The following is a 114,453-nucleotide window of genomic DNA, read 5'->3' as shown; positions in this document are numbered from 1 at the left end:
TTTGCACCAAAGGCGTGGATGGGTAATCTTCTTCCACAATACTCCATTTCCCTTTTTAAAATGTGCCTTGGCAGAAAGAGAGCAGTTGGTAGAAAAATTAGGCAAAAGTAATGCGTAAGACATAACATGGAACCATTCTGGGTACCCAAGGGATAAACAATCCCATTTCAACTCCTGGCCAGGCCAGCAGCTGCAAGAAGTTGATAAGGATGCGGCAGATGGGGCCGCGAAGCCGAGGAAAGCACACATTAAAGCCTTTGAAAGGTTTGATTTTTTTTTTTTTTAAGAGAAAAGGAAGCACCTCCCTCTGCTTTTTACCCGCTATCTAGTTTCTTTTGCATAGTCAGTGCAATGTACAAAATTACAGATGGGTTTTGCCGAATCATGTGTCACTGCTGTGGTTTTAATCATTCTATGATTCTCACTTTGCAGAAGTGGTGAACTCCTCGGTACTATCCCAGTGTTCGAGTGGTGTGGGGAACGTGGACTGGTGTGCTGTGTGGGAGGGCACCCTGAACAGGAAAACACAGCTCCTGCTTGGCTCCTGCCTCCCGGAAAATGCTTCCTGTTAAGTCCACGGTCGATGGGGACAACACTCCATCGTTTGAGAAAGGTGGTGTGGTCTTATTGTCAGTTCCCGTGCTCCATCAGTCTCCTCCTACCCCTTCCTGTCCCAGCCCCTAAAAAGGAAAGCTGTTCGGGAGCTCTACTTGTGAACCTGCCTATTGGGCCTCCAGGTGTGTGGTGCCTGCGCAGATCTGGGGGCAACATGGCCTTGACAATCAGGGTAACTGTGTACATGTACTATATGATTCATCTTTAGCAGTTGACAGTAAAGCAACTTGGGAAAGGTCCCTCCCCCCACCCCCATCATCTGTACAAGGCACTCTTCAGGCTGGGGGCAGGGTGGGGTAATTAAGGTTACAATGCTTGACCCTTGAGCCTAGCAGGCCGATGCCAGGCGCAGAACACCACACCTCCAGGGCTCAGTTTCAGAGGAGAGACGCAGTTTAAGAGAAAGGAGGACAATGGGCTCCAGTAACTGTAAACAGCCGTATTTTCAACATAATTTACTACAGGTCTCTGAAGTGTATATAAAACATTTTAGTGCAACATTTTACAAATAGTTTTCCTTTAAAAAAAAACAAAAAACAAAAAAACCCCAAAACAAATCAACAGCTCTCTACATCATGCATGGGTAGTTTTCTTACCCTGTTTTGTCAACAATAAACGCAGAGAAACCATTGTTTGAAAAGAATATGAAAACCTGCTACAGAGACACCCTGATGAAGGAGGGTGTGGTCATATCAGTATCCTGGGATGGGCCTAGCACAGTGTAGTTTTTCATGAATGCAACATTGTAGCTGTAGATAAGTCAAGAGAAGAGCTGGTAGTTTTCCTCTCTGGGTCCTCGGCCTAGAACTCCTGTAGGCCGTGTGCAATGAGGTCTCCAGCCACTGGAGGGCACCATTACCACTCATCTGACACCACATTTCCGTAGAAATGGCCAAACAGGGTCCTGGGTATTTTTCGAAAAAGCTGAAATGCTCACCCTTTGATGGTAGCCCCCAGCCCAAGAGAAAATATACAGGGGAAGAAAGAAAAGAAAAACCCAATTATTAAAATACTGGCTTCGGTTTCTTTTCCTCCTTTTAAATTTCCTGCAACTGCTTCACATTATTTAATTTGTGCGTCACCTACTTTTCTATAGCTGAGAACCAATGCGAAGTCAACTCTGTCGTTTATACTCCCAGTCCCACCCAGCCCTCTGGAATCTTCCCCTTCTCACACAGGAGAAAGTAAGTCGTCTTCCCTCACTGCCTCAGGCTAGAAATGAGGGGCTAATTTTCCCACAGAAAGCCCACGTGGCTGAAAGGAAGAAATGGGGCCAAGGACTGCCTTCTTCCCTCCCTGCTGAGCCGGCTGACGACCTCCAAAGTGTTGACGCAGCCTGCATCATAAATGGGAATGAGCACATCAGGCTACGGGGGTGCTGAAGGGGTGGTGCCTACACACGGCCCCAAAGGAGAGGACTGGAGTGGGGGGAGGAAAGGGAGGCAGGCTTCCCCTCAGCTGAGCACCTGTGCCACCCGCACCCCCACAGACCCCGAGATGGATTGACAGCCATATGGCCTCCTGCCACGTCTGTTCAGCCTCAGAACAGATGATAATCTCTCTGGTTAGACTTAGCTCCAGAATTCCTGGTGGCTTTTTCTAAACTGTGAATTCCCTTGGGATTCAAGATGCGAGCTCAAGAGGAGAGGAAACGGCGCTCTTGGTCAGCAGAACAGAGAAGCCCAGGGCATAAGCACTCCTCCCATGGAGTAGGCAAAAGGCAACACTTGTAAACCAGGACGGGGCTCCAGAGGAGCCAAGCACACTGCCCCGGGATATAAAGGAACAGGGTGACACTGGCCTTGTTGGGCTTTGGTGGGCCTTCGAAGGAGATGCCACCATAACAACAAATAACCAAATCACCAAAACCACAAACAAGATCCAAGAAGGGGAAGGGCAAAAAGCCACACCCAGGCCTGTGATCACTTCCCGCTGAGACTAGGCGTCCTCTGAATGGGTCACAAAAGGGCTGTATCTGGACCTCTCCTGGGCAGATAGATATTCTTACGGCGGTAAGACACAGGGGGATAGAAATGGTGGAAAAGAAAGACAGGGCTCTCTCTGAGGAAACTAACTGCAGGCAAGAAGAAAAACCTAGTCTTCATACCTCCATCCCAGCAATTACAGCTCCCCTGGTCTCCAAGGTCAGGCTCCCTCCAAGGTCAGACTCCGGAAACCACCTGGTCCCACCCTGACCCTTGCAGGAACTTAGCCGTCAGCCTGGCCCGTGCCCCCTCCAGGTGTGCGGTGTTAGCTATGGTAGCTGCTCGGGCCCTGATGTGTTCAGCTCAGACTGTCCTCTTTTCAGGCACCCTGGCCACTTTCCCTTTAAGAGTTTGGCAAAGCACCTTAGAATGGAAGCCCACCCGCTCACAGTTATCAGTTAAGAGACTGATCATGCAGAACAGATGGAGCCAACAACTCGTCCTTTCTCCTTCCTTCGCTCATCACTGGCTTTGACCAATCCGAAAGTCAGGAGCTGCTAAACGTAGCCCTCTCCCCACTTCAGCTGGCAAAGTGCGTGCCATTTGGAGCTTCTGACTTCCTCTCCAACAAAGTGGGGGTTGTGTATTGTTTTTTGTTTGTTTTCATTTTTGTTTTTTTTTTTTGGCAAGCTTGGGATGAAGCCTATGTTTCGCCTCCCTGCCAGGCTGGTTGGGTACCATCTACTCCTACTGGGGTTATGCTGGATTTCTCCTGTATGTACACAGTTCTTTGAAGCAAAATTCAATGCTTTCATCTTGACTACAAAGGGGTTCCAACCACTCCAGCTGAGGGAAACGATAAGATACAAACTGGGCCCACACTACACATAATTTTCAAGTCTCATTAAGAAAGTAAAAAACGCTCGGGTGGGTTCTGATCCATGGGTAGCATTTTCAAGTATGCAAAAACAGTAAGTCTTGGAAGAGATTCCTTTGCGCCGTAAAGTTCATCCTTCCTTTTGCCATCAGTGGTACGTTTTTAAAGAGAATATCGTCCGTCACATTATGGAATCCAAAAAGGGTAAACCGAAGGGATTTAAAAAGAGTCCATTACAAAGAATAAGAACCCCTGTAACATCTATCTGGGAATACTCTATAAATCAGTGAGTAGACGTGGCACCTGGAGCTACTCACTACATTACCGGAAACAAAAACAAGGAGCCTAATTCTGCAGGATAAGGACTTCTGCTCCAGAACAGCTAACCAACCAGGACTGCCACCTCAAGGCAGTCTGTCTCTGTGACTGATCGGGGACTTCGAACGCTTCTCAAGTCTGACAGTTTTCGGTGCAAGCACTCCAGGGGTTGGGTGCCGTCCACTGCGCCATCACAGAGCAAGAGGCAGGAAGGGAGAATCTCAGCTCCTCCGCGGCTGAGGTCCGCTGGGCTCCCCTTAGTCTATGGCTCCTGGGTGGATGCTGAGCACGGGGGGCTCCAGGCAAGTGGGGGAGTAGTTGAGGTGTGGCTCTTTGATCCACAACAGGGGTACCCCGTTCTTCCCGTCCGAGTTCTTGCTGGAATTGCGGCTCTTGAAGCGCACCAGCAGGATGGTGATGATGAGGATGCCAAAGATGGGGAAAGGGTAGAAGAAGACAAAGTAGAAGAGGGCGTCATTGGAGCAGATGATGGACTGCAGGGTGGAACCTGGAACAGAGAGGCAAGACCGTGAGGGCTGGGAGCCTGGACCTCTGCCCCTCGCGTCCAGCCTGACCCAGCTCCCGCACCCACCCTGTCTTTTCCTGGCTGCTGTGAAGAAAGGAGAGACCACCCCCTAGCCTTGCTCTCCCAGCAGCGCCTCTTCCCATTCACAGCTGGAAGTTCATTCAAAGCAATGCCTCTGTCTCCCGCAGGGAGCCAGTACGGACTGCCTGGAGAGCTACAGAACCAAATGCGGTTTATTGATTGTGAGCCCAAAGGGATAGTGGAGCAGCTGAAAGTTCTCACCACCTGCCCGGTGAAAACTTTACGTGTCCCTCTGGACTCAGTTCTGCTCCAAACGTCCTTCTTTGGGAAGGACGCGTCCTCTCCCCACCTCCCAGCTTCTGAAAGCAGTTTTACTGGAAATGACGCTTACTCACTTAAAATTATCAAGTGAAATGCCATTACGGACCATTTACCAATGTCCACAGTGTGTGTGTGTGTGGCTGCAAGGAATTCAGTGCTAGTTATTCCTGGATGTGGAAGGGAATGAAACCTGCTCCCCCACGCCCCAGACCCAATCGAGGTCTGCTCTGGTGTACAAGACCTCAGCAGCAGACCGTTTTCTCTGGAAAACAGGGTTGCTGATGACCTCTATATACTATAAAACTTAATAAATAGGAACATCCACAGTGGGAAGATAAAATGTGGACTAAACACCTTTGCTTTTACTTTGGGGTTATTCAGTGGATTATGAGGGGGTCTGAGATTTAGGCTTTTCTCTGCTTCCCTTTCTACTGCATAGCCATTGCTCAGTATTATTAAGAAAATTCAACACACATTTATACTTGTTAGATTTCCAAAACATATGAAATTGCTGATAGTCGCCCACTTTCGACCTACAAAACCTCAATTTCATATGGTTCCATCTCCCAAACAGGAGGTAGTCAAAGAAAAGAAAAAGCTGACAAGATGAAAAAACCTCCAATCAAAATTACCCAGGACAATGTTTTGGCTGAAACGGAAAAGAGGTTATGGTTTCCCGCAGATTCTTTATTTGTGCATTGCAGGCTGGTTCTAGGATGACACACGCCATCTTCTGTCTGCTCTATGCCACACTTGGACAGTAGGGCAACTTAAAAGAGCGACTTGTGAGAACAAATCATTCAGGCCAGCAATGATTTCTTCCAGTCTCTGGCCGTGAAGTCCCTTGATCTGATGAGAAGACTGAGCTCTGGACCTTTCTGGAGCAGCTGATGGCGAGCAGGGCCCTACAGTATCTCTGATCATCCCAACCACTCATGCAACATCCAGCTCCGCCTCCACGTCACCCTCCAAAACACACGTGAGCCAGGAACTTGAGAAAAACAGAGCAGCAATGTACTCGCTTCATTTTGTGTTCTTCTGAGTCTGAAACACGCTAACTGGCTAGAGCAGGATGAGGTGAGATATTCTGAAGAGCGACACCATAAGGTCGCTTGGGTACTTGGATAATGAAATGTTACCAGATGGGAATCTGGTGGAACATCCAGTTGATTAGGAAGATTCCTGGATGGTATGTTCCCACTCCAACTCCTATCCTCAACTGAGGGTCAACTATACGAACTGGTATGGCAAAGCCAAAATGCCCTCGACAGGTGGGAAAACTGCTTTGTAACCCCATAATCAAGCTGATTTTATTCTTCCAGACTGCTGGATTTACCAGCTGGAACCCACGGTTGGAACCAGCAGAGACATCCTTCCCCTGTAACCTGGGCCGACTCACTTGTGTCCAGAACCCGGATGCCGATGGGGGCCGACTCCTCCTCCGTCAGCCGGTACCACTCCTTCTGAGGGCTCAGCAGCCACTCCTCCACGCGGCAGGAGTAGTTCCCAGTGTCCTGGGGGCTCGCCTGAAGCACGGTGAGCCGGTAGAGCAGCGGAGAGAGCCTCTGGAAGCGAAGCCTGCCCTCCCAGGGGCTGCCTTCTGGGCCAAAGACGGCATCAGGGCCCACGCTCAGCAGGGCCGTCCGCTCCATTTGGTCCTCCTCTTCCTCCTCGTCCCCTTCCTCCTCCCGCTCATCCAGGCCAAGGCCGTCCCTTTCCCGTCCGGCTTTAGTCCTCAGAGAGTACCAGGCCACGGCAAAGCGGGAGTCCTGACTTGACCGAGACACAATGCTGCAGTCCAGCTGGAAAGCTGCCTTCTCGGACACTGTGGCGTTGGGGACCACCGTGTCCACCTGCAGGGCAGCGTCTGGGGGGTGGGGGGCAAAAAAGGAAGAAGAGGCTGTTTTAATTTCTTTCCTCAAAATAACCTGAATGTCCATCACCAAATACACTCTAGTAACACAGTAATACTATATAACACACACCTATTGAAAGGAGCAAGGTGGTGCCATGTGCCTGGCGTGGGGGAAGGAGACTCCAGAAAGATTGCTAGGCTCTAGAACACTGTGTACTCTATAGGTCACTGTATGCAGAAGAAAATATATTTTATTTCGACACACGTATGTTTATATTTGCTTCAAATATCCACAGAATTCACAAGAAGCTGGTAGCATGGCTGCTTATGGGACTCCATGGAGGAAACATTTATTTTCACTGCAACCTCTTGCAGGGGCTGAAGGGTCCCCCTAAAACTCACATCTATCTGGACCCTCTGAATGTGACCTTCATTGGAAAGCACGTCTTTGCAGATGTGACGAACTCACCCTGGATTTAGGGTGGGCCCAAATCTAATGACTCGTGTCCTGATAAGAAGACAAGGGGACACACAGAGAGAAGGACACAGAGGCAGAGACCGAAGCAATGCGGCCACAAGCCACAGGACACTTGAGGCGAAGAGACACCGGAAGAGGCAAGGAAGGATTCTTTCCCAGAAGCTTCACGGGGAGCCTGGCCTTGCTGACAGCTTGCTCCTAGACTTCTAGCCCACAGAACTGTCAGAGAATAAACTTGTTTCAAGCTACCAAGTTTGTGCTAATTTGTTATGGCAGCTCTGGGAAACTCACTCAACCCTCAGCAGCTTCTGAGTTTGAGCCATGTGGGTGGGGACTGTTCCCCAGATCATAGTGAACCGAGGAGCAGACTGTTCTCCAAAGACTCAAGCCCGAGACCTGAAAGGGCCCCTCACCCTGAGTACAGACCGCCCCCCACCTCGCCAGAAGGATGACATGGACAGCATCCTCCTGACTGAGGAGACACAAAAGGGCCAGGAAGAGGGACCCAAGCAGGTGAGTCACACGTCACAGACACCACCAGGCAGCATAATCAGTTTCTTTATTTTGCTGCTGCCTTTTTTTTTTTTTTTTTTTTTTTTTTTGGCTCAATGGGACAAGTACTAAACAAACAATCCACTCCCTACCTCTTAAATGGCCTGTCTGGCTCCGTTTATGAAATACTCATGACAGATGCCAACACAATGGCAATGAAAGTAGAGATACCAAATCGGATTCTGCTTGGAGGAAAACCAAAGAGGAGCATTTCCCAAGTATTGTCCTGGGCTTTCGATGAATTGGCTTAACGTTGCTCACAGGTCAACGCAAAGCTGGGGGTCCCCTCACCTCCATGGGGCTCTGCCAAGCTCCTCGAAACCCCCCAGGGCCTGTCTAGAATCTCAGTGTGCATCGCTGGCACAGGAAGGCTCAGGAACCTTCTACAGGTGGTGGGAACAACACCTTGGTCCCAGCTCCCAAGGGGGAGAACACATTGGAGGGCAAGGCAGCAGGACGCAGAATATCCATTCAAAGGCAACTCACATTCCTTGGCTCATTGCTTACCCTTCCAGAGAGCAGGGCTGACTGTAACCCCAGAGCCATGAGAGAGAAATGCTGCAGCTCGCAGGGCAGTCCACAGTATCTTTGCTCTGCAGAGCCTACTGCATTAGTGTCCTAAAGCGCCTGGCGGCTGGCCAGTGAGAAGCAGTGGACCCCAAACAGCAAGACGATCAGCTCCTGGACATTTAATTTCCTGGAAGGATCTGTTCCTCACCTACTCTCCTTTGTTTTCTTCTCGCCTGAATGCTTATGATCTAAGGATTGATTTATTTATTCTAGAGAAAGAGCCTGAGCAGGAGGGGCAGAGGGAGAGGGAGAATCTCCAGCAGACTCTGTGCTGAGCACAAGAGCCCGATGCGGGGCTAGACCTCACAACCCTGAGATTGTGACCTGCGCAGAAACCGAGAATCAGTGCTTCACGGACTGCACCACTCAGGTGCCCCGAATGCTTAAATATAAGCAGGTGAGTTTTAGTTTAAATTTCCTGGCTCCCTTGCGTGCCTCGTCTGCAGGAATGACTCAAAGCAAGTTTTCTGAATGAAACAAATGCCCACCTGCCCACATACTCCCCCTCCCCTAAACATACCTCTCTAATTTGGTTGCCCATGTCTGTCCTCTTCTAGAATAGGCCCAACCGTCTACCTATGCACACCTGAGCTCTCTTTCCTGTTTCAGGTACAAGCCCCAGGAAAGAAGCCACCTCCAACTCTCCCCTGTATGTTAGGCTAGAATGCAGCAGGGACTTGGTAAATGTCTATCCCCTCCTAGTTGCCCTGCAGCCCTGGAGTGGGGACGTGCACATGGTTGGGTGCTGGGGGACAAGAGCACTCCGCAGCCACCTCTCTACAATTTCATCTTTGAGAGAAGACACGCAGCAGTTTCTAGGCATGGTAAAAGAAAAAAAAACAAAGGCTCTTGGGAACTATGAGTAACTCAAAGCAGAGGTGATTTCCCATCCTGCGTAGGCAAGACACAGAGCACTGAGATAATGCCTCTTTCCTAGAACAAATGGTGTGTTCACTCCGAGGTGTGTTCCATGACACGTGGGCCTGGGCACAGCTGCGAGGCTCCTGTGTCCTACCCACGAAAAGAGCGTTCTCGGGAGATGTGCCAGTGTGACAGACACTTCCAACAGACTACAGACAGGAACGCTGGGATGCATGGGAAACGAACAAGACAGAGCGTTCACGTGGACACAGGCCACCAGTCCATTTCTGTTCCATGTCCTCTGGGGGACCACTGACTTTTTGCTGGAACCAGGATGGATGAGGATGTGGTGTTCCAGAGGACCACCTCTGCTTTTATTATGGATGGAAATGTGTAACCATAATCGTACTGAGTAATTATGTTCATTTAGCTACTATAGAAATGACAAGGACAAGAAAGGCCACACAGAGTGGTCACTGGTACCAAAAAATTATTAGGTAGTGAGAGATTAACTTTCATCTTTTCCTATGTAAAGCAAGCTATTTCTATTTAAAGCACGTGAATCAATTCTTTTCCACTGAAAATCCACAAGCTTAACTTTTTTAAGCCACATGGCTACTGTTTCAAGATTTTTGCATATCTACCACCTTCTGAGCTGGAATTGTACTCTTTAACAAGGAAATACTCCACGTTCTGCAACAGTTAACTGAAAAATGCTATTCTGGTTAAGAAATAGAACCACTTTAGACCAAAGCCAGATGTGCCATTTTTCCATGCACTAGGGGGAAAAGAATGTGAGACAATTCTGAATGCAAATACAAAATGTAAATGGTCATATATTTAGCTGCAAACAATGTGTTAATACACTCACTCTGTGCAGTGCACCAAGTATAACCCTTAGAGGGGAAAGACCCAGAGCCCCGCGGGCCTGGGGACATTAACCCTCACCTGGCCTCGTGACGGTCACAGCCATCTGCCCAGCAGTGTCCTCCGCCCGCTTATACCACACGCCGCTGGGGCTGGGCAGCCACTCCTCCACGCGGCAGCTGTAGGTCCCGCTGTCCTGCACAGCCACGTTCTGGATGAAGAGTCGGTACACGCCGGGGGAAGGACTCTCCAAATGTAGCCGCCCCTTCAAGTTATTTCTGGCCGCCTGCTCCCCATAGTGAAAGGTAGCCTCGCGGCTCAGGCGGGCCACGGTCTCCCGCTCCGGGTGGTTGGGCTTCCACACAAACCACTCCACCAGGAGCTGGGAGGCCACGCTGGTGCGGTTCAGCACCACACACTCGAGCTGCACCTGCTGCGTCTCCAGGATCGACAGATTCCCCTGCGCTTGGCTGAGCCTCAGGCGGCTGTCTAGAAAGGCGAAGAAAGACACATTAGCCTCATGGAACAACAGGCAACTCGCATGCACCCTTTCCATGTGCCGGCCCATGGATGCCTTCTGCATACTGAAGGGCAGCAGCCCACTCAGTTAGAAGAAAGGTCTCCCGGCTGTGGCACCCCACACATTCTGAGTCCCTTGACCATGTGCCTGAGTTCACAGACTGCAAGCAGTTCATGGAAACAGCTGTCCCCCAATTTCTATCTCATCAGTTCAGATGCATAGGAGAGGACAAGCACGAGGTACAGATGACTCCACACCCAAATGAGAGCAGCCCATGAGCCTATGGGTGACCAGCAGCAGGGCTGGCTGGGAAGGGTCAAGCAGATGAGGGCATGGTGAGACCCTCTTTCAAACCAAGAGCAAATTTTGAAAACTGACCACATGACAGCTAGAATATGCTGGACCACCTACCACAAAAGAACTGCAGACAACACAAATATGTTCCTGAGTTGGCTCTACAAATCGCAATTCTTACTTTCTTGGGTTCCTTTGAAAGGTTCTCACTTTGAAAGGTGAGAACAGAACAGATCTGACCTTAGTAAAGAAACATCTGATATCGATGGAACCAGTGACTTGAAAACTCAGCTAATCAGATTCTCTTCCAGAGAAAAAGTGTCACTGTTGACGGTATGTCCTGATGACATGCGTGTTGTTTCATAAAAGGTCCTGATGAGCCTATCTGGTTTAGGGGAGCCAAAAACCTACAAAACTGTAAAAGCACAGAAGCACCTGGAGAAGGACACCTCCTGAGTGATACCCAAGGTGGGGGTGGCATGCACGAGCAATTTTTACTCTTTTTACACTTCAAAACTGTCGGAATATTTTACCATGCAATTCAGTAAGTTTTATAATTAAAAGGTCAATTAAAATAACAGAGAAAAGGGGCGCCTAGGTGACTCAGTTGGTAAAGTGACCAACTCCTGGTTTCGGCTCAGGTCCCGATCTCAGCGTCATGAGACCGAGCCCCAAGTTGGGCACCACACTCAGCACAGAGTCTGCTTGAGATGCTCTCTCTCCCTGTCCCCCAGCCCTCTCCCCTCACCCATTCTCTCTCAAATAAATAAAATCTTTAAAAAAAAAAATAGAAAAAATATTTTATTTTTTTTAAAGATTTATTTATTTAGAAAAAATATTTTAAATAACAAGTCTCCCAAAAATATACATATACATATATGTGTGTGTGCGTGTGTATAAGGCTATTAACTCTGATGGTCTCTGGGTTGAAAGATTATTTTCTTCTTTCATTTTGTGTTTTTCCAAAAGCTCTATAAGCATATTCTTTCCTATCAGGTAAAGAAGGAGAGGGGTGGTATGTAGAGAAAAGGAACTGGAAGCAGAGGCATAAGAAAACAACAAAGAAACAACAACAAAAAAAATCACTGAAAAGGAGGGATGTGTTGTTTGAATCAGCATCCTGTGAGTTTTCTGTTTATAGTGCTGTATTCCCACCAACAGAGATCTCACTAACTGTGTTTTGACAAAATCCGTGCAGCCCTGTGTGTTGGCCCAGTTAGCTTGCTGTAAGTCTGTAGTCTCAGATGGGGAAATTCCCTCGATAAATTTAGGATCCACTGAGAATCTCTTCGTTTCTGCACAAATGAGCAACGGCAACGTTGATGAATGGTGACTAAGAGGGAACTCGAGGTGGGCGGGGATCACGTCCTCCCAGCGGAGAAAGTGACCCAAACTGAAAACAGGCAGGAAGAACAGAAACCTAAAAGAACATCTGTGGGCCAAATGACAACTGTCAGTTTTCAAAAGCCCCAAGGACCAGCCTGAGGTCTCTGGAAAAACCAAGAGGGATAATGGAGAGCAGAGCTTCCTTCACGATGCACCCGCAGAAGGGTTCACAGAAGTGTCAGCATGAGGGACTGAGAACCCTGCATTGGGGCAGTCTCAGCAAGACAACATCCCAAGGGAAAAGAAGGGGAATAGCCCCAGTGCACTCAGTGTGGGCCGGGCCACGTCCTGGCCTCTGCCTCTGGTTCCATGCACCATCTGAACAAAGGTGTACCGAGGGTCCTGGGAGACAAGCCATGGGAACAGAAAGGTGAAGAATATATCCACACACATGCACATATTTAGTTCTACATATAATACATACTATCTAATAATAAATGCAAATAAATAAATACATATTATCTGATAATAAATGCAAAAAAATAAGCAGTTCATAATTACTCACATACAAATAGGTAAATAAACAGAATGCCAGGTGGTGATGTATGCTGTGCAGGGGACAGGGAAACAGGTACAGGGTGACTAGGGTGATAGTTTAGTTAAAATGCTCTAGGAACTCCTCTTTGAGGAAGAATGAGATCAATGAATATCTATGGTCAACGTGTTCCAGGCTAAGAGAACAGTAAGTACAAAGGCCCTGGGGTGTTCGAGGAAAGCTGCCATTTGTTTCTTATTCATTGAGTATTTATTAAGGGTGCCATACCAGGGGCTGAATATACAAAGACAGAGCCCTGCCCTCAAAGTACTTAAAGTATAGTGGAAAAGAAATGCAAACAAATAATTATTACATCAGGTATTTTATAAGGAAAAAGGAACCTCTGGTGATATGGGAAAAAGCAGGGAAGGCTTCCTAGACGTGGTGCTGAGTGAAGTCCTGGGGATGGAGTGAAGACAGGAGAAGCAGGAAAGGGTTGTTCCAGGCACAGAGGAAAACATAAATGAAGACACGGAGACGGGACTTGGGGTGCAACAGAGCACCCTGGCCCGTCAGGAAGGACAGGCTAGCGACAACAGATTGCAGGCCACGTAGGAATGAGGGACGGAGAGGGAGCTAAATGGCCACATCATGTGGGGAGTTCAAAGAACTAGAAGCGCTCTCTAACAAGGAGAAAGGGAGACTGACAAGAGCACCCTCCACATGTGAAAAGATATGACCCAAACTTATTCTGGGTTGTTCCAGGGGCAGATCTAGAACCTGGAGGGGAATTACAGGGAGGGGTTTTTCAATGAGCAGGGCTGCCCTGTGGTGGGTAGGAGGGAGTCCTGCAGAGCTCAGGTGCCTCCCCTGGTCTGTCAGGAAACAGAATGGGGGCCCCCACCCACATGCTCTGAGATGGGGGCCGAAGCGTAGTCCACTTTGAAGATGGGAAGGAATCCCCCCTGGGTGGAAATGGGTGGTAAGAAAAAAGGGGAGCAGAGCAGGGAGACCAGAAAGTGCCTCCCAGGCAAGAATGCTGGGTATGGAGCCGGCACCAGCCTGAGATCCAGGGTGCAACCTGAAAACCCAGAAGGAGATCCAGGAGCTACCGGGGTCCCGGCCTCACCACCTCGTGCCCAGCACAGTCACCCTGTTGGGCCGGCCTAGTGAGGAAGATGCTGTCCCTGACAGCAGAGCAGAGGGCACTTTCCTAAGTTAGCCTCAGCACCAGGAGGCACTAGGACGAGCCCCCCCACGCCCCCGGCAGTCCCTCCATGCTAAAGCCACTGGCCTGGGATGGCTGTGCCCCAGATCCTTACCTGGCTGCTTCACGGTGACCTCTGTGCGCCCCGAGACCTCCTCGGCCAGCTTGTACCAGGCATAGTTGGGGCTCAGCAGCCACTCCTCCACGTGGCAGTAGTAGCTGCCGCTATCACTGACCTCGGCTCTCTGCACCGTGAGGCTGAACAGGCCCCCGGACACGTGCCTCTCGAACTGCAGCCTGGACCGCAGGCCCTCCTCCTCGGCGTAGGTGCCGTACTCGAAGGCCGAGCTGTGGGTGGTCTTCAGGATGAGCTTGCCGTCGGCATCCGAGGGCTTGTGCACGTACCACAGCACAGCGAAGTGGGAGTTCTGGCTGGTCTGAGACTTGACGGAGCAGCTCAGCTGGATGGGCCTGTTCTCCACCAGGGTGAGGGTCCGCTTCGACTTGCTCACCTGCAACTTTGTCACTGCAAAGGCAAAGGGGGGCAGCTCAGCAGAAGCGCTGGAAACCTGGCCGCCCCCGGCCTCGCCTGCGGCCCCCAGCCAGGCTATGCCCAGCACAGCTCCTGGAGGACTGAACGCGGACAGGCTTCCCCCGAAGTGTGGCTCAGCGTGAGGCAAGTGGCACGGAGCTGGCTTCACCCCAACATCCCTCCACCTTCTTCATATCACCCAGCCTCCAGGGGACTCTGAGAACACAGATCTGCCCAATCACTTCCTGCTTAGGAAGTTTAATGGCTCCCAACTGCTTATCGCTTATAAAGAAAAAGTAATTCCTTTTCACAGTACAAAGTCCCTCCAGGATCTGGCTCTTGCCCAACTGTTCTGGCTCATCTCCATGACTCACCCCTCCAGTCCCAACCCCACCACACGGCTCCCCCAGTCCCTCTGCACCTCCCTTTTTTTTTTTTTTTAAGATTTTATTTATTTGATAGAGAGAGAGTGATCACAAGTAGGCAGAGAGGCAGGCAGAGAGAGGGGGGGAAGCAGGCTCCCTGCTGAGCAGAGAGCCCAACATGGGGCTCGATCCCAGGACCCTGAGATCATGACCTGAGCCGAAGGCAGAGGCTTAACCCATGAGCCACCCAGGTGCCCCAAGCACCTCCTCCTTGAGCTCTGGTCTCTGCCCCTCACCTTCCATCATCTCCCCTCTGGCCCTTCTGCACATTTGTCTCTCCACTCCCCCCCGTTCCTACTTCCCACCCGGGGCCAGCAGCCCCAATTGGCGCTGGCATCAGAACTCTCCACATATCTTCTGGCTGTTTTTCCTTAGTCTCTCTTCCACCCTAATCTGTGAGCGCCCTGAGGGCACAGATCAACCTTTTTCCTGACAGTCTGCAAATATTTCAAGTGTACTCCTCCTGATGCTGAGTGCCAGAGATGGCCTGAAGAACACCACCATTGTGCCTAGTGGACGGTCTTATCATTACACCCCCCAGAGGCTGGCACAGTGCCTGGGCTTCAGAAAGTACGTGCTCAGTGTCTGCTGGGATCTGTGGGGGAAAGCGTGCCCGAGAAATGTGGTAGCAGGCAGCTGGAGGATTGCTGGGGGTGATCTTCCTGTGGGCAGAGAGGGGGAGGAGGCTGAGAAGAAAGTGGCGAGCAATGGGACAGAACGGAGCTAACTCCAGGGTCCTTCCCCTCGCTGCCCTGCTCCTAAACCAGAGGAAGGGCAGACTCCACAGTGCCACCCTACCTGCTAATTAAGGACTGGGCTCACCTTTATGGTGGCAAGAAGCCAAGGTCTAAGGAAATACATCTCAAGTAGGTAATCTGGGATCATACCCACTCCACCCTTATTACACTGGGCTCTGCTTACTCTCCTACCCACCATTATCCCCCTACTGAAAAGGTTTTTAAAAAAAGGAAAAAGCCACAGCTCCAAGTTCCTCCTTGGGAGTTAACAGTGAAAGCAGCTTTTCACACCCCAACTGAAATTTCTGAAAGCCCCAGACCGTCATTTGGATACCTTGGTCACGCACAGATCCACATTCTGGATGGCAGAGATGATTCAGCAAGCTAAGGGACGGTGGGATCTAATACCCAATGCCATTACTGCAAAAGCAACTCCAATAACGAGTAACTCAGTGTGAATTAGGAGACACTATTCATGAAGGACTGCTAAATTCACATTCCCACAGACCTTCTCAAGCCATCAAGAGCAAACCAATATGAGTGGCACCTGGGCGGCTCAGTTGATCAAGAGTCTAACTCTTGATTTCGGCTCAGGGCATAATCTCAGGGTCATGAGATCAAATCAAGCCCAGTAAAGGGCTCCATGCTGGGCTTGGAGTCTGCTTAAGATTCTCTCTCTTCCTCTCCTTCTGCTCCTCCCCCACCACCTCTTCCCCTCTCTCTAAAAAAAAAAAAAAAAGAACACACCAATATGAGAGAGAAATCCTACGTCCCACGCCCCACCCTTCTTTTTGTCTTTTTTGTAAACAAGCCCCGTCCCCAGCCTTCTCTCTTCTTCAAACACACAAAGTCCTCCGGGGCACACAGGAATCCAGGGCAGGGTTTACCAGTAAGCTTCCCAGCTCTGCAAACTAGATGCATTTAGCTTGCCAGTCGACTTTTCAGATCCGATTCCTACAATACTTGAAACAACCAGCTCCCTTTTCATTCCCTTCCAACCCAATTCACCACATGCAAATGATATCTATATCAGCACAAATGATACCACCTGAATTATCTGGTTCTTGTCCAAAAAACTGGGTTGTTCAGTGTAGAGTAGAAAGAGCTTTAAAATGTATTATTAATTGGGGCCAGATTATTTTTGCAACTGTTACTAAGGAAACCTCAATTGCTATAGTAACTGCATATGTTAAACTGAAATCCTATGACTAAGCCTCAATTCGGTCACGTGGTCTGAGAACAAGAATCCAAGGAAGGAAGATGTTTTAAAGCATTTCCATTTTTTCTTTCCTTGCCATGTCAAAATATTGTGAAGTGTTGAAAAGCTTGAAAGAGAGGCACTTTTGAATGTGGTGCCTGCCTGACAGGTGGGCAAGGGGTCAGCTCCTTCTCTGTGCTTGGAATCTCCTTCCCCATCTCAAGGGCAGGGAGGGCCTCGCCTGAAGCCCAGGAGAGCCCGCAGCCCCCATGCCTAATTAGGAAGATCTCAGGAGTCCTGTCTGGTACTGCCCTGGGCAGTAGGAAGCCTGCCTGCACCATCATCCTTCGTGGGGAGGGGGGGCAGCCCACTTTAGGATAGTAGAATTTTCTTAAAAAAAAAAAAAAAATTTACTTATTTATTTATGAAAGAGAGAATGAGGGAGAGAGAGCATAAGAGAGGGACGGTCAGAAGGAGACGCACACTCCCTGCTGAGCAGGGAGCCGGATGCGGGGCTCCACTCCAGGACCCTGAGATCATGACCTGAGCCGAAGGCAGTCGCTTAACCAACTGAGCCACCCAGGCGCCCTAGGACTGGTGGAATTTTCATCGGTGTGATGACAATACCTCATAGGAATAGGTGTAGCCTAAACGCAATGGTCTGTAGAAAGTTTAGCAAGAGTTTATTTACATTTTTACTACTTCCATTTCATTTTGGTCTCTGGGTTCAGTGCCACGTTCAAAGCACACCACGAGATCCAGAACTGTCAAACAAAGTGGCCAACTTTCTACTAGATGCGCAGCCACTGGCCCTGGCCCGGCGTTGCCTGAGAACTTGACAGAGATGCAGATTCCCAGACCCCCCCACCCCACCCCGCAACCGCCCTGCCATTGACTCAGAATCTGCCTCTAACAAGATCCCTGGGTGATTCACGTGAACCCTAGAGCCTGAGAATCCGCAGACAGAGCCCCATGAGTGAATGGATTTTGGGAGGGAGACAGCACACAGGTGATGGGAAAGCCAGGGGCAAAGGCTGGGTTAATACCCAGCTGGAGTCAGCAGGAGGTAGGGGCAGGAAGAGAGGCTGGGAGTGAGGCCCCACCCGCCAGCACAGGCTCAGGTGAGTGCTGCCTCCAGGGGGCGCCTCAGGCTCCCAGGGCAGTGCTGTGCCCTGTTTGCGAGAAGGGCCCTTTCTTTGTGCACCTGCAGAGTCTTTCATAGGCTTTTCATGGGGCGGGATCCTGGGTTTGGCATTCTCGGAGAGGTGGCTGTGTTACAGCAAGGACAGGTGGAAGGCCGCGAGAGGTGTCTGGGGGAACTCGGCAGCCGGGGAGAGCAGCGGCTTCACCGGCCAACCCACCCATCCTGCAGACCCTGCTTTGTATGCCATCCCCCAAACCCCCGCCCCAACCCCCTTCTTCCACCAGTAAAGGATTTCCTTACACCCTGCAAGAGCTCTTACAGGCTGTCTCACGCTGAGGTTTTTTTTTTTTTTTTTTTTAATATTTTATTTATTTATTTATTTGACAGAGAGAGAAATCACAAGCAGGCAGAGAGAGAGGAGGAAGCAGGCTCCCCGCAGAGCAGAGAGCCTGATGCGGGACTCGATCCCAGGACCCTGGGATCATGACCTGAGCTGAAGGCAGCGGCTTAACCCACTGAGCCACCCAGGCGCCCTGAGGTTTGTTTTTTTAAAGGCCTTTTGTTTCCTACGAAATTATAAGCATCTGAAGGCCAGGGACTGTGACCCAACCATTTGCTAAACAAATTAAGAAATGGGTGATTGAATAAATAGGTGACTGATCTTTTCTTGGAGGTATGGGGATCTAAAGGAGAGGCGTTTAATCCCGACTGCGACAGCCCATTTCACAAAGTGTGCGACATCTGAGCTCAGCCAGCCCTTGAAAAACAAGTGTGTAGGAGTTGTCCAGGCATAGGAAGGGAGAGAGAGGGCACCCAAGAGAGAGGGGCCAGGGGAGCAAAGGTGGGAACTGCTCGGCACACCACAGTCAGGGAGAGCAAGCGGTCAGTCCTGCAGGTGAGGTCAGAGAAGTAAGCCTCCACCGGTCTGCAAGGGGCCTGGGATGCGTACAGACGCTGACCACTGCGGCTCTCAGGGGGCCATCTGGGGCCATCTGGGGCCCTCCGACATCAGCATCACCTGGGACTTGCTGAGACCACCGAACCAAAAAGCTGGGGGTGGGGGCCGGCGAGCTGCAGCCTCACCAGCCCTCCAGCCAAGTGGGAGGCACGGTGAGTCAGAGAAGACACAGGTGTGGCCGTGAGGTGGCTGCAGGTAACGCAGGAGACAGCAGTTTCTGTACGGGGGTGCACAGGGCCAGAGGGACCAATGAGGAGACTTGGGCAGTGAAGGAGCAGAGGAGAGAGGAGGAACACTGGGCTTTACTAAAGACAGGTGACAGCGATCAGAACAGTGAGGCGCAGACAGGGCCAGTGGCCAGACAGCAGACATCTGTCAAGTTGAGGGAAGCAAGTCAGGTGAGGAGGGAAAGCTATGGGAGAGAAATGAGTGTGCGTGTGTGTGTGTGTGTGTGTGTGTGTCTCGCACCCTCCCTCAGAGAAGGAGGCAAAGACACATGCCAGTCAGGCAGCTACTATACCTACAGTCCCTCTATCCTAAGCCCCTGCTCTTCTCTCCCCCCATGGTCAGGCCCCACTTGACCCCTAGAATCTCTGGCTGGCCATACTCGGCCTGCAAGGGAGCTCTCCAGCCCCCACCCCGAACCAGGGGGAACTTCCTAAGCCACAAGCAGGAGCTTGCTGCTCCCAGCTTGGGGCCTGCTTGGGACTCCTCAGGACCACAGTTTTCAGCAGATGTCAGCAAAATCTGCGGGCAGGTTTTTCTTTGTCACATTGATTGGAAGTGGGGGTGCTGAGCGGATGAGGGCCAGGGATAGATGCAAACCCAGGCCTGGGATGGCTCTGGGCCCCAAACCTCTGGCTCTGTCCTGCGTGACTTTCAAATGACATTCATGTGGGGGAAAACAATACTTTTTTTTTTTTTTTTTAATTTTGCATGGTTTTAATATATGCCCGGTCAACGAAGGGAGGATTTTCCTTTGTTTTGTTCCACATTGCAGCAAGAGTTGCTCAGGATTTCAGAAAGCATGTCGGGGAGAGCCGTGCTGCTGGGGCTGACGGGCCTGACAGTCGGTCGGTGTCTCTAGGGACAGAGCGTCGGCGTGTCCGCCCACCGTAACTGTCCCTGAGCCCCGAGTCACTGTGCTACGAACTCCTTTTCAAAAACATTCATCCTTTATCCCACAGTTAGGGCACTGTAACCATTTCTAAAGGTTATGTGAGTAGGCATGTTATACTATCTAGGAATTTCATTTTAAGAGTAGTAAAGGGACTATTCTGAACTGTTATAAAAAGGATATGATCTGAGCACCATCAGAACTCCTGATTGCTCAGATTAGAAAATGTTATTTAACCAATTCATAGATTCCTTTCCGTGTGCTAAGCACTGTTGTAAGCACTTCATAAATACTGGCTATTTGCTCCCCACCAGATCTATGAAATACGTAACATTATCCCCAAATTTAGAGATACTGGCCAAGGTCACCCTGCTGGTAAGTGGCAGAGCCCAGATTCAAACGCAGGCTGCCTGGTCTGTCCTCGCTTTTAACCACCACATGTGATGACCCTCCACACTTTGGTGTCTAAAAGGGACTCCCTTGGCCCTCGCCCACATACCTGGGGCCAGAGCCCTCCGTGACCCCATGCTTCAGTCACGTCAAAACACGCATGCTGCTTCCTCCCTCCATGATGTCCTCTGTATACGCTGCTCCAAGCTTGAACTGTCCCACTGCCCACCCCCAGGCCGGCCCTGCCACCATCCCTGTGACTCTTCCCCAAGCTTCGACATCTTCCCAGGCTGCAGGACAGCGCCAGGCAGGAATGAGGACATGCCCCTGTCTGCAGCTGCAGTACTGAGCATGGAAACTGGCACAGAGTAGGTGCTCAAACGTGCTTGCAGAAGGCAGCGGGAGGGAGGAGCGAGGAGAAAGCAGCACAAGTTTGGAAGTGGAAGCAGCTGATGAGGAGTCACCCAGACATGCCCTGTCTTACCTGTCTGCAGACAGAGCAATGACCCTTACGTGCCGCCTGCAAACAGGTGCACCTGGCGTCACCATGACAACGGGGCCTGAGGAGGTGGGGGAGGGCTGGGGGACTCCCCTAGGGCTCTGGCGCTCCTGCTCACCGTCTCTGAGCCCCCAGCAGGCGGAAGCCACACGCACCCGGCATGCCAGGAGAATGAACCTCAGCTTGTCCTAAAAGAAAGCAGGGGCCAATCCCACTTGGGATGAGGCAGGCTGTCACTTACCAGACTGTGACAAGGACAGCCACTGTTCACATGCCCTGGACCCATGCAAGTCAAAGAAAAAAGCGCTCAGCCCTCCCAATCTGCCAGGTCAGCAAGAAGAAACTGGAGAAAACGGATTTGGCAGCATCCACAGGGTATTAAATATTCATCCTGACTACCCATCAGTAAAATCCCAGCAGAATACACCCACTGACAAGTCGGCTTTCTACACCGGAGGCTCTTCTCTTGGAAGCTTGTTTATTGCTTTGTCAATTTGAATGTGCAATATTTAATAGCCAGACCGAGAGAGGGTCGTAAACACTTGGAAAATGAGTGCTGACATTTCCCTTATTGCTTCTGTATTTAGGAATATGTGAATGGAGGTGTTTTTTGGTGCTAAAGAAAATCAGAAGAAAGCAAAGCGATGCTTGGAAATTAAAAGAGAAAAGAATTGATTAAAACCGAGGAATCGAATTTGTTGAACTGGCTTAAAGTCTTGCCTAAACGCCCCGTGGGGGGTCACACTGTGATCGATGGGAATCAGGCTAATCTAAATCAACAAAATGGGAGCGATGGCGTTCCTCGAAGATCTCCTTGGGGACGCACGGATGGAGCAGGAAGTAGGTAAAAAGAATGGTCAATGATAGATCCACGATCGATTGTGCCATCCAGCCAGAAATTTTAATGCATCAAATACCTGTGATGTGGTCAGGCCAGCAGGTGGCCCTGGCAAGACCGATCTGGGGCACAGATCACACAGAGCCCCTTGGGAGCAGGTGACATGAACAGTGAAAGGCGGACACATGGACCAGCACGAGAGAGCCAACAGTCCCTGGTTTCTCTGTGATTCTGTTGGAATAAGAATATTTGATAAAATATTCTTAAAAGCGACTGACGGCAGGTGTTGGGTGGAGGGACACTCGAAGGAAACACCAGAGCAGGGGTAAGAGGACTGTCTCGAGGGGCAAGGACTGGAGGGAGAGCGACAAGAAGAGAAGCCCAGGCTGGTTCTGAGCTCTGGTGTCCCCAAGTCTTAGGGGCCGTCTTGTGGCAGAAGTTTGAAGAAACGGGCGTTAGAGGAGACGTCAGTTAAAATCCTTCACCATGGGGCGCCTCGGTGGCTCAGTGGGTTAAGCCGCTGCCTTCGGCCCAGGTCACGATCCCAAGGTCCTGGGATCGAGCCCCACGTTGGGCTCTCTGCTCCGCGGGGAACCTGCTTCTCTCTCTCTCTCTGCCTGCCTCTCTGCCTACTTGTGATCTGTCAAATAAATAAATAAAATCTTTAAAAAAAAAATCCTTCACCATTAGCAGACTAGAACCTCTACGGGCACCTTGTGGCCCCAACTTGAAAAAAACAAATTGAAGTATTTACTAACGGGTGTCAGAAAATCACGGATGGTAAACCAGAGAGAGGTGAAGTCAAATAAAAGTACTTGGTACTGAAGAGGCTCCCTGAGAAGGAAAAAAAAAAAAAAAATTGCCTAGAAAATATGCAATATAATCAAATTAAGAGCTTGGGCTGTGGAGCCAGACTGCCCGTCTGGATTTGCATCTTGCTTCTGCCTCTTATTATGGATCACTGGGTAATCTATTTAATGTCTCTGTCCATGTCCTCGTCTATAAAATGGGTAAAACCTGGTATTGTGAGAACCAAGGAAGCTACTGCATCTAAAGCATTCAGGCTGGTGAGGAACACACACAAGAAACACTCCCTAAAGATTAGCTGCTGTGTCATTGTCACTATTCTCACTGCTACAACCACCTGTGCTGTGAGACTCCCCGTCAGCCAGCTCCAAAGATAAACTTCTTTCTATTAATGAGGCTGTTAACTCAGTGCATTAAGTACGATCTCTGACGATATGGCCTTAAAGAAAGTCAAAGTCCCCCTTTCATCATCCAACCCCACTGCTTTTTAACAAGGCACACATGGGTTCAAATCCCCCGCCCCCACCATTTACTTGACTTGGGCAAGTCAGAACCTCTGCGAGCCTCAGTGACTTTGCTGATAAAGTGGGACAGCAAGAGCCTCCTCCCAGGGTATCGGGTGAAGACAACACGGATCACACACGCCAAGTGTCTGACACAGTCAGCCCTCTGGTATTTTCCACTCTACTTCCCCTGCCTGCCCCACCCCCCACCACGAAGGCTCAGTACCAACCCGAGTGTGTGGCGGGGAAAAGAAAAAACGACCATGGAGCTCTTTGGGAAAGGTGAAGAGCTAACTGCATCAATATTTAGTAGAGGAGGATGGCAACATGAAGAGGGATGGACTCTCCCTCGTGCATCAGCCACTCCCTGGGCAGTGGTGTGTGGCCCCAGCACCCACTGGGCTCTCTGCAGCCCCCAGAGCACCTGGCAGCGGAGGGGGCACAACACTGCTCACCTCAGAGCACAGGCCACGTGACCCACAGCCCCGCCCCACAGGCTTCTGCACCACTGCTGCCCCTTCTCGCTCCACAGACTAGTTCGGCACAAGCCCCAGAGACCCGAAACAGGTCTCAGAGCAGACCCTCACCCCTAGCTCTCCAGCTACATTTTCCACCCAGGAGGAATGAGATGATGTGATGGAAAATGGAGAGACTTCTGGAAGCTGAGAAGACCGAGGCCCACCAGCCCCAGCAAGCTCGGTTTTCCACTTGACAAGCTGGTTCACTGCCATCGTGCCTCCTAAGTTGCTGGGAGCCTGGGTTTCTCCGCAGAGAAACCACAACAGGGATACAAACATCTCCATCGTTTCAGTGTTGGGTGAGTTTTTCACATAGGTGCTAGTAAGGACAGAGCCTGGCTCCCAAGAGGAACTTAACACATTTCTACCCCTTATTCTTTTTAGAAACACCGTAAGTTCGTCGAAATCCAAATAACTTGAATCTTTGCTGAGCTAATTCCTGAGCCTTTCCTTACGTGTTCCAGCCTTAGATTCCAAACAGGGGCAGAAGCAAGCAAGTATTAGGAACTGATTCAAAAAGGCAATGTCAGGCAAGGTCCTGAGGTCAGCACCGAGGCTACCTTCTACAGCTGCAGAACCATGTGACGGGTGCTGTGGCTCACAACAGCGAGCTTGAGGGCCAGAGGAGACCACAAAATGCACAATTACAACTAGAATGTCCTGGTCAGTGAGACAGGCAAGTGTGTCCCTCAGCATTTCCACAACAAGAGGTCATACAAAATGGGGTCTCTGCTTAACCCTCCATTAACCCAAAAATCTACTTAAGCAGCACAGCATCTTCTTTGAGCTTCTTGCTGCCCAGGCTTAGGCTGTAACTGTACAAGGAACCCCTTCCCATCATTTATACAACTTGCTTGTTCCAAAATCTGGTGCAGAACAGGGCTTTCACGGGGTTAGAAGAGGCCAGGGCAGCTCAGACAATACCACTATCACCATATGACGTGGCGGAGCAGACAGGTTGGTGAGTCGGTAGAAAAGTCCTCTTTGCAAGGTGTTCAAACCATCTTTGCAGAATGGGCGGGTCACAAAGTCAGAAAGTCGTCTTTGCAAGTCGCGTCTCATCCACACCACCCTTCACAACAAGGGTGCCTGCCCTTTCCTATTCAGGGGCCCAGCGGCCATGGCAGGGAACCTGGGCCCACAGCCTGGGCTCCACCTTCCACCAGCTTCCAGCCAAGGAGGAGACGGGACACACACCGGGGACACCAGGAAAGCACAGATACTTACCTGCTCCCGTGCATTAGGAAAAGGGTCCAGGGAAGGAGCAACCACTCCCCTCTCCCACCCCGGGAAATGGCATGGGGGAAAAAACACAAGCATTCAAACCCTGGGTCCACCCTTTACCAGCTGCATGACCCTGGGCGAGTCACAGTCTTTCCTGGGCTTGTGAAAGGCTCATAAAACCAGCAACCCTAAGCACCTGCCACGAGGGAAATAACTCAGTAAGGGACTCTCCCGTCCCCTGTCGCGCTCAACATTCCTTAGCTGCCAACAAGGGACAATGGTCCCTCCTCCATGCTGCTGTTGCAAGAATTTAGGAGATGACATTAAGTAAAGAGAGTCTAAAAAGACAAGACAACTAAAAGCAGTTTGCAATTCCTGATTGGATCCTGGTTTGGAAGGAAGAAAAGAAGAAAAACTATAAAGGACATCATAGGGACAACAGGGGAAATGCTGGTAGCATTCCGCAGCGGTGGTGAATTCCTGGGCCCAACAGCAGTGTCCTGGTTGGACAGGAGAGAGTCCCTGTTCTTAGGAGGCACACACTGGAGGACCTAAAGGCAGGAGACCCGACCCCTGCCAGTGACCCTCAAATGGTTCAGAAACAACAGCCCAAACCAAGCACAGGTAAGAGGTCAGCCATGGACAAGCCAGACCAGCAAACGGTCCTCTTACAGCCGCCTCCAAATCTGAAATTTCTGCAGCTATAAAGCAGGACCACTGAGGGCTCGAAGTGCGTCCCCTCTCTGTCCCCACGTACTGGCACCATGGCAAACCCTCAGCCCCCATGCCACTGACCTGGCTGCAGCACCCTGATCTCCAGGAGGTTGGAGGTCCGCTCGGCCAGCCGTGTCCAGGTGTTGTTGTAATTCCTCCGCCACAGCTCGGCCACACACTGGTACTTGCCCGCCTCTGTGTCGCTGGCCCGGCTGATGCTGAGACGCACGTTGTTGCTCGACTCGGCCTTCTCGATGGCCGTTCGGGTTCGGAAGCTGGAGGACCTGTCCCCCCACTGGACTCCTCCATCCCGGGTGAAGGTCACCAGGTCATGGAACTCGAGGGTGCCTACCGGCTGGAACCGCCACGTCACTGACACGGGGACCCGGGCCGGGTAGTGGGGTTTGATGATGCACTGCAGGTCGAAGGAATCACTGTAGGTCACACCCGGCGTGCGGGAGATAGCTGTGACAGCGAAGCCCATTTCTGCAGAGAGAGCAGAGACTCCAGCTGTGGGAGGGAGGGGGGACACCTGGCTTTCTCCGGGCAGCATGCTGCAGTGATGGCACTGCTGGCAAAGCGAACGGAGCACCGCCAAGGCTCTGGGTCTCTCCTGATGCCCGGACCACGGCTACTTTGGCTCTCACCTGGAAGCACAAGCCCAGAAGGTCACAAGACCCTGCAGACAGAGGCCAGAGACAATTCTCCTTGAGCAGCACTGAGCAAGTCCCTCTGAGTGAAACCTTCATTTCCATCTGCCTCCCATCAGTCCCCTTGCAGGAACTGAGGTTTGTAGGCAGAGCTCATCCTAGAAATCTTGGGATCCCCGGCTGAAACAGGAGAAAAGGGGTGCCTGGGTGGCTCAGTCAGTTAAGCATCTGCCTGCATCAGGCTCCCCGCTCAGTAGGAAGTCTGCTGCTCCCTCTCCCTCTGCCTGCAGGTCCCCCTGCTTGTGCTCTCTTTCTCTCTCTAAAAACTAAAATCTTAAAAACAAAAACAAAAACAAAAAAAACACCAGGAGAAAAAAGCCCCCAAGCCAACTTCATTCATTGCCTGCAAGGTGGACACAGCCTCCAGTCCCAACGCCTCCCCTGTCTGGTCTGCAGCACACCGGGGCTGGAGAATGTGAAGGCAGGTGGCAGGACACGTCCCACGTTCCTGGGCCAGGCAGTGGAGGTTCACTCACCCGCCCTTCTTTCACTTTCCTTGTGAAATTCAAAGGAGACAGGCACTGAGGGAGCCACAGCACGTGGCCAGACCTCCAGCAGCGGGGACTTGGGGTGAGGTGGGCTTCTGCCATCACAGTAGGCTGTGAGGCTCCTAATACTCCTCATGGACGGCCAGCTGACTAGTCCCTGACCCCAGCTCCTCAATGGGGGTTATCTGACTTCCCTCACCTTGAAACACTACTTAGCATTAATACACTGGTTGTGATCATAAAACCAGGGCCAGCCAGCATTTATGGAGCGCCATGCCCCAGGCATGCTGCCAATGGCTATGCTTCCGCCACACTTCACTGAATCCTCCAAATGACCTCATAGGACAAGAAGACACACCATCCATTCCTTACGGGTGAGGAAGGGGCATGGAGAAGTGAAATGAATTCCCACAGTAAAGCTGCTAGCCAGGGGCAGGCAGGTGGTGTTATCCATGGGAAGGGGTTAAAGGCACAGACCCCTGAGCCAGATGCCTGATGGTGACACTTTCTAGCTATGTGACAGCAGCAAGTTACTTCACTTCTCTCCACCTCTATTTCCCAACCCGTAAAATGGGTCCTTGTGAGGATGAAATGAGTTAATATTTTGCAACATACCTGGCATGGAATAGTACCTGGCCCATGCCCTATTCTGTCATATATGTCATTTGCTGAAGAAACAAAATGCACATAAAGGAAAGTACTTCAGATTCTGTGGGTAGAATACCAGGCACAGAATGAGTTTTTCAGATTTGTGTGGGGCGGATAAGACAGCAAATAAGTCGGCATAATCTGCTGAAAACTCTGGATTTTCAGTTTGGATTTCATAAGCTATCTTTATGTATCCTTTAAAAAAAAAGTTAAGACCCAGAGACCCAGCCTTAAACCTTAAGTGGTTGTGGTGGTCACTTGGGTCTGTGTGTGCAGTATATGTTGCCCCAAGGGTGGGGGGAACATAGGACCTCAGGAAGAGGCCATGCACCAGGGGTTCCTGGCCTCAACACCCTAAGGGGAGAGAGCTTCTCCAGGCAAGGGACTCTGTCCAGGTTTGACAGAGCACACACCAGGATCACGGAGCACGGGGCAGCCGGCTTACTCTAACTGAATGGTCACAATGGGCCAGGGCAGCTGGAGGGTGTTCCCACCTGTCATCTTCCTGGGGCGCCTGCTGAGAGCCAGCCGTACCTAACTGCACCAATATGAAAACTCATGTAGGTCACCATCTAGACTGACAGGCAACTTGACCCCACAGTGCCCTCTACTCTCCCTGCCCTAACCACCTTGGGCCGCCCTAACTATGGCTCTGGCCAGAGGCACCTCAGAGGTAGAGAACAGGGAAGTAGAACCAAGCCCTGGGATCCCAGGTCAGAGCCCCTGGTAACCCTGACTGTGAGAACCACAGACATAAGGTGAGAAGGAAAATTCTCAAGGGATTAGCGGATTCTGTGAGGTGACCTCTGGAGAAGTGCTCCGGACAAATGTTAATCACTCCTTGGATGTCCCTAACCTCATGATGTGGGGAAAAATGACTGTGACTGGAAAGTTAGACGTTTCCTCACAGGTGGCATCCCCAAAGGTCCACACTGGTGTTGACTGAGCTGGGGTGGGAGGGTGGCAAACTCAACCGGAGGATGAAGTTTCCACAGACAGAAATCTGAGCAATATGATGACTGCAAGAAGCAGGCCAGTCTTGGGGATTAAGCTTTTAGGGAAAAAAGTGTATTTGTAATCTTGGGTGGATAGTATATTTGTAATCTTCCATTGAGGGAAAACCAGCCGGGGCTACCATCGTAATGGGCGTGTGTCTAAAGGCGCCACCAGCCCTACCTATGAGGAGAGTGGACAAAGTAGTCCCAGGGAGTGGGACACAAAGCCACTGAGGACAGCTGATGTCACAGTTGTCCTCATAAACAGGAAGACCTAACAAGACAACAAGTAGCCGACTGGCCTTTTACAATTTAATATGCTGATCATATTAGGCAGATAAACATTGATAGAAGTCTCTTTCACGGCCCCATGAGAAGCAAATCTAATTCTCTGGTTTTAGCAAATCTCAAGGTATCTTTTAATTTCATGCTAATGAGGAAGTGGCTTTCCTAAGAAGGTGCCTCACAGAGGGAAAGATGAAAGCACAGGCTTCGAAAGAAAAATGGAGAGACTCTTGGCTTCCCTGGTCTGGACGACCGGCCTGTCCTTTAAAAGCTGTGGCCCTGGGCATGTGAGGTAACCCTTCTCACTCAGTTTCCTTGTAAAATTGGGTTTAGCCCTTGGCTAGGTGAAAATTCAAAGGGACAATTGAGCTTAAGTGCTTAGACTCAGCCAGGAACATAGTAAATGCTTTAAAAAAAGGGCGAAAGAGGTACTTTCTACCCTTGTATGTGTTGCTCTGGCCTTTTGAGAAGGGCTGAGCCCCTGGGCTGCAGGGCAGGAGAGCCTGGGGGCAGGCGAGGGAGGCTCTGCTCTGGGGGTGGCCGGTTTGGGCAGTGGCCAGTGGCCACGTTCCTCCACCTGGGGCCACCACTCCTGCTGGGTGGCCTCAATCCCCTGGCCAGAGTTCTTCCAACTTCCTCCTTCCAGGCGGACCCAGGAAGGGTGCGTGCCGCCAGCTGCCACCGGTCCCCAAGGCCCTCAACCCTACCCACACGTTGGTAACAGGCCCTTCAATTAAACCCTTCAGAAGGTGCCACTGTTTCCTGCCAGAACTCTGCTGGAAGTCAGGGTGAGGTTTCTGACAGGGGAGCAGTCTCCCCACTGCCCCACAGAAAGACCACCAGATGCTGCCTTACCAAGAGCCGTGATGGAGACGGGGGTGCTGGCCCGGCGTTCCCCGACGATCTGCCACTCGCCGTCCACAGCCCGCACCCACTCGGTCACGTGGCACTCGTACTGGCCCTCGTCCTCCTTCCTGCTGTTGAAGATGCCCAGGCTGAACGAGCTGGGCTGCACCTGCTCCATCTGGACGCCCCCGAAGCTGCTGCGCTCCCAGTAGGATGCGCCCGGTTGCACAGTGCCGTCCCGGTCTAGCCACATGATGTTGCTGCGGCGGTTCTGCCGGTCCACGAGCTGCCAGATGACGGAGAAGCGGCCCTGCGGCCGGCCCGCCGTGCGGACGCTGCAGGAGAAGTGCAGGTTCTCCCCCTCCAGGATGACACTGGCGTTGCTGGCCACCTCCACAGAGATGCTGCTCTCTGGAAAGAGGGAGAGAGGGCCACGCTGTGGCTTTCAGGCCGCTCCCGCCCCCTCCCCATAGCAGGGAAAGGAGGACGGGGCAGAAGTCATGCTATGCAGGTGCCGGTCACCTGGAGGGTGAAAGCCCCCCGACACTTGCTGCCACTGTGAGCCCTGGCTGCTTCTGGGCACTGCCCCCCCGGATTTTAAGATCCATAAACTCAGAGGCCCTTAGCTGGGTGCCAGGGTAATGTGTGGGATAAAGAGGGTCTGAGACCAGAGACTGAATTAGATCCTAAGAAACACAGAGCAATGACCTTGCGCTTGGGGCATAAAGGCATTTATCAGGGAATCTGCTCAGCTGGGGTTCAAGGATTTTTCCACTTGGGAGTTTGAGTAAGCTGAGTGACTCCGGAATTCTACTTCACCTCCATCTTCCTGCCATTTGGTGATACGGCAGGCAAATGAATGCTGGACATCTGTAACATGTCACTAGAGCCCTTCAGGGCAATATTAGCAAGCAGCACAAAAACAATGGGACATACTTGGAAGATAAACTTGAGCTTGCTTGGGTGTGGGTTAAAATGGCACAGGTGTCTCGTTTCACGGAGGGGTGGAGAGTACGCTCTCATACTTCTCATTAATGAACAGACCGAGGCCACCAGCTCTCCAACCCGCCACCCACGTTCAGCCCTGGTTCCACGGCTGCAGCCTCAAAGCCTCCTGCCAATCGAAGTTCAGGCAAAGGATCCACTTCCCTTCGCTCCTTCTCTACTCACTTAGTTTGCTGACGTCACTCAGTCAAATTATTTCCACTCTACGTGCTTTGTCTCTAAGACAGGGACAGTGACATTTCTACTATGCATTTTTTTAAAGATTAAAAAGGAAGTAAGACTATGCATTTAAGTGACCCAACACACTGGAGGATTCCAAAAGGTGGTCACAGTGATCATGAAAAACTATTCCTAATAACTTTTGTTTTTATAAATATCCTGGATGTTCAAATCTGTCTTCATTATGCATACATTCTTTTATCTATACTGAGTTTTAAATACAAACACCATAATGAATTCGGCTTCAGTTTTCCAGGTACCACCCACATGAAACACAGTGATTTAAAATCAACCAATGAAATCAAATTCCAGATTAAGCGGCACACCCAATCATGGAGGAGGGACACACAGACACCCATCACCATGTAGTGAATCCATCTCGTCCCGTATTTCTCCCACAGGCAGAAACAGACAAAGATGAGCACCGAGCCCCAGCAGCTAGTTCGTGCTATGGGGAGGGTGCCTGCTTTCCATTCTGGACTGGCTTGTTCCCTGTGAAAAATCGATCTGGGCTGGGTGGAAAAGAGGAATTTTCCCAGGAGCCATATGAAGATGATTTACAGAGATGGGGAGGCTCCCGGTTAGCCATCATCTACGGCACTAAGAAGCCCTAAAAACATGGATTTGGAGGCAAGCAGATGGGGCCTCTAGGCCTGGGTTCACTGCTTCCTAACTCTGTAATCTTGGGACTCTTCTTCAACCTCCCCACGCTTCCATTTCTCTTGTGCAAAATGGAGGCACTAAGAGTTCCTGATTCTCGGGGTCACAACACTGTGCACTGTCATCCTCATTAATGATAATTCCTCTTGTAAAAGACCCATCCCTAGCAAGATCGTTCCACGCGGGGAATTGAAAGGACAACTCCGCATGAAGCGATAAAAGTCCCTTCGTTTGCCGCCAGCAGAACAATGTGCAGGGCATCCCTGCCATTCCCTTTGGCCACCCCAGCAGACTCTTCCAGAAGCCCTGGCTGGGTTCCGATGGGGACTGCCTGGAAGAACCGCACCGTGATATGTGGCCCTCGGAGAAGAAAAACCAGGCTGGCGGGCTGGGTCCTACGCAGATAAGAACCCAGGGGCTGCACTGCCTGTTAAGACTAGTTCTGAGCGTTCCTGAGCCTGAGAAAAAGGCAACCGACAGTGTAGAACTCTCTGGATTAAGCGAGAACTAGCACAGACTAATGAGAATCTGACGGCACAGGCGCTGGTGAAATGTCCCATCAGGAGGGGGGTGAGGCAGCACAGGCTAAGCACGGAGCAGTGGGTCTGGAGCTGGAAGCAAATATTCCTGACACCACGCACACTCAGCCGCTCATGGGACTGACCCTGCCACGTCCCTGCAGGGTGCTCTGGCTTCTTCCTTCCTAGGATGGATAGGATTGTGGCCTCTGCAGGGATTTCGGGGGCGGAAGAGCAGGAAGAAGTGATCTATGCAGAAGCACTTGGGCTCTCGGAAGGAAAAGCGCCATTAAAATCCAAGGTATCATCACCATTCCCGATGTGATCGCTGTACTTTGGTAGACTTACCCAAGTGGCCTTGGGGCAGGATCTGGTGGTGCTGAGGGACTTTAACTACCCAGTTATCTGCTGGAAAAGCAATATAGCAGGGCCACAGATCATCAAACAAGTTCTTGGAAGGGGTCGGGGGAAATCTCTTAGTACAAAAGACACAGGAAACAGCGTGGCTGCCCTTCCCTGGATCCTTACAGCACAACGAGGAATTAGTTGCAGATTTAAAGGTAGAGAGTCCGTGGTTAAGGCAAGCACAAACCGACAGAAAACAGTCAGGAGAGCGGGCATTCGATTCAACCGTTTCGACTCTACAAATACTCAGCAAGCACGTTCCCTACGCAAAGCACCATGCTAGGCATTGCAAGGAATAAAATAAGAGTCTAAGAAACAAAATAATTTTGAGATTATTAGATGTGTGAGAGAGATTTTAAAAAATAAAGAAATAAGGACGAAAGAAAGGAATCCCACGGGTGAGAAAAGAGAAAAGTGGCAAGACCCCTCTGTTTACTTTACCCTTCTTGCTTGTGGAGGACTATATTAAAAATGGAAAAGGGAAACTCAAAGCATAGAGGGAACCATAACAAGGATAAGGGAAAGAACAGTTGGAGCAGTTGAGAAAAAGGTTAAAGGTTAGTTTAAAAACTTCACTGTCCTGTTTAAAAATCAGGGCATGGTAAGCTTTAACTCTCTTTTTAGTAAAAACAGAACTCTGAGAGAACGGAGATGTTAATAACGTCCTGATCCTAGGGGATGGGTAAACATGGTAGGCGCAAACGTGGGTAGTGTCCCCGGTTCCCAGCTGCAACGGCTCCCCGCCCAGATGAGGCCAGCTTCCCTGGAGACAGGAGCCTGGCCAGAGCCTTGGAAACCGGCTAAGCTTTCACAGGAAGGCTGTGCTCCAGGAAGACGGGAGAGGTCCCATCCACTGACTTTTTAAAACACAACTTCAATAGGGAAGAGACCCTTAGGGAAATGCCAACCCTTATACGCAAAAACCCAGACAGCAAATCCTTTTAAATAAGGGGGCTTTCTGACTGAAAATCCTCCCATAAAAGACCAACCCTTGTAAGTGATATTTCAAGGTAGGCATCTGCCCACTTCTTCTGGGCACTTGATTCCCACGTGGGAGCAAACAGTCATTCCCAGATTCCTGATTTTCCTCCCAGCTGAGCTGGCCCAGCCAGCATTTACAGAGGGCTGCTAACGCTCAGCTCTGGGATGCCCCTTCCAGCCTGCAAACACACCCCAGTGCTCTGAGTCATTGGGGGGTGGGGGGTGTGCTAAGTGTGGGCAGGCAAGCTGGAGAAGGGAGAGAGAAAGATTAGCGGGTTTCTCTGCCAGCGCTGACTGAACCCTTGGGCTCCACGAACCCCCCACCGCCAAATAGCTCATCTGTCCCCCAACTTCTTTTCAATGATGCCAGCTACAGACCAGATGGGGGTGGGGAGGGGGGAGGAGAGGTGGCAGCACATCTCTCTACTTACTGATGGGGAGGACTATGATGGGGATGTTCTTGGGCCGCTTGCTCTCCTTGTCAATGAACTCCCCGGTGACCGTCTTTTCTCTCTCTGTCACACGACAGTTGTATTTCCCACTGTCTTCCTGGCGGAGGTGGTAGATCTTGAGCACAAAGACACCATCGCTCTCCTTGGCCACTTTGAGCTGGCCCCTGGCTTCCCGATGGGCGAATTCACTGTTGAGGACTGGCACAGCATTAGGCCCCATGCTGGCGATGAGCGAGCTGTTGAAGGCCCAGGACACAGCAAAGTAACGGTCAGGAACGTTCTGTGCCTCTAGGATGCATCTGAACTCCGCCGGCTCACCCACCGTGTACAGCCGCTTCTCGGTCTCCAGCCGAACGGTGAACTCTTTGTCTAAGGAAACCAACAACAAAACGATGCATTCTGGGTGAACACAGGGATCCCCCGCTACCCCAACAGTATCCGCAAATTCCTACCACCGGGCCCTTCTGGGGGCGTGCTAACCACAGGGAAGGCATGTCCTCGCTAGTCTTGGGAGAAAAATCCAACCGACGCCCAGGGATAATCTGAGGACCTGAGAAACTCCTGAATATCTCGGAGAGAACTCAAAGGTAGCTAGACCCAGACAGTCTAAGGGGCTCATCATCCCAGTTGAGACGGAGGGGACTCTGTAGCCTATGATGTCCAGGATTAGACCGCAGAGGTCAATAAGGAATATCATTCCTGACATCACTTACCCAGGTCTAGCTCTCACCTATACCCCCCGAAATTCCATTTAAGCAACAGGCCTACAAACATTTTCTGCCAATGTGGTGGGACCCACACCATGGAAATGTGAGAGAGGAAGTTACACAGGGGCCTAGGCACTAACCCCAGTGCTAAGAAATACTCGAAAATGTACCGATAACTGAGATATGTTCTTAGTCCCCTGTGCACGCTGGAAATAAAACACAGGTAATTACGACAATCCCTCGCACAAAATTCCACAAAGTGAAAATGAATGTCTCTCCACCAGTCACCACCTGTCAGATCAAATCTCGAGAAGGAGGGAGAGGGAAGACACCAAGTTCTGCTGAAAGTGAATGACCTCTGAGATGATCAGTGAGGCCAAGCACCCTCCAGAGAGCTGGCTGTCTGACCGGGAAGGAGCGGGGGCTCAGAGAGGGAAAGGCTCATGGCTGCACACAGCGTCCCATAGACGGTGAGACACTCACCGCCCCTCGTGGGCACCCATGGCGGAAGTGGGGGCTGAGACGAAGGATGAAGGTTTGCAGAAAACAGAACCACGAGGCCTTGGGTAGGAGGGCTGGAGCTAGGTCCCTCCTTCTTTCAGGTCTAGCTCTGACCCCCTGAAGAGGGGAAATCACAATCCAGGTATGTTTGAATTCCTCATAGACCTGTTGGCTCTGACCTCGACTACCTTCCGTATGCTGGCATTTCCAAGCTTCTACCACTAACTTTGTGACCTTTGCCCCATTTTTGTCCCCCTGTCCTATGCACCCTTCGAGCAGATAAAAAATTCTATTTTCGGGGCACCTGGGTGGCTCAGTTGGTTAAGCAGCTGCCTTCGGCTCAGGTCGTGATCCCAGTGTCCTGGGACTGAGTCCCGCATCGGGCTCCTTGCTCGGCGGGGAGCCTGCTTCTCCCTCTGTCTCTGCCTGCCATTCTGTCTGCCTGTGCTCGCTCTCTCTCCCTCTCTCTCTCTAACAAATAAAATCTTAAAAGAAAAAAATTCTATTTTCCCTGAAAAATCACAGGGATCACAAGTATGCATCTTTGACATCCTCTTTTCCAGTCCAAACTCGGCTTTTCCTCTCCCTGTTCCTGAGGCTCTCAACCACTCCCCCTCCCCTCCCCCATGGGCTGGTGTCTTGCTCCAAACATCCATATTCTTCAGCAAATTAACTCCTTCCTTTAGGATCCCAAATTCCTGACAAAGCAAACCCCAATCAACGACTCCCAGGGGCTCACCTCCCCGGGGACAGCTGCTGCCTCAGCTTCCTCTTCCTCAAAGACCAGTCCTACGAGGCAGGAACTGAAGTGAGTTTCTCTTTGTCACCCCCTGCCCAAAAGGGACACACCAAAAGGGAACTGTGCCTGTGTTATCGGCCAGACAGTGGCTCTGTGGTAAACCCAATTACAGTCACTTGACATCAATGATTTAAAAAAAAAAGAAAAAAAAGGCATGCCTTCCAGATAAATGGCACGGAAGACATGCAAACAGGTGCCTGAGACCTCGGAACTTTCCATTTCCATTTCCTCAGAGTTAGGCTGGCTACAACTGTGGCTTTCTACTTGTGGCAACCAGAGACTCTTCTACTCTTGCGGGACAACCCCATGGTTTGGTGAAGCTTGATGTTCCCAGGTTGAAGACACAAGACTTTGAGCGTACCACCGCCTTCCTGTGCAGTTGGTCCTTGGGGATGATGCCCAGTCTATTACACCTCCAGAAACTGATTTCTGCTTTTCCCAATGCCCCTCACTCTTCAGCTCCCTGAAGTTTGGCTTCTGGCCCCTCTCCCATACTTCACTGTCTTAGCAAATGCCCTCAATGATTCCCCTGCCCACCGTGGCCCCGACCCATCGCACCAAAGGCTTCTCTCAAGCAGGTTTCAGTCGGACCCACTCTCCTCCCTTGGGTTCCATGACGTCTTCCTTCCTGATTCTCCTCTTGCTTGACTGACCCCTTGGTTTCTTTCTCTTTCTTACCGAAACCTGCTCCTCTGACCTCTCACTGCTGCTGTTCTCCTGGGCCTTTGCAATTACCACCACACAGCTCCTCCCAGGCCCTCATCCCTCCCAGGATCAGCACGGACAGTGCTTTAATGTACTGAGCATCTCTGTAAGCTTCTGCGTGAAGGATGGAGTCCTGGACTGAAACTGACAAAAACAGAAGAAAAGACAACCAGGGCTGCCACCGACCGGGAAGCAGAGGCTTTGAAGCAGGACTTTGTTCTTAATACCTTTCTTTCCCCTTCCCTCCCCATCCCAATTCAAGGAATCACCCAGAGCCCTGGCCTCAGGGTGCCCAGTACGTGGATTCCTGCTCCGTGCGGTGCTCCCCATTCTTCCGTCTCTAGCACCCGCTGCCTGCTTTCCAGACTGCAGCCCACCCACCCTGGTCTCAGAGCTCTCTCCTACCTGGTCTCCCCACGGCAGGACCGACCAGTTTAATCAACCTCCAGCTGGCCTCTGGGGTTCTGTCCTTCTGGAACCCAGAACTCATTGTGTCACTCCTTGCTTGAAAATCTCTATTTCCCCCTACAGGTGTCTGAAGCAGTGGTTTTCAAACAGTCCTCGGGAGGGGGCAGAGGAAAGGGCAGTTTCTTTATGTAAAATCTTTTGTTGCCCAATATAGAAAACATTTGGTTAAGGGCAGTGAGGGAACACTGGCCCTCAGCGTGCCTTCCTCCACCACCTCCTGGCAGGCACCTCTAAGGGGGCTCCCAAGACCCCAAGAAGGACAGCTTGCAAACACTGGGGCTACGGAGCCAAGGCCGAGCTCCACACTCCAGCACGTGGGCCTCAGGCCTCCTCTCGTCACTCATTTCTGGGCCTCAACCTCTACCCTTGCCATGGGACACATTTTTGTGCCCTTAAGCTTGCCCCTCTGGTGTCTCCTCAAGCTTCAGACTCAGCTCCACTTGCCCTCCTTGCTGGTTTTCCTGGATTTGCCTTCACTCTCCCATTCAGGGAAAACTTCAGGTCGCCAGGGCACTGCCTAGTCACTGTGTCCCAGAGCACCATCCACATAGCATCACAGACCTCAGAACACCCCCCTGAGCCACCGGCCTTCACAGCTGCCCCTTCCCTGAGGGCAGGCCCCAAGAGCTGTTCATCTTTGAATCCCCAGCGGCTCTCGCCGGACCTTCACCGCCGCAGAGATTCACTGAATGTTTACTGAAAGGAACTAAGGGAAGGGCCAGATGCGGCTACAACCATGGAACCTGAAAAGCTTGGGGGCACCGAGTAAAGTCATCAACTTTTTTTTGCATCTAGTTTTCTCTTGGCTGGCTTAGTCTGAATACATTTGCTGGGCAAATTCAAAAAGTCCTAATCCCAAATTGGTAAGATTAAAATAAAGAAGATTAACTGATGCTACCTAATTTGAAAGCATTAAGATTCAAAATTTGGTCCAGACTTCTGAAGCTGATCTTAAAGCCAACCAGAAAGGGAAAGGATAAATACGAAATGAAGTGCCTTCCCCAGATGTCTTAGTACTGGAAGATCCAAAAGCTGCTAACGGCTCTGGGCCCGACAGAGCAGATAAAGCACTCTCTTTCCCGGAGTCGATCCTTCTCATGAAAGCCCATCCGCTGTCCAGAGAATCCCTTCTGCCCTCTTACCTGTAGAGCTGTGCCAGACAACATAGACAGCAGAAGAATCACCTGGGATGTGTACTGGAAATCCAGCTTCCCAGCCCCCCCAGCCCCGCTCCAGCAGCCTGATTCAGGAATCTGTACCACTGGGTAGATTGGAAGCACTGCTCTACATGGACACAAGAAAAAGTGGCAGAAGGCCAAGACCACTGACTGTGTGTAGCAAACAGGACAGCGAGGTCAAGGTCAGGTCCTGAAAATGAGACCCCAAATGTACCACAGATCATCTCCCATAAACCACACCTCCAACCACAGCTCCTCCTGGAGGTGAGGAACAACACAGGAACGTCCTCAGGCTACTTACTGCACCTCGATGATGGCTCGATGACCAAAGTCAGGGCACTGAAGGTCTCGTGGAGGGCCTGCTGCTGCCCAGCCAAGGCAGCCCGTGACAGACATTAGCTCTGATCTGGAGCATGGCTGGACTCGGGGGCACGGGGCAGTCGGAGAGTGTGGGGAGTCAGAGAGGATCTCTGCTCATGGAGTCATCATCTTCTCACCCCAGCTATAAACATGTCAACTCAGCCTCCTCAGGGAGCCCCCTTAGCAGGTCTTTCACCAGTGAAAGCCCTTATGGGAGAATCTGATACTCGCCAGGCGGACCTTGATGCCCTGCCCCGGGACTTCTCCTGGGGCCCCATCATAAAGCCACTGCTCTCAGTATCTGCCCCATCACTGACTCACTTTGCAGAACTTCTGAAGGACCCTGAAGTACTACGTGATAAAGCATTCTGGAAATTATAAAACACTACCAAGGACATAGTATTAATATAGAAAATCATAATTAAAGCCAAAATTTCCCTAGATCATAATTTCAGACCTCTGATGGAAGGCTCATAATCTCAAATGTCTTCTACAAATAAAATAGGACTGGTCACCGAAACAGGTAATGTCATCAAAGTGGGGGGGCAGCCCCTGGGAACCCAGTTCATTAGATACAAAACAGTTTATGTGAAATCTTCCCATTTTTAAAAATGAACCTGTAATTCAAGAAAAATATCAAATACCCCATGGGCCCAAGAAACCCTGTCTGTAAGCCGGATTTGGGCTGGCTGCCTCCTCTCCAAAAGTCACTAGAAGGTCGATTTTAGGCAGGCCCCTCTATGTTCCTAGTACTTTCAGAGGTCACCAGAGAAGGATTCTGCACCTTCTCCTAGCATCAGACAACCTCCCACCCCACCAGCAAGAACAAGAGAGAGACTGACCTGTGGGCTGGACGTTGACCACAGTACCCTCGGACCGCTTTCGGGTCATGGCGTACCATGAGCCATCCGGGTCCTGGATCCACTCGGCAGCCTCACAGTAGAACTCGCCCTGGTCGGAGGGCTGCAGGTGGAAGACGGTGAGGCGGAACGTGGAGCCCCCCAGCTTGTCCAGCCGCACCTCCCCCAGGCTCTGCCTCTGGGCGTACTCGCTGCTGGAGTGCAGCACGAAATCTCGGCTCAGGGCAATGACCTCTGCGGGCTTCTCGCCCCCTCGCTGCCGGAGCCAGGCCACTGACAGGTGGCTGTGCTGGAACGTCTCTGTGGTCACCTCACACGTCAGCTCCAAGGGGTCCTGCTCCACTTTGTGCAGAGTCTGGGGCACGGCCGTGGTCTGCAGGGTGTCAGGAATCACTGCAACACAGAAATGTCCCGGGCGCACGGTCCCAAAGCTGCAGAACCTCACCCTTGCCGGGGGGCCAGCCACTGACCCCACACGGCCTTCAGCAGTCACCAGGAGGCCTCGGTCAACCCCAGATGGCACAGAAACAGAAGGAGTTTCCTGCGTGGATTTGGACTGCAATTTTTTGGCACTTAACGCTTACCTGTTTGCTATTTTAATAACACTTGGCTAACTCGGGCAGGACGTACTTCATTTCTCATAGTAAATGAACTCCCTAAAAATACCGTGTCAACAAGAATTCTCTTTAAGGCCAAATGAGATTTTGTTGTTCCTTCTGGTACTGCTTCAAGATACTTCGCTTGGCTTCTGACCGATCCTCAAAAGTAAATAGTTCTTAGAAGTTGCGTTTTCACATGTCTGTGCACCTCGCTGACTTCCTCCCCTCTCACTGCCTCACCCCCATGCTGCCCCCACTTACTTCAGCAATGCAATGCTCTAGCAAGGCTATGTTGTAAAAAAAAAAAAAAAAACAGAAAGAAAAAAAAGTCTTTGGCAGAGGAAAGCAACAACAACCTTGATCATCAGGTAGGTGGAATTTTCCTGTAATTCATGTGTCAGAGGGGTCCGTGCTAGAAGGAAGCCTCAGTTCTGGCAAGTAAGAACATGGCCCCATGGCCCCTTAGTCAGAACTGTACTCTGGGGGCACCTGGGTGGCTCAGTGGGTTAAGCCTCTGCCTTCAGCTCAAGTCATGATCTCAGGGTCCTGGGATCAAGCCCCACATTGAGCTACCTACCTCTCTGCTTACTTGTGATCTCGCTCTCTGTCAAATAAAAAAATAAAATCTAAAAAACAAAAACAAAACCAAAACTGTACTCTGGAGACTCAACACCCCCCTGCTTGGCCTGGGGCCACCCCAGTCACAACCAGTGTGTGCTTTCTTACTGAGCTCATCTCAGGCCTGGGTCTCACAGGCCTCTCGACAGGATGCAGACCGACAGAAAGGAAAAGCAAGTTTGGTGTGGGGTGGGGAGGGAGAACTCAGTGTGGACAGCACTGGGGCCTAATGTTCACCCATGTAGAGGGTCAGCAATAATAAAGCTAGTCTGTTTTTCTGCTCAAGATATAATTTCCAAGCAGAACTGTATAATAAAAACTGGAGATTAAGACTTGGGCGGAAAAACAGACCAGCCTTGATTTCGTTGACTCTTCCAAATCAGCAAGCCTGGTGGCCCACAGCCGTCCACACTGAAATCTGTCCCCTCCCACCAGCAACCTCCAACATTCAGGGGGTACTAGGGCCAAGGGAGACAGCTGGTGCACAATCCCTTGCTTGTGCAGCCGGAGGACCTGGGGAGTGGCTCTGGGTGTGAACAAGGACCTGCAGGTGCACTCGCCTCCTGATTCAGCAATGCCCTGCAAGTCTCAGAGCCCCAGAGCCCCAGAAGCGCAGTTTTGCTTCTCTGCTAGCTGATGTCCTATACTCCACCTCCATCACTTCTTCAGGCAGATCATCAACCACAAATGTCCTTGCCTTCGATTTTCGTATCTCCTTTCACCAGCTACAGGATCAGTTAACCTTCTCCGAATTCTTAACACCTGCATTCGATCTTTTGTTTTAGCCCCAACCTTCTATTTACAAGGGATTTACAAGGGAACCCACAACCTTTGTTCACTCATGCTACTGGTTAACCAGTAAGACATCTGGGGAGCTTTGGGTTTTTGTTGTTGTTGTTGTTTAGTCAAGTAAAGTTGCACGAGGAAAGCAGGGACTCAGTAATCCGGACTCAGTATTTATTTCCTCCCCTGCCCCACAACCCATATGGTGAATCTAATCCTTCCTTCCCCCACCCCCAGTGGTGTTTGGAGGTGAGGCCTCTGGGAGGCGATGGGGTCATGGAGGGGGAGCCCTTGGAAAGGGACCTCAGTGAGCTCTCTCATTCCCTTTCTGCCATGGGAGAACACAACGAGAAATCAAAGGTTGGCAACCCAGAAGAGGACCCTCACCAGAACCAACCGTGCCTGCCACCTTGACCTTGCACTTCCAGCCTCCAGAGCTGTGAGAAATCAACACTTGTGTCAGCCATCTGGGCTGTGGCATTTGGGCATAGCACCCCGAGCAGACTCACTGGGGTGGGATGCCAGCCACAGAAAACATCATCTCCTTACCCACAAGGTTCATCTTGGCACTGTAACTCCCGAAGTACTGGTTGTCCGTGCTGGGCGTGTGGCACTCATACTCCCCGGCGTCCCGGGCCTGCAGGTCGGTGATATGCAGCAAGGCTGAGTTTCCCTGGACCCTCTCCACGTAGATCTTCCCCCCGCGGACTCGCTGGGTGTAGATGGCGTAAGGGAAGGAGGAGTCCACGGTGCTGACGATTTGGACCTCCCGTTCTGGGGCGGATGGCAGGTAAATGGACCACTGGAAATTCTGCTCCGAAGGCCCCTGGTAGCCGCTCACGTTGCACCAGATGGTGATGTGGGAGCCCTCCGTGCGGTACAGGGGTCCTTCCTGGACGGCGACATGTCGCTGTGCCAGCACTACACCTGTGGGGGACACACAGACAGGCTCGCTTACTTCCCAGACCAAAATGCAGAGTAGGCAGCAATCTTCAAAAACGTTTGTGATTTGTATGACATGATCATATAAATAGCTTCCTGGCCCTCTCTGAGGTGCTCTGTGATTTATAAATATTAATTAAAACACTGCGCTAAAGCTCTGTCCCGAATTTGCATATATGGAGATCTGACCAAGCAAAGCCGCAGTTGGTTACTGATTCAACGGCTGAACCCTTGGGAATTTCATTTAGTCCCTCTGCCATTTGTATAGTGGTTTTATATCTACTTATTAATGCCGTTTATAAAGTTTTTAATGAAATGAGCAGGAAACGTTGACTCCTTGACACCCATTCCCATGAAAACAAATAAAAGCAACCGTCCTGCAGTCTGGGCCTGTAGGATGAAGGGAGTCCTGCGGCCCTTGCTTTGGTGCTGCGCCCTTTGTTTTTAGATGTAGCTCTTCCCAGCACAGGAGGTGGAGGAGCAGTTACTCACCTCCTGGAGCTCCTGCAGGCGACTGCAGCTTGAAGCTGAATGTACATGAATGTGGAAGGACAGCCCCGATGCCCGCACACTGGCCATGGGGGGAGGGGAGCTGCCAGTCTGGCTGGTTATGCTGCTCTGGGCTCACCCCTGCCTGCCTTCTCCTCGTTCTTCTCAACTACGCTCTCCCCCATAGACTCGGGAGCATGGAAAATGGTGAGTTTCATTTCTCATTCCATGCTAGCCTGAGGCTGCTACTGCCTGAGCCCCAGGGCAGGGAGGAGAAGGCGCCCCCCCACATCTCCTCACCAACACCGACCCCCCACCCCCAGGCCGAATGGCCTTCCTTCCCTGCAGCAGCTGGGTACAGCAGTGAGGCACAGGGGGCAGGTGAGTTCTAGCCCCTGTTCTGCCAGTAACTAGGACTGGCTGTGTCATCTTGGACAGGCTGCTTTTCCTTTCTGGACCTTGATCTCTTCATCTATAAAACGATTTCTAAGAAGGCTTGGGAGTGGACCAGCACATACGTTAGGGCTGGCTTTGTCCCTTACTAGCTGTGACCCTGGCTTAATTACTTAAAACCTTGGGGCCTCAGTTTTCTCATCTGTAAGACTGGGACAATAACATGGGCCTCACGGAGTTCTCAGACTCAGTAAGATAACGCCCATAGGGGCACCTGGGTGGCTCAGTGGGTTAAAGCCTCTGCCTTCCGCTGGGGTCATGATCCCAGGGTCCTGGTGATCGAGCCCCGTATCAGGGCTCTCTGCTCAGCAGGGAGCCTGCTTCCTCCTCTCTCTGCCTGCCTCTCTGCCTACTTGTGATCTCTGTCTGTCAAATAAGTAAGTAAAATCTTTAAAACAAACAAACAAAAGCACCTGTAAAGCCCCCAACACAGGGTCTAGCCCACAGTTACTCTTCCGTGCAGGGTTGCTAGCTAAAAACCCCTCCTAAAAACCCCTCCTGGCTGGAACATTCTGCAGTGCTGGATCTATGGGTTTGGCCAGACATCCCCAAGGACAATCCAAGGGCCTCTTGACGACGACAGCGTCTCTCTCCCACCCACCTCCACGCACAGCAGCAGCCCACTTCCACGGTCCATGACAGCTTCCCCTCTCCCTCTCTGAAAAGGAATCCCAGCTGCCCAGATGTGAACCGATCTGACGGGGATCCAGCTGGTGAGCAGCCCAGATAGCTCGAGGACATGGGGACACAGCTCGAGGCCAGTCCGGGGCTGCACTTGGGAGGGGGCAGGATGGGCACCTCCGAGCAAGCTGGCCTCAGCTACAAGATGACAGACTTTACCACAGACCTAGAAGGAAAGACGGGGAGCTTCCGACCTGTAATTCACGGAAATCCTTTCCTCCCAATCCAAGTCTTACACGGAACCCCATCTTGGCTTCCTGCGCAGAAACTGGGAACTGAACAAATGAAGGGGAGGGGAACAAATCAACGGATCAAAGTGGTCTGTGAATGTCACTGATCCATCTTGGTTGACAGCCCTCATTACGACACGGAGAGCCACGGAGGAGACAGCTCATTAGTTATTTTCGGTCTGTGAAAATTGTGGTGTATAACATTTTGACTATGTGTACTCTGTCTATGACAACTTAAAATATCTGTATGGTGACATTCTGAATCAAATGTTTGCACTCCTCCAGAAACACAGAACTCTGAAAACAATCTAACTGCATTCAGAACATTCAAGTCTCTTTGTATCTCAGGGCTTGGGGACACAAAAGCCACAGCTGCTTGCCAGGAAGGCCACTAGAGGCAGATGAGAGGGAGCCAGCTTCTCCTTCATGCTGCAGCCACACTAGAATCACCCGGGGACCTTTCCGACACAACAGGGCCTGGACCCCAGCTGGGGTGCAGCCTGGCCAGTAGCAATTCTAAAAATCCAAAAGCATGGCAAGGTCGACAACTGCTGCTTCCATGGCTCTCTATGTGCTGGCAACCAGGTGTCCAGATTTTGGAGGCCATCTCCTCCCTTCTGCAAAGACTCTCCGTGAATTGGGTCAAGAGAGCATCACTCTTCTCTAGTGAATGGGCGCGGCGGAGGCTAGTCCGATGATGCTGGCTCTTCTCACGCGAGGCAACCCGGGGCTTAGCCAGCCCATGTTCTCCTCACAGACCTTACCACAGCGTTCGGCCATCAGATAACACATGTCACCCCCTGGAAAGTAAACAGTGTGAAGCGGCCTTGATGAGCTGAGGTATCCGGGTCAAACTAACTCGTCCAAGCCCGAAGCAGGCTGTAAGCAGCCTTGTTGTACAAATAAATAAACAAACACCAAGCTGGACTTGAACCACACACATTCGGCCACACTTGTTCATTCAAGATCTCCTTCATTTCCTTCCCACCCCACAAAGGGCCTCTGGTCCCTGAAAATAACACCGTTGTTAAAGAGTGGACCCTAACACAGAAGTAGAAATTACGTTTTCCTTCTCAGTTTAATTCCCTTTCCGCACCCCACTCTCCACATTTCCTATTCCTGGCACTGCCCCCTCATTTTCTGAGACAGCGCCGTGTCTTCAAAAAGACCCAGGTCCCCTACCTGGCCAAGGCCTGCGCTGGCCTCGAGGCCCCTTCCGTCTTCCCTCTCAGCCTACAACAGGAGACTCCTCCTGGGCAGGGATTACTTTTTTTTAGTGTTATTGCTTTTTTATCACTTTAGACATTCTTATATGTTTTGAATTACTTTGCAACAAGCAAATACCACTTCTGTAATTTAAAAAGAAAAGAACAAATATACACAGGGTCATATACAGCCATCTAAATAGGACTGGATGCAAAAGGCAGAGAAAAAGAGTGGAAGACAAAAATAAGAGCAAGGAGCAAGGGCTACAAATACAAAACAGTAATATGTGTGGTAGATACAAATGCAACTATATCAGAAATCACTCTGAACATCAATCAATGGTCTAAACGTGCCAATTAAAAGACAGAGATTGTGAGAGTGGATCAAAACACACGAGTCAAAAATTAACAAGTCAGGAAATGACAGATGCTGGCGAGGATGTGGAGAAAGGGGAACCCTCCTACACTGTTGGTGGGAATGCAAGCTGGTGGAACCACTCTGGAAAACAGCATGGAGGTTCCTCAAAAAGTTGAAAATAGAACTACCTTATGACCCAGCAATTGCACTACTGGGTATTTACCCTAAAGATACAAATGTAGTGATCTGAAGGGGCACGTGCACCCAAATGTTTATAGCAGCAATGTCCACAATAGCCTAACTATGGAAAGAACCTAGATGTCCATCAACAGATGAATGGATAAAGAAGATGTGGTATATATACACAATGGAATACTATGCAGCCATCAAAAGAAATGAAATCTTGCCATTTGCAACAACGTGGATGGAACTAGAGGGTAGTTAGTGCTTAGTGAAATAAGTCAATAGGAGAAAGACAACTATCATATGCTTTCCCTGATATGAGGAAGTGGAGAAGCAACGTTGGGGGATTGGGGGGTAGGAAAAGAATAAATGAAACAAGATGGGATCAGGAGGGAGACAAACCCTAAGAGACTCTTAATGTCACAAAACAAACTGAGGGTGGCCAGGGGTAGAGGGGTAGGGAGAGGGTGGTGGGGTTATGGACTTTGGGGAGTGTATGTGCTATGGTGAGTGCTGTGAATTGTGTAAACCTGGCGATTCACAGACCTGTACCCCTAGGGCTAATAATATGGTATATGTTTATTAAAAAATTTAAAAATTAAAAAAGAAATCATAGAGTAACACAGTGTTTGGCGCAGTCATGAGAAAGCACTCCATCAATTTTCACAATTTTAAACATAATGTTAACGCTTAATATCAAATGAGATAATAATGTGGAAGTACTCTGTAAAGTGGTACAGGGCTGTACCCATTGTTGAGAGTTTCCTCTACATAAATGCCTCACACTTCTTTGATGCCATTAGTGATAATAGTCCAGTGTCATGTTATTGTAACTGAAGGGTAATTCTCTGTATATTTTGTCTGTTGAAGGTGTGGATAGAAATTAATAAAGCTCCCTTCACTCTACAAAAAAACAAAAACAAAAAAACAAAAAAACAAAAAAAACCCCACATGAGCCAATATATAATATCTTATATATCTTGCAGATATTATATATCTATAAGAAGTCCACTCTAAATATAAAGGCGCATATAGATTATGGGTAAATGGATGGAGAAAAATACCCCATGTAACCACCAATCAAAAGAAGCACGGAGGCACCTAGATGGCTCAGTGGGGTTAAGCCTTTGCCTTCGGCTCAGGTCATCTCAGGGTCCTGGGATCGAGCCCCACGTGGGCTCTCTGCTCAGCAGAGAGCCTGCTTCTCCCTCTCTCTCTGCCTGCCTCTCTGCCTACTTGTGATCTCTGCCTGTCAAATAAATAAATAAAATCTTAAAAAAAAGAAAGCAGAAGTAGTTCTATTAATCTCAGAGCAGATTTCAAGGTAGAGAAAGTTAAAACTGATGACGAAGGACATTACATAATTCTCCACAAAGACATAACAATTCTTAACGTGTACGCACATGACAACAGAGCATCATACTGGATGAGGCAAAAACTGATAGAATTATAAGAAGAAATGGATGAATACACTAGCAGAGCTGGCGACTTTGGTACCCCTCTCTCAGAAATGGACTGCTCCATCAAGCAGAAAATCAGTAAGGATATAGCTGAACTCAACACCACCATCAATCAACTGAACGTAACAGACGTCTATTGACCACTTCATCCAACAGCAGCTGAGTACTCATTCTTCTCAAGCTTGCATGGAACAGTCTCCAAAACAGACCACATTCTGGGCCATAACACACACCTTAGCAAATTCTGCATTAGCAAATGCAGAAGACTAGAAATCGCAGTGTCTGCTCGCAGACCACAGTGGAATCATGTAACAGAAAAATAACTGAAAAATCCCCAAACATGTGGATATTAAACAACACACTTCTAAAGAACACCTGGATCACAGAAGAAATCTCAAGAGATATTTAAAAATATTTTGAATTCAATGAAAATGAAAGCACAACTTACCAAAATGTGTCATATGCAGGCAAAACAGAGTTTAGAGGGAAATTTATATCGTTGGACGCATGTATTAGAAAGGAAGAATGACCTCAAATCAGTAATCTAGGTTTCCATCTTAGGGAAATAGAAAAGGAAAAGCAAATTAAGTCCAAAGTAAGCAGGAGATAGAAATCAATGGAATTGAAAATAGGAAATCAAGAGAGAAAATCAACAAAGTCAAAAGCTCTTCTTTGAACAGACCAATAAAATCTATAAGCCCCTGGCCAGGATAACTAAGAAAAAAGAGAAAGGACACAAATTATCTAATAATAAAAAATGAAAGAGAAGACATCACCACAGGGCCCATGGAAATTAAAAGGATAATTAAGGAATCCTATGAAGAAGTCTGTGCCTACAAATTTGATAACCTACACGACAAGGATCAATTCCTTGAAAGACAGAATCTGTGAAAACCCACATGAGAAAGAGATGATTTCAATAGACCTATAGTCCTATCAAACAAATTGATTCAGTAATGAATAACCTTCCAAAGCAGAAAGCACCAGGTCCAGATGAGTAAATTCTATTGAACATTGAAGGAAAAAAGTATGCCTACTCTCTACCATCTCTTTCAGAAAAACAGAAGCAGCAGAACACTTCTTAACTCATTCTATAAGGCCAGCACTACCCTAACACTCAAACTAGACAAAGACATTATAAGAAAAATACAGACCAATATCTCTTATGAGCATAGATGCAAAAATCTTCAACAAAGTATTAGCAAATCAAACCCAACAATTTACAGAAAGAATTATACATCAAGACCACATAAGATTTATCCCAGGTATGCAAGACTTGTTCAATATTTAAAAATCAGTTAATGTAATCTACAATATCAATAGGCTAAAAAAGAAAAATCACATGATCATATCAAGAGAAGCAGGAAAAGCATCTGACAAAATCCAACAATATTCACCATAGAAAGTCTCAGTAAAGAAGGAACGCAGGGGAATTTTTCCATCTTAATAAAGAATATCTAAAAAAAAAAAAAAAATCCATAGCCAACAGCAAACTTAATGGTGAGAAACTCAAAGCTTTCCCACTAAGATTAGGTACAATGCAAGGATATTCCTTTTTACTACTACTCCTTTTCAAATTCATACTTGAAAGTCCTTGCTAATGAGATAAGGCAAGAAAAGGAAATAAAAAGTATACAGAGGGGGTGCCTGGGTGGCTCAGTGAGTTAAAGCCTCTGCCTTCGGCTCAGGTCATGACCAGGGTCCTGGGGTTGAGCCCCCCATCAGGTTCTCTGCTCAGCGGGAAGCCTCCCCCTGCCCCGCCTGCCTCTCTGCCTACTTGTAATTCTGTCTGTCAAATAAATAAATAAAATCTTAAAAAAAAAAAGTATACAGATTGGGAAGGAAGACATTAAACTGTCTTTATTCACAGATGACATGATTGTCTATATAAAAAACCTAAAGGGATTGACTAAAAAAACAAACAAACAAACCCTGGAACAAAAGGAATGTAAAGTTTTGAAAACACAATACCATTTACATTAGTACTCCCCAAAATGGAATAGTAGAAATGTAACAAAATATACAGAAGATATATATGAGGAAAGGTACAAAACCCCAATGAACAAAATCAAAGAACTAAGCAAATGGAGAAAAAGTCAATGTTCCTGGATAAAAGGACTCAATATCATCAAAATAACAGTTCTTACCTGCTTTATAGATTGAACGCAATTCCAATCAAAATCACAGTAAGTCATCTGTGTATATCAACAAACTGATTCTAAAGTTTATCAGAAAGGCAAAAGACCCAGAATAGCCAACACTATATCGAAAGAGGAGAACAAAGTTGAAGGGCTAAAGCTATGCAACTTTAAGACTTACTATAGAGTAATGAAAACAGCATGGTATTGGAGAAAGAAAGGGCAAATAGATCAATGGAACGAAATGGAGCCCCATAAATACTTAACTGATCTTTGACAAATGGGCAAAGGCAATCCAATGGGGCAGAGACAGTCTCTTCAACAAATAATGCTCACATAACTGTATAAACACATGCAAACAAATAAGAACAAATAAGCAAAAAACCCAAATCCAGACACAGCCCTTTTTCCCTTCACAAAAACTAACTCAGAATGGATCACAGACCTAAATGTAACATGTGAAAGCATAAAACTCCTAGAAAATGACCTAAGTGGAAGCCTAGGTGAGGTTGGGGACAGTGATAACCTTTCAGATACAAACATTAACGGCATGATCCATGAAAGAAATAATGGATAAGTTAAGTGCTCTTAAAATTAAACTCCTCCTGTACCCCTGAAGCTAATAATACATTATATGTTTATAAAAAAATTTAAAAATTAATAAAAAAAATTAAACTCCTGCTCTGTGAAAAACAAAATCAAGAGAATTAGAAGACAAGTCACTGACTGGGAGAAAATATTTGTAAAAGACACATCTGATAGAGGACTGATAACAAAATATACAATGAACTTTCAAAACTCAAAAATAAGAAAAAAAATGATTAAAAAATGGGCCAAAGACCTTAAGAAACACCTCACCAAAGAAGACATCAGATGGCACAGAAGCATATGAAAGGCTGCCCTACATCTTGTCACCGGGAAAACAGAAATGAAAACAAAAGATACCACTCCACACTCATAAGAGCCACCCAAATCTGGAACACTAACACCACCAAGCGCTGGGGAGGACTTAGAGCAAGAACACTCATTCATTGCTAATGGGGATGCAAAACAGAATAGCCACTCTGAAAGACAGTCTGGGGGTTTCTGAAAAAACTAAGCACAGTCTTACCATATGATCCAGCAACTGTACTCCCTGGTATTATCCAAAGGTGTTAAAAAGTTTTGTTGCTACAAAAACCAGTACATATGTGTTGATAACAGCTTTATTCATAATTGTCAAAAGTTGGAAGAACTCAAGATGGTCTTCAGCAGAGATCAACAAACGTGGTACATCCAGACCACATAGGAGAATTCAGCACTAAAAAGAAATGAGCTTTCAAAATAAATAAATAAAATTAATAAATAATAAAAAGAAATGAGCTTTCAAGCCATGAAAAGGCCATGAAAGAACTTTATATACAAATAAGTGAAAGAAGCCAATCAAAAAAGGCTACACATTATATGCTTCCAACTATGTGACATTGCACAAGAGGGCAACCTATGGAGACGCTAGAAAGATCAGTGGTTGCGGAGGGCGGGGAGATGAACAGGCAGAGCACAGAGGATTTTTAGGGCAGTGAAAATACTCTCTGTACAATATTGTAATGATGAACACGTTTAATTACACATTTATCCAAACCCACAGTGTATCATGGAGGAAGGGTGAACACTAGCGTAAACTACGGGCCTCAAGTGACTCTGCTGTGTCAATGCAGGTTCATCCTGGGTAACCAATGTGCAGCTCTAATGAGTGAGGTGGGTGATACGTGAGGCTACCTATTGAGTGGAGAAAGGGGTGTACAGAAAACTTCTGTATCTCCCTCTCAATTTTGTTGTAAACCTAAAAAAGTAGAGAGAGAAATACTGGATAATATGATGGCAAGTGATTTTTATTTTCTTTTTTGTATTTTACTCCTCCCTACCCTTGTTTCTCTGCAAAGAGTATATACTACTTGCATAAGCAGGAAAAAAATTAAACCAAAAACAAAAGTAAGGTATGACTGCTGTATAAAATTTCTTCTGTATTGACTAATATGGTAGAATAAAAAAAAAAAAAAAAAAAAAGTATTTGGTTTTTGTCCCTGGTTCCTGGCCCAGAGTTCCTAAAACCCTTGGAATTTCTGAGTGGTAGCAATGTCTTTTTGTCATTCATAAAGAGCCCCTTTTCCCCCAAAGGAGTAATGCTAATGATTTAAAGCAGGCCCTTGACAGTTTTAAGAGAGGAGCTGGCCCAGCTTAGAGGGCTGATACTTTCTTCCCCACCCCACATACTCCAGGGAGAAAACAGGGGTAAGAGATTGAGTTCAACCACCAACGGCCAATGATTCAACGAACTATGCCAGTGTAATAAAACCCCATATAAAAACCCTAAATGAAAGGGTTAGGAAACCTCTGGAGTCAATGTGTAGGGAGGGTGGCGTGTAGGGAGTTTACCCTCCACACCTTGCCCTCTGTCCTGACTGGAAATGCAGAATGCTGGAGTATGACTTCCAAGGCTAGGCCAAAAAAGACACCAGGGTTTCTGCCTTGCTCTCTGGGACCACAGACAACAGGTCAGGAGGACATCAAAGCAGCCCTCAGGGCAGGTCTACCTGAGCGCCCCACCTCCACCCCCCTCAAAGACCAGCATGTAACTGGCCCATGCCAGAAGCGGATCCTCCAGACCAGCCAAGATGAGAGCCCCCCACCAGGAGTCACAGTATCAGAGCCACCAGAGGTAAGGGCTCCTGGATTCCTGATTCACAGGAACTGTATGAAATAATGTTTACTGTTATCTGTGTGTTTTCTGACTTTTTGTATCATTTTAAGAATTTTATTGACAACTGCAGTAATTCCTGCTTTCACAGAGCACACACAGCTTCTCCAATCAAAATTCTTTTTTAAGATTGTACTTTTTTTGTTGGGGGGGGACAACAATTTTAGGTTTATAGTAAAACTGAGAAGAATTTACTATTGATTTCAGCCTGAAGTGTGGGGGTAATTTGTTTTGCACCAATATATGACAGGTATCGACACCTGCGAGTCTTAAGATTTAATGAAAAGCTGTGTTTGCTGCCCATGCATACATTTTCTAGAAGAGGGGTCCATCAATTTTAAAAGATTCGGAAAGCAACTCAAGGCCCAGGAAAAGAATTCAGAATATTGCTTTAGATAGTACATGATCATTAGGACAGGCCATGTCCTTTCAGATTTACTTGTGACCGTCTCCAGTCACATAAACAAACACGGGGTATCTATCACTTCACTAGTTTTTCAAGAGCGTGCATGTTCAAGGATGTTCTTTTTCCTTTGTTCCCAGATGAAACTGGCTAGGGATAGAATGATTCAGGAGTTACAGAGCAGGAGGGGTCACTGTGCCTGTGAAAACTAGCTTCTCATGCATTTTTTGGAATACGCCTAGGCTCGGGGAACCCACGTCTCTAGGCAAAGGGTCCAACTGCTATGTTCAAGATGCATGACTGAGCATGTCGAAGTGTCAAAGGATCTAGCTCACCACTCCACGTCTGCTCTTCCAGCTGTGGCCTCTCCAGTTATGAAAGCTCCCTCCACACCCAGCTAGTAGAAATTCTACACGCAACCCTGCCACGCTGGTGCATCTCCTTATCCATACGATGGGAACAACGTAAGGCACCGTATCTCGATCTTGCAGGTAACCCCAGAGATCAGATAGATTGTGAAAGCCACCCAGTGAGCTTTCAAGATTTTATTTTCTTCCGCCCCCTAGGAGATCATCTAAAACTGAGGAGGGGGGGAATCTTTGTTAAGTACAAGAGCATAAAAAAGGAACATTGACGTTTAACTTTTGGCTAAAAATGCAAAACTGCATAGGTAGTAAAATTATGTTTAAAAAAACCCAAAACTCTACCTAGAAACTATGACCCCAGAAAACAATGATCCTGGGCTAAATCTCTGAGTGGTGAGAATGCTGGTGACTCTCCCCTTCTCTTTTCTTTTTATTCTCCCATTACTTTAAATTGGCAAGTCTGTGTTGCTTTACAGTGAAGAAAGAGGATGGTAACAACTGGTACTCTAGGGGGCCAGACACTACCCTCACCGCTCGGTGTCCATCATCTCATTTAATCTTCACACAACGAAGGTTAGTTGATGTCATTAGAGCCACCCTGACCGATGAGGAGATGTCCTTCGGGATTAAGCCATTTTCTCCAGGACAAAGAATGTGACTAATACTCTCCTAGTCTGTGGTGCATGCCGAACATGGGAACATCAGCGTTAAGCGAGGATAAGCCACAGACTGACTTTCTTACCAACCTCGTCCTGACAACTGTCATGGGGAATCTCTAGGGCCTCAAGTTTAAAATGCCAAACAGACCCTTTGCAAGGTGGAGACTGGACCCAGTAGAAGCTTCCCAGAGAGAGAGCAGTAGGGAGGCGACTCTGGTGACAAGGTCTGGGGGTCCCCACTTGTTAGCCTTCAGCCAAGGGAGGACAACGGTGGTATCAGCAAAAAGGATCTCCGTGTGATCCCCTTCTGGACCAGAGGACAGACAGACAGACACAGAGGTTGGCCCTTGCGACGACAGCCAGCACCTGCTGGACCCTGATAGGGTACCAGACACTGTCCAAGTGCTTCACAGGTATTAACTAACGCATGTCAACGCTCACAGCAGCCCTGGGAAGAATATACTCTTAGCAACTTCACTTCACAGATGCAGAACCTGAGGCAAGGGGTGGAGGAAGCCAGACTGCCCTCACCCGCACCACACAAAGCACCTTCACAAAGGGGTCCTACTAGATCACTGTCAGCACCCATGAGAGGCAGTCTGACCAAGGTGTGCGTATACACACACACATGCAGGAAACCACAGAGACAGGACAGCTGTCTCCTCCACTTCCCCAGACCACGGGCATGAAGACCTCTAGCTCGGTCCTCGTTTCCATCAAAACTGTCCCCTGAAACAGCCTCTGACTCCCATGCGATGTGTGTGCAGTGCCACCACCCAGCAGCAGATCTGAAGAATACAGATGATTCCAGAAGTTTCTCCTTCCTTGATCTTGCACAGCACTGGAGGTGCTGCGAGACCTCGGCTAGGACTACTGAAGCTCTCTGTGCCTTAGCATCCCCCCATTTGTAAAGTGACTTAACTGTCACCTTGTCATTGAAGGATTAAACGAGTTCCTCCTCCAAGATTCTGAGCACGTGGCCCATCCTAAGTGAAGTGGCCGAGTGCCAGAGGGCCTGCGGTGGTGACACAAGCTCTAGCCGTGAACCCAGTTTCTCCCACACACCCTGGCAAGGCGTGTTTTCCAAACCCAGCTCCTGTCCCAGGTGCTCCTCCTCAGTGAGACCATGCAATCAGGGGTGGACCTCAATCTCCCTCCCTTTGAACCTGGGTAGGCTGGTGACCCTGTGACTGTCCGGGTCTGGTCGTAGCAAGTAACGTAGCATCTGCTCTGCCACCTGGTGCCCTGTGTGGCCATGGAACAATCTCCAGTGTCCTGAGGCTGCCGTGCTGTGAGGAAGCCCAAGGCGCAGGGAGGGGCCCCCTCCACTCCGTCCACAGCCCGACGGAGCTCACCACCCCACAGCGCACCATGTACGTGATCGAGCCTTCATAGGACCGCTGAGCTACAAGCAGCCTCCCAGCTGAGACTCCGGAATAGCGGGAACAGAAAGAAGCCATCCCCGCCACGCCCGCCCCAATTCCTGACCCACAGGTTCGGCAAGCACCATAAAATAGTCTGAAGCAACTGAGTTTTAGAGTAACTGGTTACAGGGCCAAGAGGGCTGGAACCTACGCTACGCTTTCAACCAACAGTTTCTGAGTACCTGTTATATGAAGGGGGGCCCAGCCCCAAACTGAGGGAGGGATTAATAAGACATAGTTGTATGCAAAGCTGACAATCCCAAAGGAAATGCACACAACCAATCATTACTGTATAACAGAAGGTGACCACGGTGAGGGGCAGAGTGCAAGGTGAAGATTCCCTCAGAAGGAGACTGTAGGCTTCCAAACAGGCTTCGCGGAAGCAGGGGCATTTGAACTGGGTCTTGAAGGGTGGGCAGGGAAGTATGTGCGGCATAAAAACACTACCGGGTCGCTGCAGGACCAACGAGAAGCCTGTTGGGGGCTCTGGTCACACGACAGGAGGGTACAGGAGTCCCGGGCGGGAAAGGGCACCGAAAGGCACCCGGATACAGTCAAAGCTCTCCTCTGGGATAGGGGAAGCTGAGAAAGAGGCTAGCACAGGAGAAGCAAGGACACAGATCGGGTTTGTGTTTCTGAGTCCTCATTCTGGAGGCAGGTGGAGGACAGAGCAGAGGGCAAGACCCGAAGCAGGGAGACCAAATTCCCAGTCAAGTGAGACAAGATGAAGACCTGGCCTGGCTTTAAGTTCAAGGACAAAAATATCACTATTCCTTCTCTCCTTTTTTTTTTTTTTCGTTTAAATCCCCAGCGGTACCTAAAATAGAGCTCGTCTAAAGATGATTAGTTAATGTTACATTATTGATGCCACTTCTAAGGAGGTATGACTACCTGCTACAGAACCAGCAAAGAAGATGGCAAACACAATGATTCACTTCACCCCAAACCGACTTTGATCTCCGTGACATGTGTCCTGCTGAGTCACGACGAGGCTGCCTGGCTGCCTGGTAGGATTCCCAGCCAGCGAGCCCCTGGGCGGGGTCCCTGTTTCCCAGCTGCGGTCTCATTTACTTGGTCCTAAATGCTGAAGCAGCCACCTTAGAACGCTGCTGAATGATGACTTCAAAAATACTTTAAAGGTTCTAATATTTACTTTAATTAGAATATTTCAAACAAATGATAATGGAAATATTATAAGCCTTCAATCTCTTCTGACTACCAGCCATCATCCTGCTTCCCACCTCAACTCCCCAGAGACTAGCACTGCTATGAACCACTCCAGACTTTTCTTAAAAATCCACGTAGGTACAGAAATACAGACACAAACAGATATGTGTACATACGTATATAAACATATATATACACAATCATTGAAAATACACAGTATCATTACAAAAACACTTTGGTTCCATACAGACACATTCCTTGGTTTTGCTCCCCAATGTTTTTGAGATTCGATATAATTCTAGTTCCTTCCTTTTATATAGCTAAATGGTATCCCCTCCTGGGATTACATTGCATTTTATTTGTTCCCCTATAGATGGATATTTACGGGATTTCTCATTGTTTTGCTATAGCCAACATGTCCTCCTCTTTGTGCATGCCTCCCACTGAAACAGCACTCCAACGGGTCTTAAGGGATAACTTGCTTTGAGCTTATGCACGCCTTGCTTGCTGACCTAAGTCCCTTGGTCTGGAGCAGAACTAACCTACTTTCCTTGAGATTTGCAGACCACTGGCCTTGAGGAGTGAAGGAACAGGCCTTCACAGAAGATAAGGTCTGACTCTATGAAAACAGCTGCCCCAGAAGCCAGCAAGTCTGCTCAGGGTCACGTCCACTTTGGACTAACCACCAGGGCACCTTCTTCTCCTGCTCATGTGCTCTTCCCCCTTCCCCTTTATACCTTTCCAGCCTCAACTATACGGGGGAGACGGTCTTCGAGACGTTAGTCCACCACCTTACCAGGCTGCCGGCTTCCCGAAGAAAGCAAGCTTTCCTCTCCCACCATCCCTTGTCTGTCAAGTATTGGTTTTTGAGCAGTAAGCATCTGAATCTGAATTCGGCTCCTGCTCTCTGTCCAGAAGCACTAGGTTTTTGTCCTCTCCTCGACCAAATTTGTACAATCCCCTAGCTTCTCTCTCCTTAACCACTGAACCCACAGGGAAGAACTGAGCACTTCTAGGATGTCCGTGACCCTTTCACCCATGACGTGCTTGGCACTAGGACCAGCCCCCAAGACCACAGCCCCCTGCTCTTCTTCCTCAGCCATGCCCCCTCCTGTCATTCAGCCCTCCCACAGCCTTCCACTCCCCGAAAAGCCAGAGTTAAGGCCCCAGAGTCCTCCCACCTTCTCATACCCACCTGGGGCCCTTCACTCCCATCCCAAGGTCAGCACAGCCCAGAAGCTTCTGGAAAGGCAGATGGGGGAGCCCTGCAGCCTGCCCTGATCCAACCATGCCCACAGCTAATGTAACAGACCCTCTTCCCAACTGCACCAGGGCAGCATATCCAGGGGAAAATGCTTATAATTGAACAGAAGTACCAGTATTCACCTTCTGTTTTCTGGAGGAGAAAAAAAAAAAATTAAAAGACGGAATCAGATTACTTGCCTGTAAATGCTCTCCCTGTAATTACCCTACATCTACTGACCACTGTTTCCTTCCATCCGGTTTCAAAGATAACAGAAATGGACTGAGTGTCAGGCAGATTGTTTTTAATGAGAGGACAACCTCATGGCACAGTTCTCTGGCCGAGTCTGGTGGCCTAGGAAGCACCAGTTTCACGTGAGTTCCTGTAAAAGAACCCTCACTCAGAACCATTCTGGACCTGGAATGCCTCAGTTTCACCAAGTTCTTAGACAGTTTGAGAGGCACCTGCTGGATATCCAAGGAGTCACTTTACTGGCCGTCACCACCGTCCCCCATGAGAAGCAAGGTAACGCCTCCTTGGTTCCCCCCCATCACCTCTGTCCTCCGGTTCTTCCTCCTAGAAGCTGGCAGGCTTCCTGTCTATGTCTCCCCTGATGTTCTCGTGGCCCCAGGAAGAAGATGCTAAGCCCAGGTCCTTCCTGAAAAATGCCCAAAGGGCTCCTGCGGATTGTATGAGGAGGTCAGTTCACTGGGGCAGCAAGAAATGCAGAAGACCTCGAGGGCCATGACCTGGGAGGGAACCGGAGGCAACGGCTTCAGGAAGCTCCTGAGAGTCTACCGTGGCCCTCAACACAATGTCCCACACCCTCCCCGTTGTCTTCCAATGCCAAGGCCACAGACATACACAGACACTCATAAGAAATGAGGGCTGCCCTGCTGCCAAGGGACGTACAGGTTTTGAATGGGTGGTCTTCAGATGGGCCTCAGAGCAGTTTCCTACTCCTGGTGCAGCCCCTCCAACTTCCCTCCAGGGAGCACTCCTTGTACCAACCACTGATGCTCTTCTCCCAATTCCGCCCAAGACCACAGCCTTCTCCCCTGGGCTCTCTTGGCCTCGTGAGGCTGTGCTGTGACTCCCAGCGGGAACCTCTGCACACTGAGGAGCTCTATTACCATCCAAACATGCCCTGAGCTCAGCACTTGGGGCTTGTCAGACACTTCAGTATATGTCACCAATGGGAGAGCCAACAAGCACAGCAGGGTCCAAGGGCCCCCTTCTCTCAAGTTAGGAAAAGCCCAGAACACTCGCCTTCAGTCCCAGAAGTACTCGGGCAGCTTCCTCTGGGAGCCAGGCTGGCTTTGCCAGATGGTCAGGGAAACAGATGGGCTGGCAGCTGGGATGACCATTGTCCTGACTGTGACCATGCTCAAAGGCGTGTGGGCCATCCTCTTGGTCGTTAGGCAGATAAACACAAGGATCTGAGCTCAGGGGCCCATTCAACTAGCTCAAGTGGGTATATGTGTATGGTGGGGCAGGTATGACAGGGGACACGATGGAAGTTCAAAACAACGCAAGAGTATGAGTCACAGTCCTTAGAAGTCCCAGAACTGGAAACCCACATGACCTAGACTACTTCCTCAGGACAGATGCACTCCTTCTGCAAAGACAGGCTTCCTCTACTTGCCCGAAGTTTCTGGGCTCCAACAGTCCAGCTTGCATATGCCTACCGTTACCTATGCACTCACCTGCAGCTCCCTACTACGGCTCTCGTACACGTTCCCCAGACAGCCGCACCTCAAATGCTCAGGTATGGATGTGGGGGGTCGTTTATGACACACACTTCGCCCCACCTAGGCCCAGGCAGACTTGACTGGGTGGGCTTCTATATTCCATTATCTGGCGTACAACCATTGCCCCCTCCGTCCCTGCTTCAAGAGTAAGCAGCCAGGCATCCTGAAATATGTCCAGCACGCTAACAAAGAATCAACATCCACACTCAACTAAAAGTTAATGGTCAAGTGCATGGACACCGCCCCTGGGGATTTCCCAAGCCCCTGTTACCTCTATCATAATAATTCACAGCCATTCCTCCTCTCAGCTTTGACTTTCATTGTTGGTGGTTCAGTCTCCTCCTCTGAGGGCTGCCTTGGGGATGCCTCATTTTCCAATTTAATTCAAGGAACACGCTTTGAGCAGGACTGTCACCATGGAGTGAGTAGCGGGTCCCTTGGTTTTTCTTACTGGGGCCAGGAACACATAAAACACAACTCTGCAGCAGCCCAGAGACAGGAACTGGGGAGTTCGGAACACAGCCCTGGGAGGTGTGCAGGGCTGTGCTGGGGGAGGGTAGAGGGGCCCTCCAAAGGGTGGCAGAATGAGGAGCAGCACACGGCAGGTGGGGATGGGGGTCTGCAGAAGCAGGGAGAGGTCCAGCCAGCAAGGCTCTGTGACAGAAATGACAGCCCTTCTCCAGCAGGTGAAATATTATACAGTCATCAAAAATCACAGAGCAAAATATTATGAACACCTAAACATGTCGGAAGCATCTTACTTAAGTTAGAGAAGGAAAAGGCTCTAGAGGGTTTACAAGTGTTTTTGTCAAGAACCACTTACCCCACTACCTATGTACGGGGAAGGTGTTGGGCCAACACACAGGAAATTGCTAAAGGACAGGAAGGTAGTAAGTGACTGGTTTTCTTTGTGTGTTGTGTTTCCTAAGCATTCTGCACTCTGCATGGATTACTCTTGGACGGAGGACAAGCAGTCACAAAGCATTTCTCAGACTGTCTTCCCCTGCATCCTCCCTCCCCCAGAAAAGGAATCAGAGAAGGGTGACTGTTTTTGTACAGATGAGTCCAAGGATGGGTGAGTGGGGGAGGCGGGAAGGGAAAGGGGGCTAAGCAGCCTTTGTGGGTGGGGGAGGGGGAAGGGAAGGGCTAAAAAAGACTGGATGGCAGAATCAGCCAGGGCCAGGCTGGCCAGGTGACCTGGCAGGTGTGACAGGTCGCGTGGTTAATCAGTTGCCCTCTATTTGAGCTCGGAACTTGCTCAAGGGCCTGGTTGAACAGGTTCGACCTCACCTCCTCTTTTTTTCCAAGCTATTTAGTCACTTTGCTAAAACTCCTTATTTTCCGAGTTATTAAACTTTCAATTCCGTGTTGATCCATTCCTAGCCCTTGTACACATCTCTTCTGTTTCTTCCAACTCGATGCCCTCATGCAGCACGGATGGAGACCATGAGCCCTGGTGACAATTGTCCTTCCAGGGTACAGAGAAGGCCCCTGAGTGACAGGCGGCTGGGGGAGTTCTGAGAAGGCAGAAGTCCAGGCATCACCATGCAGGCTGCCTCTGACTTACCCGAGGCCAAGGATGCACACCAAGTCCCATGGCTGTCCGCAGTTCCCTACTGAAAGCGAGGGCAGCTGCACCAGTAAGGCCCTAGAGAAGCCTCGAGGAAGAGAGACTTCAGAATTGGGATTCTGAGCATTGGCTCAGTGGTCCCACGAGGGTTCAAAAGCCTCTGCCCCCAGCGGCAAACTCGGCCCAGAAGCTGAAGATGCTCCCCAGACATCTTCTTCTAATTAGAGGTGAGAGGAAAAGCCCTCTGGGTAAGACCAAAGACATGAGGGGGTCATGAGATGCCTCATCCTAAACCAATGCTGCCCCTCAGCTGTCACCTGAAAAGGGCCATAAGGACTGAGAACCTGCGAAATCCCTGGCGTCGGCCAAAGCTACCCTATGCAAGCGGTTTCCACAACAGGCCTCTCGTCTGAACGTCACACACGCCTTGCAAGAGAAGGATGCTGTCCCCATTGCTCAGAGGGCGTGAGCAAATGGAGGCTCAGAGAAATTAAGCCCCAAGGGGATATGCGGCCAGTACTGCATCCAGTCCACAACTGTGGGTGCTGCCTCTCCCTCACCAGGCCCCGTGTCAGGCGGATGAGCTACAAGACCCACATCCTCACCATCTAGGAGGGGGAGACAGACGTGCAAACGAAGTCAGAAGGGCCAGCAGTGCAGCGAAGGACACGTAGGGAGTCAGAAGAGCTTCAGAGATCAGAGCTTTCTGGTGCCTGTTTTAATTAGGGTGAGCAGATGTGCCTGCTTGGTAAGGCTGGAGGGACACGACTAGGCCCTCAGCCCAGAGGAGCCCACATGCACACAGCTCCTGGGGGGAGCCAAAGGGCTCACGGTGTGGACACACTGGGGGGTCAGACCGATGAGTGGCAAGAGCATCAGGGCAGACCCGGTGGGGCTCAGTCGCCACACTACAGAGGCTGTGATCCGAGGGCAGTGAAGAGCCACTGAGGTGTCCATATTCCGAATGTTTATTCTGAGTCCTGTCTCGGGAAGGTGGTTCTGGCGGGAACGATGGGAAAGAGGTCCTAGCAAAAGATCCTTGCAATGGTCTAGAAGAGTGCCGCTGAGAACCCAACAAGGGCAAACCCCAGGAGGGGGACAGAGGCAGTCTGGAAGAAGAGATGCTAAGGAAATGTGGTCACGAGCCCAAGAGTCCAGGAGCTGTCCAGAGCAACTCGCAGATCTGGGTGACAGGGTGTGTATACGGAACAAGACAGAGGAGGAAGGTTGGCGGTGGGCGGGGGGGGGGGGGGGGGGGGGGGGGATGAGTCACGATCGGACTAAGAGTCCATTCCCCTGCGCCCGTCTGACCCTCCAGACCACCGTGCCACTTGAGGCTAGACATCACCTCCTCTCACCACCCTCTGCAGGACAGAGGGAGCAGAGAACAGTCACACAGCTGACGGAGGCAAACACTCAGACAGGAGGTGCCTCCGAGGCCAAAATAAGCCATCGATCAATTGGAGGAAGTTGCCAGAAGACAGTTAATTCAAGACTGCTCCCAAATAGCTGGCACTCAGTCCCCCTCAAAACCTCCGTCAGTGGAGGACCCCCCAGCTCCCAAATGGGCATCATTACCACAAAGATCCAGACATAGTAGAAGTCGCCAAGGGCAGAGCCGTTCCTGGAAGGCAGTCAAGGATCCCAGACTCGCACGACGCAATCAATGAAGGCTTGATTGAGAAAAGAGAGGAGAGGCAACTGACGTTCAAAATAGAAAATGATCCCATTAGTGAGAGCCCTGATGATACGGCTGTGAAGGTTATCGCTTTGCTAGGGCTGTACGTTTGGAAACAGTTACGGGTAATCAAAACCAGAAAATGCTGACCATCCCCAAAGGTCTCCAACGCACCTAAGTGCTGATAAGTGAAGTTATCAGCTGTCTTTTGTGTATATGGCCAGATGAGCTATGGATCTCTGTGTGGTGGGGGGCTGCCAGCGTCCCTCGGCACAGCAGACCGCCACGGAGAGGCGACATCCTCACCAGGATTTAAAGAAGCATCTCAGAAACCCCTTTCAAGATAACTGTGGAGTAACTAAGCATGCCACACAGTGAATGAGGGGTGCTCTGAGGCAAGGGGAAAAAAAAAGCAAACCTGGAAGGAACAAATGGGGACCTGGAATCCCACCCAGTGACCCTTTTTCAGCAGAAGGCTGGGCCTGTGAACTCAGCCTGTCTCCCCAAACTCACAAGGATTGTAAAGGAAATCCATGCTGTAAGAAGGAGAAGAAAGACTGTACTCATTAACTTAGAGCTCCCCTTGGCTGGTAGGATTCACTCACCATACCTGTAGAGCCAAGAGCAGGACCCAGTGCATGGAGTGCTTTTCAGGGGCAAAGAAGCTGCTGTTTAAAAGCTTGTTATGGGGGCGCTTGGATGGCGCAGTCAGTTAAGTATCTGACTCTTGGTTTCCACTGAGGTCATGATCTCAGGGTCAGGGGATGGAGCCCCAGCCCTGTGTGCAATGGGCTCTGCTGTCAGCACGGAGTCGGCTTGAGATTCTCTCTCCCTCTGCCCCTCCCCCTGCTTGTACACACATGTTCTCTAAAATAAATAAGTAAGTAAATAAAATCTTCTTTAAATACCCAAAAAAGCATTTCTCAGAAACTGCAGCCAAATCCAGAAAAGTAAAGGGCTGCGGCCAAGAACAGGGGAGGCAGCATCTATAAAGGGGCTCAGAGAAAGTTTTAAATCCCCATGCGTGTGGATGGTGACATTAGTGTGTTTACAGAGCATTTGATTTACTCGCTAAGGCAAAATTCCAGAAGGATGAGACACCAGGACCTGAGCAGAGAGTTTCTTCACTGCAGCTGTCCCTGACAGGCTCATTGTAAAGTAATGAATTCTATGGACACTCAGAGAGAAAAAAGAGCTTCAGATGCTACAGATCGATGCTGCGCACTGCAGAGACACAGCCCTTGGTGTCGGCGAGCTGTGTTCGGGTACCGCGCGGAGTTCAGCTGCAATCTGTCCCTTTGAAGGCCCGCTAAGAAGTCCCCCCAGGCCTGGGCACAGCGCCAAGGTCTTGCGCTCAAGCCGTTTGGAATCTCCTAGGCTCGAGCGTTCCTACCCAGGGCTGGATCAGGCACTTCCCACCACCTGCTCCAGGGACTTGGGGGTCTCTGCAGGGCGGCGTCCATCCCAGGAAGAAAAGCAGTGCTGGTTTTGTGGGAGGTTTGTGGGGTTTTCTGGCACAGAGAGGACTTTAATCTCTGTTTTCTCTCCAGAGCTGAAATCCCTATGTGCAAAAAAATAAAAAATAAAAAATCCAAAACAAAACAAAACAAAAAAGGGAAAACACCGGGTGCCTGGGTGGCTCAGTGGGTTAAGCTGCTGCCTTCAGCTCAGGTCATGATCTCAGGGTCCTGGGATCGAGTCCCGCATCGGGCTCTCTGCTCAGCAGGGAGCCTGCTTCCTCCTCTCTCTCTCTGCCTGCCTCTCTGCCTACTTGTGATCTCCCTCTGTCAAATAAATAAATAAAATCTTTAAAAAAAAAAAAAAAAAGGGAAAACACCTAGACAATCCTTAAAGTCCCTTTTCAGCTCTAAGTTTGTGTGATTCTGTGACACCAAAATTCAAAGCCCCTGGGCTCCCCCAACTATATGTATTTCCCTCTGCCAGGGAAATGTATGTGTAACTGACAGAACAAAAAAATACCAGAAATCATGGTCTTGGGAGTAAAAGAACACTTAGAAACCACACAAAGCAGAAATGAAGAACCAGCGTGGAATGAATCCAACCTGAATTAGAAGCAACATCTAAAATGACAGGTTCAGAAAAGCCTGATCGGAGCCCCAGGCTGAGGCTGACCCTGAGTTCACAGGCCCAGCCTTCTGGTGAAGGTGGGTGGGTGGCTCCCGAGGGGAGGTCTGGGCTGGGGAAGAGCCTGGGCGCCAGACCAGAGAGTCAGCATCACTGCGGGGCCTGGGGCGGGGAGAACACTGCGTGCACAGCAGCAGCGGTGGTCTCTGGGGGGGACGGGGTGAGGAGCAGACTTAATTCCCACTGTCTACATCCTTCTGTATCTTTTTATATTAGACATGTGCATCTCTTTGCTTATCCCAAAGTAAATGAATAAAAATGCATGCTATGCCAAAGTAAAATCTGGAGACAATAAAAAAGACGAAGATTACTTAAAATTTCTCCTAATTAAGTGTCGTTTAGCAATCTAAGGGGGGAGGGCTCCAGATAGTGAAGAAAACAACTCATCAACAAGAGCTCTGCACTTCTGGCCAAAAGCACCTCCCTCCTTGCGCTCCCTCCCCCGCGGAGGACAGCTCTGGCGTCCCTCTTCCGTGGCCTCCATCCCTGGCTGCCTCCTCTTCGGAGTGCCCAGTATCGTGCGCTGCCTGCCAGGCCACAGTCGGTGCCCTCCACCCTCGGCATCTAACGGTGCTATGGGGGAGTTCAACTGCTCCTGCCCTTTCCACACCTGAGCCAGTGTACCCGGAAGGGGGCCGCAAAGCTCCCTTTCCTTCTTCCTTCCCACGTGCTCTGCTCACCTGACTCCACAGCTCCCATGGAGAGATGGATCTGGGTCCTCCCCCTTGGACCTGGGCAGGCTTATGACTTCAGCAGCAGGGACACAAGTGACCTCAAGGCTAGGTCATGAAAGGCTTCCTCCTGGCTCTCCCCGGCGCCTCGTTCCCTCGGAGCCCTGGGCACCCTGGGAGCAGCCTGAGGGCACTGAACCCGCCATACTCTGAGGAAGCCAGGCCAGCCCGCAGGAGTGACCACAGGAAGAGAAAGAGATCCTGTGTCCCCACCCCTCCCCACACTGCTCCACCAGCTGGGGTCCCAGCCAACAGCTCCATGCAGCGGCAGGAAAGACACCAAGGGAGATCACCGCCAAACCCTTCCTGAAGTCCTAGCCTACAGGATTCCTTGAGAGAGAATAAAAGGATTATTCTCGTAAGCCACTAAGATTAGGGTGGTTGGTTGAAAAGCCCTAGGTAATGGATAACCGCCTCTCCACAACAGAGTCCCCAGGGTCTAGACCCCATCTCAAACTCACTTCAGGATCCCACCCACTGGTTTTAAGGCACAGAGCTTGGTTAGCCCTTGAGTCAAGCTGTCAATTCCAGAAATTTGTATAAATAAATTCATTGTATCTGTGCATATTTGACTATTCCTCCAAAACAATCTCCACTCATGTCTGCCTTCCCTGGCTCTCTTCCTGGCCGAGAGTGGTCCTCACTCTTCTCTCCTCCCTCGACTGTGGATAGCCCGTGGAGGGCCCAGGGACCGCCCCAAAATCCTGTTTACTCCCAGTCACGGCCAGCCCCTCCCAGGCCCCCTCCTGCAGCCACACCTCCATCCACCGGCCACCCTCTGCACCTGGCCCACGGCTGCCGCCCAACCCTCATCCCGCCCAATCCCCACACGCAGAGCAGGAAGGACTATTTTTTGTTTTCCACCCACGGTGTGCCAGGAAAGGCTGGTGGCAGCTTAAGCACAAAGAATTCTCAGTCTCGAACACTGGGATGGCCACCCTCTTTTTTGGGCACTGAAGCACAGATCCCCCATCGTTCCAAGAATCCAATGACCAATGCCTGGTGATGGGGTCTCTGCTTCCACCCATAACAAGAAGAAGTCCGAGGACTTCAAAGCCCTTCCCTGGAATGGCTCTTTCTCTGCCCCACACCCAGCCCACTCTGAGTCCCTCCTGAAAGCCCACCCCCTCTTGTGCGGTGTGCCCCTGGCTGCACCATGGAGGGACATTTCCACACCCATCTGCTTTGCAGGCCTCCGGGCAGCCGAAGTCAGGGCCCCATCATAACCCAGCTCTGTGGGCCCCTCTGGGCTTCCGCGGCAGGTGCCCAGGACATGCGCGGGACGAATCACGCACTCATTCTCCCGGAACCCTCATTCCCAGTGCACCTCCACTCCAAAGAACAACCTTCCCCCCGGGTGCCTCACTCCCCCCGCCAGCTGAAGTGAGTCCCTGCTGTGCAGACAACCCCGCTCCAAAACCACCTTCCGCACACCCGTTTTCCGGCTCCTTGCATGCTCAGAGGCGCTCTGAAGGGCATCTGTTCAGCTCTCCAAATCTCCACAGCCTGATTTCATGCACTTCAGAGTTGGCCCTTGTTGCGCCCTCTCCGGCCTCAAGCACACCAGGAGGAAGCCTGCTGATGACTTTTCCAGAGCTCACAGCAGTCTGCATGCCCATGGCTCTTACGCCTGGAAGAAACGCTGTTCTCTAGTACGGAGGATGCCGTTCTGCGCATCCTAGGTCTTAAAACCAGTTAAGCGTTGGTGCTGCTCTTAGAACGGTCCCTGGTACCAGAGGAGCTCGAAGTATTAGCTCAATGAATGAAAGGAGGAAAGCTCACTGACCTGGAGAAGGTGTGGTCGGCCCAGGCTCCTCTCCACCAGGCACCGGGGACTGAGAGAGGTTGCATGACTCAGCCAAGGTCACCCGCAAGCCAGTGAGGGCAGGTGGAACCCCGTCTCTTGCCTCCCCGCCCCTGGCCCTCCTTCTGCCCCACCCCAGCTTTCTGGAGCCACCCACCGCTTCCATGTTCCAAAGGCAGCATCTCCACGAGGAGTTCTGGACAGCGGCCAGGAGTATTTTTCTTCCTGGCTTTAAAACAAACTGTGACAAATGGCTCTGCGGATCTGGGCCATGAAGCTGAGCAAATGGGACTGCGATTCACACTATTAACTTAAATTCTACTCAGTGTTATTTCAAATTAGGGCATTTTAACCAGAAATTATAAAAAGCATTGTTTGGGGAGGAGGGGGGTGCGTTTCTAAGTTGCCAACAGATTCATTTACAAATCTACTTGTTCCTGGCCACCCTCAGCCATCACAGATTTGTACTCACTCCTTTTCCTTCCCTCCACACTAGGTCCTGACTCAGGGATGTAAAGAATGATTCTTGGGGCCCGTGCAGCTACCGACTCCCCACCCCTGCGGCTCAACTCCACGGGTGGCAGCTCGGGTCAGGAAGCTGTTAACGCTCTTCTTTACTTGGAACTGAACTTGGATGCAGGGGTCCTGGACATAGGCTGAGCTCAGTCTCTTATTTACCCATTCACTGGGTAGTAACTGAGCACATTCTAGGCACTGAACACTGAAACAATAATGAAAACTACAGAGAGATGCCCAGCAACCACCCTGACGCTCAAGGAGCCTGCCGTCTAGATGCTCTGCGGCTTCTCCTCCCCAGGCTGAAAAGCCCGAGACCTTCCATGGCTGCACGCGTGACAAGGGTTCAGTTCTCTTCCCCGTTTCTCACAAACAGGCTCCAGGTTGCCTCTGTGCCTCCAGATGTGTTGCCCAGAACCTCACGCCATCCCCCACCTGTGGCATGACCGGCACAGAGGAAGGACACCAGCACCCTGGTTCTGGACACCAAATTTCCTCCAGTGCAGACAAGACGGCTTCGTCCGGGGGCCCCGTCACATGGCTGACGCCTGCCAGCTACACAACCTGCCACCCCGCCCACAGCCTCCCCCTCTCACACTTGGGTAGCTGGATTCCAAACCCTGCCTTCATCCCCGTTCCACGCTAGCAGAAGGCAGCCCATCCGTCTGCCTGGCTTTTTATCTTCCCCACCAACCACCCTGCCTGCTGTCTCTTCTCGTTTTAAAGTCCTTTAAATGGCTTTAAATGAGTGTGACCTCCACCTTCATCAAAACTCACTGGAAGATTGCAGAAAGGTCAAGGACAGAATCCCACAACACCCTAACGCGCCCAGCGAACTCTGAACGCAGTGCTTGGGCACAAGACTCCCGCGCGCCTGTCCTGCCCATAGGCGCATCACGTCACCCCACCTCCTGCTGGCTCGTGCAATAGGCATGCTCAACAAATGGAATACGATGCCAAAGCCTAAGCCATTCCACACTTACAAAAATACAAATAAATTTAAAGGAATTCTATTGGCTCCACTCGGCCAGTCCCTTCTTGTCTCAACACCTCCTCTTGGTCATCAAGGTGTCCAAATTCCCGGCCCACTCCCCCATCCCTCCGATCTCCCCCAAGTCCTTCCAGAATTAGCCTCCCCACCCCCGCCCCCCCCCCCGCCCCCGGCAAGCCTGCCATTCGTCATTCCCACGGACAGGCTCTGCTTACAATGTCTTCCATCTCCCCACATTGGTGGGCAAACAATGGTGAGCACATAGGAAGAGGAAGGAGGGAAGGTAGAAGGAAGACAGGAGGAGGGAGGAACCAGCGATTCTCAGCACTGGGTCTTGCCAGGCCCTGCTCTGGATGCCTCATGTGTGGCACAGGTAATCCCCACAGCAACAACATGAGGCAGGTGCCTTTCTCCTCCCTGTCCACAGATGAATGCTGAGCCAGGAGCTTAAGTCATCTGCCCCAGGCCACATGGGAGTTTGTGCTCTGAACCATTCCACCGGCATCACTGTCCAGTAAAGGCCTGGAATGAAGCACCAACCTGCTGAGGAGCTATCTGTGCCAGGGCTGCGGTGGGTGTCAGCCTGGGGACTCAGGGAGGGCGTCTCATGGAGGTCCTCTTGATCTGAGTCTCGGGAGATCAGCAGGAGTTGAGCACACAGCCCAGGGACAGTGTGGGGAGGCACTCATCCACGAGGACAGGGCCCAGGCGAGGCCAGAGAACAAAGGGTGAGTTCACCGAGAGGACTGCTGCGGGCCCTGGCAAGGACATTATGAACCCTGATGACAACGGACAAGTAGGGACCAGGTCTGCATGGTCTGTGTTTTGGGAAAGATGGGCCCTTCATCCTGCGTACATCCAGTCACCCAGGCCTTGTTACAAAAATCTTACTTTCTCCGAGCCCATCTGTCCTACCCCAGTGCAAGCCTCAGGTGTTAACCAACCGCAAGTAAGAGGGAGGAAACCACATCTAGGACCAGACTACATATAGGGAGGGAAGGGGTCCCCCTTCGCCCCTCCCTCCTTCCTACCTTCTCCAAAAGGGGAAAATACAAAGTCATTGAATCTTCTATACCCTGTTAAGTAAACCATTAGGGTTTCGTTACTTGGCTTTCCCTGTCAATATAACTTTCTGAAAAATACGTAGGACTCTATTAAATTTAGGGGGATCCGTGACCTATTGTCATCAGGTGACAAAATACGCTTTTTCTCAGGACTGGATGAGTGTCTTAGCTTCAGTCTGGACGCTTACGACATCACGTGAGCACAGTGGCCATCTCCAGCTCACAAGATGAAAAGTAATTACACATTCCTTGAATTTAATTTTTGAATGAGGAAGCCTTGGAAACCTACAGAAGAGTATACAGAATAATAAACAGCCATGCCTATCCAGACTGTCAAATCCTGATATTTTGTCGCACTTGCTTAAAATTCTTTTTTCCAAGAAAATAAGCCTCACAGACGCTGCCCAAGTCCGAATTTCCCAGCTCCCTATCCCATGGCCCCACCCCCACAAAACAACATCCTGCCCTCAGCGTTTACCACTCCTGTATGTTTTTATGCTTCAGTACAGTCTTTGCACATTTCCAAACTGTTTATGACGGCACCACGGCATGCAGTTTGTGTCATGTTCACTGGACCGTTGTTGAGGGTAATCTCTGTTGGCCTGTGTCACTCCAGCACGTTCATTCCGAGTGCTGTATATCACAGTCCCTTGTGTGAACGTTCACTGGATATATAGATAGATAGATCATAATTTATCTATTCATTTTCCTGTTGATGAACTTTTAGTGGTTCCCAACTCTTCACTACAATAAATATCCCTGTAACCCTTCATATGAGGGGATCTCCGGTCATGCTGCGCATGGCCCAAATGGCTCTGCTACCCTGGGATGCCAATTTGTATTCCCAAGGTCAGGGTTAAGTGTTCTTTCTGTCTTAGGTGCTTGTTAACTCCCTGGCATGGTCTGACCATTACATTTTCACCAATCAGATGGGGACAAGATGCTACCTCCTTGTTATTCTGAAGATGAATTTTGAATGCAAATGCAAATTACTAATAAACATGGCCTAACAGGGACGCCTGGGTGGCTCAGTTGGTTAAGCAGCTGCCTTTGGCTCAGGTCATGATCCCAGTGCCCTGGGATCGAGTCCCACATGGGGCTCCTTGCTCGGCAGGGAGCCTGCTTCTCCCTCTGTCTCTGCCTGCCATTCTGTCTGCCTGTGCTCGCTCGCTCTCCCTCTCTCTCTCTGATAAATAAATAAAATCTTTAAAAAAAAAAAAAAAAAAACATGGCCTAACAGCCAAGAGTTCTCCACAACACATGGGCAAATCATAACTGTTCCTGGGGTTTTCTGGAAAATAATACAGGCAGGGTAAGAAAGGGAGCAAGTGCAGATAAAACGAGGCTGGGGATGGGCTGATAATGGCTGGAACTGGGTAAGAGGTGCATGGGGGCTCGTGATCCTATTCTCTCCACTTGGGGATATACTCACAATTTTCCGCAATACAGAATTAGACTAAGGAAAAGCAGTAAAAGTATCCGGGCCAAAGAATGCTCAAAGAACAAGAGCAGGGGTCACAGCAGAGGGCAGCCCTCAGAGCAGGCAGAGCGTAGAGCGGAAAGGGCAGCAGAGGACAAAGGGAAGCCAGGAGAAGGTCTTTTTGAATCGTGTTAGTATGATTTAAGTCAGGAAAGTGAGGAACCATATTCACGCGATGTTCGTGATGACCCTGCACCACACTGCCTTGGCTGACAGAGTGCTACACGGATTAAGGATGAAGGTGTTGTTCCATCAAGTTTTCCTTTGAAATACAGCACATTTCATTTGTTTTCATGCTCCCAAATGTGCTTTTTAATATGAGGAAGAATTATCTACGACAAGGAAAACTTTAGAATGACAAGAAACTGGCCCTCAGGCTTCCGTTTTTGACGTCTGGGGTGGCCTCCCTAAGGGTAAGAGCTCATATTGCGTGCTTCTGCAGTCCTGAGGACTAATCTTGGAATTCTGGATGCTTCCAAGCAGCTACAGCTGGGAGGACCTGAGTCGCCCTGCTTAAGGGGCAGGGCTCCAGGCCTGGGATGAGAAAGGTCAACCTCAAAGAAACAGAGAGTGGGATTTGGGACAGAGCAAAACTTGACCAGGGAGAAGGCTCAAAACTCCTGTCACATGGGGAGGAAGAAGCACATTCACTCAAGTGGGTAAGAAAGTGAAAAAAGGCACCTGGGGGCGCTCAGGCGTTGAAGCGTCTGCCTTCAGCTCAGGTCATGAGCTCAGGGTCCTGGGTTTGAGTCCCACATCCGGCTCCCAGCTCAGCGGGGAGTCTGCTTCTCTGCCCTTCCCATGACTCATACTCTCTTTCCTTCTCTCTCATTCTCTCTCTCTCAAATTATTATTATTTTTTTAACATGGGAAAGAAAAGCCTCAACCAGAATCAGAGCCAGTGATTTCGAGCCGGAGATGCGGGCTGTCTGGGAAGAGGTCTCCTGAGCCCAAGGGCGAGGGGGCAGCAAGAAGAGCCCCTCAGGGACATAGGCTCCTCCATGCCACCACCAATCACCACCTGCTGGCCACGGGAACTCAGGGTGGCAGATGGCAGCGGGGGGCCACCAGGGCCACCTGCTGGCAAACCCACGGCAAAAACTGCTTAGCGAAGTCACTTTTGGGTTTCTCTGCATTTTGCTGCCTAAAACCATCCCACCTCAGAACCCACAACCCCCACCTTCCCCAGCAGCCTCCCCTCCCCCTCCCCCTCTGCCCCAAAGCAGTCTTCATTAACCACAGGGACTGACCACCCAGCAGTAACAGAGGCGGCTGGCACGTCTTGGTCCGAAAAGCACAGGGTGAACAGCGAGAGGTGCTGGGGTTGGAGGGCCTCATTCGCCAAATGCTGTGTGAAAACTCTGGAGCGGGGTCATGCCGTCTTGCCCCCGTTTACACAGAAAAGGAAACAGAGGTCACCCGGTGCAAGGTCACATGGCTAGTTCCTGACAAAGGGGCTTAGAGAATGCAGGTCTCCGGATTCCCAGATCAGTGCTCTTGGCTCTCCCACAAGGCTGCCCCCTCCTAAAGACCCACTCGTCTCTGTGTTAGACTCCAGCTACTTTTGTATTCACACCCCTGGGTCACCGAGAAATTCCATGTGGGATGGACATTCGTCATGTGACCTTCAGGGGCCTTGACTCACTCCCCTGACAGTCCTTTGTGTCCTTGACGCCTGGACACTCATCAATGGCTCTGTTCTCTTTTGTGCATTTATTACTGTCAGTCTGTGGGAGCAAGCAGGAACTTTCCTTGCCCCGTGCTCAGAGGACAGCCCTTCTCAGCAGACCCGACCCAGGGCCAACCTGCCCCAGTCACACCTACTCATGCCTTATCCTCCAGGGGCTCCAGGGACAGTGGATCCCACAGGACAGGAGGTGGAGGTAGCTTCCTGGTATGAACTTGGCCTCTCTCGGGATGATGGCCAAGGCCAAGGCCAAGTCTTATGATGTCATGTGCACGCACGAGAAGCTTTCCTGTGGACAGTGTGGCTGACCGGCCAACCCTCTGGGCAATGCAGACCATTGTTCCCACTCCTCAGTGAGGGAGCTGAAGTCCAGAAAGGTCTGATGCTTCACCCAATGTCATCACGTTAGCAGAAGTCAGGGAAAGGGTGCCAAATCATGGTTTCCCATTCTAAGTGCAGGACTTTCTTCAGCCTACCAGGCAGGCTCCCAAGCTCACCTCTGTCCTCCCCAAACCCGGGGCCAGATTTGGTGAGATCACTCAGCCACCAGTGTTTCAGGGCCATTTCTGGGCTCAACGCCCCCCCACCCCCGTGACACCAATGCCTTAGAGCAGAGGACCCATCCAGACCCCTGCCCAAGAACACCTGTCGGCGGTCCCCACACAGGAAATGCCACCACAAATAAAGAGAAAAGTGAACCCACGCGAACCACATGCTCCTCAAACTCCTTCTCTCATCACCAGGGCCAGCTGTAATGGGACAGCGGGCCTGTCCATTTGGGGCCATCAAAACATCAGGGATCTCCCTGGAAAGTACTAGAAACTGCAGTTACTGGACACCTGCTGAGGACAGACTTCAAATTACCAACAGAGGTGACGGGAGCAAAAAAAGCCAGCAAAGGAGGACGTCTGTGGGGGGCAGTGGTCAGAAAAGGAGGCTGCCCTGAGTTGCTGAGGGCCACATGGAGAAAACCTCTCTACTTTTCTAGGACCTCATCTGGCTCCAAACATGACAACTTTTCCAGAAATCCTGCATTAAAAAGGCGGGCTCAGTAACTTGTTACTATAACCTGCCACCACAGCAGCCAGTGATGGAACCAAACACATCCATGAACCGTGGAATTTAGAGGATCTAACCCTTGAGAACATGGGTGGCTCTCAGCTACTCGGCTGAAATCTTCAAGAGGGAAAATGAAAGTCATCCTAGTAAAGAAAAAAATCAAGCCTCAGACCACAGGGTAAAATCCTGCTGCATTTCCAGTATGTGGGCCTGCCCTAGAGACTTCAAACTTGCCAACCCCACAACCACAAGAATCATTCCAAAATTTAAATCTCTTTATGTGTGTGTCTGTGTGAACATCACACACATTCATATCTATGTGTACATGTACATATCCACATATGCATGCATACACACATACATGTTCATGTTGTAAGTACTTACAGGTTTTTTTCTTAGGAGACCCTATCTGATAGTGATTTTTGTACCTAGCATGGTTCTAGAAGAACCGAGTCTTAAATACGTGTCTTCTAAAATGGTTCTGGGGTTTTTGGAATTGGCTCACTGATCTGAATAAATTTAAAAGCAAACAACTCTTTAAAAGGCAAAAGAAAAATAAAGAGAAAAAATGAACTCAGGGCAGATTACTATGATTATGAAGTAATTTACATCACAGCAGCTAGTGACCCTGCAGGCTGGGTGACCAGAAAGACCCCAGACTAGAAGTCAGTGGTGTCAGGTCCCCCTCACTCGCTGCCAGTGGGCATGTGGGGTGGCACAGTCACCTGGGGAGACAATCTGGCAGTTTCCTATAAGGTTACACGTACTCTCGCCGCCGTAGGACCCAGCAATCCCGCTCCTGGAATTTACCCAAGACGAATGAAAGCCTGTATCCTCACAGAGACTCACACGTGAAACAGCAGCTTTATTTATGATTGCCCCAAACTGGAAACAACCCAAATGTCCGCCCACGGGACATTCTGTTCATCATGCACTGTGATCTGTCCGTAGCACGGAATACTGCTCAGCAAAAAACTAAAGTACATCTATACAACCACGTGAATGAACTGGAAAAGCGTTATGCGGAAGGAGAGAAGCCAAATTCAAAAGGCTCCAGACTGTGGGATTCTGCAGGCCCACGCTCCAGCCGGGGCAACACTGTGGTAACAGAAACCAGGCCCGGGGCCACTGCGCCTGGTGGTGTGAGGAGGGGACTTTCTAGGGTGACAGGAAAGCTCTCTATTCGGTTGTGACGGTGGTTTACACGAACGTTTGCATCTGTCAGCACACAGAGAACAGCATATTCGACACTTAATTCTGCTATACATTAATAACACCACAATAAAGTGATTAGAACATTACTCAGTTCCTCTTCCTTAGCAGGAAGGGGCCCCTGCTGGCTGTGACTTGGAGAAGTCACAGGACCCTGCTGTGCCCTGACTATCTGATCTGGAGAGGGGGCTGTGTGACAGTCCTCAGACCTGAAACTGTAGGGATGCCCAATCTGGACAGGGAGCTGTGTGACAGTCCTCAGACCTGAAACCATAGGGATGAGGTCAGAGAACGCACAGAGCCTGGACTGACATGGGAGTTCAACTGATGTCTGCTTCTGCTTCCCTCCTGGGTGCAAAAGACCCACGCTACCGGTGCGGTAAACCCCGCAGCCAGCCAGGGTCAAGGATGAGCCAGAGGACTCGGTCAAGTACTGAACTCCTGGGGAGAGCAAGGGACAAAAGCTGGGCCCAGCCAGACAAGGATGGGGGCCTACAGCCCAAATGGGGCACCGCGGGTGGAAGGAAGCTTGCAGCTGCAGCCACTTATGGGGTTGGAGGGAAGACGGAGGCCAGCACGGAGAGGGTGGCGAGGGCCCGACCTCTGTGGACCATTTTGCACAAGGCCAGCCTGGCTGGGGCCTCCAGGCCTCTCATTTCCTCCACCTTAATAAGAGGTTGTGCAGCAAGAGCCTGCCCACAACTGCATCATCTCCCGTCCCCGGCTTAAACACAGAGCCGAGCCGGAGCAGGACAAAGTCTCCTTCATAACCCACTGCAGCCTGTTCCCACTGCTGCTTGAACCCTGGGGCTCTATGACCCGGAACACCAGCTTCGGCCACTCCCCGGCACTTTCTGCAGGCGCCAGGACAGTGCATTCCTCTGCCTGGCTTCTGGGTACATGCCATTATTTATCGTTATCTTCAGAAGGAGCTAGAAGCCTCTGTGGGCTGGGGTCAAAGAAAGGACGGGTCTGCAGGACTTTGAGGAACCGTAAAAGGCTTGGAAGTGAACGGTACCAGCTCTTCGGTGTCTCACTGTACTTGAGAAGTCCCTCCCAGCACAATACACTTACCAGCCAAGGCAGGGTTCGTTTTGGGTTCATACAGAGTGAAGGTGAGAATTTCCTCAAGTCACTGGAGGAGAGTAGGAATGAGGCAGAGAGGGGCCACTTCAGAGCACGTACAGGACGCCAACGCTGCCAGAGGCAGGAGTGAGCTGTCAGTGCAGAAACAGAGGAGGAGGACGAGGAAGCTGGGACGACAAAGGAAGGCAGGGGAGCCAACGGGGGTGCCTCCGGTCATGAGCCACTGCCACCGGCAGGAAAGCCTGGTAGCTGACAGCATATGCCTTCTCCCAGGTCTCCCCAGAGCCTTCCTGGCATGCCATCCGGCGACAAACAGCTCACTTCCCAGGACCTTCTAATCAGATACTCTGCAGCTCCCTGACACTCAGACACCCACCCAGGTTCTTTCCCTAAAACCCAGCGTGCTACGTGAGATGACATCGACACGGCTCCCTCAAAGTGCCGGAAAACGAGGCAATATGAAGGAAACCCTGAAGAACAGGCAAGAGAACAGGAGCCCCGAAGGGAGCAGGAGCTTGAGCAGATGGAGAGGGCTGGAGAGGAAAATGGCTCACATATCGTATAAAGGCAACATTCAGAGGCAGAGGCGTGACAGGTGGCGAGAAAAGGTGAGGCAGGCGGGCAGGTGAGACCCAGGCAGTGCGGCCCCGTCAGCAGGCTGAGGAACCCCCCCCTCAGAGTGGCCCACGCTCTCAACCTCAAATGACGTCAAGGCCTGGAGACTTCTGGAGCCCGGCCGCAGCGGCCCCGCCAAGATTGGGACAAGAACAGCAAGATATCCCAAGGAATGCGACAGTGGGGTCCAAAGGTCCTGCATTTATGGCCTGGCAACTATGTACTGTGGCCTAAATCCAATCTCCAAATGGCCACCGGCGTCCAAGGCAACCTGCAGCCGGTCAGCTGACCAGGGAGGCGCCCAGGCCCTGAGCGCCAAGAACAGGTCCGTGAGCACGGACCAGGCCCCGGGCACATGGCGGGCACTCAGGCGCTCTCCTCCCTGGGCCCCATTCCATTCTGACACTAACCCCCATGAGTGGCTCCTATTGTTTTACAGATGAGGAAATAAATGGGAGCTTAGACGAGTTAAGTAGCTTGCCCCAAATCCTACTGCTGGCTCGGTAACAAATGCTTACTGAATGTTGGCTGGGTGGACAGATGGAAGGATGACTGGAAGGACAGATGGACAAGGGAAAGGCCAGGCTGACAGATGGCTTCAGTGTCATCTTCCTCCCGGGATGACACCTGGACCTTCGAGGCCTGTCAGAGGAAGCAGGGAGAGCAAAGGGGAAAGCAAGAGTGGCTGCCCAGGAACAGAATGGCACCGACAAATATTTATGACACCTCCGTGTTGTTGGAAGACGAGGAAAAAGTTTTTAAAAAACAGAGAGATGGCCCCTTCATGCCTTTAAGTTTTCAAATTCAGGAGAAGCTGGAAACTTCTAGGGGGTAGGGTCCAAGGAGTCCATGGTGGCTCTCCGGCCCCACCCCCACCCCTGCCTCAAGGGCTTTCCTCTGGGTATTTGTGGGCTCAAAGTTTTCAGTGAGACGAGAAACAGGACACCCCAGAGATCACACCCAGAGCAGGAGAGGCGCCTCACAAAAGCCCTTCCCTTGCAACTAACTCTGCTTTGTTTAAAGCGAGATCAGATTGGGCATCTGCACTTTTACTCGATGCCTGATGAAAACCAGATCCCAGATGCCTCCCGGCACTGCCTCCCAGCCCCTGCCCTGAGGAAAATAATGGGAGTCAGCCAGGCCCAGTGTGTTCCGGGCTGCAACAAAGACTGGCCTCGTCCAGGGGCCTCGCTCCACGCTCCTGAGCCTTGAAGAAAAGACACACTTCCCCTCTTTGGAGAACAGGAAAGATTAAAAAGCACCTTGTGCTGAGTCTAAGCTGGAGGTCTGGAACTTCTCCCTGAAGCTCCAAGTCCAGTTCCACTGGTGACTGAGACACTCAAGCTGGTCGCCAGTGGATACCAGCCACTTGACATTTCTGGAATCTGTGGAGAGAGCAGCCGTCTCTCCAACACCGCTCCTGAGCAGGGAGCCCCTACCCTGGGAAGCTAAACAGCCTTGGGGGACAGGAGCAAGGAGTGGACTCGCCCCGCAAGAACACCAAGAGCCCCAGAGGGAGAAGGAGGGGCAGCCCACTCAACACAGACCTCTGAGCAAACCATGGCAGGAGGAGGTGTTAAAGTGTAACCTGAAGGGGCGCCTGGACGGCTGGGACAGACATCTGCCTTAGGCTCAGGTCATGATCTCAGGGTCCCGGCTCAGCGGGGAGCCTGCCACTCCCTCTCCCTCTGCCCCTCCTCCTGCTTGTGCTTTTACACTCTCTCTCTCCGTCAAATAAATAAAATCTTAAAAAAAAAAAAAAATGTAACGTGAAGACCCATAGCAGCTGGATCCTACACAAACAGCAGTTAGCAATGCCACTCCATTACAACAGCAGATCTAGCTTCCATGACGCTCTCCCAGCCAAAGGCAGAGCGAGCGAAGTCTGATGCTGGGAGGAGGCCCTCCTCCCCTCGTGGCCACACGCACGGTCCCTGCCTCTCAGTACCAAGCATGTTCTGGCTGGGTGGGAGGGTCGGGGGGGCGAGCTGGGGAAGGGAAGAAATGCAGGAGTACCAGCTCTTAGCTGCCTTCCTTCCCCAGGAGATGACGCCTGTTACTTCCTCACCCATCTCACTGACCCCACAACACTGCGAACCTGGAGGAGTGTGTACAGATCTGTGTTATCCCTGCCACATCATCCTAAGTCCCGGTCTTTCATTCCCAAGGCCTAACCCGTATTTTGAGAAGAATTCAAGGTCCCATTGCTTAGATCTTCCATCATCACCTCAAAAGCCCGGTGACAGAGACCAGACAGCATCGTCCTAAACTCGATCCCCTCTTTCAAATTTCCATTTCACGTCATTTCCCAAGCCACACACCCAGAGACTTCGAGGCAGCTTCTAGACTTCCCCTTCGCGCCACACTCAATCACGCCTTCTCTCAGCAGTTATGTGACTCCTTTCCCATTCTCCTCTGCTACCTTCCTCCCCTACCTACCACTTTCACCTCGCATCTCACCGCCCAGAACTGAATTATTCCACTTGGCTTTTCCCGTCTCCCCTTCTGACCAGCCTGGTACATGGCTGCCTCCCCTTAACCCTCACGGTCCCCTTTCCCAGCTTCTTCCCTGCTCCCAACCCTCTCTCCACTGCATGGGTCAAGGGTCACCTTCTGAGCCTGCAGCTGGCCATGCTCTAGAATCTGACTGTGGCATTAGTCAGGACATAATCTCAACTGTTCTCCAGCAGTGCCACGTCCACTCCTGTCCCTGCAGGCCTGCTCATGCCATCCGCTGCCCGGAATGCCCTTCTGCTCTTCCCACACAAATCCTAATCCCACCTCAGGATCCCGTCCAAACACAGTTGCCTCGCTCCAGCTTTGCCTACCCATGGACTTAGCTCCCTCCTTTCTGGCTTACCCGAGGGCTCAGCACTGGCTCTGAAGAGAGTGCCTTCTGATGATCAGCTGAACTGTACTGTTACGAATAAATCCTACGTCCTGCTCCTCTGAGGGAGTGTCTAATACAGGTGGCCTTCGACTATAAGTAGCAGAAAACACCAACTCAACTGGCTGAAACAGAGAAGACAGGAAGTACGGAGCTCGACCTGCTCAACGTTCAGTGGCTCTGGATCCTCTCCCTCTAACGGCTCAACAGCTTTACTTTCCTCATGGTGACATGATGGCTGCCTCATCTCCAAGACTCTAGTGGAAGGAGCTGTCCTACTTCTATGTTTCTAAGAGAAGACATTTTTCCTAGAATCACCACAGCGATCTTCTCCTCGTATCTCACTGGCCACGAACGACTCTGTCACTCACTCACGTCTACACTTCGGGTCTCCATAACTGGCTTAGATTGGTCAGCTTTTACTCTGGAGCCAGAGGTGGGGTCACTTTTCCTTGAGGGGTACCGGAAGAGAGACATGACTTTCAAACCAAATGAGGGCTCTGCCGTCAAGAACAGAACAGCTGTTGTGGAGGTAACCAAGGATCTGCCATAGGCTGGGACCAACAAAACACATTTGTGTTTTCCGAACTCACCACCCCCATCCTGTGCTGGCACATAAGACGCTCAACAGCGAGCTGTGCCGTTGAGCCAAACTAGAAATTATCCTGTGGGTGTGAGAAAATAGTGAGCATTACAATGGAGTGGCACAATTGGACATTTGTGCAGAGAAACCGGAAAGAGGGCCAATAAATCCAATCAGATGCAAAAAAAGTACTCAGCAGAGGAGGTTTGGGAAGCTCTGGTCCCATCCCTAGGCTGGGCCCAACTCCCAGTTCCCTGGATAGGGAGTAGGCCACGGGCCAGAGCCCTGGGCTTCTCCCAGCAGGGCCCAGCTGGGCCTTCTCCTCAGTTCAACTCTTGCCTCCAATGGGCCCGTGATCTACAAGACCAGCCCACAACCTGGCAGGCACAAATGAAGCTCACAATGAGGGCTATCAGTGCCTAGCGAGTCACCAAGCACTTTGTGGGCACACATGGATCTGTTAACTATGAGACCGCGTGAGGTCTGGGCTGGAAATGCAAGCATTCCCTTTCCTCTGGACTAAAGAGATGGCCCCTTCGGTTGCCCCGATGGGGCTCTCATCCCTCATTCCTCTTGGGCAACCCTGCTCAGATCTTTGTCTTCATCTCATTTTTCCAGCACTTTCTTCTGGAGTCTCTGGGCCACAGATAGCACTCCGGGCCCCAGATACACATGCCTCCACCTGAGGCTGGGAAATATGCCAAGAACTGCACAGAAAACACACGTACCACAAGGCTGTGAAGTCCCACTGGTGCACCATCTCTACCTGACGTCACAGGGCCGCGAGTTTTGGCTCCTGGAAATTTCAGAGTTCCTTCTCCAGTACCATAGCGGTCATCTCCTTGGCTAACGAGAACTGTGTTAAATGCAGCGTACTCTAAGAGCTCAGTGGATTATAATACATATTCAAAATTCAATACATATTGACTGAAGAGCTATTACGTTGAACCTTATGACACTGCTGATATTCAACTGTTACTGACCTACAAATGGGGCAATGTTGCAGAACTCAATCTAGTATCTCCTCCATGCCAGGCAACAGGCTAGGAAGGGCTTGGGACACCGTGGCTGACAACACCCACAGAGTCCCTGTGCTCATGGGGCTTACAGTCTAATGCATTAGACCGTGCATTACAAAGTAACATACTGTCTAGCTTCGTTCCTATAATTAACAATATGTGTTTTAAACAATATGTTTAAACAATATGTTTTAAACAATATGTTTTAAACATATTATAAACAATATGTTTATTTGTGGACTGCTTGACTTCTTTGCTAGCCTATAAAGCTACACAAGGATGGTGATCGTTGTCTTTTCTATATAACACACTGCCAAGCACGTGGCAGAAAAGATCAGGTATTTGCTCAACTTACTGACTCATGTTAAGATAGGTAAACTCAGGTGCTGCAGCAGCATGGGGGTGGGGGGAGGGTAAGATCAAGGCCTTGACTAACTTGGGAGTTCTGATATTGCTAATAGGGTTGAATTAGGTCTTCGCGAAACAGGTCTGTATACCATACAGAGTCTACCGGCAGCGAACATACACAGGGTTTCACAGGGACTACTTAAAATACTTAAGAGAACAAACTGTTTTCATGCACAATCCAGTTTTTCAGAAGCTCCATTTACATAAACAATTGGTACACTAATTGCAAATCATTCTTATTTCTCTCCTGAAGCAGGATCCCCAAGGATCTTTTATTAGGCGCTCTATTAGCCTCGTTTGAGTTACAGTATTTACTTAAAAGTAATAACAGTGAAGTTCTTGGAAAATATTTGGTAATTCAAACATTTTTCTAATTTTAAACTAATCCTCATTAGTCTCCATTTTTAGGGATTTTACCATCATATGGAAAGAGAGTACCAAAGCCTGCACTGCGGTAATATTCGCCAAACTCCTTTGCAGGAAGACACTTCTGACAGCGAGAACCCGAGCTAACCACCGAAAGGGTTGAAAACAGCACAGCAAGAAATGACAATCTTAAGAGTGACTGTAAGGGGCGCCTGCTGGCTCAATGGGTTAAAGCCTCTGCCTTTGACTCAGGTCATGATCTCAGGGTCCTGGGATCAAGCCCCGCATCGGGCTCTCTGCTCAGCAGAGAGTCGGCTTCTTCCTCTCTCTCTGCCTGCCTCTCTGCCTACTTGTGATCTGTCAATTAAATTAAAAAAAAAAATAAAAGTGCTAAACCGGGCACTCATGTTGAAGAGTGACCGTAATCCAATTTAGTCTAATCAATGACACACACACAAAGTCACGTCCCATTTCTAAGCAAAGCACATGAAAACTGTAGAACCTGCACCCCCTGACCTTTCTGATTGACCTGCTATAACATAATGACAAATGTCGGTGAACAGCACTGACCAACAGGCCTCTTGTCTGTCTTGCAGCCTGTCTGAGAGAGCCAGCCCCAGACACACTGCACAGACATCGGTGAACTTGGCTGGTATCTTCCTGCGTGTTTGGCCTCTCGTCCTCTGCACCGGCTCTGAGATTTACTGACACGCTGGTCACATTCACGGAGCATCTCGAACGCTCTTGCCATGGCAAACGATCAGCAGGCCCTCTCCCCAGGCCGAAAGCCAACAAAGATCTGTCGCCAGCAAGGAGGAGGCCAGACCCTCTGAAGGATGCCAGAGTCCCCATCCCGCCTTCTCTGCAGAACCTCGCAAATCTCGCGGATGCAGGCAGGATGATCGGGGTTGGAGGAGATTATGCTCTGAATGTCTTAAGAGATTAGATACTTAAAATCCTCCACATGACTTCAGTCATCCCCGTTACAGATGACAGAGTAAAAGCCTACTTGATTAAAGCTGAAGACCTATACATTTGCAAAAGGGAAAATAGGCAGAAGGAAACAAGAGTCAGATTACTGATGGGCACAGCACCAGCTCTGGGACATCGGGGGCTGCTGAATAAATTATGACAAGGAGGCACATGCAGTAATCACAGACTCACCATAAATACCGCAGCCCTCAAGGCTCTCTCGTATTCACTTACTTTCCCCCAAAGCATAGATTGAATCTGGCCTTGTCCTCAAAGGAGGCCTGGCTCTCCCCAAATTCCAAATATGGAAAATTACAGCTCTTCTGTGGTGATGGGGGGAGGGGAGGTAAAAGTGGAAAAGCAAATGTTTGTATTACATCATGTTTTCATTTTAAAACAAAGGCTGCGTACACCAGACTCCCTCTCTGCTCTGTGAGGGGTGGTCTCCAGTCCCTCCACTCCCCCAGCCCAGGCCTATGGCAGTCCCTTCCTCACCTCCAGAACACTTGCCCTTTAAGAGAAGAGGATTACACAGGAGATCCCTAAGGATTCTCTCCAAATACATTCAAGCCCAGAGGCACATGAGTTCTTAATCTACTTTCTCTCTTCCAGAAGTTCACCAGCGGGTGGAGAGCTGCTCAGAAAGGCTGTAATACGTGTGAGAAAGGAGTTTCAGATGCTGTTCCTCCAGCCAGCAAGGTACCAGGACCCCCAGCAGGGGGCCACAGCCCATTCTGACACAGGGACAAAGAAAGAGCTAGGCAGGGCACTCAGATGCAAGCTTGCTTGTTGGTAATGGAAGACTAGAAGGCAGATGGCAACACTGTCCAGCATGCTTCCTTGGATACTAAAACATCAGAAGACCTTAAGACACTATTTAGCAAATCATCTCTAAATAGCATCCTAAAGGGTGGTCTAGATTCAGGAGAAGCCTAGAATGACTCCACATGCCATCTCTGATAATCTAACCGACATGTCCATGTGGGAAGCAGAACCCCCAAAAGACCAGCCAACTCCCAGCCAACACAAAACCAGCATGGAACAAATCCGATGAGGCACACCAGGAAGACCTTGGAAAAGCGCTGCCTACGGGGAGGAGGAGGGCTCCATCCAGACGCTCTGGGGAGCAGCAGCCACCAGCTTTGGAGCTGGGGTGACTCCCACCCAGCATAGTTTCCAACCTGCCTGGAACCTGCTACTTGGGGGACTGGTAGAGAAAGGGGAAGCAATGATCGATGAATGTTTAGGGGTAGCAGCCCTGGGTCAGAGGACAGCATCTGGCAAGGTGCAGGCCTGGAAGAGCCTGGACCACCCTGAGTAGACACAACAGTTTCTGGAACCCAGGCCCAACACTGGAGGGGGCCCTGAGCTGTCCCCACAGCCTCCCCCGACAAGGCTCCCCGAGGGGAGCCACTCTGTAGGAAAGTAGGGAGGAGGAGTATAAGACAGGAGACACATCGAGCTTACCACCACCACAGCCCCCACATGAAGGGTCCTCAGGAGAAACCCTGGTGTGGAAGCCGCCTCCGGCATGATCGGATGTATGTGATTGCTCTATTTTTCTTTTGTTCTGGCTTCCTAGAAATTCAGAGCTGAGGACGAAATTCCCAATTCCCAGAGACAGACAATATCCGCAGCAGTAAGTAAGGACATTCCACGTATCCAGGACTTGGGATATTTGTGTATTTTCAAAAGAAAGAATTTGCGCTCGCGGGGCCACCCACCCCAGTCGCCCCCAATCAGTGGCACTCATGTCTTACTCCTTCAGAGGCCACTGTCGGGGCCGAGGGGGCATATGTAATTCACAGCTGCTAAAGCAGAGTTGAAAAAAACCAGGAGGAAAAGATGTTCAGTAACAGTAAGAGAAAAGACATACCTCAGGGACAGAAAAGAGTTCCCCCACGTCAGAGTGTTATTAATTAATTTTTCTATTTATTAAGATTAAAAATACAGATCCTGTGACTTTTTAAAATGTTTCTCACGATTTTACCTTTCCATTCTTAGTTATGGGAGGCAACCGAATGAGGAGCTGCTTGGAATCCACACTTGAATATTTGCTGGATGAATAGACCAAAAGTCTTCCTAGGAAAGTCGTGTAAGTGGTTTCTAGCAGAACAGCAGTCTCGGGTTGGGGAAGAGCAGGTCAAACCCCGATGCTGAAGAAAGGTTGACTACGATACATGAATCCAACCAGCATCCCTCCAAAATGGGCACTATTTTAAAAATCAGGTCTAAAGGTGACCGATCCAAGAAACCTGCTTTTGCTTCCAGGGATTTAAAGAAAGTCACACCAGTGAACCTGAGAAGTAACCCAACACTTTGAAATGATAATCTTTTTTTACAGAAATAGCTGCTTCCGGAGGGATAGAGAAAAAAAAAAAAGTGTTCTTTTGGGTCTTAAACGTCTGGTAGCCGGTAACCTCAGCAGTTACTCTAGTCCAGTTCATTCTAAATGGAAGAATCATTGGGGAATTGAAAATGCAGGAAAACTTCCCTCATTTTCCCCCCAGTCTATGAAAAAATATGAAACTTGACTGAATTAGATCCCAAACCCAATATTTATGGTTATTCTCTTAACAAGTTTTAAATATGCTTCATTTGAATTCAACATAATTTCAAAATTATAACTAAAACAGTCAACAAAATATGTGTGTACCTAATTTGTTAAATGTATGTGTTTGGGGAGAAAATACTCAGAACAAACAAGTCAATTCTTTTCATTAAGTACATTAAAATTTAAGGGTAGTGTTTATATTATGACTCTTGATACGGCAAGACAAAATTATTCCGTGATATAGCTATTGAATGAGGCTCACTACTCCCCAATGATTTCACAAATTACAGTTCCAACTAGCTATAAAATAACCAAATCAGTTCTGATATGGCCATAAAATTAAGCCTGAAAAAATAGTGAGGTAAATCACCCCTTTAAAATCAAGTTGTTGAACAATATGTTCTGTATGATTCTATTTCTGTCAGAAAAAAATCTATATTGGTGTGAATATATGCATAGAAATTATTAAAAAAAAGATTTGGAAGAATATTTATCACACTGTAAAGAATATATATCAGACTCAGTAAGGGACATAGGGTGGAGAGGGGAACTTTCACATTTTACCCTCCATCTCCACTGTCTAGATTTTTTATTCACAACTATATTCCCCTGTTATCTCTGTCAACAACTTAAAATCCAAAAAACAAAGCAAACAATAGAAGCTACCTTCTGAAATTGAAACCAATCTCTCATCATCTTATTTTTATACAATATTATACCCTAAACACTTTATTTGTTGTTTTAAATTATGAGTTAATTCCAATCAAGTCTTCAGTAAATTTAAGATTGATGGGATCGTTACATCTAAGAAGTTGTGAAACTTCTCTAGAAGTCTTTAAAAAAAAGTGGAGGAGGTTGTCCCTGAACAGGACAAGTGTGGACTGACCTACAGCAATGGCTGGTTTTTCAGCTCCATACTGAAAGTCCTTCCTAGCAAAGTCAGTCAAGGTCACTGATACAATCAACAAATGGGCAAACACCGTCTAGGTTATCCAAGGACCCGGGGCTCTCAAAGTAACATGTGGGGTAGGAAAGCTGGCCGCCTCAGACATTTCAAAACACCCGACAATGACTCCACAGATACAGGGCTAAGGTACCCAACAGATAAAGACATGTGCGTCCTTTGGTCACCGGCAATGCAGCGTGTCAGATTAATGTTGCTTTAGAGCTGAACAATATCACTAGAGCAAGAGCAAGCAATCATAGTGGTTACCACGTAGGAGAAACAGATTAATTACTACTTAATGCTGAGAGACAGAAGACTTCAAATGGATGGGGCGCCTGAGGGAAGGGAAGTTAATAAAAAGGGGTCCGTGAGAAGGAGGCCAACAGCCTGCCTCATGACACATTTCTGTTGCCAGCACGCCACAGGCCGGGATCCAATGCCCTCAGGGCAGAGACTGTGTTCTCAGAAGTCACCAAGAGAAAGGAGGCATGGAGTGCCCTCCAAAGAACGGGAAAATGGGTGCTACAGACAAAAACAGTATTAAACACACAAAAATAAGGCCAAGTTTAAGCAATCCTGAACATGCTCCCAGACGTCAAAGAATCAGATTTGGGGAAAGAACACACAACTGGTATCGGATTCTCCCCCAATCCCCTACCCCGTTTTAATAAAGGGAAGGCCTAGGGACCTGAAAGTCAAGGGGAAGAGGCCACGCATTTCTTTGAGTTCACAATTTTGTTAGAATGTCTTTGCCCTGGGGCACCTGGGTGGCTCAGTGGGTTAAAGCCTCTGCCTTTGGTTCAGGTCATGATCTCAGGGTCCTGGGATCGAGCCCTGCATAGGGCTCTCTGCTCTGTGGGGAGCCTGCTTCCCTCTCTCTCTGCCTGCCTCTCTGCCTACTTGTGATCTCTCTCTCTGTCAAATAAATAAATAAAATCTTTAAAAAAAAAAAAAAAAAGAATGTCTTTGCCCTGACGATGTTCTGATGGATTCATGAAAGCTCTTTCCTTGGTACAGGAACAGGGGAACAGGTCCCCTTCACTTCCACTCTAGACCCTCACCTGCAGGAATGCCTCCTACCCTCCCTGGCTACTTCTCCAGAGGTCCTCCAGAACACCCACTTACAGCTCTCTGGTATCTTCCTTCCACCTCAGATCCAAATACCCAGACGTCATGCCAACTGACTGACTGCTCCTTCCGGCAACAGCCACTGACACTCACGTCAGACTTCTCCAGTCCTTGGGAAACCTTCTCAAAGCAGCTGCAATGCGCCCATGGTGGCCTCCAGCCCCGCAATTCTGCCAGATCCTCCTTGTCCTATTACTCAAGAAATGCCTAACATTCCAGCTCTTCCAGAAAGCCTTTCCAGACTGACCACTCACTCACAAGCTACTCCAGCCTCATCCCTCTCCTAGACAGAAGTTCCCTCCCTACTACTGCTGAGCTGAAAACAAGAACAAACTTGCCCACCCCCTCCTTCCCCAAAAGACACTTGTCCTCGGAGAGCACATAGTGTCATTGTCTTCCTGTCCATTTGCACAGGGATATACTGCTTGCTTTACTGCTGGCCTTAGAGGATCATCGCCTAGAAGACAGGGACATTGGGCAAAGCCTGGGTCACCTGGATGACGAGGAAGAGGAAATGTGGGGGGAGTTTAATTAAAGGGTTAATAGAGGATTAGACAGAAACTTTGTTTCAACTCTCATTATCACAAAGCCTGTTATAAAGGTTTTTCAAACACATCTGATCACTTTCCAGCCTGAGTAGAGTTAATATAATTTAATCTTTGATTTAGGATCTTGCAGTGCCCTGAGGCTCATCACTCTCTCCTGCTACTATAATTATAGATGCGGAAGATGTAGAGACTGGACGGATGGTGGCCTGGAAGTCAATTTCTGGAATAAATCCTTGCTACCACATCTTGCGATTTTTGCCTTTCGGAAAGAGGAGTTCAAAAATAAAAAACAAAATCTCCCTTAATTGAAGGTTCCAGTTCAGGGAGGTTCATTGCCATGGTCTTTGTTAAGTGCCCACCACTGTGGCCCACAATTAGTCACTTAATAAAGCGTTCTTGATGAGGGAATTTGGCAACATGTGATTTTCTACAAATGGAAGCTTGATTTTGACGCAACCACTCATTTCTTTGAAAATCAGGGGGCATTCACACACAGGTGTCCTAAATTTCCTTAAATTAAAAACCAACCCTTCGCGAGGAGTTAGCTGTGCTCACTTTCAAGCAGCAAAGAAACAGGTGTCCAATCACGGCAAATGAAGAGCTCCCGAAGGAACCTAAAAATATTAATCAAGGAGCCATAATGGAGGGCGCACGAGGCCAGGGACCAGGGGAGGCCAGCAATGGCGCCACTTCATTCAGTTTCCAGGCCAGGGCTCAGCGGAAGTGGTCCGCCTGGGCTCCGGGAGACCCAGCCTAAGCCCAACTCCCAAACTCCTTACAGTCGAAGGCAGTTCTGTGTGCCCTCATCATCCCAGGTGAACTGGACCCTAAAACCACCGCCAGTCATTTCTCGAGACCCTACAGGGCCACCCTACCACCGTTACGACTGCTGTCTCCTCTGCGCCGTGAGGATTCTACTGGGAACAGAATGCTCCCCGCATGGAAACCCTGCCCGTTTCAGAAAGCTAATGAAGTCCTCTCACACGGCGTGCTCCCGGCAACCACCGCCTACACTGAACTTCACTTTGCACTTCACAGGGGTCCTTGAACAGAAGTCAGGAGCTATGGGAACTTGAATGGGAAAGAAAAATACGCCTTTATTTTCAACTAACCTCTTTGTGAATGTGGACCTCTTTGTGAATGTTTGATTATGGACGCAGGCAGCCGTCATGACGATGTCTCTAGGACCTGTGACTCTGTCACAGCAAAAATCACACATGCTTTCATATCACATCATGGTTGACACTGATACCTCAACATACCGTTTTCGTGCCTCGCTATGCCATAATTACAATAATTGTTGGACCTGCTGCTAGAGGCTCGTTATTTAATGTGTTACTAAAGAACCGTATTGCTATAATCATAAATTGGTTTAATGTTTTGATGACTATATTTCAATATAATTGATTTCCTTTGTTAGCCTATGTGTTTTTATTTGAGCATTTCAAAATGTTCTCCAGGGAAAGGGTCCAGAGGTTTCACCATACTGCCCCAAGGATCCAGGGCCCAAGAAAGATGAAATGTCACCCTGTTTGTCGACATTTTAAAAGCACAAGTTCTAGAGCCCAACTTGGATTCAGATCTAGGCTCTGCCCATCTCTAGCACTTGTCCTTTGAGCAAAACGACCTGAGCTCCCTGAGCCTTGAGTTTCCTTGTCCTGGGCAAGGAAGAATATCGAAACCATTTAGTCATCAAAAAATTAACTGAACAGGGGCACCTGGGTGGCTCAGTGGGTTAAAACCTCTGCCTTCGGCTCAGGTCATGATCCCAGGGTCCTGGGATCCAGCCCCACATCGGGCTCTCTGCTCAGTGGGGAGCCTGCTTCCTCCTCTCTCTCTCAGCCTGCCTCTCTGCCTACTTCTGTCAAATAAATAAATAAAAATCTTTTTTAAAAAAATTAACTGAACACCTACTTACTTTGTGCCAGGCATAAGGCTGAGTTCTGGGGCTACAGCAGTGAACATGACAGGGAGGGTCCTCCGTATGGAAGGGCTTTGCTCCGCCAAGTGTCTAGCAGTGACTGGCACACAAGTGGACTAAAAGCACTACGGTCACTACTGTTAAAATCACAACACTGCCTGCGTGATTGTATGTAGATTTATGTTGCTTCCCATTGTAACAACTATTGGCTCATCTGGCTCGTGCCCTCCTGGTAAGGCTTCTTAGGGGCCAGGCGCTGGGCCACAGAGTCACAGAGGGGCAGCTGGTGAGATGGAAGAACACGGGCTTTGGACCAGAAGATCTTGGCTTCAAAACCCTCTGCTGTCACTCACTAGCTCTGTCGCTCAGCCAGCAAGCCACTGCTAACCCTCCCACATCTGTTCTCTTCTCGGAATCCTCAGTTTTTAGCTGGTCAGAATTAAGGATGCCATTTCTCAGGCCCCCTTGCCGCCGAGTACAGTCATGCACTCAAGTTCTAGCCAACAGGGGTATAAGCAGAAGAGGGGAGGGCAACCTTCCAGAAATGTCCTTAAATTATGAAGTTTTGCCCTTCACCAAGCCTTTACCCCCTTCATGATGGCTGGGGCTAGCACAGCCGCCTCAGATCATGCCATGACCTTGGGAATGGAGGCATGCAAAAGGGACGAGACAGAAGGGGCCTGGATCCCTGCCATATTGAGCTAGTACAGTAGTCTTCCTGAGGCAGGTTCCTTAACCTCCCTGGACCTCAGTAGCTCCATCTACACACAGGTGATGCTGGGAGTCCTCTATCTAGTGAGTGTATGTGGAGGACTTCATGAGACGGGGCTCGCTTCACAGCCAAGGCCAGAGCTAGGAGAGGTGGTATCATTACTGCTCTTCCCTTACTGCAATGCAAAGTGCAGGGCATGACGGCATCTTAACACGGCCTGGGGGGGCATAGTGGTGACTCAGTAACTCGCAGAGTTGAAAGACCTCCTAGCCAGTCTAGTCCTCCTGATAATTCCCTTCTTAGGCACCCCGGTCAAATGGTCCCCAGGAAAGGGACAGTGTACCACCCCTGCAACAACGGCTAGGGACGGTGTTTGTTCACCCATAAATCACGATCTTCAGAACTCATCCCCTGACCACCCCCAAGCTGCTTCACTTGTGTCTTCTGCCTTTGATCATGAGTCCTGCTTCCGAGCTCACTCTCACCAGAACATCAAAGTTCCCTTCAATCTCTTTTGGAAGAACCCTCTGGCCTCCTCCCTAGCTAACAGCGTGGTAAGGGATCACTGCCTCGGTCCCATCCTATTCAAGCAAGCAGCCTCTCAAACTCGACACATGAAATTTGCCGCCGCTGGAGGAGACGACGAATGGTCATGAGCCAGCTACAGGTTCTCCTGGGCTGATCCACAGATGTCCCAATCTCCTCTTTCCAGGCTCACACTTTTAAAGCTATTCCGTCTTGTTTGCGACATCAATCAGCACTGGCCTAGGAGGCGTAACTCTTCATGGCTATGCAAAACCGAAATCTGCTTTATGGGCCTGAAACTTACAATCATCTTTCTGGATCGTCCCCTTCCTGTTCTTGCAGACACAAATCCTAGTCTGTCTCTCCCACATGGCTGTCATTTTGCCACGTCCCTGTCACTCATGCAGGCTGCTGCCTGGCACAGCCCCGGCCCCCTCTCCCTCTCTCCTCATTCCCTCCTTTTTCACACGCACGCCACAGTCATGCCACGGTCACACCAGCCCCTGCTGGTGCTCGCTCTCTCTCTCTCTCTCTCTCATCTTCTGCCCCTCTGGCTCTGCCCATTCTCAGCAGCGGAGACTTCACTAACCCTCGTGGCTCAACCAGGCCTGGGCATCAGGTGGCTCTGGAATTGGCACAAGGGTGGCCATGGCAGCCAGTGGCTCCCAAGCTGGGTGGGGCAGCCAGCGCTGCAACAGGAAGAGACAAGACACAGCGGTCACTGTGGCTTCGGGGAGGACAGACACAAGGGCAGGAGTCAGCCCCCAGACAGGCCGAAAAGGAGGAACCTGATCCAAAATCCGCGACGCTGGCAAAGGAAAGGAGCACAAAGCGTGGGTCCACAGGTGCGGAGGTAGTTGGTGGCATGTGGGAGATGGACCCTGGGTCCGCCCTCAGGGCCTGTCACCGGGCTTTCTGACTCAAACTGCTGTTTCTGGAGGCTGACAGCACCTGTACCCGTGCCACTGTGCAGACTACTTAGCCTCATCCTACTTTGTACAAACAAAATTTGATTCTGGGTGTGTGACCCACATGAGCACAAAACCTTGGGATTCTTTGCTCTTTGAAATTCACATTACACATTAATTTACATTACACAGCAAGAATGCTGACGCATGAATCAGCCCACACCAGACTGCAAGCAGGAAATAAGACCCCCAACCTGGGTTTTGTTCCCTCCCCAGACACCCAGACACCTCCAGTTCTCCAAGGTTGGGGGGGGGGTAGCAAGAGCCCCTCCCCACCCCTGCTGACAGTCACTCAGTGATGGGAGAAGTTGTGCCTTCAGCAGCAGGATGTAAAGCACCAGACACACCCACACTTCTAAACCTTCCCACCCTCACCCACGGCTGGTCCTCTGGTCGGCAGCCAGTGCTCCCTTTCGCGGCCACCTTGAGGCTCCTTTCCTTCCCTCCCCGGCACCTGTTTCTAAGGGGGCGAGAGGGGAGGCAAGAGAAGAGTGTCAGGGCCCAAGGACCAGTCCACAGAGTGGCCCAGAGCGCGAGCCGCAGAGGGACCTGCAGGAGGCCTCCCATTTCTAGAGCAGCCAGAACAAACAAAAGGCACAAATGTCCCATTTCCTTGTTTTGCCATTGGTGGCTCCTTCTCCTGCCCTGGGCCCCACCCTTCCACCCAGCCCTCTATCCCACTTAGCCATACCACCTCCTCCAACTCCCCAGGGCCTTCCTTGTTTGTCCTCTTGAATCCACATGAATCACTAATTACTGATTTAAACCCAGACACAAGTCAATGACAAATCCAGTATGAACAAATATCAATGGGATATTCAGGACTGGTGCACAGAGAGCTATCTGCTTTCTTAACTCTGCCTGAGCAGAAGGGAGACACGGGGACACCTTATCCTCACCCACCCTTGAGCACGGCACCGACGAACCTGCCAGGGGACCCTGTGTCTGAGTGTGTGCCAGGGCGGACAGGGCTGGCACTAATGAACTCACACACTGGTTCTTTCACTTGGAACTACCTGGGAGAGCAAAAAGACTGATGCCTGGCTCACCCTCCCGGAGAATCTGGTTTCATTGGTCTGGGGTTGCTGCCGGAGATTGGGACTTTTAAAAGCTTTCCCCAGGGATTACGACATGCACCCAAGTTTAAGAATCACTGACTGCACACGTTTATTATGTGTTCCAGACATTTTTCAAAGCAGTCAAGGTATTCAGGACACCTTATAGGCTTTCACTGTCAAGGTAGTCCTTGGAGGTATCATCCCATTTTACTGAGGTTTATAGGACCATCACAATGAGGCTCAGATTCAAATCAGGCTCTCAAACTCCAAAACCTGTTCTTTCCACCCAACTGTGAACTCCAAAAAGCATACAAACAACGCATCAGAGCAATCTCCACTGCCAGCAGGTCATGAATAAACTCTGTAAATGCCAAATATCTAGATTCGGAAATGCAGACACCATAGGCAGCCATGGTGACCTCTTCACTCAGGGGACAGAACCACACAGAGAGGTCAGAGGGTGGGCTCCTGTGCGAGCTCTGGGGAGATGGACAGAAAGGATGCATCAGATCCTGGCTAGGAAGTTTATCCTAGACCCAAGATGTGTCCTCAGATACTACACACAAGCCGATGTTTGATGGTATAGAAAGTATGGGCAAGGGGGGACGGGGGCTCCGCAATGGGAAGGGGATCCCTAGGGCAGGTATCAAGGGTTTACCTCTTGGGACCACAGTTCCTCACCCTGCTCTAAGCATTCTGGCCTTCTGTAGGGGCACTAAAACCATTCCTAACACATTCCCACGCAAGCAGCTTCCCCTCCTCCAGTCTCTCTTCTTCCAGAACTACACTCTGAGATTCCTTGGTGAGGGGACATAAGACTGGTATCCTCAAACACTTTTAGGCTCCAGGCCACTCAGGCAGGGCAATGCATCCCTTCGCCACCCTACCCCACCCATGACTACTCCCCCCCCCACCAAAAAGGCAGAACAAAACAAAAAACGCAGCATCATTACCACCAAACCAACTTTCCCCACAGTAAGAATAATGCTGCCACTTTGAATTTGGAATTAATGTGGACAGCGGGTAAGACACTGAAGTTTATAAGGCAAATGGAGTCCCTAAACCACTGACACGCAGATGGAGGGATCTCACCGCAAGGCAAGGCTTGGGACAGACACTTCGAGGACAGTAGATGTTCCTTCTTAAAGACAGCAAACAATATCTCACCGTTCCTCCCGGGTCAGAATAGGGCCTCTTGGTACCCTATTCCAACCTGTGATACATATCTGCTGTGTGCCGGTGGCCCCCAAGCCAAGTGTTGATGGGAAAGAACCAAAAGGAATTACAGGAACCAACAGCAGGTTAAACTTTCACATCGATCGCACTGATAAGCAGAGCCACTTACCCAGCACAGCCAGACAACTCAGCACTGGGAAAAAGCACTTCATGTCGGCAGCAGAGAAGAGACACAACACAGGACGCTCCCTCTTCTCTTGCACTTAATCTCTCATTTCTGGCAATCCACTTATAGCTCCAGAGGACAGTTGTGGAAATAGAACGTAACTCAAAAAATGAAAACAGGTTAAAGAGAAGAGATCAGCAGGATGGGGGGCAGGGAGGCGGCCAGTGGCTTGTGTTGAACTCCCCTATGCTAAAAGAAGGGTCCAGAACAATTCTGAAGGCCCTCTAGGCTTCTGCCACATCCTGTGCCTTGCGGTTTCCACTGGAATTGTAGATTGCAGTGAATTAATCCTCAAGGAAAAGGGAAAAAAGAGTCTGAGAAAATCCTTTCATCCACTGATTATACAGAAATGTCCTTGGCTTCCCAGTGAAGGTGTCTGTAAGCTCCCTCATTCGGATTCCCCCAAGGAAACAGGGCAGGTTTTGTCAAAACCTCTGACAGCTAAATCGCCCCGGAATGGCACCGACTGTCTGGGTTTCTTCATCAAAAAGTCCGTCTCCATCCATGTCGGTAGGTCAGGGAGCTGCCACCTGCCCCACACCTACCCAGGACACACGAAGCAAGTTGGCGTTCTGCGGCCCCCGAGGCGAAGCCGGTCCCACAATGCCAGCAGATTTCTAAAACAAACACAACAGAGATGTATCAAAGGCGAACACGAGCGCCGCAAAAACGAGAGGCGCTGAGCGCTGGGCTGCTCGGGACGCCTGGGTCCCGTTCCCGGTTCAGGACAGTCAATCCGGGCGTTCTGACCTTGGGCAAGTCGCTACACCGGCCCCCGCCTCAGTTTCCCTGCCCGCAGCAGGGCAAATGCTGGAAGCCCGATTGTTCCAGCAATACTTTGCCCACATGCCTCACTCCAGGGAATTCCCTTCGCCTCCTGCCGAGCCCGGCGCCGCGGGGAGCCCCACCCTTCGCGGGGGCACAGCGGGAGGGGGCTCCGACGTGGGGCCGCCACTCCCGGTGCCAGCTCCGGCCCCCGCCCCAAACGTGGGAGCTCCGCGCGCGCCGCGTCCCAGGTGGCCCCGCTATTGTTTTACCTTCCCGGGTGTTTATTTTCGCTGATTGGAAAGAAAAGAGACGGAGGGAGAAGGGAGCGGAGGCTGCGCTTTCCGGGGCCGGGGCGCGCTCGCCCCGCGCCCGACCGGCCAGGGGAGGGTCTCGGGCCCGACCCCGGAGCGGAGCCGGCCCCGCGCCCGCCGCCGCCCTCCCCGCCCCCTGCCCCGGGTTCCCGGCTGCCCGCGCCGCCGCCCCTCCGCGCGCCGCCCGCGCTCCCACCGGATACTGACCTCGCCCCCGGCCCTCTCCCTCCGTGCGTCGGTCCGGCGGCCGGCAGTCTGGGCGCACGCCTCCGGGGACGCGCCGCCTTCTCCCTCTCCCCCCGCAGCCGCACCGGCAGCCGCGCTCCGGCCCCTCCCGAGTCCCCGCCCCTCCAGTCCGACCCGCTGCACCCGGTGGAGCCGCGCGCGGGGCGAGGGCGGTGGCCTGGGCGAGAGGCCCCGCCCTTGGCCCGCCCCTTCCCCCGCCCCCGGAGAAGAGCGGCCAGTCCCAGGGGCCCGGTGAGGGGCGGGGGGGGGGACGCGGGGGCCGCTGCTCTGTGGGGCGCACCTGCCCAGGGCAAGAGCCGCGCCAGGGCCTGGGCACTGGGAGCGTGTGGGCCGGACAGCCCTGAAAGTTAAGTAGGGCGTCACACGCAGGCTGCCGCGCCGTGGGCAAGCAGCACAAGGCCTTTCCCAAAGCCCAGCAAAGGACCCATCAGCCTTGAAGAGGGCAGCAAGGGAGCAGTGTCCTCTCTCCTGGAAATAAAAACAAAGCCCTTAACAGGAGACTTGAATCCGTTCATGTAGTGGAACCCCATACTGTGCTTCATTCTAGGGCAGAACTTCCTAGAAGTTGTGGCCGAATTGGACTCTGGACCCAACCTGGGTTCTAACCCTGGTTCTTCCACGTCCTTGCGGCCGACCTTGGAGTTACTTCACCTCTCTGGACCTTAGTTTCCCCATCTATTGTATGGGGAAATAGCCTGCCCCTACTAAATAGGGTTATGGGAGATGTCCATGGCACACTAGTAAAGCACTTCAGAATGGAGCCTGCCTCATCTTAAGCACTTGGTAAATGTAAGATATAATTATTTTATGAGGAACAGCCCTATCGAAACAAGTGCATTTTCATCCATTCAATACTTCATGAATACACACGCCAAAAGGTAACCAAGATACAGAAAGACAGTCCTGCCCTCCTGGAGTTTGCAGTCTACTGGGGAGACTATAAAAGGAGTAAGGCAAGAAAAGAACAAAGGGTTGAGGAAGCACATTCTAGGACCTGGACCCTGTGTTGCCGGGTTGGGTCATAAGGAGGAGGGCTTTGGTCAAATTGGGTCAGGTGCCTGGAAGGCTTCCTGGAGGAAATGAAAACCAGGTAGAATCCAAAAGAGCAGAAGGAGGCTGCGGAGGAAGGAGAGGAGGGAGGGAAAGAGTAACTGAGTCCGGACCCTGAATCAGTACCCTCCAAGACCTAGAGGGAGGAGAGAGCAGTCCAGTTAAAGAAGCCGAAATCTCCGTTGGGCACAAATTAGGCTGTAAGAAAGTGACAAGAAATGGCAGAGAAGAAATCTGGTCCTAGAGGGCTTTGTATGGTGTTTTAAGGGGTTTAGGCTTTAGGGACCCCTGGGTGGCTCAGTCCGGTGGCATGATCCTGGGGTACTGGGGCTGAGTCCCGCTTCAGGCTCCTTGCTCAGCAGGAAGCCTGCTTCTCCCTCTGCTTGCTGCTCCCCCTGCTTGTGCTCACTCTCTCTCTAATAAAGTCTTTCAAAAAAAGGGGGGGGTGGACTTTAACCCAGGGCAATGGTGAAACCCCTGAAGGTTCTGAGCAAGGCAGTACTGTTCCCATTTTAGAAAGACAACTCTGGCCTAGATGTGGAAGATGGGAGGGGAGGGAGTTCTAGTAGGTGTTGCTGAAAATCCAGACAAGAGATCCTGGTGACCAGGACCACAGAAGTAGCAAGAGGGAGGGAGAGATATGAGCAGGTCCCCTGGATATCAGGAAGTAAACTCCACGGAATGCCAGGTTGAAGGTGAGGAATGGGGCAGAAAAACCAGCTCCACCTCAAAAACTGAGATCAAGATACATAGGATAAGATTGGATGTATTGAGTTTGAGAGGCCCAAGAGTCATAGGAGTGAAGATGTCCAAAAAGCAGTTGGGGGACGGGGTGTGGAGTACAGAACTCAGAAAGGGACTGTGGGTTTATAAGATGTTTTTCACTCTATTGTACAGTATGGTAATGAAAGGATTTCGTGAAGGAGTATACTGATAATTAATGTATTAAAAGAGATATTAGTTACCCACTCCCCCAGTGTGCAAGGCAATGAAGAACATGCAGTGGGGAATAAAAAAAAACACACACACAAAAAACTAAGGGGTCTCACTTGCCCTCACCCCTCTTCTTTGCTGGCAGGATCTATAATTATCTTTTATCCCAAACATCTCTCTCTCTCTATCTCTTTTTTCTTTAAAGATTTTATTTATTTATTTGACAGAGAGAGAGAGAGCACAAGTAGACAGAGCAGCCAGGCAGAGGGAAAGGGAGAAGCAGGCTCTCCACTGAGCAGGGAGCCTGACACAGGGCTCGAGCCCAGGACCCTGATCATGACCTGAGCCAAAGGCAGACGCTTAATAACTGAGCCACCCAGGCGCCCCTATCCCAAACATTACTTGGCATTGTGAGCTGCGTACAGTAAGCACATTATAAGTACTTCAACTGAATTGAACTGAATTGAATACTTACCACATATACCGAGTGTTATATGGAAAATCTCTCCTTGTGCGTTAAATATTACCTCTTTCCCCCAAGACAACCCTGAATCTGACATCTCTCACTCCTCCTTATCTGCTAGACTCTTTCATTTATTTATTGAGCATATATTGTGTGCCAAGAAAATTCTCCACTCTCGTTCGTGGCACTTATCTTAGTGGAAAACACAAACAATGAAATGAATAAATATGTAACATAACATGACATGTGTTCTTAGGAAAAGTGGGAGAAGGGGACCATGTGTATGTGTGTGGGGTGGGTAGGAGTATTCTGTTCTATGTGGGTGACCAGGAAGACGACATCTTATTAGAAGGACTGGATGAGCCTTGGAGATTTCTGGAAGAAGAGCATTCCAAGCTTAGGAAACAGCAGGTTCAAAGTCCCTTAACATGCTCAGAACTATGAGGTTTGTGAAGGGACATGAGTGCCAAAGAGGAGGTGAAATGTGATCAGAGAGGTCACAGAGGAAATCCTATAGGACCTCATGGGCTAGCGGGCCATTTGTGTCCCTCTGGCCGCAGGGAAAGGAGGTACGAGTGGGGGAGGGACACTGAAAAGGGGGCTCTTATAGCTGTGCAAGTGAGAGATGACCTTGGCTAGGACTGGGATGAAAATGATACAGGTTGTGAGATATGGGTGGAGTCTAGAAGCATTTTGAGACTATGTTCAGTGGTATGTTCTGGAGAACTGGATATGGAGGGGAAGAGAAAGAGGAGTCAAGGGATCTTCAAGAAGAGCTACCTCAGCCTGTATCAGAACTCTCTGACCCCCCTAAGATTGCCCGACCCCTTATCCAAGACCACTCTTCCTAAGCATTCAGTCCCTAGACTTCTGCCCAGGGCCACTTCTTCCATCCTTGAACCCTATACTCAGTATCCCTTCTCATTTTTAACTTCTCCACCTACCCCACCTACCATCTAGACCACTGGCATTTTTTGGATGGTTTGTCAACCCTCGACTTCCATCACCACCCCAGATATGCTACGGCTGGTTCCCAGCATAGCTTTCTAGTTTGCACACAGATGGACCATCTAAGATATTCCAAGGGCTGTGTTCACTGTAAGGCAGGAGAGGAGAGTAGAGGCGTGCCTCATTTTATTGAGATTCGCTCTGTTGTGTTTCTCAGCTACTTCTGTTTTTTATAAAATGAAGGTCTGCGGTAACCCTGGTCGGAGCAAGCCTGTTGGTGCCATTCTACCAGGAGCGCTCACTTCATGTCTCTGCGTCACTCGCATTTTATTAATTTTCACGATATTTCCAACTTTTTCATTATTATTATATTTGTGGTTATCTGTGATCAGCAATGGCGACTGGCTAAAAACTCAGAAGATGGTTAGAATTTTCAGCAATAAAGTATTTTTTAATTAAGGTGAGTACATTATTTTTTAGGCATCAGGAATTGCACACTTAATAAACTAGAATAGTACAATAGACTACAATAGACGTCAGGAAACCCAAAAATTTATTTGACTCATTTTTTTGGCAATATGCACTTTATTGCAGGGGTCCGGAGCTTAACCCTCAATATCTCTGGGGCACACCTGTACAGTGAAAAGATTGTCTCTGCCCTCCAGACATAGAAACCATTAAATGAAGTGCTGAACAGTGGTGTGAGGGTGGCCCTTTCAGGAGACCAGTTACAGACAGCGGAAGAATCCTAAGGGAAGGAGAAGTGGTCAAAGGAGAGGAGGGGACAGAAGTCCCCAGTCAGCAAATATATCGGGTGGCTGGGCCCAACCCTAGCAGCTTGCTTCAAAACAACTTATGCTGGAATGTCGAACCCTCTCCTGGACTGGCCTGGGCTCAGGTGGATATTCTGGACATTTTGGAAGACTCCTTAATCTTCTCCCCCGGGGCTTAAATTCAGAAGCCCACAAAGCCAGGCTGAAGCACAGCTTTAGCAAAGAAGCTGTGGTCAGGAACAAAGATCCAGTGTTGCCTGATTTTCTTAGTTTTTCAAGAAAAGCCAGAGATCCAGATTTTCATTTGATTTCCCCTAATTTTATTCATTGGAAGCTGGTGTTTAAAAATGATGTAAACACTGCAGGGGGAACAACAACAACAACACGAAATTGGTAGATAAGATATGGGCAAGCAGTTCTATCAGTTGGAGGTCTCCAGACCGACTGGAGCTGTAATCAGAGGCTAATATAAGGAGCACCTGGGTAGCTTTGTGGGTTGAGTGGCTGCCTTCGGCTCAGGTCATGATTCCAGGGTCCTGGGATCGAGTTCCGCATCAGGCTCCTTGCTCTGTGGGAAGCCTGCTTCTCTCTCTCTCTCCTCTCTCTCTCTCTCTCTCTGCCTGCTGCTCTGCTTACTTATGCTCTCTCTCTTTCAAATAAGTAAGTAAAATCTTAAAAAAAAAAAAAGGCTAATATAAAGCCACAAGTGACATAATGTTATGGTTTTTTAAAACTGGTGGGACGTGGGGGGGCGGGGAGGCATTAGCCAAGTTCTCTTTTGTCAACTGAAAAAAAGCTGAGGGCAAAGCGTTTAGTCTAAAGATAGCCTGACACCTTGTGCTCACCAGTGCCCGTGTTCATTGCCCTTAAGCCATGCAAAATGCCAAGTGGAAGGAGCAAAGCCTTCCCACCCCACAGAACAGCCAAGTCAGAGCTAAAAGTACCGCTAAACAATCCTGATAGCAAGCTTTCTTCTTGGTGATTATCCTCCTACGTGGGTGAGGCTCCCCAGAGCTGGAGACTGGCAATCGCTTACACAGGATACCATCTGTCCTATTAAAAAAAAAAAAAAAAAAAATGGAGTTCACTCTTACATCTCAGGATCAAGATGGCAAGGGAGCAGAGTAGGCCCCTGAGGCCCTCCCCATGGGTGGATGCTCGGAACCTGAGGTGTGCCATCTGGTGTCAGCGAAGGGTCTGGATATGCCGCCCTGGAACTCTGAAGACTGGTTTATCCCAGGGGGATGTAAGAGTCTGTGGAGCTAACACCCTTCCTCCTCCACAAAGCCCCAGAGCTGTGCTCACTGATTCTCCAACGGACGGAGAATGGTGGTGTTTGGAGAAGGACACCAGGTCTGAGCCCCTGACACTTAACTCTGGTCAAGGTACTACACTCTCGCCTAGGTTCCTCCTTTAGGCAGGGGGTAACAACAGCATCTGCCTTCCTAGGGCACTTGCAAGAATGAAATGAGCTGATACATAAAAGAACTTAGTAAGATGCCTCTAACTAGTTCTCCGTACTCACTGGATATTGTTTGGGCTGATTCTGAACTTCGCAAAGTATACACAGCAAGGGACTGGGAGCCCGACATTCTAGCTTTCTGTCTGGGCTCTGCTGCTCATGGAGTCTTTTGACCTCTCTGGACCCAAGTTCCTTGTTCTGTAAAGCGAGGTTGGTGAGACTAGGCAGAAGGTCCCAAAGTAGCTGGAAAGGAATGACTCCAACAGCATGACAAATACAGATTCCCGGGCCCCATCTGGAAGATTTAGTTTCTAAGTGTTGGTGTGAGACTGAACTAGATGATTGTTTGAAAAAATTTCCCCCCACCCTCCTGGTTCTCCTTCCTTCCCTCTCGGCATCATGCAGGTACTGGCAGCGGTGGGGGACAGGGGGCAACGCACAGAGACTCACAACAACCTGGGTGCCACTGTCCCCTCCCCTCCCCTTGCTAGGGCTCTTCCAGCTCAAAATCTTGGGATAGAGTTTTCACAAATTCATGATCCCATGTCCTGCCTCTAAGCCCAGTTCCGATTTTGATTGCTGGGTCCCTCAACGGTATACTTTGTTGCCCACTTCAAAAGAATTAGCAGAGCTCATTTCTCTACCAATATTCCCTTCTGAAATTAGTCCTGACCACACTGAAGAGGCTCCCCATCTTTCCCAGTCCCAACCTTGAGGATTTTGTTGCTGTCCATTTTCTTTGCCAAAATCTCAGCTAATCCTGATTGGGTTGGGTTTGGGTTTTTTGGTGGGTTGTTTTTTGTTTGTTCGTTTGTTTTTTGTTTTTGTTTTTTTGGTTTGGGGGGGATTGTTTGTGCTTTAACCCAATGGCAGCCTTAGATTCGATTCTTCCTACACTCTGCTCTGGCTCACCACCATCGTGCGCTCTTCTTCCATGGGCTACCTCCCCTTGCTAATGAATGGAACAACCTAGAGCACATGCGAAGGCAAAGATTTTGAGCTGAGGCTGAATGCCATGACACTGTCATGTTGGAGTGACTTCTCTGAGTTGGATTGGCTGACCGCCCCCCACCACCATCTCTCACTCTTTCAGTGTCCCAGGGTGGCAGGGCTGAGAGCCAGGGCTGGCTACCACTTTCATCCATGCCGTTGCCCAGGTGAAGGACACTCAAGAATTGAGCTTGGCCCCCACTGGTGAAAAAACTGTGAGTTCAGTCACAGAGCTTCTGTCCCTGCACAGGGGAAGGGGTGTCACCCCGGATCTGAGATTCTAAGAATTCAAACAACCACGAACTTACAGCAGAAGAGAGCCTTCTGGATGTGAGGGCACTCTTTCTGAGACATCTGTTATCCCACTCATCGCCAGGGCTGTCTAGCCTGATCTGGCTGGCGTGTTGCCTCTTTCTATAAAAGAGTGCAAAGACATTGGCAAATCTCACCCAAATATATATGAGCCCAGCTGACAGTTTCCAAAAGTTCACTTGGAAGTTAATTATTTGGAACTCAGAACATATTTCCCCATAACAGTAATATAGTAGATGATGATTCTATATCCAGGCTGACACACAAGTCTTTTTAACCCTTAATACACTTAAAATGATAACGTATTTAAGAGAAAAGGCAGCAAGCCAACAATACAGATAAAACAGTACATAAAAAGACATTGGGACAAGGATTTTTTTTCCGTTAAAAAAAATAATATTCACACTGTTCTACACCCCGAGGTGCAAGAAAGCAGGCAAGCTTCCTATCCTCACGGAGTTTACTTTCTGTATTTAATTTACTATTTATTGTTTGTCTTCCCCGTGAGAACGTAAGCTCCCTGTAGACTGGTACCTGACCGGCCTTGTTCTGTACTGCCTGTCCAATGCCTAGAATAGTGCCTAGCACATAGGATGCGTGCAATAAATATTTGATGCATGACTGAGTAAACAACTTCTAGCTGGGGAGACAGACAATAAACAAGGAAGCAAATAAATATGCAATCAAATATCAGATGGTGATTAAGCTCTAAAAAGAACAATAAAGCTGAGAATGCTGGGATAGCGCTGGCTATTTTCGATGGAATGGGCATGAAAGGCTTTTCCAAAGAAATGATATTTGCACACAATCGGAATGAGGAATTGAGTCGTGGAAGAAATGGGGCAACGTCAGACCAGGAAATTTGAACCAATATTCTCACTGCCAACTAAAATACCCAGACGAAATTTAAATAATGCCAAAGCTACTTATTAAAGTGGTGAGGAATTACTGGGCAAAAGCTAGGAGAAGAGGGGGACCGTCCCACAGAGCCACTGTCGCCTTGTGGATACCCATGCGTGTGCAGTAACTATCCATAATTCGGAACTGAGTTTTTGGTGGCCTCGGAGAGTAAGGGGACAAACATCAGAGCCCAGGGAGAAGGTTGCAGGCTCTAAACCCAAAGCTGGGATTGTCCAAGAGCTATGCCCTCAGGGTAACTGTGAACCAGAATCAACTCTGCCTTTAGGTCATCTGATGCAGCATGAGACCTTGAGCCTAGAACTTGGCTTAAAGTGGGACCAGACTGGGAGTAGCACTAGGTACCTTCCAGAAGTAAATAAAAATCCCTTCAGGAGAAAAAACAAACAAACAAACAAACAAACAAACTATCATCCTAGGCCTCAAATTATTCCAGAAGGAAAATTTCCAGCATACAGCCAGAGATAACCAGGAAATAAGAGAAGGTGAATAAGAACCAGCAGATGCAACAGAAAACTGGAACAGGTCCACAAAATCTCAAAAGACTGAAGTTATCTGACACAGCCAATGGAGCACCAATGCTTACTCTGTTCAAAGAAATACAAACTTGAATTCAAACTTGAAAATTTTGTCACAGAAATCAGATCTGTAGAAGGATCCAGAAGAGCTTTGCCGGCAAGTGCAACGGCCCTGGGGTAGGAACGAGCTTGGCATGTTTGAGAGCTAGAAACTCAGTGTGGCAGGAACAAAGCGAGTGAGGTAGAAGTAGAAGGTGAATTCAGAAAGGAAGGCAAATGCCAAATCTTGAGTCTTACAGGAATTTGCGTTTTATTTCATGTGTCAAGGGAAACCACTGGGTGGTTTAGAAGATTAAAGTGACATGACTTCATTTACATTTTTTTAAAGGCCCATCTCGCTGTTGTATAGGAAATAGTCTACAGGGAAGCAAAAATAGATGCAAGGTGATCCATCTGTAGATTACTACATAGCCCAGGTGAGAGACGATGGAAGCTTTGCCTGGGGAAGTGGTGATGGAAGTGGTGAGCAGTGGACTCAGGATGCGAGCTGACCACTCTTCCTGCTGGATTAGACATAGGGTATAAGGCAAAGACCAGAAGAGCTGCTCACCCCAATATGCTCTCCATATGACCCCATTTTCCGCCTGACACCACATGGTGTCTATTTCCCTCTCAGCAGACAACTCTGACTAACTAGCACTTTTAGCCCAGTCCTTCCTTGCTTTACACCTAAAGAGCCAACTGCTTTTTGAAATGCTCTACCAGGATGTCACCAGACCTTGAGCTGAATATGCCCCACTCATTATTTTTGCCTGGAATCTATTTTTTCCTCTTCAATTTCCTATCTCCATTAGTGATACCACTTTTCACTCAATCATATAAGCCAGAGCCTTTAGATTAATTTTAGACTTCTCACTTTCCACGGCCAATCGGTAATTGGAGCTGCCAACTCTATCTTCTGAACATCTTTTGAAGCTGTCGGTTCCTTTCTGGTTTTGTGGCCTCTGCCCCAGCTCAGGCTTCAGTTCCTCTTTCTAGACTATTATCCTGGTTGTCCACATGCTCTCCCAGGGGACGATCTCACTCTCTGCCCATCCGTCCTTCTAAAGGGCACATCTTCCTAAAGTGTAGATGTGACCCTTCTGGGGCCACCGATTGCTTACGAAAAATTCGGACTCCTTAGAATAGGTTACGGGCATGCCTTCAGCTACCCTTGATCTCGCTCCAACTTTTCTCAGCTCTTGATTATTCCCACTACGATCGGGTCTTACCTGGTTACCAATAGATTCCTGGTTCAGCCTTTGTACGTGCTGTAATTCTGCTTGGTATGCTTTGTCTCCTGCCATGACCCATCAATTTGGCGAACTCCCAGCCTTCTTGTAGAAGCAACAGAACCCCCAGCTTCTCTATGAAGCCCTCCTCCCCGCCCCCCCACTGCTTGCCTCCTTCCGGCATTGGGTTAACCACTGATGAAAGCTCTGTGCTTAGTATAGTCCTCAAGGGTAGTGCTTTTTCACTGATTTTGGTTATTTGTTTACATGTATGTTTACCTAGTGGGTTTCCTGGGACCAGAGACTGCTCAATGTAACAGTGCCGTCTGTTCCCTGCACTACGTCTGGTGCCTAGCGGGCATTCAGGTGAAGTTTTTTGGAGTGAATGAAGGTGAGGCTAAGCGAATACCCTGGACTCTACCCGCAAGCCCACAGAGTGGGCCTCCAGGCCCTGGGCTGCAGGGAGCTCCAGCAGCCGGGGGATAGGGGTATTTCATGAGTTTCTGCTGGGTGATTTAGTCCCGGGTGTAGCAGACCCCAAGCTGCTTTGGATAGAGAGTTCATACAAACAAGTAGGAGGTCAGGTTTTTGTTTCTGCTTGTACCCAAGAGCCTTCATTAGTGATCACCCTCTAGTTCCCTCCACAGAGGCCCCTGGCAAGGAACATCTGCCCCCTCCAACACAGCCCACCTCCCTGGGATCCCCGAGTCTCACCCCAGCCCAGACCTCAGAGCCTGGGGACTTTGTCAGGGAGATCATCTCCCCTGACACTTTGGGCAAAGCTGACAAGGCCTAGGAGGCCACGCGTGTGCCATACGTTCACAACACAGAACATAATGCATGGACGTCGACAGACTCCTTCCCCTTGTGATTTCGACAACACTTCTGTGACCCCCTCATGCTCCCCTCCCTTTCCTCAAGGATAATTTCCTAATCATGAAAGAGGAGCAGAAAAGGGAAAGAAGGGAGGATGAAACCAAGGAGGACAACTGGGAAGGGGGAAGGATTGAAGGAAGGATAGAAGGGAGAGGAAAGAAGGAAAAGAGACAGAACCTTACATTAAGTAAGCAGGCACGTGACTGCCAGGTATATCGGAAGTATCTCTACTTAAACAGCCGGGACCTCGTGGCAGACATTAAACGTTTAATTGACGAGAGAAACCAATCATAGAACAAAGCCCTTTTCTTCGTGAGCTATCATATGATAACCGAAATACAGTAGTTGCTATCTTTCTCTAGACACTATCAACCACAGCTGTCTGTCTTGGTCCTAGACTGTTACAACAACAACAACACAACTTTTTCAAAACAATATGTGTATGCGTCCATCAGTCCCAAGACCAAAGCAGTCTCTGTTGCAAATGGCTGGCCTGTGGTGTTTTCAGCACTGACCCTCCCAGCCTGCTGTTGGCCGCCAGACGTCAGCCAGAGGCCCCCTTCCTTCATCACCCACCGCAGAGCCATCTTGGCCGGCATAGGGCTGGGGGTCCCGGCTGTTGCTGAGCCCTGTGCCAGGTCTGAGGGAGGCCGAATCGCCTGAGGCCTGCTGGGCGGGGAGGGGAAGGAGCAAAGCCTCCTGGAAGCAGAGACTAGATGGGGTCATCTGCAAATGCTGCTTGTTCAAGGGCTTCATTTCAGCCTGGGAATCCAGTGGTTAGCATGAGGGAGAGAGAGGACAGTCCTCCTAGCAGCCTTTGAAAGGAGCACCCATGAGCTGGGGGACATGGTGGGGAACACACCCTAGTCCTCACCCCGGGGTTTGCTTTCCGGGTGGTCCTACAGTTTGCTACAGCCCCAGAGGCAGCTGGATGGTTCGAGACCCCACCACCTCCATCACCTCCACCACTGACCCTTCCCTCACTGCCTTCTCTTCCCGCCTTTCCCACTCCTCCTGCTCCTCCTCCTCTACCTCCTTCTCCTTCATAACTAGGAATTTGGATGAGCAATGGCAGTCACACCACACGAAGATGCTGACCAGAAGGCCACCGAGCTGCCCGCCCCCTGGGCCAGGAGAGAACGCCAGGAAGGCAATGACAGTTTAGCTGGCTGGTCAAGAGCTCGAATCTGGGGGTGCCAGGGTGGCTCAGTGGGTTTAAGCCTCTGCCTTCAGCTCAGGTCATAATCTCAAGGATTTAGGATTGAGCCCCAAATCGGCTCTCTGCTCAGCAGGGAGCCTGCTTCCCCCTCTCTCTCTGCCTGCCTCTCTGCCTACTTGTGATCCCTCTCTCCCTCTCTCTGTCCAATAAATAAACAAAATCTTTAAAAAAAAAAAAAAAAAAAAAGAGCTCGAATCCACACTTGCCCTTGCCCTTGCCCTGGCTCCGGGACCTCAGAGCAGTTATTTAACCACCCAGCCTCAGTCTCCACACCTGCTAAATGGTATCAATAGCACCTGGTTCACCAGTGGAGGTACTGCAGTTGTCTTTGCACAGGGCTAGCGTGGGGAGTCCGCGGCCAATAAACCGGGTGATGTCTGCAGCCCGCAGTCAGTAGTCAATGAATTCAGTCACTTCACAAATATAATTAAACACCTGAAAATGGCAGTCTCTAGTCCAGGCTTGGTGGGGTGGGGGTGGGGGGGCAGCAAAATAAGTGAAAAGGAAATCCTGCTTGAAGGAGTTCACTTTCTAAGATGGGGAGACAGACAATAAACAAGTAAACAGGTAAAGGATGTGGCGCAATCGTGACAGAAAGCCCCAAGAGAGAAGAAATCCTGGGGTTTGGTGAGGGATAAATCTGCCCTGCAAAAGGAGGGATTGTGACCTTAAATAGAGCAGTTAGGACCCCCCCGTGGTGTTTCTTTCTTTCTTTCTTTTTAAGATTTTATTTATTTATTTGAGATAGAGCACGGCACATGCACAAGCAGGGAGAGAGGCAGGGAGAGGGAGAAGCAGATTCCCCACTAAGCAGGGAGTAGAACACAGGACTCAATTCCAGGACTGCGTGGGGCTCGATCCCAGGAACCCAGGATCATGACCAGAGCCGAAGGCAGAGGCTCAACCAACTGAGCCACCCAGGCGCCTCCGAGACCTTCAGGGTGTTTGAATAAAGACCCAGAGGAGGTGAAGGAGCCCAGCCCCAGATGTTTGAAGGAAGAACATTCTGGGCAGAGGAACTGCAAGTCCAAAGGCCCTGAGCCAGCCATGCACTAGGTACAAGTGAGAAGCATCCAGGTGGCCGGTGAGACAAGAGCTGGGATGTGGTGGGGGTGCAAAGCTGGAAGTGAGGTCAGAGAGAGAACGGTGTATGCGTGCGGGGTGGGGGAGCAGGCAGAACAATCGTGTGGGAACTTGCTGGCCATTGTAAAAACCTTGAAGACTTAAGGAGAGGAGTGATATAATCTGATCAATGTTTTAACATTATAGCTCAGGCTGATGTGTTGAAAACAGATTGCAGGGGTCAAGAGTGACAGTAAGGAGACTAGCTAAGGGCCACTGCCATCATCCAGGTGAGAGACTGCGGTAGGAAGCATGGTGGTGAGAAGTGGCTGGGTTCGGGTTTATGTTTCTTAAGGAATTGCTGACAGGAGTGTGATGACAGATTAGAGGGGGAGTGTGACAAGAAAGGAGTGCCAGGGGGCCTCTAAGGCTTTTGGCCTGAGCAATGGAAAGGGTGGAATGGCTGCTTACCGAGATGGCAAAGACTATAGTTGGAGCAGATGGGGACTGGGGGGAGCAGACGCTGTGAATTCTATTCTGGAGATGGTGAGAAATGATTACCTTCCCCACACCCGGTAAGTCATGCACTGGGTCTTGTGTTTGGGTGCTTACCTTCTTAGAACTCTGCCTCGGCCACTTAAGGACAACGGAGGACAACCAGAGGGTCATGGTCAATAGCTCCAGCTAATAGCCAGATGTGTTTGAGGATGTCTTAAAACATCATGTCACAGTATAATCCTCCAGAGGACATCAGTCACATGAGTGATCCCAACATGACCAAGCAAATCTTCTAGTTGAGCCCAGGCCAAATTGTCCCAAAGCTTTCGGGTTTGTTCTGCCGCGATAGATATTTGGTACATTCGTGTTACGTTTGATGATGCCTTATGGACATTCAGATTAAGATGTCAAGTAGGCAGCTGGATGTCTGAGTCTAGCATCCAGCTGATAAGCTGAAAACGCATCTCGGGAGTCCTCAACACATAGATGATAGTTAAAGCCATGGTATGGATACCAGGAAGTTGAGTAGAGGCAGGGAAGTCCAAGGACTGAGCTCCCAGATAGCATAACATTCAGAAAGGAAGAGGAATTACAAAGGTGGCCAAGAGCGCCCAGCAGGTGCAATGGGAGAAAAGCCAGCCACAGAAGACCTCCCGGGAACCAAGTCTTCCTACAAAGAGGAAACCAGTTATGTCAAATACTGCTAACTGGACCAATAAGATGAGAACTGAGAGTTAAACACTGGATTTAGGCAATGAACATCCTTGGTTACCCTGAACGGGCTTAGTCAGGGCTCTGGGTAATAACCCTTTTGAGGGATTCTGTTACAAAGGAAAACAGATAAGCAGACTGAGAGCAGTAGAAGGATGCAAAGTCAAGAGGGGATGTTTTAAGGTTGGGAGCATGCGGTTTATGGGTGGGAATGATCTAGAAGGCAGAGGCAAGTCAAGTGGTGCAGGAAGTGGAGGGATTCGCTGGACAATGCCTTCGAGTAGGTGAGTGGGAATGGGAACGGTGTAAGTGGAGGCACTGGGCTTTGCTGGGAGCAAAGATGGGGCACACGTAATGTGGGAGGAAAGGCAGAATATGTGGGCACTGATGTAGGTTGGTGGGTCGGTGTAGGTAGTACATGGAGTGTCTTTGCCCAGGTTTTTTCAGGGGGACCATTGGCTGAGCTTGAGGAGAAGAGGGGGGTAGTACTGCAAGGTGCGGGAGAAAGGGGATAGAAATGAATGGTAGCTATCATGAATCATTATTATCTATCCGTAGGAAGTGAGTGTTCCCACCCTACCTGCTACTACCCAAGAGCTCAGGACTCCTGTTCTGGCACGTCCCGGCTTTACAACAGCCTTTACATAGAAGGACTTTAACTGGCACCATTGTGCATAGACAAAGACACCTCTTACTTCCACTTTGACCTAGAACCCAGGTCTGTGCAGATACGTGGGGCCATGTGCTTAGGAGGGTCTGAAATTTTTCCCAGACCAAGGCTGTGAATCTTGATTAACCTGAGCTGATTAAGGGACTTCTGTTCTTTTTGCCAGCCCTTGTTTTAGGCACGCGCCTGTGTTGCCGTTCTGATCGATAATGCGTGAGAGGAGGTCTGCGGGCAGCCTCTGGGAAAAGATCTTCCCTTATAATAAAAAGAGAATCATAGAAGGAATGATGATGTTTCTTTGCTCGGCAGTGTTGTATCTGTGTGTAGAATCTGGAGCTGAACAGCCACATGGCGATTGGGTCTAAGGGGGGAGGGGCGGCGGTGGCTACACACTGCAGGAGGCAGGCCTTCGAGGATATCACTGAATCACCAATCCCAACCCCAGAGCCTCCTCTTTACCTCCGGATTTCTTAGAATTTGTGATATGATTCTATATTTTCCTTGTTGACTCGATCCCTTTTTTGTTGGTTCATCTGTGATTTGCAACTAGAAGAATTCAGATACACAGATTAGCAGCAAAATGCTTGCAGAATTCAGCTTGGCCTTATTGAGGACACAAATTCACATTCTATGCGATATAGATAAAGCGAGAACAATGTACCAGGCAGGGTATTATACCCCGATGAATAAAACTCCTTTACTGTGAATGTCTTATAACAAATCTGTGTGTGTCTGGATTGTGGACTGGAGATAATAAAACACAGAAATTACCTTCCTTGAGAGCAGAACACAAGTGCCTTGAAAAAGGGTACAGGAGGTCAGAGAAGAGAGGGGTGCCATCCATTTAGGGAGATGGAAGTAGCCTCAACAAGGAATTAGAACGAAAGCTGGGTCTTGAAAAGGAGGTGGGATGTGGGGGAGCGGAGATGGAATGGGGGACTGCCTGGGTGTAGGAAGTAGGGAACGGTAATAATAACGGTAGAGGCTGGAAGGTTCTGGAAAACCACAGGGTAAGTTCCGTTTAGCCGGCTTGCGGAGCGTGCCTAGAGGAGAGCGGGCTTGATGGTGGAAAGTTACATCAGGTCAGGATTTGAGAGGCCAATAAATTAGGGTTTGCTCAGCTTGGAAACGGCGGCCCTGAGAGAATTTCTCAATCGACTGGTAACCTTATCGGAGCTAAGCGTGGGAAAATTCAGTTTCAGAAGGACCAAAGGCATTTCTTCTTTTGCCCAATAATAACTGTTTTAGTTATTTGCCACGCCCTCAATATCCACACACACGCATACAGACCCACCTAAAGCTTCAGCAAGAATAAACAAGAGAGAATTACATTCTCAGGCCCAAGCAATGGGAGGGAGGAACGGGGACCAATGATTAGCCTTGGCCTCCTACAAACTTCTCCACCGCATCTTCCTGCATCCCGCCCCCTTCTTTCAGGCTCCCTGCAGTGATGGAGAGCCCCCATTCCACTTAAAACCTGCCTTCCGAGTGGTTCTCTAGCCTCTGGTCTCTATTTTTTCATACAACAGGGTTCCTATCGGTCATGGTACCTTTTGCAGAATGCCATGAAATATTGATATATTTAAGTCCAAAATACAGCCACTGATTTAGCAAAAAATTACATATTTAGCTACTGTATGCTTAAGTTGCTTAGAAATGTTAAATTTAATTAAATTTACAGGCACTAACACACAATATAAAACCACAACCATAAGCCCAAACACCTGTCCACAGAAAAAACAAGCTGTCAAACGAAGCACCAGCGGCTATGTCTGGGCCCATTAATATTCATTTGCTACTTGCTAATTCTTTCTGTCATCTGCTAGCACTGGCCAGTGGACAAGGAATAACAGGTGCCAAAGATTTAATAAAAATGTAGAGAGAGAAAAAAGTAAAAGCCGGAGAAATTCTATCCATTAACTTAATTTTTTCTGGGAATTAGTATATTTCTTCATTCATCCAACAAAGATTGATTGAGCAGTTACCGGGGACCAGGAACCATGCCAAGCGGAGGAGACACAAGGAAGTAAGGCGCAGTGCTGCCTTCCAGAAGATGGCTAGTAGAGGTGGGGGCAGATGAGAAAAATGCTACCAGGGGAAGTGAGCGTGATGGGCCATAGGGAGCAGAGTGTTGGGCCTGGAGCCAGAGAGAGGGCTTCATGGAGGAGGGGCCATGAGTCAGTCTGGAAGAGCAGCTCAGTTTTCTCAGTTTTCTAAGTCCAGACTCGTCCAAGAATGGGGTTTCACACCCAGGACAATGTTCACAGAACTGGGGATCAAGGCTGAACCAGCAGATGGTCACCGACCTCTATGACCTGTGACACAATTGCCATTCAAGTATCATCTGTCCTTGCTGTAATTTTATAGATGGAAGGACATTTTCGTACCAAAAGGAAAAGAAAGGAGAAGGACATCATTTTAGAAAGAAATAAAGAAAAAGAACGGTCCTCCCATTGTTATAAATTCAGTTTGGGGGAGATCTTTTCACATTGAATTGTCTTATTTGGTGGCAGATTCAAGAAAACACAAAACATAGAGCTATAGTTGGGGGAGAGGCTGGGGAAGGTGCCACAGGCAGAGAAAGGAACAGGGAGAGAGGTCCTGAGGTATCTGGGTACCCTGGGTTTGGGAGAAGGTAGGGGCAGAGCCGACCAGACCCCAGAGCTGCGTCATGGCCTCCTACAGCCTCAGAACATTTCCTCGCTGGACTCTTCTACAAAACAAATTACAAATTGTGTTGGCATAAAAAATAATATAATATTTATCCCTGATAGTTCCTGTTTATCCCCCTTTGGGTGTTAAAAGAACTTCATACATTTTTGTGGGTCACTCAAAGTATTGGAGGCCTAAGGTGCTTTGCCTGTGATGCCTGGTGAGTAAGTCAGGCCAGACTGTCTGGAGATTTGGGCAGCATCCTGGGGGGTGAGGTCCCGGAGGACATGTGTTATCGTAACCGCCTCAGTGGTTCTGTCTACGGAGAACTCTGTCCCTGTTGGGAAAGCAAGGCATGCACTAGAGGAGGCGAGGCAATACGGTCACATGTTGGCCAAAGACCATGGAGATGTGTGTCTCTCGTAAGCACGCACAGCCGGGACTGGATACGCAGGTGGGCAAAGGGCCCCTTGCCAATGGTCAATAGGACAGGCTGGCCTTTCTGGCTTCAGGGATAGTAAGCAGCAGGAAGCTGCCTTCTCTAGAAACTCTGCCCGATGCTCTAGCATCCTGGGCTTAGCCTGATCTACATTCTGGCGGCCAGGGCCAGACCCAGCCTTCCACAACTCTGAGCCCCTCCACCACCAAGACTCTGACCCAAAAGCCACCTCTATTATGGACTGGATAAACGAAAGCTAGATTTTAATCCTGCTGTCCTTTTTTGTCAAAGTCTCAGGGGCATGCTTATGGGAGGTGGGGGTTGGGGGCTGGGACGCTCTTTTCCTCACTTCTGCTCAAAGAAGTCTTAGCTATGGTGTGGGGGGCTGAAGGGCAAGGACCAAGGTCACTTAAATGCATGGCGCATTTGAGATCACTGTTGGGGAGACGAGGGACGGGGGTAGGGAAAGGAGAGAGACAGAGACAGAGGCAGAAAGAGAGAAAGAGGCACAGTAGGCATACCTGGCTGGAGCCCAATTAATGTTCTTGAAAACATGATGCATCCTTACAAGAATGTGGACTCATATGCTACCCAGATTTTTCTAATTTAGCCTAGGTAAGAGAAGTCCAAAGGTAGGTGCATAATAGTAAAAATTGAGAGGATCAAAATGGATAAAATGTAAATGTCTCATTGGAATACCGTCTTAGTGAATACATGGGATTTTCATGCTGTCTGCCAACATCTTCTCCCCCAGTATTTTACAGTGAAAACGTTCCAAGCT

General features: G+C 49.8%; 1 protein-coding gene across 3 annotated transcripts; it reads right to left on the bottom strand.

Annotated features, from left to right (window-relative positions):
• Positions 1 to 3,186: 3,186 nt before the first annotated feature.
• Positions 3,187 to 96,059, bottom strand: IGSF3 (immunoglobulin superfamily member 3). Of its 3 annotated transcripts, XM_032303637.1 has the most exons (12): positions 95,872 to 96,059; positions 94,529 to 95,202; positions 41,612 to 41,989; positions 39,045 to 39,455; positions 33,464 to 33,853; positions 31,995 to 32,054; positions 29,254 to 29,655; positions 25,354 to 25,758; positions 13,784 to 14,194; positions 9,868 to 10,275; positions 6,003 to 6,470; positions 3,187 to 4,243 (listed from the first exon to the last, which is right to left on the bottom strand). In XM_032303637.1, exons 2-12 carry the CDS (start codon positions 94,569 to 94,571, stop codon positions 3,993 to 3,995), a joined length of 3,627 nt encoding a protein of 1,208 aa, XP_032159528.1. In that variant the 5' UTR covers positions 94,572 to 95,202; positions 95,872 to 96,059; the 3' UTR covers positions 3,187 to 3,992. The 3 variants fall into 3 exon arrangements, with proteins under 3 accessions (XP_032159528.1, XP_032159526.1, XP_032159527.1); XM_032303635.1 differs by lacking the exons at positions 94,529 to 95,202; positions 95,872 to 96,059 and adding an exon at positions 66,861 to 67,059; XM_032303636.1 differs by lacking the exons at positions 31,995 to 32,054; positions 94,529 to 95,202; positions 95,872 to 96,059 and adding an exon at positions 66,861 to 67,059.
• Positions 96,060 to 114,453: the final 18,394 nt, after the last annotated feature.

Source organism: Mustela erminea, chromosome 10 (assembly GCF_009829155.1).
Source record: "Mustela erminea isolate mMusErm1 chromosome 10, mMusErm1.Pri, whole genome shotgun sequence".
Classification (NCBI taxonomy): Eukaryota; Metazoa; Chordata; class Mammalia; order Carnivora; family Mustelidae; genus Mustela; species Mustela erminea.
This window is presented reverse-complemented; position numbering and strand designations above follow the sequence as displayed.

Excerpts from the sequence above, each read along its gene's own strand:
- IGSF3 (XM_032303635.1), bottom strand. The coding sequence starts at position 67,044 with ATGGAAGCGGTGGGTGGCTCCAGAAAGCTGGGGTGGGGCAGAAGGAGG. Across the intron at positions 33,854-39,044 it reads GGTCAACGTCCAGCCCACAG|ACAAAGAGTTCACCGTTCGG; the intron begins GTCAGTCTCTCT and ends TGGTTTCCTTAG. Across the intron at positions 4,244-6,002 it reads CATCCGGGTTCTGGACACAA|GTTCCACCCTGCAGTCCATC; the intron begins GTGAGTCGGCCC and ends TCTCTGTTCCAG.